The sequence below is a fragment of the Pempheris klunzingeri genome, chromosome 4, assembly GCF_042242105.1.
Source record: "Pempheris klunzingeri isolate RE-2024b chromosome 4, fPemKlu1.hap1, whole genome shotgun sequence".
In the NCBI taxonomy this organism is placed as follows: Eukaryota; Metazoa; Chordata; class Actinopteri; order Acropomatiformes; family Pempheridae; genus Pempheris; species Pempheris klunzingeri.
Window position 1 is genome coordinate 2,740,058 of NC_092015.1, and position 101,230 is coordinate 2,841,287.

Genomic DNA, 101,230 nt, shown 5'->3' on the forward strand with positions numbered 1-101,230 from the left:
TGTGTGTGTGTGTGTGTGTGTGTGTGTGTGTGTGTGTGTGTGTGTGTGTGCTCACAGTGAGGTGTGAATGTGTGGACAGCTGCAGGGCTGACTCTCACCTCCTGCCCTCCTTCTGTTTGTCCTCCCTCTCCCTCTCGCTCTCAAACCTTCATCTGTTCGGCCTCGTCTCAGACCCCAGTGACACCAACACGCTGTGTACACACAAACAGCTTCCTCCTCCTCCTCCTCCTCTCTTATAAGACGGCAGACCGCTTGTTTGTGTGATAACATGCGGACCCCATCCTCTAAAGAAGGATTATAAGAAAAGACAGAGAGAATCGTTGTCACCAGTGATCAGAATCAGCTTTTATTGGCCAAATATGTGAACATATAGAAGGGACTTGACTTTACATGAACTTACACATTATCAGATTAAAAGGGAGGCAAGAACAACAAAGCTGAACAAAGTAAACACACATTTAGCTTAACTTATTTAGGGTCTATGTACAACCTAAATATATAAATCTAAATATCAGTATAGATGTAAAAAAAAAAAAGAAGACAGTAGTGCAACGATGCTGGAATAAATGTGCAATTACTTTGCACAGGCTCCATTATATACATGAAGTAGGGAGGATACTGGTGTAGACAGTATAGTAATGTGTATATATCTTAACATTTTTGTGACACTGAGAATTGAAATCGTTATCTAAAACTTTACCAGCCGTCCACACTGAAACACCACCACCATCACGTGGAGTATGTAGTATATGGTGCTTATGCAGCCTGTCGAAGTCCTAAATCCTGGAAAAGAGGAGGCATAAATCCAAGAACTGTGTTCGCGTATTTACATATTTAAACATAAACTATTCTAACTTGCAGATTTATCAATTTATAGTGTTTTCCAGTTGTTTTTTCAGACTGTAGTGCAGCTTAGTGGTGGCGACGCTGAAGTCATGATGTAGTTTGTTTATAGCCCAATATTACCTTTTTACTTCTGGCAACAAAACATTTTAGTATCATGAACATTTAATTGTTGAGCTGTTTTTCTGCAATAATCCAAAATCCCATTGGCTCTGTGTGGAGGAAACCAGGGCGACGCTAACTTCTGGGATGACCTATAAAAATACATCATTCCTGCAGCACTTGATTTGTCTCCAGTTCATCCCAAGTGTGTTGGATGAGGTTGAGGTCGGGGCGGCTCTGTGCAGGCCACTTCTTCTCTTCCACACTTTCTTTAAGTCTCTGCGTCTGACTTCATGGACTTGGACTTTTTACACTGAGGCATCTTCAAACTCAAACTGGAAACTGTTACCACAAAGTTGGAAACACACTATTGTCTAAAATATAGCTTTGTTCCTGTGAAGTGAAATGAAAACTCAACAGCACAGAGGGTTTAGACCAGGGGGAGGGTGTCCACATAAAGGTGTTTTTATGTTTCACCTGTCTGTCTGTTTTCTGCAACAAATGGATTCCAGGATCAGCTGATGAGATTTTGATGGTGATCCAGACTTAACTTAATGATTTATTACATTATGCACCTTTTCACGAACATGCTCAACACGTGCATCGATCATCTCTCACCATGTTCACTTGTGCTGAAAATACCAAACGCCTCTCCTTGTGATCACCTCATTCATGCTTCCTAGTGACGTTTGAGTGCAGTCATTGTCACGTCCTTCTGTTTCATCACTGTTGACTGCATAAAAATGGGATTTTATTAAGGGCCATAAAATACTAACAACCCAGCAAGTGCTGTTAACCTTTGGTAGCATTTTGTCGCCTGTAAATGAAAACTGTTTAATAGTTCTGCAGAAAGAAACAGGCACTGAAAGAAATGTTGGCTCACATATTACTGCAATAAGCTTAATGTTCAGAGTAATGGTGAGTAGTGATCCACATCCTGATGACTGACAAAAGGATTTATTCCTGTGTCTGTTATTAGCAAGTGGACTGAGTGAAATTGTTTTAATTGCTGGACCTGATTTTAGAAAGTGACAATGTGTTGAACAGCTGTCACTCTCTGTTTGTGTGCAGGCTGCAGGTTGAAGCCGCGTCTTTGCCTTTCTGTGAGAGCAGCGACCCAGAGACGACAGTGACAGGTAAGCTCGGCTGGTGTAACTCTCTGCGGCGGTTGTGGCTCTGGAGTCTGTTCTGTGGTTTCTGTGGTGGTCGAAGATCCAAACTGTCCCAGTGACTGAGGCGGATGTAGCTTCTGCTGACTGCACAGATTGACGTTGTTTTCTGGAGTGACTGCGTTAAGACTTAATTGGATTCACGTGGATGCAGTGTTGTCTGTGATTTTGATTCTGGTTATTTTTCCTTAATTCCTACATTTATCAAGTTAAAATAACAATCTCAAAGATCTCTGTTTGTTCTCTTTGGCGGCACCTGTGGCGATAAGCAGTAATTACAGGTGGTTGCCTTCATCTGAACGTCAAATTAGTTTCTTTTTCTTTGGATTTGAACTTGTGTTTTTTTAAATGTTATCGTCTATAGATTGACAACAATTTTAGGTGTGTGTGGACCAATGTGCTGTGTAGCCAGTGGATATTCGGATAACTGATATCTGACAACTAGGCCACATTTTGGCTAATCTCTATTAACACATAATGAATGCATATAAATGAGATGATCTTGGATTAATCAGCTGATATCACCGACTAATATTTTGCTACTAATAAACAGGCTTTGTGAACAGCAGAGGTGTACAGTCGGTGTGCTGCTGTCCTCTCCTGGGGATGAGAGCCGGGCGCTTTGTGGGTGGATTTACGGAGCGGAGGATGAAGTTGTTAAAAAGTAAAACAACAGACTGTTTGGCTGGTTGCTTGGGGTTAGCAAGCTAGGCTATAACAGACTGCGCCTCCTCTTTTCTCCATGCAAAACAGTGATTTACATCTTCACATAACTGGTGGGGGCGGTACAGCCACACTGACTAGTTCTCTTCTTGCAAATATGAAAATCTTTTTTTCCATACTGCATCCAGCTTTTGTTTTGTCCCTGAAAACTGCATACATTTCAGTTTTGGGGTCATAAAATATTGAACTATTGAAATATAGACCTCTAATCAGGACCTCGAGCTGCTGGTCATCCTCTGATATCTCCAGGCCTCATCAGATTATATTCGTACTATTAGATGTTTTCTGTCTCCAACTTAAGTTCTCCATCCTCCGCTTTTTTAGTTCCTCTACTAAAGTAGTCTGACGTGGAGATGTCTGAAGGTTATATGTTTTCAAGAGGTCAAAACCTAAAGCTAGATCTATGTTGGTGCATCTTTAAATACACTGGGATGAAAAACTTGTTTAGGAAGAGTTACTGAGAGCCTTGTTTTTCTTCCCATTTGGCATTATTTTAATTCTAAACTGCTAAATTCTCCACGACTTTGCAGCCAAACAACCACATTTAATGAGACATTAAGCAGCAGCCAGTTAATTACTGACTGCTGATTGTGTTGTTTTATCCAAGATGCTGAGAGTGTTTGTTAAACACAAGCATTTCTTCATCTCTTGCAACAGTGATTTCAAGGATTAATTTTCTCAGTCATTGGCTTTGGTCGCCCTGCAGACACGCTGCTCATTAGATCGTTTGTCACGTCTCAGAGGAAACGTGCTGCAGCACCTGAGTGGAGTGAAACCAGAGTGTTTCGCATCATGTAAGTGGACTGTAATGGGAGTCCGCCTCTCTGGCCTGCATCTGTGGCTCCCAGCATGCACTGCAGCCTCCATTATTTATGGGGTTGCCATAGTAATGGGGCTGGGGAGGGGCGGAGTCTGACAGCTGGTGGATGAGGGATGGTAACGCCCTCGCCCTCCCCCCCCTCAGCACACCTGTATAAATGTGTGTGTATGTGTGTGTGTGATGGGGGGGTTTACTGTGCTCATGAGGCACTCGGAGGGTTTTGCTATGCATTTTTTATGTACTGCATCTTTGTCTGTACACATGTGTGAGCTCTGAATGCCTCCATGTGTGTGTGTGTGTGTGTGTGGGGGGGGATATTTACACAGTCAACAACACTTCAACAGGGGCTCGGCGCGTATGTAGGTGGCCATGCTGGGTCATTTTGTAGCTTTGCTGCTTGTAGTGTGAACGCAGTAGAGGTGGAAACTTTCTATCATGTCGTGGCAAATGTCGTGATGCTCGACCCACCGTGAGATGGTGTGAACATGTTGGTGTGTGACAGGTTCGAAGATACCCAGGGATGTTCTGAGCTGTGATATAATATGGTATGGTATCATTTAATAATAATTTGTTTTACACGTGCAGAGTTTGGACTGAATTTGTTACTTGAATAATTCACAGTAAAGGAAAATCCCACATCTGCTTTACCCAGCTGGGAAAGTTGTTATGGTGTGTGTGTGTGTGTGAGTAATGCCTTTGAGACAGGTGTATCACTCTTTTCAGGTATATGTAATATGAAGCTGATGGATTATGTGTGTGTGTCTTCAGGGCTGGGCTGAGAATCACATTACATATAAAAGCTACATAGCAGACACACATGTACTGTAACTATTGTGTATGAGAACAAAAAGCACGCACACCTGGACTGTACATCACATGCACATAGGGATCTTCTGTTTTAATATTTACTGGAGAGCTTCTTGTTTTCAAGGTATTGAACATAGATTTGTAGGTCGATATTCATTGTTAACTTGCCTTTATCTCAAAATAAGTAGTTTTTTTGTATTTAGCTAATAGCAATAATAATACCAACCGTTATGTGTTTGTAGTATCGTGACCTATTAACTGCTGAAAGCCTGCGTTGAATGTCTGGTTAGTTTTGTAGTCTTGTTTGCTTTTTCTTTAATCAGACAGTTCCTGATTTGCATTTTAATTTAGCTGATTTTAATTATGTCTTCTGTTTTGACAAGTTGTTGTCTGGCTGCCTGAGACCTTTTTCAGCTTATTTTGGCAAATGAAAATAGGTTTTTATAGCAAAGCTATTTAAAAGATATTGTTCTCATCTCCACATTGAAACTTTGGTATCATCACTAGTTATTAGTGGTTGTAAAATGTTAGTCGTGTCCAAACCTTATGAGCATAATGTTGATCTCAACCAGGTCTGAAGTAGCGTTGCATATAGCCATTATTTTTATTCTAGATTAATTTGCTGATTATTATGTTGGTAAATGTCTTTTTCAGTTTCCTGGAGTCCACAGTGACGCCTTCAAATGTTTCTGGTTTGGACCGACAGTCAAAGATCTTCAGTTCAACTGAGAAACTTATAACAAGGCAGTTTTTTTGCTTTGTTTTTTTGGTCGAGTAAAGATGAGGACCATTTTCAAAGATCCAGATCCTCAGTGTGTAGAGTAAAAAAGTTAGTGGAGGTCTATAGTGTGTGTGTGTGTGTGTGTGTGTTAGTTAGTGTGTAGTGGAGGTCTATAGTGTGTGTGTGCTAGTTAGTCAGTGTGTTAGTGTGTAGTGGAGGTCTATAGTGTGTGTGTGTGCTAGTTAGTCAGTGTGTTAGTGTGTAGTGGAGGTCTATAGTGTGTGTGTGCTAGTTAGTCAGTGTGTTAGTGTGTAGTGGAGGTCTATAGTGTGTGTGTGTGCTAGTTAGTCAGTGTGTTAGTGTGTAGTGGAGGTCTATAGTGTGTGTGTGTGCTAGTTAGTTAGTGTGTATAATAAGCAGAAACACCAATGGAGGCTCTGGGGAAATCTTTCTGTTCTATCAAATCTCCGTCGCTCTCTGCTCATAAAAATGAGCCTCGCTCAGAAAGTAAAATATGGAAATAGTTCAAATCTCTTCTGGAGGGTTCACAGATCTTTAGTTTCTGTTTCTACATTCACTGTTGTTATCAATATGTTTTGTGTCTTTATTTAGTCAGATTTAATGAAAAAAACACGTCTGATTTCTGTATTTTTTAACATATAGCACAACTTAAATACCTTTATCAATTATTGACGTTCACAACCTTTTAGCTGAGGCTGTGCAGATTTTAGAGATATAAAATATTTGAAGATCCTCCAAGAAATGACGCCACAATAAGCAAAAACACCAACGTAGGACATGTAGTTCAAAGGGTTAATGTAAAGAATAAAGCGAGAGAGGGAGTGAGCTCTCAGTTTATCCAGGGAAAAATGGTGTCGTCTAAATTCCAGCGGACTCGTGTTGCTGCTCAGCTTTCTTTCTATTCTTTGATCCGTCGCTCTTTATTCTCCTCTGGCCCCCACTTGCCCCCTTCCCGCTCTCTCTCGGTATCTCTCTCTCTCTTCCTACTTTGTGTTCTTTCAGCATGTCTCTCGCTCCCGCTGCTCCACTTAGTCACTGTTTCACTTTCCCTTTTTGTCCTCTTTTGTCTTGCTCTTCTTTTCGTGCTCGCTCATTGTTGGATCACTCAGACCGGAGAGATTCCTCTTTTTTTTTTTTTTTTTTATTCCTCTTTTCATTCAGTCTTTTTGTAATCTTTTTTTTATTATTTCTTCCTTCTTCCACACACATATTCACATGATAAGTAGCTGCTAGCAGAAAACTTTCCAGACCGATTAAACGGAGCGATGGCTGATGTGATGAGGGGAAGACAAAGAATGAAAGGAGAGAGAGACAAAGAGAGAGAGAGTCGAAGCGTTCAGCTGCTGTGAGAATATAAAGAGTTTAAATGTATATTTGACCCTTTACATTTCCTTACAGGAAACAGATTCATGCAGTTTTTAATTTAAAAGAATCATCCCAACATCTTCCACGTCTGTCCAGTCTTCTGAGAACAAAACCATAAAACCTTTTAAACTACTTGAGCACTTTTAAACCTTCTTACTTGTTTCCCATTTATGACGTACATGTGAATATTTCTGTGTAATCTCAGCTCATCCTTTTCTTTTTTTTTGTTCATTATTTTCAATTTGTTTCACCTGTCATGTAATTATCTGGACTCATGTGATCTCCTCTCATTGGCTGTTGCCCGGATTGGATGGGAAAAAAATTCCCTAAAGTATCATATGGTAGTAATTCCTAAATCACTTTTAATGCCTGAATTGATATTTTAGCCCATACAGAGGTCTGTGAGTGTGCACAACTGCAGCCTGTCTGACATCCAGGAGGAAATTACCTGCATCTTCACATTTTAAGTCCAAAGTATGTGGATGTAAACACACATAAACGTTGCCTTCACTTGCTCTGTCCGAGCTGGTTTACACCACAACACAGAAATCACAATAGATCCTGATATCGAATTACAAAAAATTGCAATATAAAAAAATTGCCATCCAAGCTGAAAGTAGTGGAAACATGTTTTGTTTTTTATGATTTAGATTAAAGGCTTTTTAGAGCTTCCTCCTCGTTGTTACAGTTTTATATTCCAAGTGCCTGGATTGTCTTCTGTTTTCCATGAGCACCCCACACATTTCTGATCTATGTTTGGTAATATAGAGCAACAAGTCCTGTATTTTCCTGCTGTGGGTCTGATTTAGTTTGTTACCACTCATTCTAATTAATTATTAGTCTTTGACTTAATTGTGGTATCGACCTGTTGAGGCTGGCAGATCTGAGCACCAGCTGGAAGAGAGAGAGATGAAAATGAGGCAGGAGTTTCTAAGTACGGGGGCTCGTAAGGGACACGGAGGGATGAGTGGGTGAGTTTCTTATGTGAAAACCGACCGAAGAGAAGCAACGTTTGACATCCAGTAGTATAGAGGGATACCCCCCCCCCCCCCCCCCCCAGTACTATATAACATCTACTGTATAGGAAACACACACGCACTTCTGCTGCTTTCTAATAAACAGACTGTAACGACCTCCTTCTGCAGGGATGCAATCTGTTGGACGCCAGGACTGATTTATCTCCACTGCAGTGTGTGTGTGTGTGAGTGTGTGTGAGTGTGTGAGTGTGTGAGTGTGTGAGTGTGTGATGTCCTGTATAATGCATCCAACATGTTTATGGCTCACATTATGCTTTTCCCACTGCAGTGTGTGTGTGTGTGTGTGTGTGTGTGTTCCAGTCATGGTACACTATAGAGTGGAGTGTGTGTTCGTGTTAACTGTTTCTGATGGTTGTGTGTGTGTGTATCTTTGCATTAAGCCTATTAACATCATTAGAGGACTTGCCACTTAAAGCTCTGCAATGCACTCTGGGATTGGATCGAACGCTTTTTCTCCTCCAGCCTCTCGTCTGTCACAGCCGTCCTCTTTGTCTTTATCCTGCTTTTCCCCTCTTGGCTGTTCTCTTTCGTGCTTCCTAACATCTTTGTCTGAATATGTCAGGTTGAGCTCTGGACATCTCTTGTGAAACATGAAAGGAAGACCCAGATAAGAGGAGAGGAAGAACCAGAGGACGATCCAGGCTCATTTTAATGGACGTTATAGCTAAAATAAAGCAGATCCTGAACCTTACTGTATTTTCAGCCTGCTAATGTTGCTCTCCTCTAAGACAGACTACAGTGTGAGCATTTTGCTGCATCGTCTGTATGACTTTTTGTAGTTCAACCATCTCTAACAGATCAGCTGATTGCGCCTCGTCAGACTTTCATTCATATCATTTCAAGTAGAAAATCTTCAAAATGAACATGAATCACAGTTCAAGTGTTCAAACCTTTTAAACACAGCAACAAATTGTCCGTCTGACTTTTGAGTCTTGTGTTGTGCTTGTTGTGCCGCTCATGTGTTCTTCATGTGTCTGACTCTGATCTGTGGATCCTGAATGTCCAATGGTCAAAATATTATAGCTTGACTCTCTGCAGCGTCATCAGGGACTTTTCCTCCTGTTTGTATCCCGTCTGGCTGAAGGACTTGGACTGGGATCAGAGCCAGAAAAACTTGATCAGGACATCCCTTATTTTCACTCTTCTCTTTGACTTCTGGCCCCTTTTATGCATTTTCTTACTTCTACCTTTTGTCTTTGTCTCACATACTCCTTTCCCCTGCTTCTAAACGTCCTTCCTTCCTTCCTTCTTCCCTTCATCTTGGTATTTTCTAACTCTTCCAGCTCCAGCTCTTCTTTTTGTTAAACCAGTCGGCTTTGGACGGCCGATCACTCACAGGCAGTGAGTCAACACTGACCAATGGCAGCCGCTGATTCAGACCTTTGCTATTATGTGAGTCAACGAGGCTTGGTTGAAAAATCATTAAGAGCTTCTGTAATGCTCTTTCCCTCTTGTTATTTCAGCCTCTTCCTTCACCTTAAACAGAGGTTACATCCATGTTCTTAATGCTCGTGCCTTTTGTCGTGTAGTTACAGTGTATTCTGCCTGTTATCAGTACACGTCTACATCAGCAGATAAAGTGGGGGGGGGGGGGTGTGGTACACAACCAAACAAAATGAGGAAACAGTCCTGCTATAAATACTTCATCAGGGCTGTCTGTCATGTTCAAATTCAGGGATCATAAAGATGGTACATGTCATATACTACTGGTCAAATATTCACACCTTTCTTCCTGGTATTCCCCCTGCAGCTCTCAGGTCTCAGTCAGACAGTCAATCAGTCACAGACACTGACTGCAGGAGCAGGGGGAATTATTTTGTGTTGTTTATATGTTCAGATAACCTATAAAGAGGAAAAGGAACTGTCATTCAGGTAGAAGTTGTTAGAATATAATATGTTTGTACACTTGGCACTGGTTGAAGTGTGAAGTGCAGTGAGCAATAACTAATACCAACAAATGTGTGTGTGTGTGTGTGTGTGTGAAGGTCAGTATAGGGCTGAAACATCAGGTCTCCCAGTCGGGGGTCTAAATGTGACCTTGTAGTCCATGTCTGTATCGATTATGTAGAGCTGTGTGTGTGTGTGCCAGCTCTTTATTGGATTTTGTAGTGTGTGTGTGTGTGTGTGTGTGTGTGTGTGTGTGTTGTGGCTCTTCTCACAGGGAGCCTCTCGTACTGGAGTCCATGTTGTTGGTGATTATTTTGTAGTTGAGTACTTGATCTTTAGAGGCACACACACACACACACACACACACCCATCATGACCCTTCAGACTAATAACCTGACCCGACAAACGCAGGGTGTCAGGAACAAACATGGGCGTCAGTGATGATCGTTTTATCCTGTGTGTGTGTGTGTTACATCCAAACTTTGCCCACAAACGAGGGAGCTGGCATGAGATCCTGGATGTTTGGACGTGAGATGACCAGGAAGGGTTTCATTTTGCAGGACTGTCACTTTAGATACTTTCTGGTGTCGTAGATAGAGCGGAAGAGGGAGAGGAAACAGACAGACGCTGGATTTTCCCCATGAGCTCTGATGGATTGAATTACACCAGCTGAATGGAGAGGGCAGCGTGCTATTGCACTTACAGCCTAAAATGTTTTTATTTGTCATGAATAAATAAATGAAGATGTCACTGTGGCGTGATTAGCCCACAGAATTGTCTCTGTATTTTCCAAATATGTGTAGACTTTCTCTGTTTTCCTGCTCTCATAAATGTCAGAGTTGCATCACAAAGTGCACGATGGACACAAACAGGGGTAAAATGACTGAGGCAGTGACGGTGCTTCAGTTTGACAGCGAGTACAGAAAGGATTATAATCAGTTATAACCCAGTTTGTCCAGCAGAGCAGTGAAGCCTGAGCTCATCCCATCACACGTTGTTTCCACGATTGTGAGTCAGCCTCCAAAGGTTCAGAGGGGGTGTAGTAGCTACTCACTCACTCTGAATTCAGATGTTTCTGCCTCGCTGACACTGACGCTCGCCTCCTCGCCTCCTCGCCTCCTCGCCTCCTCGCCTCCTCGAGTCTGATTTCTTCCTCAAGTTTAGTCCTGCTTTAGTCTTTCTTACTAAGCTTTCGTGCCGTCCCAACGACTAAGTGCCATGAACTTTGATTTAGACATTCAGAGACGTTCACAGACTCTTCCTCTAGCGCCGCCAGCAGATCCAAGTTTTCCCTTATCCTGTGAAATATCCCAACATCTGATAGATGAGTGGTTCTCAGCCTGCGGTCCGGGGATCCTCGGGGGAGTCGTATTTCAATTTCACGACTATTTCATTGACTAGAAGTTAACCCAATGAGAGAGGAGGAGCAGAAGTGACCCACAGAATAAGGAAATTGGACGAAGAGTTTGACGACATAACAATTTCCGTTCCACGTTTTTCAAAGTGTGTCTGAAACTCAGTTACTCAGTCCTTTTGTTTGACAACAATGTCCCTGAGTTTGTGCTCATCCTCTGCCATTGTACTCTGCACACACTCACACTTTCTACTGTGTGTGTATGAATGTAAGCTGTAAGTCTTTATTATGATTGTATATTTAGAAGTAAGTGAGGTGTATGTACAGAAAACAAAGTTAGCCGAATGACAGAATGTATAAGACTATAAGGTTTCACTGTCCATTTGACAATCTACAGTACAGACAGTTGTGGAATAACTAAATCTGATCAGATGGGGATCCCTGAAATCAGATCCCATTAAATATGGGTCTGCAGCCACATGTGTATCAATTTAACAGCACGAGATGGATTCTTATTTTGAAACTCTCATTAAAAAGTGAGTGTTAACTAAAGTTTTCTAATTTGTCGTGCGCCTTTGGTTGATATTTTATAAGTACTCATCGTTACATCATACACTGTCGTACAAGTGGTTTCCTCCGTTTCCATCTCAGTTAGTTTTGCAGTTTGGAAAGTTTTGTGTGAGTTTGTGAATGTTTACAGGCTGACGAGCTCCTTCCCTCCTTACTCTGTGTTCAATTACGCAGCTCAAAAAGAAGGGCAGTGACTCGACTCTCCTCTCGAGCGATTATTCAAATCATCTTCATTTAAGGGGCAGCCCTACGCTGAGTGAAGTGTAAATGATCTGAGGACGGTGCAGAGCAGGAACACACCGCCCAAATTGTCTCAGTAGGTAGTGAACCAAATTGATTATGTATGTTTTTTTAAGCAGCACGGATCCCCTGGATCTGACTCACACTCACTGTGGCCTCAGTTGGCCCCTGAAGACAATATGCTGAGGCGGGGCTGGACAGATGGTTGTACGGAGCAGGGTGTCCCTCTCTGTGTGTGTGTGTGTGTGTGTGTGTGTGTGTGTGTGTGTGTGTGTGTGTGTGTGTGTGTGTGTGTGTGTGTGTGTGTGTGTGTGTGTGTGTGTGTGTGTGTGTGTGTGTGTGTGTGTGTGTGTGTGTGTGTGTGTGTGTGTGTGTGTGTGTGTGTGTGTGTGTCTGGGCTTCTGGGATGAGATGCCTTGATTACAATAACCTGCATAATCAATGTGCTGCACACACAGACAGACGGATAGCTAGTTAATCACATCCTCTGTGTGTGTGTGTGTGTGTGTGTGATCAGTGACATCACTTTGGTCTTAGGGAAACATAGGCCAACATTTTTCATCAATTTCTGACATTTTATAGATTAAGAAACAAAATGATTGACAGATTAATTATCATCATTAGTTGCTACCCCAGTGTGACACTTGAACAAACTCATTAAAATAAAAACTTAAATGCAGGATTGCCTGGTTTGGTTGAATCTTTTTATGACCTGCCATTTAAGTTATTGATGATGAAAGCTTTGAGATAACATGTCGTGAGATATTGTAGTAACATTGGACTCAGGATGCTTTTATCCGGACTGAAATTCAACTAAAATGTTTTTTTTAAAGAGCTGTGATTCAGTCTAGATGCTCCAATTAGGCTTTAAAGTGAATGAATGTCACTCACAAAGCAACACGTAACCACCACAGTCAGTCTGTCAGTATTATATTATAATATTTAGAATATTTTCACGGCTTTATGTTGCCGTCATTGCTGATTATTTTCTGGATTGATCCTCTAATCATCTGGTCTATAACATTTCCTGCCACAGTCCAAATTAGAATATAATTTTACAATAATATGAAACAAAAACAAAATAAAGGCAGCAAATCCTCTGAGTTCAGGAGCTGAAAAATGACTCATCGCTTACACACACGCTGAGCTGGGAAAGATACGATTCAACTAGTAAACAGCAACTCAGGCGCCTGAAAGTTAACCAGCTTTCTGATAAGAGAACTGATCGTTAATCTGAGCCGACCACAAGAAACACAAAGGATTGTGGGTAAAATGAGTGGGATTTTGACATGATCTGAACAGATTATGCTCTACAGTTGATGTTCCTTCGGGCAAGGCACTGAACACTGCTGTGTGTGTGTGTGTGTGTGTGTGTGTGTGTGTGTGTGTGTGTGTGTGTGTGTGTGTGTGTGTGTGTGTGTACTTGCCCCCTACTAAGATGCAATCTGTTATTTGGTCACGCACTCTCTCATCCTCTTTCTCTTTCTCTTTCTTTTATTCTCTTATTTTCTTTACTCTCTCTCTCTCTCTCTCTCGCCCCATCCCAGCCAGGCTCGTCATGCACTTCGTTCATGCAGAAGAAAACCACCATCCCCCTCTCCCCTCCTCTCCTCTCCTCTCCTCTCCTCTCCTCTCCTCTCCTCTCCTCTCCTCTCCTCTCCTCTCCTCTCCTCTCCTCTTCTCTCGCTCTCTCCTCTCTTTCTCTGCATCTATCCTTTATTTTTGTTTGGCCACGTTCTCCTCTTCAAAATCACCATCTGTCCCTCTACCCGCACCCAAACACACACACACACCCAAACACACACACACACACACACACACACACACACACACACACACACACACACACACACACACACACACACACCCAAACACACACACACACAGATTGCCACCTGACAAAAGACTCTCAAGCTTTGTGCTGAACAGCCTTAAAACACACACTTTCTGCCTCTCAGATGTGATTGATTATTAATGAAAGTGGTAAGTGTGTGTGTGTGTGTGTGTGTGTATGTGTGTGTGTGATGTAGCAGAAACTTCCATTACTTTAAAATATCTTACTATAAACTCTTACTGGTAAAACATGTTTGTTTATTCCAAGTATGTCTGAAATGGGTTGAAAGGATGCGCTGGTGTTAATCTATAATTTTGTTATTGTCAAATAGTTATTGGTTTGCTGGTTCGTCTCTCAGCACTTTCTGACTTCCTGCTTGTGGCATTCTGCTCCAAGCTCATTGGTTCCTAATTAAAATGATTCATTCTTTTTAAAAAGTGGTGAATACTCAAACAGGAGGTAACAGAGCATTTGTTGGGGACTATTTCCAGTGGCGGATTAATTCACATTTGGCGCTCTAGTGAGTATTTGGGGCAGCAGTGCAGCGTGTGTGGGACTGAGTCCAAATAAACTAAAGTGTGTGTGTGTGTGTGCTCGTGGTGATGAAGAAGCATGTCTCGTTTGGACAATGGAGCTCTATGGCACAGTGGAATAATATAATAATATAATAATATACCAGGCTTTGGATACCAGCACAAAAATTGTTAGATAATATGTTTACAATAACAAAAATGCAAGTTAAAATATCCTTTAAGTAAAAGCAAAGCAGTATTAAGATAAAAAGTAAATAAAGTGAGTAAAGAAAGGCTGCAGCTTTTTATCAGTCAGGACGAATGAAGATTAAATGATCTTAAATACAGAAGAACAGTCAGGATGAGCAGCGCAAAGCAGGGACTCTCCTGCAGTTAGAGCTTCAAAGAGAAATTATAATGGGTGTGGTTGGTGTGTGTGTGTGTGTGTGTGTGTGTGTGTGGAGACTATGTGCATTTGAACTTGAAAATAGACTGTGTGAGGTTGTGTGTGTATGCTGGGATTTACATGTATATATATGTGTGTGTGTGTGCGTCTATGCATCCTTTCACGTGTGTCGGGTTAAATATGTTAAAATATACATTTGAAGTCGAGGCCTTGGGGTTCGTCTCATCATTACCGTGACGATGTTATGTCGGAGTCGACTGCAGACAGACACTTACACCCCTCTTTCTCTCTCTGGTCCGGCCCTGTCTTCTCCAGTTAGACCTGCTCAGTCTCTCTGCCGTTTATTTCCTTACTTCACACAGCTGCTACGAGGGTTTCGGTGTTCAGAAGAAATCAGATGCAGTTGGCTCCGGGTCTTTCTTCTTCTTTTGTTCGTCTGTAGTGTTTTTGGCCAGCAGGCTGTGGTAACATCTCCACCTCCTCCTTTCATCTGTCTCCTTTTCTCTTTGTCTCTTCCTGCTAACAACCCTATTTATCTCCTGCCTCATTCCATATTAACACACACACACACACACACACACAGGTTATTACCACCATGTGTGTACTGACAGTCCCACAGTGTTGTGTGTGTGTGTGTGTGTGTGTTGTAACAGCGTGAGCTCCAGGAGCAGGCAGGGGCTCTGTTGCCTTGCCGTGCCCAGAGACACTGAACTCTCCTGGGCTACAACTGGGGCGGATCCCCCCCTGCTGGGTCTGCAAGCTCAGCTAAATGTTTAACAAGATCGGAGGTAGAGAGAGAATCAGCCTGCGTTTGTGTTTGTGTGATGCAGCAAAAATCGGCAAAGTATAATAAGAAAGAAAAGTCAAGTATTTGCAGAATCAATAAGCCGTCGAGTTGAACTTGACGTGTGCGAACACACAATGAATAACACACAGTTTTGGTACCTATGAGCTAAAACTGAGGCAGTTTCATTTTCATTTGTCGTTTCATGTGTCTCATGTGTCTCCCCAGAGATAATATCCAATTATAACACTCCAGTCTATCGCTGCGACTAATTAATATTTTCATTTTTAATTATCTGCTAATTATTCTCTTGTGAAAAATGTCTATTACAATTTTCCCAGAACCCTGCAGTGATCTCTTTTTTTTCTCTCACCAACAGTCTAAAACACAAAGACATGTGGTTATGTGTATTGTAAGTAAAGTAAAGTATGTAAATTCTCACCTTTAAGAACCTGGAACCTGGCATTTTTGCTTCAAACATGACTTCAAGTGGCAATCTCGAAGATTTTCAGTTAGGTAAATGTCCGTCAAATGAGTTAACACAATGGTGACTGAGTCTATGGCCCACTGATGAAAGCCTGTGCATTTGCAGTATTATTTCTTATTTAAAAACTGGGTGTCCAGTTGACATTCATGGGTAAAATAATGAGTGGCGTCCGTTACCAGCAGTGGTTGTTCTGCCAGAGAGGGAAGGTGGAAGCGGCGTACTGTTTTCTCTGGTCTGTGCTGAGTTGTGAATAAACTACAGGTGGTGAAACTTTGCGAACAAGTGCAAATCCAAAGAAAAAGAAACTTAATTTGACGTTCAGCTAAAGACAAACAGTGAAAACCATCAGTGAGGGGACAAAAACACACCTGTAATTACCGCTCATCACCGCCAAAGAGAGCAAACCTGAGATCTTTGAAGCTGCCACTTTAAAAGCCAATAAGCCGACACTGCCAGGTGGGTAAGGTGGCACCTTTTTTTAGAAACAAAGTTTGTCCCTGCCTTAATGCAAGGCTATTTTCCATCATCACTGATCAATCTGCTCACGTCCACTGGGCTGACTGCCTCTTTCTTCTTTTCTTTTCTTTAATTCACTGTTATATTCTGCCGTTAGATCAAATGTTTTTTTATAATTCAGATGATCTGCTTACTGAGGTAGCCTCGGCATGTATAGGAATAAAACTAAAAAGTAGGGAAAGCCTGGATGAAAATAGATATGGTAATGAATATGAATGTCCGACATACATACACACACACAGCCCCCGGCAGACGTGGCCTAGCTTTACCATGTAATGGCTGGAATGTGCATGTGGATGCCAGAGAGGCTCCGTGAGGCTGTTTGTTATACTTGCACACATTTGTGTGTTTTCTTTTACCATAATCCCAGCTGACTTCACAGTAAATAGATCAGCTGTGTTAGCTTTCATATAAATCAGAGGGAGCTGGCATGTGACTGAGGACTCCACAGTCATTTTTATCGATTTAAACATTAAGATGGCAGAAAGGTTCCCCAGGAGCAGAGAGTCTACCATATATCACAATAACATTATTAGGAATTTGTTGCTACATCAACATAACTTCTCTTACTTCTGATATTTACTGTGCTGATCCCCTCTGGTAGCTTTCTACAAGATGCATGTTAGAGGACGCAGATGCTGTAGCTGAGTGGTGCATTATAATGCTGTGCTATTATAAAGGCTGTTGAAAAGGAAACCACTGCAATGGACTGCAGCTGATTAAAAATATAATGCAATCATTTCATGTCATGTTCAGGGGGCGCAGTCGGCCCACGGGCTGCGCTCCGAGCTCCACTGATAAATATCAAACAAACCCAACTGTGGCATGACTAGCTTCTCACTGACTCATCTTGGAAAATGAGCAGAGGGCAAATACCCTGTAAAGAAAGAGACAAAAATAGGAAACTCGTGGCCCTCGGGGTACGTCATGAAAACACAACTAATCAGGCAGTTGCAGGTGATGATGTATCGTGTAAAAACTGTATGTTACAGCGATCCGTAATGATGCAACGTTTCGATTATGCAACAGTCATTTCAGATTATCTCTCTTGTGCTTCAGCGACGTGGATAACGAGATACGGTACAGGAGGAGAGGGTGAAGACTGCGCTGTGTTTAAAATGCAGCGACATGCACGACTGTGCGACTATGTATGTGTCAGAGAGGGTTAATGTACACATGGATGGTTGTGTGTGTGTGTGTGTGTGTGTGTGTGTGTGTGCAGCCACATCTATGGGAAGAAGACTTCAGAGGCTGACATGGCATTTCCAGGAAGTGCTGACATATAATGGCAACTGTCTCCAGAGGTGTGTGTGTGTGTGTGTGTGTGTGTGTGCATAATGCAAGTCTCTGTAACATGTACAGCTCATGTGTATTGTTTTTGATGTCTGGTTTTGAAGGCTGCTGTCTGTGTATGTGTGTGTTTGTTAGATACATGTTTTGAAGTAGTATTACCTCTGTGTGATGTGGTTTTGTCGCCATTTATGAGTAAAATAGGCAGAGATGGAAATAATGAGCGAGTGAAGGAGATGGATAACAGGGAGAGAGAGAGAGAGAGAGAGAGAGAGAGAGAGAGAGAGGGGTGTGTGAGCACAGGTAAATGTTTTTTATTTAATCTGCGTATTGATAGAAATCTTGATGGAGGTTCTATTTCCCCAGATCAGTAATCAGATGAAATTTCTGTGTGTGTGTGTGTGTGTGTGTGTGTGTGTGTGCGCTGCTTTGAAGTGACTATTGATTTGACTGTTGCCTCTTGTGCCTTTTTAAAATGATCATGTGACTAATGGGCGCATTAAGGGAGCAAACATTCATGAATGGATATCTGGCTGCTCTCCACTGGAGCTCCGGGACATTTCAGAGATGTGATCCCAGCAGCAGAAATCTGTTTCTCCAGACTTCATATCGGGTTTTGAAGGCTGCCACTGAGCAATATGAAGTCACTAATCAATATTTTTATGGTAAATATGGATTAAATGACTCTGTGTAAAGCAAAAAGGGGTTGCTCAAGTCACCTGGCTCCTTTCTTACCTCCACTTTCATCAACCCCATGTCCGTCCACAACAGGCAGCTGCTTTCAGGAGAGATGTCTGAGGCAGGCTAAAATAAAACCTGATCAAATATTGATCTGTGTTTTTTCCACCTCAGCCTTCTAGTGGTGCAGCTTACATGTACGGGGGAACATTTAGCAGCCAGATATTTCCTCAGGAGGCAGTGGAGACCAAAAACAGAGGTAGAAACCGGATGAATATTAGACTTAAATTCATCAGGTGGCCTACGTCTTTTAGGAGTAAGAATCTTAATATGTCAGATTTCATGTTATGCTGTGTTGTTGGATTTAAATGACAAATATGCTCACAGTGTCGGCGTAATTTGGATCAGAGACACTGATCAGACATGATTCACTATGATGGGGAGCAAAGTAAAGAGGGATGAGGAAGAGGGAGCATTAAAAAGAGAAAGACCAGTCTGGTAGAATCTAAGTTTAGAAACATGGAAAGGGAGAGATGGATGAAGCTAAAGGTAAAATAAAAGCACTGATGGGAAAGAAGGAGAAGAAGAAGATTTGGAGGTGGACGGGAAAAGATGGAGAATCCTGGAGCGTGATGAAAAGAAGGAGGAAAGGAAGCAGAGAGGAGGAGATGAAAAGTGAGAAAGTTGTCAGCTAGAGAAACGGATGGGTCGGCCATGACAGCTCCGACAATTTGTGACTCACAGAGACACACTATAATCTGTGTGTGTGTGTGTGTGTGTGTGTGTGTGTGGATATCATATACGCTGTCTGACACTGTGATATTTTCTCATCAGTCAGACAGACAGTCTCTGACACACACACACTTCATGGTCACTCACTGTCATAAACATTACAGTGTGTGTGTGTGTGTGTGTGTGTGTGTGTGTGTGTGATCTCTCTTAGCTCATTGGTTGCTGTGCTGTTTGCAGCCTCTCCATGGTAAAAGTTTGCCTTCTCATGTTGCTCACTATATTCTTAAAAAACATAGTATTTTTCTACCACAGTCCCTTCGCTGATCTAACAGAACGGGTGGTGGATCCACTGCAGTGATCACTAAGCCACGCCCACCCCTTAGTCGTTCAATTAAATATTAAAGATTTGCTTCAAATCCCTCTTGTAACAGTTGCCACCTTCAGACGGAGCTCCTGAGCTCGTGGTTATGACACGGGAAGTCTTCTACACCATATTCTTGGTGTTCACCTGGTTACAGAATAACATTACTAGGCAACATGGACGCCAAAAGACTCCTCGCTCTCACCGTCTGGAAGATGATGATAATTTAGACAGTCAGCATTAATGGTGGACATTTGAAGCCCGTGGGAATATCAACATCATTCCTCGGACATAAAATAGATAAACTCTACATGACTAAAATTACAATATATGAACTCACCGTCCTCTGAATAATTTTCATGACTTGGAGCGCTCATAGAATTTCCACCTCCAACATCGTGAACACTACAAGCGTAGGATGTTCATGGTGAACACGACCACATTTGAAGGCGTCTACATCACTTCTGTTTCACTCAGACCTTTTTGGCAGGTTACTATTTCCTTTTTTCACCATTTTATTGGACTTGTCAAGTTTTACATACTGTAGGTGACATTATCAAACTCAAAGTGGTGACGTTAGCATGCCTGACGTTCTGATTGGCTCAGGTATTTAGTTTTATTTCTTTCTCTTTTTCTGTGGTTGGGAAAACCCTCTGACATGTCATGTAGCAGACAGTGTGTGGGTTTGTTTGATAACAGGGCTCTGCTAAAACTGACAGCAATGTCTGAAATATGAGATCTGTGTGTGTGTGTGTGTGTGTGTGTGTGTGTGTGTGTGTGTGTGTGTGTGTGTGTGTGTGTGTGTGTGTGTGTGTGTGTGTGTGTGTGTGTGTGTGTGTGTGTGTGTGTGTGTGTGTGTGTGTGTGTGTGTGTGTGTTAAAGATTGACAAAGATTTATGAAGTTACCCTCAGGCTATTTTTAAAGAGGTTATTTTAAGGCTAAAGGTGATTTTTACTCTGTGATTCAGTTCCAGTAAGTGTGTGTGTGTGTGTGTGTGTGTGTGTGTGTGTGTGTGTGTGTGTGTGTGTGTAAAGATAAATACGTGTGTGTGTGTGTGTGTGTGTGTGTGTGTGTGTGTGTGTGTCTCAAATCAACAGACAACAAAGGGGCCATCACTTCCCTGTAAACAGTGATTGTTTTTATGTGGCTGTAAACACACACCACCTCTTTGTGTGTGTGTGTGTGTGTGTGTGTGTGTGTGTGTGTGTGTGTGTGTGTGCACCGTATTTCCCACTTCCTCATGTGACTCACCTTGTGACATCACGCCGTGACATCACTGTCTACTGAGGCAGGGTTGGTCAAAAGGCCGATGGAGCCTCTGACTCTCAGTCACTCTCCTTTAGTTTTACTGCAGCTCTCAGTGGATCCAACGTTTTCTCTCCATTCAGAGTGATTCTTTCTTTCTTTCTTTCTTTTTTCTTTCTTTCTTTCTGTTTCTTTGTGGACTGAAGCTGGAAACATGTGTGTCTGTCTCTGCTAAGGTAAGCTCTGCTGAACCAGCTGCTTTGTGAAGTGGTTTTTGGTGCTTAAAGTGAAAACTGTGTGATAATGATTTTTGAGGCTGTGAGGTGAACCTTCACCTCGTCTTTCACCTCTAAATAAAAAGATGCTTCAGCTTGTTTCCCTGCTTTTTTTTCCTAGTTTATTTATACCAGTGTTGTCATTTTAACAGAAACCTCCAGGTTTTATTGTATAATGCAGTGAAGACAGTAACAAGTCTGTCAGTAAACTGTAGAAACAGATTAGATTTTTATCCTGTGAATTTCTATTAGTCCCTTAATTCAGTGTTCCTTCTTTAAAAATGACAAACTATCGTGATCAATTCCACAACAGACCTTATCTATGATGACCATTTTTACTGCCATTTCTTATCTTAAAAGGTGAAGCAGAAGAGATGCACGTTTAATACTTCATAAATGTGACCAGAGTTAACATGTCATCTCATTGTTTTTATTTCCTCTCACCAGGGACAATATGCAAATTTTAAAGACTTGATAAACTAGACTAAATTAGTGCCTTTGGGTGCAGCTAACAGGAACTCATCTGCTGAATGGCGGCTGTGAAGTGTGACGTTAGTAGACGTACAAATGAAAATGATTTGGTGACCCAAATAGTCTCCTGCGACCCACGTGTGGGTTCTGACCCAGTCTCAGAGAATGGCAGCCCTAATGGAGATAAAGTTTTTCAGACTTTCACTCCTCTGTGGGGAGAAAGATGCTATCACACCCCTGCAAACAGAGCAGCTGCTGATCAAAACTCAGCTCGGTGGGAGTTTGTACCCTTGTAGTTGTAAACTGTTCACACTTTTCTGAGGTTTTGTGAGGGAAAGCTCTCATCTGCAAAAGAGAGGCACCGCGAGAACTGTTTTGATTTGGCTGATTGGTGATTGTGGCTTTAAAAGACATTCAGGGAACATCAGCATATTTTAGGACAGATGACGCTCATGAATACCGGAGAAGAGCTGCCACTGCTGACGTGTGCAACATGGGAAATTCTTCAATTCTCTCTCAGTGTCGGTTTTTATTTTAGTCCGTCCTGATATGAACGAGGTGGAGACACAGAACCGATAACACTGAGTCTAAGAGGAACATTTCTGTTTCCTCCTCAGTATTTTATAATGAGACCAAAGCTGCTGAAAAAACACCTGCAGGGATTCGATACTGTCTGGACTGTGTGTGTGTTAAATTCCTTAATGAATCATCAGCACACAGTGTGTGTGTGTGTGTGTGTGTGTGTGTGTGTGTGTGTGTGTGTGTGTGTGTGTGTGTGTGTGTTTAGTTCCGACCCAAATAGAGTCTCCTCTTGGGACTCTGTGTCCACTGGAGCATTTAGCAGAGCAGGTTAACTTGCACTGTGTGATTGTGTGTGATTATGTGTATTTTTGCGTGAGGGTGATGCGGCGAAACCGCCCGTTAAAATGTCCCTCTTTGCCTCTCAGTGGTGTGTGTGTGTACTTCAGGTTGTACTTACTGCACAACTCTGTGTGTGTGTGTGTGTGTGTGTGTGCCCACGCATGCATGTGTGTGTGTGTCATCTTTTGACCAGTTGCTCTTTTCCTTCTCACAGCATTTATGTCTGAGTCAGCACACACACACACACACACACACACACACACCATGGTTTAGTCAGCATAGTGTTTGTAGATCAAACAGACCACTCAGTGAGCAAATGGAAACTCTTTGTTCTTTCTTTCTTTCTTTCTTTTAAACTTGAAATATTGAAACTGAACCTCTCAGCTCTCAGGACATTTTGCAGACAAATTTTTTTAGGTTTTCAGCACCTGCTGCATGTGACAACAGTCCGATCTTAAACTTCATAATGTTTAAATTTGTTTATTTGCAAATATTTTATAATATAATGATAATTTTGATGTCACTCAGATTCGTGTGTTTGTTTAAATGTTGATGTTTTTTTTTGTTAAAACTGTGTTGCTGCTCTTCTTTGCCAGTTCTCGCTTGTAAAAGAGATAATTGATCTCAATGGGACAATCCTGGTAAAATAAATGCTCAATTCATTAAAAAAAATATGAATATCTTCATAAGATAGTTTCTTTTTTTAACACATTTGCATGAAAATCCTCTTAAACTGTTCAAGCATGAAGGATTTCGCAGATGAGTCGAAACATTCACACAGAAGCAGCAAACAAAGCAGTTTAAAGTGTTTTACACTAGACAGTTAAAGCCATTAAGACACCATAGAGGAGAAACAAGACTGTATGAAAAGGAGTCAAATAAAACAGAAGATACGGAAAAAATAAGCCAAAGCGGAGGCAGACTGAACAAGAGAACAGTAAAAGTACAGTGTGTCTTCACTGCAGTGATACAAGATAAAACATGAGAAATAAAGCTTTCAAGATGAAATTTGATTGTGAATACAAACAAAGCAAAGGTCCTCTAGTAGTGCTGGAACTGATGGGTGACTCAATAATCAATAACATTTGATTATTAGTATTAAGTACAAGTAATTCTGCACTCTTCTTTTTGTATTACTGTAAATTGATCCTTGTGTTGAGTCATTTGAAGGAGTCCTCTGATTATTCAGCCTCTTCTGTCATTGGTGTGTGTTTGTGCAGGAGCGGCCGGCTGCAGCCAAGCTGAAGATGTCTGATAATGGGGAGGTCGAGGACAAGCCCCCAGCTCCGCCCATGAGGAACACCAGCACCATGATCGGCTCCTGCAACAAGGACCCCGCCCCCCTCAACCACGGCTCCAAGCCCCTCCCACCAAACCCGGAGGACAAGAAGAAGAAAGACCGCTCGATCCGATTCATCCTGACCGGAGGAGGCGATAAGAGTGAGTGCTGAGAGTGCACGTGTTTAGTTTGGCTCTGATACTGTTGGGCTTTAGTATTAAAGGGACACTTCACCCCAAAATCAAAAATACTTTTTTTACCTCCTACCTGTAGAACTATTTATCCTTCTAGATGAGTGTGAGTCACAGAGTTTTGGAGATATTAGCTGTAGAGATGTGTGCCTGCTCTCCAATACAATGGAACTGGATGGTGCTCAGCTTGTGGGGCTCAAAGTGCAAAAAAATAAATTTCTCTCTCTCGGAGCCACTGAGCTAGCTAGTGGTGGTTTGGTAGAAAATAGTTCCCACAAGGAAGTTCTGTTGTTTATGCGAGAGAAGGCAGACGTCTCTGCAGCCAGTATCTCCAAAACTCAGCGACTCACACCAAAAAGATTTAGATGGATGAATAGCAGTACAGCCAAGAGGAATATTTAGATTTTGGGCTGTACTGTCCCTTTAAGGCATCTAACTCACACAGTGTTTGGTTCTCCGTGTGGTGCAGGTCGTGTTACTATCATTAACTTGTACTTTTGTAACAAATCACACACTGAGTCATTCGGGCCGTCCACGTAAAGCCCACATGTTCTGCATGTTTACAGCGGGTTGGTTTGGTTCCTGAACACATTTCACAAGCTGTTATTACTCTGCCAACCCTCCTTTTAGGAAACCTGAGGTTTTAATACTCCTGATCCTGAATCAAACAAACCACTTTAGGCTGGTCATCCTGATGTATCATCATTTTCACCATCATCACATCTCAAAATCACGACTGTTACAGCCTTTCATTCTTCACACATGTCCTCAGGTTTTCATCAGTGATCTTGTTTTTATTGTTGAGTGCTTTTAATACTCAAAAACACATCTAAACCTCCTGAGTGTCTCCTCCCTCTGCATATATACAGTTTACATCAGTCTGGCCTTATTGTGTCAACGCTGCTATCAGACGCCTCACAGCAGGATTCAACCCTGTGCACCTTCTCTGAGGTCTTTGAAGTCTGTTAAGGAAACTACTCCCCCATTAGACGTGCAGTGAAGTGCCGAGATATTCATGCTGCTAAGAAACCCTGTTAATATGGATATGTTAACGCTGAGTGTGTGCTAACAGACGGGCCTTCATAAGCACAATACAGGCCGGCTGAGGCTGACGGAGGGCAGAGGAAAGCTGAGCCAAGTCAGAGAAAGTAGAGCTGAGTTTGAAAAGCGGAGTCCGAGATGTCCTAAACTGGCCACCGTACAGATTATGCTCTGTTCAGTGGCCAGCGGTGGCATAATAAGGACCAGGGCTGTTGAACAGTCAAAAAAATTACATCTAATGTCTTTTCCTTAACACTTCTCCTCATCCTCGATGGAAGGGGTCAAGGGAACGAGAGTTCACAACAGTTTAATGTCATTCAAAAGGTCCTGCAGCCTACAGAATAGATAACATTTTGCAGTATAGTAGCTAAAATAGACCCTAGAATAAAATAAAGTTCATAACGACTTTGGAATAAACGGCTGCAGCGCTGAGGGAGTCTGACTGCACTTACTCTAGACGATGTGGTTATCTGACGCAGGTCTGCGGGGTGGTGCATCGCTTTGAATGCAAGGAGCTGTGGGTCGGCATCATCTCCTCTCCTTTCATAAAGGATGGTCCGGTGTAATCTGTGCTACCGGGGATGAGAAAAGGAAGCACAGAAGCATTTAGAGCTCTTATCATGGTGGCCTCTTAGGTACTTCTGGGTAATTTCAGGCAGTAAGGTGATGAGGAAGAACGTGTCTGCTCAGCAAAACTTGTCTTGGTAGAAAATGAATATTGTAATGCAGGTGGCAGTGTGACAGCCACACCCAGTCTCAGCGTATCCACTGGGTTTTATCTCGGCCTTATTGCGTCACTGCTGGTGGCAGACGAGCTCTCCCCCATAATGTCTAATAATAATAATACAGGAAGTATCATAATGGAGTCTTCCTCCAGGAGCAAGTGGCTGTCAGCGGCTGCCATCTTATTTCACCGAAGCATCTTAACATGCGTGTTCTTTTTTTCACATCGGTTTGACAGCTTTCTGTTCTTCTGTTGTTCTGGTCCTTCCTCAAAAACAGTCCTAGAATAGATGAAGCTGACAAGACACTCTTTTATTAACACTGTAAATTAATCAGTTTCTGCTGGTGAATGTCTTTTAATCTGAAAATACATGTATTTATTTTGTTAACACATATATATATATATATAGTCTTGTTTACACATAATAATCTTAATAAGCATTTAATAGGCACATAAAAGGGTGTTATTACTTATTAACTCATACTTATTACAATAATCTATTAATTATTACCCAGTCCTTTGTACTTTATTGATCACTATTGGGTCTGATAACTCAGTAATCAGATTGGTTGTCAGCCAGATGTGATCGACATAAAGTTGTAATCCTCATGGTATCAGCTGTGGTTGAACTGGAGGTTACAGAGAGTTTAACACACCGCAGTACAGCCTCTGTTTAAAACTAAGACATGATCAGTCAATAATCTGCATTTTCCATCATGTTGTGAGAAACGACGGTCTGATTTCATGGTGTGGGTAGTTTTCCCACACAGCAGCAGGTCACAGTATAAGAGGGCGATGGTGTTGCTGATGAGTTGGAGGTGTGTAGCTGCTTGCCTGCAGCTCCTCTGCTCCTGACTCTTCCATTACGTCCTGCGATATTTCAAAATGTTCAAACTTATGTTCAAAATGTTTAGTTTTGTCCTTCTGATGGAAGATTCCTGCTAAATGCCTCGTGTTTCCCTCCGACTGCGTCACAGTAAAAGCCACTTTGTGTTTGGCCCGTTGAATGATTTTAATGTGAAGCAGCCGCAGGAGATTTAGCATTGTTAGCATTAGCAGGATCTAAATCCAGCTCCGATACGTCAAGGTGGTAATTCAACAATGTGTTGTTAGTCTGCAATGACCTTTGAACCGCTGCACACACAGATAAAGGAACCAGTGCTGTAAAAACAGCTCTGTTCTCACACACACACACACACACAGAGAAGACAGTCCATATTTATAGGCCAGTATATCAGTTTTATATATCAGTATCAATAATTACCTGATGATAACTTCTAATTATGAAAGTATGTTATTCGTTTTTCTTTGCATTTCTTTAGTTTTTGGTTTGTTTATGATAATGATAATGTCTTTTGGGAATATACACAGCTGAGCTCAACAGATGTAGCTGAGTGTACCACTGGGAGATAAAGCTACGGGCGTCCTGTCGCTTGGCAGGAAGCCTTTGGCCAACAAAAATACTTTTAAGTGGCCTTTTATTACAGAATCAATCAGGATTTTTAACAGAAAACTGACCCTCTAATATTGCTCCTGTTTTCTTTTAAAGAAATAGTTTGACATTTTGGGACAGAGGTTTATTTGCTTTCTTTCTGAAGGTTAAATTAGAAGACAGATACCATTTTTATTATATCTACCAGCAGCTGTTCAGCTTAGCTTAGCATAAAGACAGGAAACAAGGGAAGACAGTTAGCCTGGCTCCAGTGTTTGTGCTAAGCTAACTGCAGCCTGATAGATAGATAGATAGATAGATAGATTAGCCTTTATTTATCCCACAGTGGGGTAATTCACAGTCAGCAGCAGTTCACACATACACACATACTGGATAAAAGTATAAATATATAAAAAATAATATATACAGTATATACAAAAACAGTGTAATTTGCATGATGAATGAGAGAAAAGGCTACTGCACATGATTAGGTTATAACAATATAAAAAAATATATAGGAAATATTGCACATGATTGTTTTTTCTTCATGTTCTTATTGCTTGTCAGCAACTGTAAGTGTTCAGCTTGTATGACTGACCAGCACACTGTGTTTTATGCTTCAGTGTCTGAAATCAAATCCTCTAGATATACACGTACCCACTTTTTGTTGACAAACTACCTCACTGTACACTTCCACACACGTGCATGGGTTACCCATGATGCTTCGCAGGAAGCTGGTGGTCCTGCATCATTGTTAGTCATCCCAGGGGATCTGCTGTCTGTGATCCTCAGTGGAGTTATGATTTCCCAGAGGATCCCCTGGCATCGTTTCTAACATATGGTGTCTCTCTTTGTTTGTCCTCACTCTCGCTGTATTTTTATCTGCTATTATATTCTGTCTGCCTCCCTCTTTTCCTCTTCACGTTTTCTCCCTGGATTTAAAGTCTTTCCAGGAAATTAATGAGCCTGGATCTCCTCTTCAAGGGCTTTTTTCTTTGTTGCATTTAGGGTTGTCTCTTACTTATAAACTGGTTATTAAACACCACATCATATTTATTATTATGTTTTGGCTTCCTCAGACAATCTAAAATGATGTCAAATCATTTTTTCTGTCTTTTCTTTCAGCCTATAAGAAGAAGGAACGTCCAGAGATTTCTCTTCCGTCTGATTTCGAGCACACCATCCATGTCGGCTTTGATGCAGTTACTGGGGAGTTTACTGTAAGTGTGTGTGTGATGTTGTGTGTTTGTTCCCCTACGTGTAGGAACACAACTATTACATTTACCAAAAGCAACCGCGGTGTGCGTCTGGTGTGTTAATATACTTTTTAATTGCTTACCAAAGCACTCATGTTCATTGTTGTGTGTGTGTGTGTGTGTGTTAGATACACACACACAGACTTGGCAAATGAACCTTTTTAAATAATCACATTAGACAAAGACGCCTTGTTTAGCTGACTCACTCGATCCGCCTGACCAGGCTCTTTTAGCTGGGAGTTAAACTGTGTGTGTGTGTGTGTGTGTGTGAGAGAGAGAGAATCTGTGTGTGTGTGTGTGTGTGTGTGTGTGTGCGTGCGCGCATGCTCACTGACCTACTCCTTCTTTTTCTGTAATCTGGGACATAGTTCGTTCTTCTCACTTATACACACATCTATATGCACATAAACATTTGTCCTTTTTACTCAAACTAAACTAACTAACTAAAACCTAAATAACGTTCAGACAGCACACAGGGAGCAGCGTGTGTTAGCCTGTTAAAAAACTGTTTCTAAATTTAGCACTTTAACAGTTCAGCATATTTGCTGAAACTGATGCATTGATGCTTCTTGTGGGTTGTATCCACATGGCTGAATGTGCTTATTGTTGGCGGCTTTGGATAAAGGTGTCAGCCAGATGTAATGTAATATAATGTTATGCACAGAGACATTGGATAGATGGATGAAATGATGGTTTGACACTGAGGAAAGATGAGACCTGAATAAAGTGACGGAGCAGGAAGTGGAGGAGTGAGAGTGATGGACTGACCCAGACAGATGAGTAGAGAGAGAGAGCTGGAAAACAAGGAGATGTGACCCACTTATGTGTCTGAAGTACAAATATGACAAGACTGCCTTGTTAGGACTCTATAGGAAGCCTGTGTGTGTGTGTGTGTGTGTGTGTGTGTGTGTGTGTGTGTGTGTGTGTCCTCTTTACTACAATACTTTGTTGTATTGTCTGAAACATGTTGTCCATCAAAAAGCAATGGCCATTTATCTCAGATGCAACTCATAAATAAGTGCAAAATACACAATGCTCTTGGAATAAAGTATGAAATGAAACTGTGTGTGCGTGTATGTGTGTGTGTGTGTGTGTGTGTGTGTGTGTAGGGCATGCCGGAGCAGTGGGCCCGGCTCCTGCAGACGTCCAACATCACCAAGCTGGAGCAGAAGAAGAATCCTCAGGCCGTCCTCGACGTTTTAAAGTTCTACGACTCAAAAGAAACCGCCAACAGCCAGAAATACATGAGCTTCACAGGTACACACACACACACACACACACACACACACACTTGCACATGTTGCTCTTCCTCCTTATTGTCTTTTCTTTTAATTTGTTTCTCTGTTTTTCCCTGCAGATAAGAACGTTGATGCCTACAACTCCTCCACCACAACGGTAAGACGACAACTGTTTCCACATCAGATTTACGACATTATCAACCTCACATTAATTAAAGAAATTTAAGAATTATTATCCCAGTAAGTCGACTTATAACGACCTGCAGAGTTGTGTGCAGGTGGAAGCCCCATACAGTCCACCCATTGTATTCTGTAGGTGGAAATTTGCAATCAAAGTTCACACCTTCTGTTCAGAACCGGCCTGAAAACCAAGTGCACATGCAGGATGATAAAGTTATATCCAAATACAGCCTAGACGGAGTAAATGGGGCCTCAGAAGGTAACAAATAGTGATTATATTGCTTCCAAAACTTAAATCCCTGCACCAGTCCGATCCACAAAAAAAACATAACTCTGCTTTACTTTGTCCACAGTCGTTAAGAACCCAATGCATTAATTTATCAGTTCTATTTGTTATAAACTCACACTGAAAGTCTCGAGTCTCTTGACTTAGTAAATGTATCATTGCTGATGTTCACAAGGTGCTTTAAACAACAACGGAAAGCTGAAAGGGTCATAATTCTCCACAATTTCCCCAGTAGCTGTAAATGTTACCTGGCCTTTATAAACACCGTTCACACTCAGGCATTACTTAAATGTATAAAAGATGTCCTCATTCATAAAAAAAGTGTGAACATCAATTTGTATGAAATAGACAGAGGTTTATATGATGATTCCATAAACAGCAAACCTCAGTTTCTACCATCCAACATGTTCATCAAGACCGCTAGAATTTAACTCTGAATTTAAAAAGGAGAGTTTGAGGGGAAACAAAGTGGAGGAGGCAAATTTGAGAGGAGACTGTCTGGAAGAGAAATGGAGCCTGTCTGTAGTCAGTCAGGGTAACAAGGAGTGAAAGGATTAAGAGAGGAAGGAGGGAGAGCTGCAGTGTGTGACGCTGAGGAGATTAAAAGAAGGAGTGGAGGAGATGAGGTTTAATCTACCGTTTGACAAGACAGACCGGAGAGCACGAGAGGGAGAGAGAGTAGCTGATGGGGTGAGATGAGATGTGGTGATAGACACAGAGAAGTGAGAGGAGAACAGGCTTGAATGGAAGCAGAGTGTTAAAGAAGAGGAGGAGGTTGAGGCCTTTGTGTTGTTTCCTGTTTATTCTGGTGTGTCTGCAGCACAAGTTGGCTCATTAATTAATCGCTCTTCAAAGGGAAGAAACAACTAATAGCTACAAGATATGAACTGATGAAGGGTTCTGATGTGTATCAACCAAAGTTTAACTCACTAAAACTACTGTGAATGATGTCAGTGCAGAGAAAGGACAGTGTAGAGCAGTGTGGGACAGGATAGTGCAAATCATTTTATTAAAACAGCTCTGGACCGTACAGGAGACGATGTAACTGACAGACACTAAAAGCACTCCGGATTTATATCAAAGGAGTAGATCAACACTGACATGTCTGTACAATAAATCCTGTTTGAAGCTACAGTCAGCAGCCGCTTAGCTTAGCACAACTCCAGGAGATCACCTCACAAGAAACAGTCCCGTCCAGAAGCCTGTGGAACTTTTAGTACTTTTTGTATGGATTAACAAATGTGGTATTAGCTGCTTGTTTGTGGACTTTAGAGGTGCTGGTGGGTGGATTTTGTTACCTTTGGACTGAGCCTCATTAGCTGTTCCCGGCCTTCATGCCAAGCTAAGCTAACTGGTTTCTGGCCGTAGCTTCGTGTGCACCACACAGGCATGAGAGCAAACAATCTCCTCTTCTAACTCTTTACCAAATAAGCTAAAACATGTCAAACTATTCCTTTAATTGGATTTTTGTTGCACGGAAAAATAACAAGCTTCCGTGAAGTTAGCCACATACCTGAAGAACTCCTGAGCTACTAGTTGCAATTAAATGGGAGATTTAGATTTATATATTAATATTAAAGGGAAAAGTCCTTTATATGCACTTATACAGTATGTTCAGACTTAAAGAATACACAGGTGTTCCACCTGGTCTGTGCATGTGCACCCTCTTTGATTGGTCAATGCATTTCCAGTACAGACCAACTTTATTCCCTGGAGGACAAACACACAGCTCCAAAGTCTTATTATTGAAATTAATGACTAAGCTTTTGTTTGCTGCAGTGCAAATTAAAGTCTGAAAGGTGCCTTTAAACAAAACTATCAAGGTGAGAATAAAGACAAGAAGGGAGGAGGAAGTGATGATGATGCCACTCCTAGAGATGCCCTCCTCTTCCCCTCTCTCTCTCTCTCTCTCTCTCTGTCTCTCTCTCTCACTCACTCTCTCTCTCTCTGCATTGTGAATCAGCATCTTTTCCTCCTTTCACCATTTCTCTGTCTCTGCAGCTTGGCCACCAGCCGAGCATCAGAGAGAGATAGAAGGGAGAAGATGTGTGACTAGTGGCATCAGAAGCCAGACATGGCCAGAGCTCCGAGACATCAACAGTGATGACGAGAGGAGGGCGAGAGAAGGGAGACAAAAAAGGGTGGAAGACAGCGAAGGAAGCGAGAAAGAAAAAAGGTTAAATTCAGAGAAAAAACAAGTAGAGGAGAAGAGCGAGAGACGGACAGGAGGACGTCTCTGCATGATGAGACGATGAAGCAGTAGGGGAAGTGACAGTAACAGCAGGAAGCAATGATGGGTCTGGTGTCGCTGTTGGCTCATGTGACGATGATGTCACTGAGGCCCCGCCCTCTCTCCCCCTGTGACATCACACAGAGCTCCAAGGCCGTGTCCGAAACCCCCGCCATAGCAACTGTATCCGAGGACGAGGATGAAGACGAGGCCGAGCCGCCGCCGGTGATCGCACCCCGACCAGAACACACCAAATCGGTAAGGACACACACACACACACACACACAGGCTGAGACACCTGCTCATCAAGGTGAACAAACAACATTTTCTGGAAGGAAAATTTTGTGCTCACTCAGAAAATTCTATTAAAAAAAACTTAACACAACTTGTAGGTGCAGTGTATGATTTAGTGCCATCTAGAGGGGAGTGTCACCTGAGTGTCCCTCGCCTCACCCCTCCCATTTGAAGTGTGTAGGAGGACCTACGGTGGCTGACGAGGATTCACTCTCCCTTTGCTTTTTCTTGTACTAAATAATAAGTCTACAACACAAAGGCTGCACCTTTAAGTCTGCTTAAATGAGTTGAAGTTGAGGTTATAATGTTTAGAGTGGTGACTGAATACAAACAGCTGATAAAGTAGTTAAGCTAAAGTCTAAGCAGTGAAAGGAGTTTAAGTGAAAATATGTGAAGTGAAATGTGAGAGCAAATGTGCACAAAGAGAAACAGCATCTAAAGGGTTTTTGCAGCAAACAACAGAACAGTTTGCTCGTACCCCCCACACCTTATTACCAGAGCGAGCGTTAGCCACATAGTAATGGCAGACAGGGAGGTGGATTCATGTTTTCATTGGGTGGCTGAAGGGCTGAATGAAGTCACATGATCAGCAGCACACATTTACCGAAAGATGGAGCAGAAGAAAAAAAATGAAGATGGTCTTTTCTCATAGTTTTAGGGTCTCTAGACACACATTTATGTTGAAAATACAGTAAAAACTGTGTTTTGTATAATAAATGTAAACACTTAACAGGTTGAATCTATGAACACAACAGCTGAACCTGTAACTCTATTTAAAACATCCAGGATTTCCTTTAAATGGTTAGTTTAGCTGACCCTCCCTCTGGCACACACACACACACACACACACACACACACACACACACACTGTGTTGTTCCCTATACCGTCCCAGACGAGTCCAGTAATGGTGTCCAGGTAGCACTCGTCCATTAGATTTCTCACAGCCATTAATCTTTAAATGGAGTGAGTGTGTGTGTTCACACCCTTTTCTAGTCTTATTGGGATTGTTTCTGGTGTAAACAACGACGTTGGCGGGACCAGAAGTCCTCGTGGGGACCAAAGCCTGTTCCTAATGAGGCAAAACACCATTTCTGATGAGAGAGAGAGGGAGGGAGAGAGAGGGAGAGAGAGAGAGGGAGAGAGAGTCACAAGGGAAGCAAAGGTTTTTTTTACATTTATTTAGAAACAGTTTTTCAAAGAGGCTCTCTGTTCTCTGCGAGGTCAAGTCTGCAACACACACACACACACACACACACACACACACACACACACACTTATACATAACAGAATTTAAGAAAGATTAACTAATCTGAGAAGAGGCTCTCTCTCTCCCTCTCTCTCTCTCTCCCTCTCTCTCCGACAGCCCTGCCGTAAACGTGTGTATACAGATTAATATGCAGCTGTTTCTAATTCATCCACACCATTTAAATCAGTGTGTGTAGAATCAATATTTTCATCGTCGATTGATGCACAGTTTCTTTTTTTAATCATAATTTAACTAACAGATTAATTGATCTGTCTGCAAAATGTCAGAAAATAGTGGGAAAATGTTCAGTTCATCATATGAGACAAAGAAAAGCAGAAAATCAACATAGTTTAAAGGTCCGTCAAACAACATATTGATTAATGGACTAATGTATTTTAATCTTACTTTTTAAACTAATGAACTGTTTCTACTGTCACAGTATTCAGTATTACTCTTTATATCCTTCAGCCTCTCTGTGACCGTCAGGCTCAACTTAACCATCACAAACAAATGGTTTTATACTTGTTTCATCAACAGCAGTTTAAAGAAAGTTTTTTCCTTAGTGGGGCCCAACAAAATGTCCCCACCAGACACTGTGGCTCACTTTAGCAAACAACTTCACAAATTCCTTTTTTTATGTCCTTCTCACACACACACACACACACACACACACACACACACACACACACACACACACACACACACACACACACACACACACACACACACACAGACAGACATTGTTGCTCCTCTGTCAGACAGGTTGGCGGTTGAGAGGCTGCTTCTATGGCGCCACCGCCGTTTCCACAGCGACGAGTCTAGTGCACCTGACTGGAGCTCCCACCATCACACACACACACACACACACACACACACACACACTCACACTCCAGCCCCTCTGTTGTCTTTTATCTTTTCATTGCGTCAGTCTGAAAGCGGAGCAGGACTCAAACGTCTCACAGCTCCGTTACAACACTTTCAGTATTTTATTTTATTTAATATACAGCACAAGCTGTATATTAAATAGTAATATCTGAATTTTTAAGATTGTCACTGTTATTATCGTAAGATTTCCGTACTTGCTTTGATCACTGTCGCACTGTTTTCTGTCTTTCCAAAGTTTATTTATGTGAGTGTCATTGTGGAACAGTACAAATAAACATCTCGCACAAATGACATTTTCCCTGTTAACCCAACCCCCCGGCATCCAGCTGTCATACAGCACACACATGCAGACAGCATAAGCATGCACACACAACACACACACATAATACCCCAGAAATGACCAAAAAGGTTACTTTATATGAAAGAGGAAAAAGTACTGATATGAAAAAACCTGTAATACATAGAAAAAGTAATAGAATCACTAAAAAAAGTAGAAAAATACAAAATGAACAGTGATAGTAAAAAAACAAGGGCCCATATTTAAATAAAACACATTCACTGACCTTTAGTGGAGTAACAGAGTTTCAAACGTCACATAACATCTGTAATCCAGCAGGAACTAGAGCGAGACGCAGCATCTCTCCATTTCAATAGTGTAGCCAGTGAAGAGGTGCAGGCAGCGCACCATGTGGGCAAAATCAGCTCTAGTGTGGGAAAGAAAACGACACAAGGCAGCTACAGTCCGTCAGAGCTGCAGACCGTCAGCCCCCCTGCCTGCTCTTAGCCTGGTGTTATCTCCGTCTGTTATCACGTTTATCTGGTCACACACATGTACACACATCAGCACAACGTCCTGTCAGTGCACGGCGAGTTTGTGGCCGAGCGGTGGAAAGGTGGAGCTGAGAGGGAGCGCAGTAAAAGGAGACAAAGCTCCGGAGGAAGGTGCTGCTAAAGGCTGAGAAATTACAAATATCAGCACGTCATATCGAGCTACCTTTCCTCAGGTGTTTCTAAAACACTCAGAGCTTCATGATGATCAACAGAAGTCCAGTCAGACCTCTGAGGAAACACCAGCTGTGAACACACACACGCCTAAAGAGCACAAAAGTCTTATGTCTGAATAACAAGTGCAATTGGCAAAAAAGTAAAATATTTGTTGAAATGCCGTCAGTGTCTGTGGTCTTAGTGAATGTGGAGGATTGCCTGGAGTCACGTTAGTTTCCTGACCTGAATTATCCATCCAGTCCGCTCCTGTGTGCATGCATGTAGAAGACGAGTGCGTCGTTTGAAGGTCCAAAGTCCAAAATGTCATCTACAAAATCTAAATGTAGCTCCAGCTAAGAGAGAAATGTGTCTGTGGGGAAATGAGGAGGGAACTGTTCACCTGGGGAACTTTATTTGGGGAGAATTGCATCCTGGGAGAACAAATGTATCTGTGAGTTGGCTGTAAAACAGTGTTTACATTTCACATTTCATTTGAACTTGTGCTCTTCTTTCAGATATACACTCGCTCAGTGATCGAGCCCCTCCCTCCCCCTCCGACCAAAGATGCTGCGACCTCCCCCATCTCCCCGCCAATGGCCGCCGCCACCGCCGCCGCTGCCGCCGTCACCCCTGCCCCCCCTGCAGACGGAGCTCCCAGCAGCCCTCCCAGCGCAAGCCCCGCCCCTGGGCCCTCTGTGCCCCGCCCCCAGGACAAAACCAGGAAGAAGAAGATGTCGGACGAGGAGATCCTGGAGAAACTACGTAAGACTCCCTCTCTCAAAATCGCACAAACACATCTTAAATGGATCCGAAACTTAGGCCTCACACCTTCATACACCCTACATACACACACTAAAGGAACAACCACACTATATGGCCAAAAGTATGTGGACACATGTGTCTGAACATGACGGCTCCATGAGGAAATGTTCTCCCTACACTCTGCCGAAGAACCTGACTTCACCTCATCCCCGTCCAACACCTTTGGGGTCAAGTGGAACAGCGACTGTGAGCCAGACCTGATCACCCAACACCAGTGTGGGACCTCACTAGTGCTCCTGTGGCTGAATGGGAGCGAATCCCTGCAGCAAAACCTGAAACCCGTTATGTTTGGGTGTCCACATGCATTTGGTCATATAGTGTATGTACGTTACCTTTACCAGACAACGTAATAATAACTTAAATCCACACTATTATAGTCCACTATTGTTCCAAATATGATGATACTCAAATTTGGTACAGTTCATGTAAACAGCATATTCCATTAGGATATTCTGAATATTATTTCTCATGTCTTCAGCGTGTCCAGTGTCTTAGTTGGTGTTTTTACTGCAGTTTACGACACATGACCTCTTTCCTGTTGGAAAGAAACCAGCCAGCCAATAGTTTGCAGGGCTGGGTTGGAGATGCACGTCCAAAAGATGCTGACAACTAGAGCTCACCACGGGCCGACATGACTACCTGTGGGGGAGTGGAGCTATTTAAAGGGTGTAGCCATAGGATTTACGCCATGGGAGCGTTTTACGTGAAGCAGAGCCGTATTTAAACCTCAACCATGTAGACAACTCAGTAGGAATATTGTCTTTTTTTAGAATAAACTGATTTGGTGGCATTTAAAAGATGCATCATGAACATGCATCATCCGTAACATTTGACAAAAGTCTTACACCAGATGTTAGCTAGCAGCAGTTAGCTTCGAGCTCCAGAGAGCAGCTGTCAAAGTCTTTTCTGAAAATATATACATGTACTTAAAATCAGGGCGACTGAGGCACTGCTCAGATGTTATTTATAGAAATAATATTTGTGGACTCTCCCTGGATAAAGTCTCTGACAGATCAGCTGAAGAAAAGCAGCAGCTCCGCTCAGTTAAAGATGAAACCGTCCTCTGTAAGTCCTACATTTAAAAACCTTTATTAGGACAAAACCAATGAGCAGTGACCAGTTAGGAGTCCTTCAGCATCACGATCAAAGTGGCTTATGGGTATTTTCTATTAATAACACAGTGCTTTATTTTCCTTATTCTCTATATTTATTGTGTGCTCTGCAATTTGTAATTATTTTGCCTATGAATAATCATCGTTATCCTGCGTGTGTATTGTGTAAAGTCATAGTTGTGATGCTGTTTCACGGTTCAGTGAGTCTCCGAGCGCTAATTTTAGTCTCATCTACACTCTGATTTTTGACAGGCTGTTTCATCGCGCTCTCTTCCTGCTGTATGCACACACGCTAAGTTTCTCTCAAAGAGCGACGTTTGATTTTATTTCCGGCTCAAGTCAGGCTGGTGGTGGTGATTTCAGCAACTATCTTCTTGTTTTTAAACAGTGTTTTACCATGTTTTAACACGCTGAACTCAGAAAACACAGTTCTTCATGAGTGAGACAACACTAAAAGTTCTACCAGCCACTACATGTGATGTATTTCCTCTTACAGGATCTACCTACGTAATATATGTGCCCATTTTAAAGGTTTTATCGTGCTTTATTTCTGTAGGTTTTCATCTCAAGATGAAAATAATAGTTTACAGGATTGTAATGTGGACACTGAGAAAGACGTTACATAACTTTATCACTTCTTACCAACAACAGAAGCTGCCTGCAGTGTCTCACAGTGTTCAAACTCTTTATCGTCTACTGAAGTGTTAATGTTCAGCCTCCGTTTTCTTGTCCCGTTTCCAACATGGCGGTCTGACTGCTTGGTGACGGAGCTCTGTTGAGTTCCTCATGCTGACAGGACGGTGGTTTTGTTTTCTCAGAAATGAACCGCAGATATAAATGTATTTGAATTATTCTCTGTGGTTTGTTGCTCAGACCTCTGGAAGCCCACTGCTTTCCTTTTAACTTTTAAGTGACATGAGCCAGATATGGATATTTACAGGACAAACTGACGCTTCACACGCAGGTTTTTGTGTCTGAAAGTCTGACTTTCTACTTGATTTAACACTTCAGAGTAACAATTTGAACAACTTCTTTTAAATCAGATTGAAGTCGACACATTTATCTAGATGGACCATAACTAACCACTAAAGAACTAAATTAAGTTAAACTCAAATAATCATTTGATTAAGTTCCAACTTCTTAAATGTGAAGATTTGCTGCTTTTCTCTGTTTCACATCCATAAACTGAATATCTTTGGACCGATAAGTGACTCAAACTGGTTAATCAATTACCAAAATAGTTATTTTATAGTTTACAACTAATCGATTATTCTATTATTGGCTGCAGCTTTTACCTACACTTTTGAACTGATGTCTAAAATCTGCGAAATTATCAAATAATTTGGTCTTTATAGTTTCAAACCATCCATGAATATATATTTATTAATATATTTGAAAATGTCCTGCAGTGATGATCCAAGTTTGTATTTTTTTTAAATCTGTAAACTATAAATGATAAAATATAAAAGTCAGTGATGACACGTTACATCTGTGTTATTAAAACCATACAAAACAAATGAAAATATAAAACAACATCACCCTTAAAATTAAAGGGTGATATTATATTTTCTATTAGAAGTGTGTATAGTTTTAAAGTCCTTCAGAATAAAGGCTCGTATCTTGAAAGTCTTCCTCCCCATGCTGAAATGTGTTGCTGTGTCTCTGACCCCTGAATAAAAGCCTGTATATTTTTTAAATCTTGCCCCACGCCTGTCCAGATGTGCTCAGATCTCCCTCTGCTGGTAAGACCAGGATACTGCCTGTCTGTCCGTCTGTCTCTCTGATTGACAGGCCTGATATCCACTGTCCCCGCCCCCCACTGTCCAATCCTCACGTCTGATTGGTCGTCCTCTCCTTCCATCATCTCCCGCGGTTACAGAGTGACTCCGAGTTTTGTCCTTTAATCACTTTCCTGCTGTGGACAGAGCTGCCCCACATCCTTTCTTTCTTTCTTTCTTTCTCCTCCTTTCCTTCTCTCCTTCTCTCCTCTCTTCGTTTCTCTCTGGATTTTTCTTTCCTTCAGTCCTGTCTTTATCTTCATTTCTCTTTCTTTTTTCTTGAGTTTTATATACATCATTTCTTTCTTTCAATCATGTCTTTCTTTCTTTTCACTTTCTTGATTCCCTCCCCCAGTTAGTTAGTTAGTTTCTTTCTTTCTTTCCCTTTTCCTTCTGTCCTTTCTTCATTTCGGTCTTTCCTTTTTCATGTATTCATTTCTTTATTACTTTCCCTCAGTCCTCTCTTTTTTTATCTTCATTTCTCTCTCTTTTCTTTCCATCATGTCTTTCTTTCCTTCCATTCATGGAAAGAAAGCTTTCACCAGCTTTTCTCTCTTCTTCCTTCCTGAATTGACAGTTTTTAAACTTTTTCATTTCTTTTCTGTCCCGTTCAGTTTTTGTCTCATCCCTCGTTCATTCTCTTCTCTGTTTTTTCTCTCCGTTGTTCCTCTTTTCTCTCTGCTCTTCCTCCCAGTCGGCATGCTGCATTGACCTGTGTGACCTGAGTGTGATGAACATAGAGCAGAATTCGAATGGATAGAAAGACGCCGACTCTTCTATCCATTTGGATTCAGTGTTTCTGTAAAATCAGCGTCAAAACACCATTCAGCCGTGGATTTTAGGGGCCGGTTCTCTTTTTCCTGCTCTCTGTCAGATCCACATACGTTACTGTTTGTTTCAGTCCACCAATAAATGAAGTTTTGCTTCTTTTTCTCTCTTTTCTAACCGTAGGAACGATTGTAAGTGTGGGAGACCCCAAGAAGAAATATACACGCTTTGAGAAGATCGGACAGGGGTGAGTCATGAGTCTGCTGTGGCATCCACGGTGTTACCTCCAGTGGCCTTTCAGAAACAAAAGAAAGTTTTCATGCTACACAGAAGTGATGACATGCTGCAAAAAGTTTAACTGGAGCTCTGTGCTGTCTGTTGCCAGGGCGTCTGGGACTGTGTACACAGCCATAGACATCGCCACAGGGCAGGAGGTAGGTTTCTTTTATCATCCTCCATCATCTTTTTTCTCCTTCTGCTCTCTGTCCTCCTGCAGCTCGCAGCGAGCCACACATCTTTGTTACAAAGGGAATAGTGACGATGCCAAAAAGGCATGTGGGTAAAACTGGAGGATAGTTTCCTGCCATGCTGCCAGCTCTGTGAGGCTGCACGTACAGACATCCATGCCCTGTTTTTCTATGGTAGTCCATCTGATAACTAAGATATTAACATGTGACAAACAGAGTTTTTTAACATCTTTAACATCCATGATGAGTCAAAGCCTCAGGACTTGTACCAGGGGCAGTGACTGGGGCTGCGTATCATTCAAGAAGTTTGGGCACCAGTACCAATAACTTGACTTCAATACTGATCGATGCTTTTCAACACCAATTTTCATAAAATCCATTTCAACAAAAAATAAATTAGATTACACATTTCAGCACAAGTATGTAGTTTTGATTTGTACACAGTCAAAGCAGCTTTATGTTAACAAATATTAACCTACAAAGTGTTTAAACATACGTTTTCTGTTTATGTTTCAGCACCTTTTCTCTTTTTTCTACTAAACACAGTTTTACACCATAAAAAATAAACCTTTTCACCACTTGAAGTTGTCTGTTGACACAGTATCAATAAATCTAAATGTATAAAATCCAGAATTGAAATGAAATCCTTCAGACTTCAGATCAGAGCCGCTGCTACACCTCACAGACGTGCTAACAGTGCTAACAGGGGTTAGCTGCCTACTCACTGGGGCACCCTGTGGAGGAGCCCGAGGGTGGGCGCCACGCTCCAGCAGCGTTCTTACCAAAGAGTGGCACCGCTCGCCAACGCACGTCCGTCACAGTGTGCTCAGCTAACCTGTGTTTCTCCTGAATGCCTCTGCAGCAGACAGCAATCACCAGCATTATTAGATCTTAGAACAAGCCTGCTGCATGTTTACTGGCTCAGGGACGCTGATCTACTGCGAGGAAGTATTGAGCATTCCCACTCCGTGCCCTGAACACCTGTTCTTGCAGTGTGTAAGTTTGGTTCAGCAGGTCTATGGATGAATAATTAGAGCTGGATAACCCAAAGCTCAAGTGAGTTACTTATTTCCCCAGACTGATGGGTTTTGATTGCAAATTTAGGGAGAAATGAAGTCCAAAGTAGGAAGACGGTCGATGTTTAAAGCTGAACAGGATGTTTAAATGTGGGTTCATCCAGGGTGTCGGCACGTCAGTCAGGTAAAATGAAGCGAAACCAAGAAGGAAAAGAGACCAGAGGGGCGGGAACAGTGAGTTCAGCTGGAGTTTGCACAATGAGAACATTGTGGCGGTAACTGGATTCAAGTCTGGCTTCAACAGCTGTGACTTCCAGGTTAATTTTAAAGGAGCTCATCTCGTCTGTCACGCTAATCCTCCTCAGTTTCACTCTCTGAGGATTAGTCTGTGTGCTGGTTTTTAAAGTCTGTCAGGCTGCGCTGCCTAACAACCTTTTACTGCCTTTGGATTTAGATATTTCCCCCTCCTCACCAACCGTGCTGGCTGCCAGTCTGTCGTCTGCCTTCAGTTTCTTATCATCCTCTTGTCTTCTTTTATTCCCCGTCTTATTATCTTTTATGTTTTTGAATAAACCTGTCTATCTGTCTGTCTTTGTGCAGTAAGCACTTCTCCCCATTTTCTCCAGCCTCTCTGCTCTCAGTTTTTCTTTCACTTCTGTGTGATTGATATGCACCAACGATGAAAGTGAGTGAGTGAGTCCTGACCGCCGTGGAGAGTCACAGGTTTCTTTCCTCTCTGTCAGGTTGCCATCAAACAGATGAACCTGCAGCAGCAGCCGAAGAAGGAGCTGATCATCAATGAGATTCTGGTGATGAGGGAAAATAAGAACCCAAACATAGTCAACTACCTGGACAGGTGAGACACACACACACACACACACACACACACACACACATAGGGTCTCCTTTGTATTTGATTTGAGAGAAAATGTGATTAGTTGGTGAGAAGAAAGAAGGAGACCTTAGAATTTATATAAATAGCTGGATGAAAATGAATAGACAGACAGACAGACAGACAGACAGACAGACAGACAGACAGATCCTGTTCCAGGACTGCCGCCCTGCCAGCGGACAAACCTTTGTGGAGGCTGCAGCTTCACAGTTGGAGGATTTTATTTAGTTTTGGCAGAGTCACACTCGGCAGAGATCCTTCTGTTAATGTTGCTGCACTGATGGAAGAGAATGAAATATTGATCGCAGTAAATATGTGAAACAAACACAATCTGCTGTAAAAAACAAAAAAAATGAGCCCAGCAGTGAAGTTCCCAGAGTTTCCTCCCCCGGAAACTTCTCCAGATGTTTGAGGAGCGGTGGAAACGCTGCCGACGTTACTGAGGAAACGCCAGCGAGGACCGAACCACGAGGAGAGGCTATTCAGTGCAGTGCTGCTGTCGCCATGCCAACCCACTAAACATGTAGGGGGGGGCACATGCAAGACTGTACAGCTGTCATCTCCATGGACGCAGCGTTTTCACTGCCACTGATTTGCAGCCTGTGTGTGTGTGTGTGTGTGTGTGTTTTTTGTCTCATTAATTTTGTTTAATTGCTGTTGAATGTTACATTTTCCTCCACTGAATTTCCAACAGAGCAGCTGTTGAAAAATTGTGTCTAGTGTTTGAATATTTAGCTAAACTTAAATATATCAAGAGGAATTTTTAGCTGGTTTACAGAACAGCCTGCGTTTAATACTGTATGACCAACAGAAGCAAACAAGACTTCAGCAGGAAGACTGCAGGTTATATTTGTTATCTTTCTAAATGCCTGCCACTGGGTCTGACCTCAGCAAAGCCATTTACCCCGGCCTCCTTCCTGCCCCCAGGCCAGACATTAGCCAGGAGCAGCCTTAGGTCCACGGGACATGCTGTGGGCAGTGATCACCTGAAGGTCCACTGCTTCATAATGTGCTTCTCTATTCTTTCTATGGTTTCTGCAGCGCTCACCTGCATCAGTCGGGGAAACATTACAGCTTTTTGTCCACAGACACCATCAAAACTATTGAAATAAAGCGAGTGTCTCTGGATCCGGAGCACATTTCCTGTCCTGAAGTCTGATGTCACAACAAGAAAGTCACAACATTTACATGAATGCCTGCATGTGTTGCCGTAGTTACCTAGTGGGTGATGAGCTGTGGGTGGTGATGGAGTACCTGGCTGGAGGCTCGTTGACTGACGTTGTCACGGAAACCTGCATGGATGAAGCCCAGATAGCTGCTGTGTGCAGAGAGGTAAGAGGCCACTTTCACACCATCGCTCCATCTCCTGGGACCTTTTTCAGAGTTTGGGGCTCCTGAAAGAAGAGAGTTGTTTTTTCTAGAAATACACAGTGTGTCACAGTTCACCAAAAACAAGTTTATGGTGATTAGGTCTGTATCTGGTGAGGGTTTGTCTCTTCATAGGATCATTTATTGGGGTTAACTTTTCTGTCCAGTAAATTATAGTGTATAATAATAATAGTTTTATTGGAAATACCTGAGTTCATCTTTTAGTTGTGAGTTGGAAATTATTGTCATAGTGTTATGTTTACATCTCTGTCTCTGTCTCTGTCTCTGTCTCTCTCTCTCTCTCTGTCTGTCTCTCTTTGTCTCTCTCCCCCTGTCTATCTCTCTCCGTCTGTCTCTCTCTCTCTTTGTCTGTCTCTCCCTGTCCATCTCTCTTTCCGTCTCTCTCTCTCTCCGTCTCTCTCTCTCCCCCTGTCCGTGTCTGTCTCTCTCTCCGTCTGTCTCTCTCTCTCTCTCCATCTGTCTGTCTCTCTCTCTCCGTCTGTCCTTGTCTGTCTCTCTCTCCATCTGTCTCTCTCACTCTCTCTCCGTCTGTCTGTCTCTCTCTCTCCGTCTGTCCTTGTCTGTCTCTCTCTCCATCTGTCTGTCTCTCTCTCTCTCCATCTGTCTCTCTCTCTCTCCATCTGTCTGTCTCTCTCTCCCTGTCCGTGTCTGTCTCTCTCTCTCTCTCTCTCTCTCTCCGTCCGTCTGTCTCTCTCTCTCTCTCTGTCTGTCTGTCTCTCTCTCTCTCTCTCTCTCCGTCTGTCTCTCTCTCTCTCTCTCCGTCTGTCTGTCTCTCTCTCTCTCTCTCCGTCTGTCTCTCTCTCTCTCTCCGTCTGTCTCTCTCTCTCTCTCTCCGGCTGTCTGTCTCTCTCTCTCTCTCTCTCTCTCTCCATCTGCCTGTCTCTCTCTCCAGTGTCTCCAGGCGTTGGAGTTCCTCCACTCGAACCAGGTCATCCATCGAGACATCAAGAGTGACAACATCCTGCTGGGCATGGACGGCTCCGTCAAACTCAGTCAGTCCACTGCTGCTGACATCGTGTCCTGTTTGACTTATTCTTTATTTATTGTGGCACACGGCCTTTAGCTTTGTGGTTCCATCAGCAGCACAACACTGAAGGTCGTTCTTATAGTTGCTTATAGTGACCAGCAGGTGGAGCTCTGAGTCTGTTCTGACCAACACTGAGGTCCAGTTATTCCCAGTGACCATCCGTCCATGTACCAGTGTTTTCTTCAGCACTGTTAATACCCATTAAGCTTCAAATCACCCATTTACAGCATATGAATGTTTGGTTGGTGCTGCATTAAAGGATGGAGATGTAAGAGATATGAGGGGTGCAGCAGCAGCCAGGTTAAAGAGAGCCACCTTCATCACATTTTAGGCTCCACATACTGATCTCACTTCGAAGTCAACCCCTCTGTTTCATTTACGGCCGATTAAAAGTTAGACTGACACCTATTTGTGTTTAAGACGCGTCATTCACATTTATATTGTTATTTACTGTTTGATGCAAACAATTAAAGGAAAACTTCAGCTTTTGTCAGGGGCCAGATGTTTCTGTTGGACGGCCAGTTTTGGCCCACGAGCCACTATTTGTCCACTTTTCAACAGGTCACAGAATTTTACAGACTGATGGTAAATCAAGGGAATCTGAAGAGGGAATCCCTGGATTAATTTTGTCCTCCTCCTCTTCCTCCTCTTCCTCCTCTTCCTCCTCCTCCCAGCTGACTTTGGGTTCTGCGCCCAGATCACACCGGAGCAGAGTAAACGCAGCACCATGGTCGGGACTCCGTACTGGATGGCTCCAGAGGTCGTGACCCGTAAAGCCTACGGCCCCAAAGTGGACATCTGGTCCCTGGGCATCATGGCCATAGAGATGGTGGAGGGCGAGCCGCCGTACCTGAACGAAAACCCTCTCAGGGTGAGTTTGTGTTTACTGAGGGCTTGAAAACTTCTGAATATTATAAAAACAGTTTGACAGTAAATCACCAACACACACAATGTCACTGCTCATCTACTCAGGTACTTTACTGATGCAAACATTTAACTGAAAGCTTTAGTTACTTTACAAATTAAGATTTTTACATACAAAACATATGAGGAGCTTATAAAATCTGATCTTTTGTAAAGAATTAATCTTACTTAGACATGTACAGCTGAAAAAAATCACTGCATTAGCTGATATGTGAAAATAAATTCAGATTTTGATAATATTTTGAAAACATTTCATGGTTCCAGCTTTTAAAATGTGAAGAATTGCTGCTTCTCCTTTTAAATATTTCTATGGTTTTTTTTTTAAAAACAAAACCATTGTGAAGGAGTAACTTTGTGCTTCGGCTCATTGTGACGGTTCTTCTCACCATTTTCAGACAAACTAAACAATGAATGGGTTTATAGAGAAGATAACAAGCAGAATAATCCAGAATGAAAATAATTATCATCTGCAGTCTGACATGAAAAAGTTCAAAATGAGCTCCAGCTCAACCAACTGACACAGTAAAATCCTCCTTTATATTTATGAGTAACAAAAATCTAATGGTGTATATAATATAATTTAATTTAATTTAATTTAATTTAATTTAATTTAATAAAATATAATTCAATATAATATGATATAATATAATTTAATATAATATAATATAATTTGATATAATTTAATATAATTTAATATAATATAATACAATACATAATATTATATAATATAATATAATTTAGTTTAATTTAGTTTAATTTAATAAAATAACATTCAATATAATATGATATAATATAATATAATTTAATATAATTTAATATAATATAGTTCAGCAGTCGCACAGGAGATTTTACTGCACAGAGTACTTTTACTTTTAACACTTTTACTACATTTTCTTTGTTATACTTATATACTTTTACTGCAGTAACATTGCAGACTATTTTAACAGTGTGGTGTTAGTACTCTTACTTATGTAAAGGATTCCTCCATTATACTGATATAGATATAAATGTTATATATGCTAGCTATATGTTATATTGGCTCGAATTTAAGATTCAAATGACATTTGAAAAAACCTGGGGACATGTTGTGTTTGAGGACTAGACAGTTATGTATTCACAGTGCTGCTGTAACCCCCGCTCCTATACACAGTGGTGCATTATGGGTTGTTTGTGGCCTTGATGTTGCTGGTCTAGCGAGTTTCTCCAAGTGAGTCTTTGACGTTTTGGTGCCACAGAAGAATTAAATTGTGCAGAAACAGACGGGGGATCGAATGAGCTGTCAAGCAGCTAAGAGTTACCGCTGTTCTGCAGTGTCAGCATGTTTCAGACGGCTTTTTGTCTGTTTGAGCTCCTCGTTATATCTGCCAGAGAAAATCATTCAGAGGGCTGCAGGAGCCTGACAGGGCAGAGTGTGAGTCCAATACTTAGTCCAGTACTAATGTGGGATTCATACAGCCTTAATGGAAGTATTCCACATCTCGCTCATGATAACTGAGACCAGAACACATTAGACAACACCACTGCACTACAGTGTTATGAAAGAATCAATTCAAATAATCAAATAACAGGACCAGCCTTGTTTTTAAAAGCTGATGTTGGAGATGATGTGTCTCATGATCGGGCTGGTGTGGTGCACGATGGCTCGGTGGAACGACCACCGGATGGCACCAGAGTAAAACATTATCAAATTTCCCAGCCAGGGGTTTTAAGCATGTGTTTGCATACTTCATGGGACGTAGACTAACATGTTGCATGTGTGCGTTGCCTAGGCGCTGTATCTCATAGCAACCAACGGGACGCCGGAGCTGCAGAACCCGGAGAAGCTTTCGACGATATTCAGAGACTTCCTGAACCGATGTCTGGAGATGGATGTGGAGAAGAGAGGGTCGGCTAAAGAGCTTCTGCAGGTAGGTTAACAAGATGAGAAGAGAGACTGGAGAATCCCACAGTTTGGTTGTGTTATTGTGTTTTACACAAATATTGTGTTGGATCTGAATAAACCCTTTAACACAACAAAGTCACACAACAATAATAATAAATAATCCTTTCCATAATGCTGTCAGACACTTAGAATGACAGTCTGAGCCTGTCAGCGGCTAAAACGAGCACTTTTAGTGGACCTACTTCAACAGACAGGCAGACAGACAGTCGGTGTAGGTGTAGAGGTGTGGAGGTGTGGAGGTGGAGGTGTAACTGAGCTACTAAGTGAGTTGTGTAACCGCGCGATGACTCAGAGCTCTGAGGTGAAACTGGAACTTTATACAGTGTGAGAAGGAGGTCTGTCAACTTAATGGCTCCTCTGTGTGAGTGAGTGAATGTGGTTAGTTAAATCTAAATCAGAATATAAAGGCAGTGATAATAGTAATATATGTATTTATGCTCTGGCAGACGTGAGCTCGTGGTCTCGACACTGGAAACCGTGTACATGTTATACTTGGCGGGCAACAGGTCATGGCGTGACAACACCGTTACTAGGCTAAAGGACTCCTCACTGTGGGTGTCTGGAAGCCACTGAGGCTAATAACTCAGCTAGCGAACAAGCGGGAAACGGAACATCAATGCAGGAAACGTGAGGACGTTTGAATATCAACATTTTCCTCAGACATGAAGTTATTCTGAAAATCTGTACACACACAAAACTCCTCTGAATCATTCACTTCCTCCGCCCTCTCTGAAAATGTCATAATAAGCATGAGCAACACGTCATACACGTCACACGTCAGGGCGTTCATATGGAGCCCTGTCGGCGAACAGGACCCTTTTCCACACTTGTAAAGAGGTTACTGTTCACATGGGGGCAGACTCAGTGATGGAACAACTGGTGAAGCCCATTTTAAAATCTTCCTAGAGTTACTGTTTTCTCTGTTTTTGGACAGTAAACTGAAATATTTCTCTTTCTCTTTTCTCCACACCAATCCCTTCTCTTCCCTTCTCTTCCCTTCCCTCCTTCCGTTGTTCCCTCTCCCACTCTTCCTTTCCTTCCATCTCTCCTCCTCTCCCTGTTCCTCCTCGTCCTCCTCTTCCCTTCCTTTTCCATCTTCCCTCCCCCTCCCCCTCTCCCTCTCCTCTCTCCTCTCTCAGCATCAGTTTCTGAAGGTGGCGAAGCCTCTCTCCAGTCTGACTCCTCTCATTGTGGCTGCCAAGGAAGCTGCCAAGAACAACCGCTAGCTTTGCACTCATTATTTTCTCTTTCTCTCTCTCTCTCTCTCTCTCTCTCTCTCTCTTTCTCTCTCTCTCTCTCTCTCTCTCTCTCTGTCTACCATCCCTCCATCCTCTATTGTCTTCCCTCTTTCTGTTTCGGGAGATGGGAGGGCGGCGATGGCTGCTGGCTGGGTTACACAATCCTCTGAATACCTTCAGTCTGTCTCTCCCTCATTGTCTTCCTGCACCTCCTGCTCCATCACCCTGTGACCTTTGACCCCCCCCCCCCCCCCCCCCCAGGCCTAACCCCCCTTTACCCCCTCCACCCGCTCCAGCCACAGGGAGAGGGACGGGGTATTTACTTCCTGTAACTTCTTCGTCGACCCTCCACTGGAATCCCACAGGAAGAAGGGGGCTGAACGAATGACATCATCGGTCGATCTGTGATCAAGTGATGTCATCGCTGACATCACCGCCCCCTCAGCTGGTACGAACAGCCCAACACACACGAGAGAGAGTTTCAACAGAGCCCAAAGACTCATGGGAGTTTTTTTTAATCAATGTCTGTTTGTTATCAACCTTGTCTGTAAAAGCCCCCGGACCACAACAGCCAATCAGCACTCTGCTGCAGACTGTGTGTGTGTGTGTGTGTGTGTGTGCGTATGTGTGTGTGTGTGTGTGTGTGTGTGTGTGTGTGTGTGTGTGTGTGTGTGTCTTAGCCAAGGTCCTAACTTCCTGTCACTCATCTATGGGTTTTAGTCAGACTCATTTCATCATCTTCTATCTAAAAGTGCGTTTGTTGATCTTCATTTGATTACTTTTTTTAAATCTGTGTGTGTATGTGTGCGTGTGTGTGTGTATTTTTGGTCACGGGGTGTTGTTGGGATATTGATGATTAAGTTGATTGTAGCATTACCTTCTGTAGTTTCCGACACGGAGCTGATGAGGTTTGGTACCTTGTCTTGTCTGCAGTGTGAGCTGTGACTTAGAGAATATTAATATTAATCATGAAGGCCGGCGTGTCCGGAGCCGCCGATGGACTGAGTTTGGACGTGTGATCTCTTTCCAGGAGGACCAGCCAACTAGGTTTTGAAAGCTACATCTCAAATGGTATACTTTTATTATGAAGTAAATAATTCACAGTTGGTGATATTGGATCGGCATTTATTTCCCCAGTGGACGGGTGCCTGCAGGGCTCAGATATCAGACTATCTTTCATACTGCCGTCAGAGAGGCTGAGTCCTGTCAGAGGAGAGATCTGAGAAAAGTATACACAAGGAAGAGAGGCAGCTGTTTTGTGTGTGTTTAACACAAATGATGAAGCAACGTACTTTCAAAAGATACTTTACAAAGATCAAAATCGATGCTGCAGAACCCACAATGCAACTCAACCACAGACTATTTGCACGTTTTCTTATATACTAATCAAGAGTGATCAGGAGCAAAGTCCAAGTTAACCACAATGAACAATAAGCCATTTATTCTTATTCTCAGTTAAATGTCTCCTTTTCAGAGCTGCAGTGTGTTTCGCTCCACTTTTTGTCCGTCAGCTGACAAATAGAAGATTTATTGTTAAATCCTTGTTTTGAAATGACCAATGTAGACTACAGTAAGTGAACTCCAGCTCCAAACAACACTCATATTCTCCTCTAAAGCTACCATGGCATCAAAAAGCTTCAGCAAGTTGGATTTTAACACTAAAATCTCAGATTTTCTACTTTCAAAAATACCAAATCAGGTCAGCAGAGTCCTCCGAAATCTAAATTGGAGCATGCAGATGTGCCCATAATGAACTGTACTGTCATGTGACCAGGAGAAATGGGTTGTTTACCTATAATCCACCTTGCCAAACTCGCTCCATCTGCGGCTCTGGGACTTGAGCGTCTGCGGGCTCGATGCTGAGACTGTGAGGGAGAGAATGTGCATGTCAGCAACCTTTTTTTATACGGTACGATTAAGATGGAGACAAAAAGATAATAATAAGTGAGTTGTGATAATGCTGAAACGTTAAGTGACGGTACATGAAGGATGCTTGTGTACGATAGGGAAGATCGTATCTTAATCCTATTTTCAGAAGAATGAGACAAATAAATGCTACGATGGTACAATGTTGGTTTTTTTTTTTGTTGTCCTGGTGGACTAATGCATCCAGGAAGCCTCTGAACATAAGGTGTATATTTTATGTGCAAAAAAGGAAAAAAAACTGCAAAAAAAAGATGGCAACAATCTGTTTCAGCCTTTGTTTACAGACTCACTGTTTTTTATAATTGATCAATATCAGAAAATGATGTTTTTCATTTGGATATCAAGATTTGAGTATTTGTTTTGGATTTTTTTCTGCTGAATTAAAGTAACTACGAAGGTGTATTAGGGCCATTGTAGGTAAAAAAAAATAAAGAATTAAGGCGCTGGGAGGGGTAATATTCTCTGAGATTAAAGTAGTACATTTTTGAGAAAAGATTACAGATTTACAAGAAAAAATCTAGAATATTCTGAGATTATAAAGTCACAAATTTACATGAGAAAAACTTCACTTTGCCAGATGACATCAAATTATGCTTTCCAATCGGATTAAGCAATAAAGAAATATGGTGATTTTAGCCCAGAATCACTATTTTTTGCTCTTTTCCTTGTAAATATGTGACTTTATAATCAGAGTTTTTCTTGTATGCAAAAAGTTTTAAAAAATCGTCCTGCAGCAGCCAAAGTTTCCATCAGGCTGTTCGCTCTGCATCTGAGCGTCAGAGTAAAACTAAAACCCCTGCAGAGTAAAAACGCTCCACACATTTCCAAAACATTTATTCAAAACTGTCACTTTGATTCCTGCTCTTCAGTTGCTTTTATAGTTTTTTTTATGTAGAGTTAATGTACCTCTGGCCTTAAACTGTTTAAAGGTGCAAGACTACTTCAGTACCAGTCTGATGGCAGCGACACACCGGCAACAGTTTGAGGCAACAGTGAATATTGTTGTCGGCGCTTGTTGTCAACGATTACTTTGATCGATTAATCTGCTGATTCCTTTCTTTGGTCTGTCCAAACCCAAAGACACTCACCTTACAGTGATGTCTACTAATAATCTGAATAACAGCCCCAGCGGCCTGATCAGAAGTCATCTTCATCCAGGTTTAAACCTTCAATAATCTCTTCAAGAGGAAAACACTAGTGCGTAATAACACTTAATCCAGAGATAGTTTCTGTCTGGTTGGAATGAATTTAGTCTTTCTGTGCAGGTTTTCCCCATGTGGGGGGGTCTATTACTTTTCTATTAGACGTTTCACAGCAGGTGGAACCACATGGTGTATTTATACCGTATTTCCTCAAATAAAAGCTGGTAGTCGAACAAAAAGCAGGTCTCTAATAGTGCTGGGGGAGAAATAACCCCCCCGTGCCTGTTGTAATATCTAGTACAATGTGTGTGGCAGTTAAGCATAATCAGTGATATAAACGCTCAACACTTATAAAACTTCATTGTTCTTGATCATGTGAAATGTTATTACCTGCATTTCAGTCACTGCTGGTGTCTGTGTTAATGGTTTGTAACGACATAATGCAGCAACACAACTTCAAAATGTGATCAGATCAGGAAACATGGAGGCTTTATGATAAAATACGACCAAATATACTGATAGACATTAGAAATAAAGGCCTGTCTCTAATAGAAGGCTGCTTCTGATTAAATGTTTTGGGGCATGTAAATGCACATCTTATCAAATTACTTTACATTTCTAATCAGAATGATTTTAATTGGATTGAAGAAGTATTGTCCATGTAGCCACAGATACCAATTGACATGTTTGCTTAAAAAAAAGTTAACGATTATGGATTATCAGAATATTTGCAGATTAATTTTCCACTAATCGTTGCAGCACTGCGACAGCTAACTATCATCTTCATCACTGACACTGAAGCACACAACTGTTTACGTTTAAACTGCCTGAATCTGTTGCCGATGCGTGTTTGTGTGTCCTGGTCTGAACCCCCGGCACAGAGCTGGACTTAAAGGACCATTCTGTGGTTTTCCATTTGAGGTTTTTTGTCAGTCTGAGGTCACTCAGATCACAGGTGAACTCTTTATGTAGTTAAACACTGTACTGACAATAAACACTCGTCATAGGAGAGAGTAACACTAAACACTCAGAGATGCAAAACCACAGGAATGCTACTTTAAAATATGCTTTAAAACCTTGGTAAAATGTTGCTTTTGCCATTTAACGGTACTTTAATAATGGGGTCATATTAATCTGACCACGAAATTGTTGTCTACTTACCAAGATGTCTGCTGATGTGGTGGATCAGACAATTATGATCAATGCTCCAGTTTGTTTGACCTGCTGCAGAGAACCAGATGAGATTAGTTTCACAATGTTAAATAAAGAACTACTTCATAGCAGTTGTGTAGGAAACATAGAACAATCATATGGGACAAGACAGATTCATTTCATTAACATTCATAGATAACAAGACAAATTAAACTTCTCATTTTATCCATGTGGTTTAATTGTGTAAATCCAGGAGTGGATCTTTTTTTTAATACCCCAGAGGCAGATCCATCTCAGCAGTCACATGATGTCCATAGACCGTCTAAAGGAAGTGGACGTAGACCACCGTGACGGCACTGTGGCCATCACCATCTTAGTTTCAGAACAAGACGTGATGTTTATTCCCTGAAGGTCCCTGCGTCTGATTGGTTAAGTTTAGGCATGACCCACGTCTCATTTGTTATTCACAGGATAGTCCCGCCCTAAATCATACACTGCTTTATGGTCCATTTTCCATCACGCTGGGGTGAAGAAGACCTGAAACTGAGACCGTACTGAGCTAATAAATCAAGTGAGAAGTCGGCTCATTTTCTCATAGACTTCCATTCATTCTGACGTCTTTTTGCAACCAGTAGAGTTTAAGGCCGTTTACCATTGAAGAGCTACGTCCACTTCTTTTATACAGTCTGTGGTATTGACGAGTCTTCACATACTCGAGACACTCAGCAGTCCTCAGCTCAGTTGGACCGTGGTGACATGTCGGTAAACAGATAATGAGTTTACATCAAGTTCAGCCTCAGCTGCTTCAGCATCACAGCTGTGTAGGAGGTTGCTGTCATGTACTGTAGGAGGGGTGAGGCCTTCTCCATGATCGTGATTTGTATCATGGTCTGTTTATCATCATCCTTTGTGACTGTTTTCTTTTTACCTACCAAGAGAAACTTCTGCTCCCAAAATAGTCACAACAAAAATCTCGATCATCACATTCAGCCTTGATGATGAGCTACAAACACTGCTGGACCTTAGATCAAGTTGAATGCTATGAATTACTTCAGTAAAAATAATCATTTCACTTAGCAGCTTCGAGGGGGATTCAGACTTGGTACAGTCCAAGATCTAAAAGGGGACTTGGTTTGGTCCAGGTTGAGACAGTCAGTGTTTCAGAGCCATAATTTATCTGTTTATAAGTCATTTTGATTATTTGAAACAACTCTGAAAAAAATGAAATGAATAAAACTGTACAAAAACTGAGAATCTGGTTTACTTTTATTTGTTTATGTATATTTATTTTAAAGCTACTGCATCCTGGAGGGATCTGCTCTGTTTACACTAAACATCCACTCAGACTGGCTTCACTCCGGTGAGTCAACTGATCCGAGGTGCTGCGAAGAGACGCCGACAGTTCACCTGTTGTTTGGTAGAAAATCCAAAGTCACTCCAAACACACTTATTGCTGATTCAATGACATGTTGCCAACATCCACCAGCAAACTAAACCTCCTCCTAGATTCAGAGATGGGTGAATGCCACAACACCGTATTCATGAAATACACCAAAATTCAATCTGTGGATTTGTGCTCATGGACTTGACACGACTTTAAAGCTAACGATTTCAGTTGGAAGTATCTCTCTTGGCTGCACCACGGTAACAATGCCAGCGCGGTTAGGTTTAGTGAGGTTAAGTTTAGGAAAAGATGATGAGCTGAGTGAGTGATGTAGGTTATGTACATTCTTTTAGTTGGAGTACATCAATAACTTTTGGTTTCACAGGGGACATGAGCAGCGGTCTCTTTGGTTGAAGTCCTGTCCACTACGTCTTCAGGTAACTTCATATCCAACACAACAACCTTTTCTTTGACACTGTTTTTCATGCAGCATGTACAGCTGGTTTAGTTAAGGTCAATCGTTTCAACCTGACCGGAGCGTCGGTGGCCAAGCAGACTGAATGACCTCTGTTAAATAACAGCACTGAGAATTTTTATTTATGGCATGATTTCCTCACACCGCTGCAAACTCTAAAGCCTTTCTCTAAGTCAATTATGTAACCTGCTGTTCTTTCCCTCAGTCTGGGGCAGAAATGAGCTTAAATCCGTCTGACTGTGACGGCCGCCCGCAGCCTCCCTCCTGCCGTCTGTCTGGCTGTGAAATTAGATCCCACCTACTTTTTTTCTTTCTCCTTCTAATTAAAAGTGGTAATTACTGATTGCCTGCTTCCTAAGCTCCCCTTTCATCTGCAGGCTTATAGGGAAGGAGTTTTTGGTGGAAGTGAGGCTGTACTGCAGCGCGTGAATCAGGCCCTGCAGTGGCTTCAGCCACATTCAGTTTAATTCAAACTATGTCCGTCCTCTCCTACCACCTCCTCGTGTCTCTGTCTGGTCAGTAAAGTGGAGGGTCTGTCTGTGGCAGTAATCCTCCTTAAATCCTTCACACACACACACACACTGCTGTCACCACTGCAGTACCTGGTGTGTCAGACCAGAATGATGTGATGAACTTCTGGACCCGTGAGGCTCCACAGGGACTCTGTCTCCTGCTCTTCTTCTTTTCAAATTTTCTAACATTCATCTACATTTTGACCATATGTACTGTTTATTGAACTCTGCAACTACCTCTGTCTCCAATATCAGCATCTTCAGTGGTCAATAATCACTGATTACTACTGTAGGCAGTAAGCTAGAGTACCTCACCAGGCCTGCTTCAAACTAGGTTAGCAGAAATAACATTTCTCCGCTCTCTTTTAAAACACAAACTCAATGTTAACACATAATTCTGTGTGAAAATGTAAAATACTGGACAGAAGCATTTATATTTATATGAATACAACTGGCAGCCATCTTTGTTTAGATGAGGAGATGCAGCTCAGTCTCCTGTTGCCATGGAGACAGAGGTCTCTGTATTCGTCCTGCAGGGACAGAAACAGTGACGCAGGATTTCTGCTCTGTTTCTTTTTCATGGTAGAACTTCTCCCTCTTTGTCTCTGATTCTCTGCCCTCCGTATTCACTCATCTCGTCTTCGGTCTTTTGTGCATGAAATATTTGGTGTCTCCCACGTCGTGTATCTTCCTCTGCCGGCGCAGTGTGGAGAGTAATGAGGCCGGTTTCTGCTGAGGTGGCAGAGAGAGGAGGAGTGACGGAGTGTGACGCATCAATAACAAGGACAAACAACCACAGAGGGTGAAACTGAAAAGGAAAACAAGACAGCGTGGAGAGAGAGGAAAGAGATGTGAAATTAGAGGGAGAGGAGGGATGGAGCAAAAGAGGAAGGTTTAGAGGGGTTCTGTAGAAGTGACAGGAGGGAGGAAAGGAGTATTAAAGGAGGGAGAGGCGGCAGTGAGGTTAGGATTGGCAACAGGACATGAAAAAAGACAAGAGATTATTGGTGACAGATGAGAGGATGGGAGAAGAGATAAAGACCAGAGGGATGACAGTGGTGGGAAAAGACTTTTTCCCACCACTGTCAGGCGAAGGGGGGAGATTATTTCTTTGAGTTTGGTAGATCTGCTCAGTGTGGGAATATGAAAATGTAAGACTAATTGGGCAAAAAGATCTAAATAGGGGGCGTCACAGCATGAAAAGGAAGTAACAGGAACAGGAACGTCACGGGTGACGACTGAGGAGCTCCTACTAACAAGGAGAAAACGCTGCTGTTTTATTGAGACTTAGCGAAAGGTTCTGAGAGTCATTCTCACAGCAGCTGTGTTCACCTGCTTGCTGCTCAGAGCTGATCATAATCATAACGACAAATGCTGGAGCAGTCAGTTTGCATAGAAATCAAACCAGCTGATTGGTTTAAAAATGTACATTTCAAATAAGCAAACATTTAAGTGTTCATTTGTTTGTGTTGCGCAACAAATGCATAAACCTGTAAACTGCTCTTTTATTGTGTTGCACACTAGCGTTCCCTAAAAAAACACTAACCTGACCTTAACCATCACCAAACTAATATTTTGACACTTTTAGTTTTGTCATAACAACAATATAGTTCAGAAAAACTTTGCAACATCTGAAGAACTGAGGCAGTAAAAACTGAATCGGCTCCAACTGATATTTCGGTTCATCCTCAGAGGAGAGAGAGAGAGAGAGAGAGAGAGCCAGGGTTACTCTACAGTAGGTGGTGATTGATGATGAACATGTTCTCCAGTGTGTGTGTGTGTGTGTGTGTGTGTGACGTAAAGAGGGAGAGCCATCCAGAGTGTGTGTGAATATGCATAAATGAGCGAGTGTGTGTGTGTGTGTGTGTGTGTGTGTAGTCAGCCTTTTTGCATTTGGGTCTCTTTGTCTCCTTTGTATGAGTGTGTGAGCATGTCTTAACTCATTATCAGTATCTTAGTCATACGATGCTGTGTGTGTGTGTGTGTGTGTGTGTGTGTGTGTTTGACTGATGTCCTTTGCTGTTGCAGTGGAGTCCCCCACCCCTCCTCCTTTTTTTATTGCTCGCTATTACGTAACAGCCTCCACTGCAGAGGAAGAGCACTGCAGAGGACTCCTGATACACACACACACACACTCTTCCTTGTACTTCTTATTACTTACTATCTTTGTGAGGACCCTCGTTGGTATCATGTCTTCCTCTGGCACTAACCCCAACCCTGACCTCAGCCCTAATTCTGAGCTTGTACTGGAGCTAATAGGAACAAGCTCAGTCTGGGTGCTGGATCTGTGTTTGTCACTGGGTTCCCCCAGAATCACAACACCACTTAAGACCAAACACTCCAGAGGATGACAGGAAGCTGGTTTTAATGTGTAAGAGAAAGAATAACAAATAATATAAACCAAACTAATTTAACCCATAATCAGGAGTAATGTGACTACATGTCTCTTAAACTTTAATAATTGTAAACAAAGTAATCAAATACAATCTACAATTACATTTCTCTACTTTTAATCTATCACAGCATTGAAAACACTTTACTTTTTCACATTTTATTCTCTAGCATATTAAAACTGTGTTAAGTTGCTGCTAATGCTAACATAGCACTTCTGGTGATTTGAACCACCAGGAAGCTTTTATTGTGAAAAACCTACAGGTATGTGATGTTGTGTTCGTGAGTTAGCAAAGCATCAATACGCATCAAAACACTCAACGTGACATATTTCGATCTGATGTGCTGAGTCAGAAGAGCCGAGGACCAAAAGCTCATGCACACAGTTCACAGCCTAAATAGACACCAGACCACCAACAGTACCTTCAGTATCGTTATGCAACAACTACACAGCAGCCGTATGTGTTATAGTCACAAACACAGATGACGTCCACGTTCCTCCAGATGTCAGTGAAAGTCTGACTGAGTCCTGCCGCTAAAGCTGCAGTGGAACAACCTTCTACCCTGCAAAGCAACCCAAAAAACGACAGGCTGACAATAAACACAATGAAATATCATTCAATATCATGGCAAAGCGTTTAAGAGATGAGGAGAACGTCACTGCGAAGCTGCTAACTTCATTATCCTGTAATATGTAAATGTGTTGCAGTGGTTATTTAGGTTGTGGACGTATTGTAGATTTACCATGAAACCAGTCGATGACGGTTTAGCTTCCTGCTAAAGTAGCCAAAGACTAATTTCTAGGTTAGCTGTGTTGTGTGTATGAAGCGCTGCAGATGTCTGTGCTTGTCTTTTGGGAGATGGATAAGAAGCTACAGACAGAGAGGCGAGAGCTGTTTTCCTAAAAGTCTGGCTTTTTTTGTGCCTTTTCCAGATTTCTGCCTCCCCCAGCTTTAAGCACAGGAAAACATCTTAATGTGAAAACACACTTCTAGTCTGTGTACATACATCATTCTGCAGTGAAAAGAAGTAACAATAAGCAAAACACATTTCTGAGTGGAGGAGGAGGCTGATTTCTAAAATCACACACTAACCTTTATAAACGGTATCTGCATATGAATACAGAATCTGTTGGCAAAGAAGATTTTGTTATCAGAAGCACTCTGGTTTCTGTTCTTGTAGTTTATTTGTAGTCCAAGTAGTAGTGAGCAACAGCAGTTGTTTAACAGAACAACTTAGCTTTTTATTATCCATCTGCATTCATGTGCAGAGATCTGTTTATAGAGATGAGAGAGGACGTCTTGGCCCGGATACTTGATATCTGCTGACTGCTCCAGAATCCCTGAAACGTTGGCCCTTTCCTCCAGACGATAGCCACAGGGGTTCAGAGATTGATCACATATTGTAAAATGCCAAATGCACACATCTAATTCCCTGTGTAATGAACTGTCGGCTGTGTTGGCACGACAACCTCATCCTTGCCTTTATGTTCTTCTGCATTTCCTGTTCTCGTGTCAGGTAATGCAAATTCACCATGATTGATCCCAGTAGATCTAACTTCTTTAATTCCTATAACTCAAGGCAAAATAAGGCAGACTGAGGCTAAAGACAATTCATCTCTGTTTAATGCTCCTCGTGTGGCCAGCAGGGATCCTAATGGGCTGTTCGATCACTCTGCATGACTGCGAGAGAGAGAGAGGGAGGGAGGGAGGTGAGGCAAGAGGAGGACAGGGGAGAAGATGGGGAGTGTGCAGAGAATGATAAACAAGAGGACACAAGGAAGAGATTTCATTTTCCATTTGAACCCGAGGATGAAAGAGACACAGATGGGAGGTGAGGCTCTGAGAGAAGAGGAGCTTTCAGGCTGTCCCCTGGTTTTTCTTCTGTGTACAGAATGAAGTCTCACTTCACCTGAAAGGTGCGTCGAGAGCGAGAGAGGAACGTCATGTAATAGAGCACAACACTACATGTAGTGTAATCCACTGCGGACAGGAGCATCAGCTGAACATCCTTCTTTAAGGAGACATATTATGCTCATGTTCAGGTTCACTCTTGTATGTGGAGCTCCTACTGGACTATGTTTACATGCTATAATGTCTAAAACCACATTATGGTTCTCATCCTGTCATACTGCATGCAGCTCAGTTATAGCTGTATTATTTCACATGTGTACTGAAAGATGGAGCAGGAGAAGAAGAGAGAGGATTAAAAGGTGCATTTTACATAATATGTCCCCTTTAATATGTTAAAGGGGTGTATGTATAGAGTTGTCTTTCAAAAACACACCACAGTCTTGAGTTCTTCAGAAAGATGGTCTTTGATATAAGAAACTGACTGCAGCTCTTTTTTCTTTACAGGTTCTGTGTTTGTTATTTTGTTTGGCAGGTTAACGTTAGAGTCTTGCTTCTGATGGATTATGTAGGAAAGTGATGTTTGGCAGCAGCAGCAGCAGCAGTGTGTGTGTGTGTGTGTGTGTGTGTGTGTGTGTGTGTGTGTGTGTGTGTGTGTGTGTGTGTGTGTGTGTGTGTGTGTGTGTGTGTGTGTGTGTGTTACCTTGACCTGGGATGTTGTGATGTAGAAGGTGATGGAAGTTTTGTGTGAGTCCATGATCTCGTCTGCTCTGGGAACAGATGTCTTTTATTGGCTATCATCACTCATGCACTGTAATAAAGCTGTTACCTGTGTGTGTGTGTGTGTGTGTGTGTGTGTGTGTCTGTGTGGGTGTGTGTGTGTGGGGGAGGCACAGGTCCTTGGTACAGGTAGCTGCTGTAATTGTTCTGTTACCGTGGCGACCCATGCCTTGTTGACCAGATTCAACCGCATTATGATTAAAGCGGGACTGAATCACCATGGCAACGCTCTGGTAAGAGTTGAGTAAGTAGAGAGAGGGGAGCCCTGTGTGTGTGTGTGTGTGTGTGTGTGTGTGTGTGTGTGTGTGTGTGTGTGTGTGTGTGTGTGTGTTGTTCTTGACCTGAAACTAAAGGAGGTTTTATTATTCTAACTTTGCTGCCTGTCACTCTTTAAACCTTTTATTTATCTATCCAGGGATATTTAACAGCGTGAGTGTGCATTTCCCACAGTGCACTGCTTCACATCCACACCTGGGAGCTGCTCGGTTCACCCACGGTCTGCTGCCGTCGGGCTTCGAGCTGCTCACACAGAGCAGGTTTGGGTCGAGGAAGGTAAACAGTAAGCAGCTTGAGCCTTAAGTTCAGTCCTGACCTCCTAACAGCAGTTGACAGCAGTCTCACCTTCAGGTTCATTTAGGAGCCATTCTGGAGCTTTCTATTGCATTATGTCCTCTTCAGCAGATGCAGTTTGCCCTGTTGTTCAGATTTCCATTTTTCTGAGCACTTAAAGGACTTTTTGTCTATGCTGGCTTCAACATTGAGTTTTTAAGCTGCAGTTTGTAGGATTGAGGGGGATCTATTAGCAGAGAGAGTATAATATTCATAACTGTGTTTTCAATCACCTGAAACTAAGAACTGTTATGTTTTCATTAACTAAGAATGAGCCCTTTATATCCACATAGAGAATGATTCCTCTTCCGCAGAGTTCGCCATGTTGCATTGCCATATTTCTACAGTAGCCCAGAATGGACAAACAAGGGCCTTTCAGGTTTTTACATAGAAGTGGCAGCTTGAATTTGGCAGCTTGATTGAACAGGTTGGAAGACGAAGTGAATCCTCATCAGACACTGTAGTTTCTCCTACACACTTCAAAAGGGAGGGGAAGTGAACGGAGGGGTATTTAGCAGGTAGCAATGTGTAACCTCACAGCTAGATGCCCCCAAATCCTACATACTGCACCTTTAGGCTCATTGCTGACCTTGGATGGTAAAACCACGTTGTGTCCAGACCAAGTTTTGATCCACATGTTTAAATCAGCCCAATAGTTTCTTCCATAACTGACTTGATTTTGTATTGAAAAAAAAAAACCCTCCCATAATTCATGTTGCCAAGAAGCAAGCAGACAGATATTACATATATCTGCACCATGTTCAGTGCCGGCATCTGTCAGCTGCTTATTACTGTGTTCACAAACTACAGTATGGCTTTGATTGGATTAACGTTTGGCAGCAAAACAGTTGTGGTTCTGGAGCGATCACACAATCATCTTATATTGCCCACAGTACTACAGTATGACTACACCAGTGGAAAAAGATAAGTGTCATAAACATGTTTGTGTAAACTTGTGCCCTGTCAAGCCACAGGCTTCACTAATGTCCCTGTGTGTAGAGATGCTGTTTCATGTGCAGCCCTCTGGATTTAAATTATTCGAATAGCTCAGTTTTACTTTCTAAGTTTTATTTTCCCTCCACTTACAAGTTGAGAATATTTCCTCCAGAAATAACAACGGTCTCTCCACAGCAGAGTTGATGCCTGTGCTCTGCACATTGTTCATGTTTGTTTGGATGTTTGTGCCCCCGCTAACAAAACTTAGTGTCACAGATAAGCTGAGTTTGTGAGAGTGATTGAAATTCAGATCAGGCCGGGTTGTGGTTATGCAATAACAACTGTAGCCTGACATTTCCCTGTATTTGGAAATGTCTTCTGCTCTGTTGTCGGCAGGGATGTGCCACTGTTCTGTCTGCTGTAATTGATTTACTACCACAGCAACTCCCCTGACGGGAAACACAGACACACAAATTCACCAGCACCCCCCCGACAGGCCCAGTTAATGATGTATGTTCATTCATTGTACCAAACTTTGTTCTTCTGTCTGTGCTTAGATCCTACTTTGATGCTGCGTCATGCATAGAAAGAAGCTGCCATTATATAACAGGACAGGAAAGTCAGACACAGTCAAACTGTAATTTAGTTCTTTGCAAGCATGCTTCTTCCCTGTATTGATGTCCGTCCGTCCGTCCGTCCGTCCGTCCACCATTGTCTATACCGCTTATCTTTAAGTGTTGGAGCCAATCCCAGCTGCTATTGGGTAAGAGGCAGGATACACCAGTCAGTCACCAACCAATCACAGGGCCAACACACAGAGACAGACAACCACAGACAGACACACAGAGACAGACACACAGACAGACACACAGAGACAGACAAACAGACCATGCATGCTGCTCATGCTAATGTTTCAGCCTTCACCTGAGCAGGAAAATGGAAGTCATGTCATTTCTACACAGCAGTTGGCGCATCAGAAGCTGTGAGTCAGCACATTTTTAAAATATCTTTTGTACAGGCACATATACTGTACATGTATAAGAGCAAAGAAGAAAAAGCCATTAAATGAAATTAAACATTACGGAAATAAACAAAAAGTATGGGCGTCATTCAAGAAGCTCTTCACATTTAATAGAAATAGATGAACACAATCTTTCTAGAGAGGAAAGAGTCAAGTCATTTTTGTTATTTAGGTTTTAAGGCTTTACAGGTGAACATGTCACCATGAAACTCCCTCGGCTGGTTAATTACAGTTAGACAATTATTTACACATTTCCTCACATTTTAAGTTTAAATATACAAGTGAGGTATTGGGCCTAACTTCCTACCAGGACTGTCAACAGCATAGAAAAACTATCTGCCATGTTTTTAGCAATGATGTTATATTAACCAGTCTGTGAATGACACATGGACAAACCATCAGACCTTCAGAATATAGAGAAGAAAAGTGGAAAATCTGATGGATGGAAGTGCTGCTGAAGATTTGTGAGAAGAAAAAAATAACTCATTTTGCAATTCTATTCTGATAAAAGTCACAAGAATTAGGTTATTTAAAATATCTCCCTTTCATTATACAAAAAATACATCTTACAATAAAAAACAGTTAAAGTGCATCCAGAGAAATAAACGCATCATCGTTCAGTGACGAAATGGAACGTTCACGTTTAAATGTATTCATTTTTTCTTTTTAATGGAATGTTGAGGGAGAGTCTGTGGTGACGTAAGCAACAGGTTGGTCGGAGCCCCTCGCGGACGGACGGACAGACGGACGCCGCGTGCCTGCAGTTCTCCTCAGCCGGGCGGAGGGAGCGCGTGCCGCTGCCGAACACCCTCGTGTCCTCTCCGCGCGGAGCACAGACTCACGGAGCACGAGACCGACACTGCAGCACGGGGCTCGCGCCACAGAACGTCTGTTAGAAATTACCGGTCCGGAAAGAGCCGAAGATAAAACGACGGACGGAGTGAAAACACCGACAGCAAACGGACGTCCTGCAGGTAAGAAAATGTTAATTTCTTAATTAAACGGTGACTCTTCGCTGTGTTTTGTCAGCACGTGAACGACCTTTACAAGGCAGACTGTAATTATGCGTTAAAATTAGCGTATAAAATAGTCTGTTTTAGTGGGAAATGGAATCACTAAAAGACGCCAGCAAAGTGTCAGTGTAGCTCCTCCAGGTCGTAACCAGCTGAACCTTATTGCGCTAATTAAGGACAAAACATGACTTCTTCTTCTTCCCTCTGGTAAACCCTTATTATTTGGTTTCTTTTTAAGACGTTTCATGGAAATATTGTCAACATCGAGTGTTTTTAATGTCTGTAGAGTTACGACTTGGGATTTATTTTTTTAGTTGCTGGCAGCTAAATTAACGTTTAAAGTGCTTTAACTTCACCATAAAGTAAGTTGGTTATTACAAAAAACAATTTGAGCAGGACTAACGTGAGGCTGTACGTTTCCATCTGCCTCCCTTGTCTGTTTATTTGACTTGTCCAGTCAGACTATATCAGTATTATTGTACCTTATATTAAATATATGATAAATATATAATTAAAAACATGCATTTCTTTATTTGGTTTCCGAGATATTCTGCTTTGTCGTGACTGTGAGAGCATCTTTAGTGTTTCTCTCCGTCCGACAGAGGCTGCAGGAACAGCTGATGCTGTCACATATTGTTAATTGTTCTGTCACAGTTGAGCTCAAACTGCGTTTCTTCTGCAGATGCTTGATTTAGTGACAGTGTTGGGATTGATTGCGGTCCCTGCGGCTGTTTTGGTGACTGCACGGTGAATCACGTTTCTATCGGGCTGCCTTTGTGTTGTTAACCCACTGTCAATACTAATCGATACACCACACGCAGACAGAATCTGTGCCCAGGTTCAGCATTACTACTTATACCTCCAACAGGATCGTTAGCAGTGTGAGTCACATGGCAGGACACCAGTCACATTGATGCATTCATCACACAGCCAAGGTCAGTTCATAGACATGCAGCTGTGTATGGAATAATGGAGTGTTTCTATCAACACCATGACAAGCAGAGATCAAGTGGAACTTTCTGAAAGTCTGACATCAAGACAGATGTTCACTGTAATGCTGTATGTGTATGTTGTTGTCAACCTATTAATCTCAGTGACAAACTGATAGTACATCACCAGATAGTATCAATTTTTGTAGCTTGTCCTCAAACTTCCAGGTGGTAGCTGTGTTAGGAAGGTGCATCGGGGGCAGAAATGTATAGAGGCTTGGATAATATGTGGGGTTTATAAAAAATAAAAATAAAAGCAGAATTGAGGAAAATAAGGAGAGTGACCATCCCACACAGTCCTCCCATTCTCATGTACTGAATGTACTGAAGCATCAACTCCCTCGACTGACAGCAAGATAAAGATTTTTTGCTGTTGCATGGTGCTTTAAAACATGTGCTCCACTATCATGTCCACATCGGCATTGTACCGACTCTCGCTGACTGTGGTACGATAACACATCTGCTGCTCCAGAGACATGCACCGAATAATTGATTAATCCATTTAAATTGTGCCATATGGGGAAAAAAACCCTAAATATGACATGTTTTTCTTAAAATTTGACTAAGGACAAAAATATCGATCCAAACATCTGAACGTACAAACATAAACTAACCCTCCAGAAGTCATTTGAACTGTTTCCATATTTTACTTTCTTTTTCTTTAATTTTTATGTGCAGAGAGCGACGGAGACTTGATAGAACAGAAAGATTTCCCCAGTGCCTACATTAGTATTTCAGCTTATTGTCATCATTGTGGCCTCCATAGGCCTCCACTACACTACACACACTATAGACCTGCACTAACTAAAAGTTAGTATCTGGAGCTCAGAGGTCACCGGACCCCTTTGAAAATGGCTCTGCTAGTGTTTCCTTCGCCTGACTTTGGACACTGCACCGTGCATTATCACAACGTTTTGTACCATTTATAATGTAATTTAATGATGACATGAACGTTAAGACTGATGTCAATACTACCCAGATTACAGTTCCTACAGATTCTGTGTTCATACGCAGATATCTGTTTATGGAGATTAGTGCAACACAGCTGCATGCCATCCGCCACTTTTCGATCCCAACTCTGCTGTCTGTGTAAGCAACTCAATCACAAAATGAAATGCCAGATAAAAAAACAGAAAACTGGTAAACAGATGAGGTAAACCTGACCAAACTAGCCTGATGTGCAGTAATAATTGTGATAAGTAGGCGTGGAGATGGTGCTTGAGCCACTACCTGGTAAAAACACAGGATTCAGGTGCCTGAAATATTTCTGAAATGATTAATGTTGGTTTTGCAACCTAATCTGGCTCATGATCCTCTTCGGTCTGAGGATCCTGATCCTTTTTGGTGCCTGGTTTTATGTTACCATCCCTTTTTCTATCTATAAACCTCACAATTCATGTTTCACTCGTGAGATAACAGTCATAGATGATCAGCACAGTGGCTTTGTGTGTTGCCTTTTAAAAATCTGTTGGATTATATAGAGACGGATATGTTTCAAACACACACAGAGCAGAAGACGTCATGTCAACTCTCGCTCAGTCAGTCATGATATAACTGCGTCTCCAAAAGCTCTGCAGCAAGGTAACCTGACCGACTCTAAGTCTCTCCACAAGTCGTCAGACAAACTCGTGTCCTGTCTCTGCTGAGCATCCCTGTGTTTCTGTTTCTGTCTGACGTCAGCGCTGCTCCATCATTTAAGGGCACAGTGCAGCAGACAGTGTCCTCCTTCAAAGACCCAATCAGTAATCCAAATGTAGGCAAAGGGGTCACCTTCACAAGCCAAAACATTTATCATCTCTAAGTTAAACTATCAATCATTTAACATATATGAAAATACAGTAACTTCAATATGTATGCTCATAAACGACAGACTGAGCCTTTAACTATGAGTCATCTGACATTGTTCTAAAAGTATGTCGTCTTTTTAAAAGGGGGAAAAAAAAAAACTCCTGAGATTATTTTTATGTGCTCGCGTCATTTGTACCTGGCAAAAAAAAATGTCCAAGTCAAGTCTGAGGCGTCAGGTGGGCTGATGGGTCTGTTTACAGTGATGCTGTGGAAAAAAAGGCAGGTGACATGACGACATGGGCTTTGAATCACTGTCCTCAGTATACAGTGGAAACCATCAGGATATGTCTTCTGTAAAATGACTCAGGTATCGTTGGTTTTTGTGCTGCATCATCAGGCCAAAAATTGGTTTTGAAACCAGATGCAGCTTTTTTGTTTTAAAACTATTTCTCGAAAAATAATCAGCACCGTTTCTCTGTTGTTGTTGTTGTTGTTGTTGTTGTCTGGCTGAACAGTTACACAGCTTTATTTTTATTGCTGCTGTTGTTGTTGATTGTTCATATGGTTTTAGCAGACATGGAATATTAGAGTTTGAAGGCAACAAGTGCAGCAGTTAGACTGTTATTGTTGATGCTGTTTTGATGCCTTATATCCTCCTGAAACCTGAAAATCTTCAGAAGAAATGTGTTCTTAAAGGATAACGGTGGTATTTTTAAACCAGGGCCCTATTTTTATTAATTTTTTTAACATGTTTTAGTGTCTAAATTACTGGTAGGTAGCTTTGGAGTTGGTCCAGCAGCCAGCAGCTGCAAACGTGCTGCAATAGCTGCAGAGTAATCCTTTGGGGCAACTGCACCAGATCAAAGTAGGTCCACTAAAACTTTTTGTTTTTGCCACTGACAGACTCAGATTGTTATTCCTAGTGTCTGTAGGGATCCTTTCCATAATGTTGTCAGAGATAGACCTGTAAGATCCTTTGATCCTTCGACTTCACTCACAAAAAACGTCATTTTACGTTCCAGAACAAAGAGGTTGCTGATTCACCACAGCATGAATTGGTTACTCTGTATGATTGTGTGTCCCCTGTGTTCTTCGAGCTAAAATGATTATATATGACAATGTAGTCTGGAGTGTGTGCAGAGAGTGATAAAACAGCTGTTTCTGGTCAAACCAAAAAGATCTTCCAGGTCTCTCTCTGTAGGGATCCTTTCCATTATGTTGTCAGACACTTGGAATAACACTCTGAGCCTGTCAGTGGATCAAACAAGCTCTTTTAGTGGACCCACTTTGATCAGGAGCAGTTGCCATAAAGGATTACTTTACAGCCATTGCAGCTGACTGCCGGCTGAAGTGATCTACTGAACCAATTCCAAAGCTTTTTGTACCTGCCATCATTTCGAACCCAAAATGGGCCCAGGTTTAAAATGGCTGGAGTTCTCCTTTTTAAAGGATGGTTTGAGTGTTTCTCTCTTTCGGATATATTGCAGTAACCATAATGTCTCATTTGAGCTGCTGTCTCCCAGCATGTTCTTCCAGGACACTCTCACCTCTCAGCTACTGACATGTCTATGGAGGATTTAGTAGTGTGTGTTTTTTTTATTTTATTTTGAAAACCGAAACAAAAGTAACCAAATCTTAAATACCTCACTTTGAGACATACAGCTGCAATTAGAAGCTCTCAGGATCAGAATTCCCCTGCGTCTTTTTATTTATTTATTTGGTGCTTTCTAAGTTGTATTTTACATCCTATACAAAGTTAATTAAATTGGTTTTATTACTGTGAATGAATATTCCCAGAGGCAGACAGTGATCCCACTGCAGCAGTAAAAAGCAATTAAGACATCCTCTGATATGGGTTATTTCCTTTGCACCGAGGCTGTCATGACGACAAGCCTTAACGAGGAGTTTAATGAACAAATCAATATGTTGGTTGACTTATCATTAATCTGCCAGTGATTCATTTATATCAGTGCTGATAGATGCTTCTTCATGCTGTGTGTGTGTGTGTGTGTGGTCAGACAAGGAAAAACTGATGCCAGGAGAGGACAAGCTGTTAATTTGTGACAGTCAGGAGCTGTGTGGGGAAAAGTGTGTTTGTGTTGATTCAGTTTTTACGTTTAGTTCAAAGGGAGCGCTGCTTTTGTTTGGGTTTTTTTTAGAGCTTAAACCAGTGCTACATCAAATCGGCACATAATCAGCACAATCATTAAAGCTGTCTGCTACTGCTTTGTCTCTGGACATGACCTTTTTTTCTAATAAGAAATGTAGAGGGTTGTGTAGACATGGTTTTAAGATTCATGCTCAAGTTTTTCTTAACTTTTTAAGAGTAATTATCACCATTTTGACACAAAGAATGACTACTATATACTATACTGACTATATTATGCTATTCTACTATAATATACGACTATACTATATTACAACCATACTATACTTTCACATCAGCACATTCATTCTTGCTGCTGCTGCTGCTGTTGTTGTTGTTGTTAGCTATGGTGTGATGTGTTTAGACAGTGAAGAGCTGATTGATCTGGATACAGAGGACTGCATTGTTTATGCGTACTGTCTCCCCTTCTCTCTATCCATCTCTCTCTCTCTCTCTTTCTCTTTCTGTTTCTCTCTCTATCAGTTCAGTTCAATTGGATTTATTCGCATGAAAGTTTTGGAAGTAAATGGAAAAAAAAATAATTTGAACAGAAATATAATATCTGTCAGTCCCTCCATCTCTTCCCACTATCCAGTGCTGTGTATTTAGCTGCATCATTTCTTACTCTGAAAACTAATTAACTGAACTGGCTGAACTTATTTGATCGATAGAAAATGAATTGGCAAATATTTTGATAATCATTTAATTGTTTGTCATTTTCAAGCAGAAGTGCTAAAATTGTGATATTTCCAAATGTGAGGATTGTCTGCTGTCCTTGGTCTTTTAATATATTTGGACAAAAGAAGATATTTTAAGTCATTTTAGGCTCCAGGATATTTGTAACAGGCTTTTCTCACAGTGGACCAACAGAAAACATGTTGCTTCCCCTTTTTAACCTCGTGAGCTGAGTCCTAACAGTTACCATGAAGATGAGTTGGGCACTTCTTTACATTTTGGTGAACAGTTTTGCTGAATTACTTGCTAACTGCTTCTGTTTGCACTGTAAACATGGATGTACAACTGCAGTCTTTGGATTCCATTTTAATACTAAAGAAAATGTCCAAACATGATGATTACGAGGATAGATCTGAAGTTATAAGGAGCGTTTTATTTCTATGATTTTTAACTGGTTTCAGTAGAAGTGTTACAATACTCGGGCTCTGCATTAGCCTCTCTGCTCCCTGGATGTTGCGAGCGGTTCATGTGAATAGGTGCCATATTTCCAGTTGGACGGAGGCCTGAGGGTTATAATTTAATTCTTTGGCGGGGACACAAGGCAGTCGGTGATCCTGTCAGATGTAATGGAGCCGAGCAGGCCAGTGAAACATGACTGATGACTAACCTGCTCCCAAAGATGAAGACATGAAGATGTAAGACAGCTGAGCTACAGCTCGTGACATTGTGATGGCGCGTCTGTGGCTAACGCCGTGTTCAGACCCACGAGAGCAGAGTTGTGTTGGTGTTGCGAAGTTGTCACAGGTTCCATTTCGAAGATAGAATATAAACCCGGAGGCTGTGGTGGCAGCTGTAAGTATTTAGTTAGTTTTTTTGATTAAAATCTTGAAAAACTGACTTGTGGTTAATGGAGCCTGCTGTTGGTGCATTGCAGTTTTTGAACTGCTGAGTGAGCTGTCTGAAGCCGGAAAGCTGCTTCTGATGTAAAAATATAAGCAGGCACTTAAAGGATCAACTTTCTACATCTAAAAAGAAAAAATTTACAAGCAGAGCAGCACATTTGTGCGCTTCAGCGGCCATATCCCCGCAGAGAAACTCTTTATTCTCCATAGCAAATGTGTGGATTTCTTTGTGCACTGTCCCTTCAGTATATATTTATAATCGCTGCTCTTTATATACAAAATGTTATGGCAAGAATAGTTGTATAGACTGTGATAGGATAAAGTCTTTGATATATGAACCTAACATGATAGATGGGTAAATTGACCGGTTGACGTAATCAGTGCAGGAGCCCTCGATGATTAATTCCTTTTTTGACCTAAATATCATCACGTCCGTGGTCTCAGCAGAGGAAAAATGTAGACTTTGTTCACTGAACATTTTGCAACCAGCGGTCCTTTTGGAAAAGTAGAGCAGAGCTTTTGGAAACTGGAGCAGTCACGAAAAACCCTACAAACACTTTTCTAGTTTTCCAGGGTAAGTAGCAGAAAACTTAGAACTACGCTGCACCCTGAAACTAAATTATGCAAACATTATCAGCAGTGATTATTTTGCATTCTGTCTGATTCTGCAGTGGTATCTTGCTTTTAGTCGCTTGAAAGGAGACTCCTGTTTTAAAACCCACACTTTAAAGTTGGTATTTCAGTAATGAGCTATACTGACATGATTGAAAATATTGTTATTAATGAATTGGTTTGCATTAGTTTGGCTCAAGTTTGTTTCTGTTTGTTCTGAAAGTGAATTTTTTTTGGACTAATTCTTTTCAGGCAGGGATCTCAATTTAAAAAAAAATTCTGACAGATAGCCGATGTTAACTGATCATTAAGATTAAAATGGACGACTGTCTGTGACCCGTTAACAACCATCATTAGGACCTACCACACATTTTGTGTCTTTCCTCATACGAAAGATGTTTTTAAATATGTGCAGTATTTAAAGGAGGAGCTCCTCGCTGATGATGTTACAGCTGCCTCCGTTTTCTGCTGGTTCTGTGGTGTTGACATTTCATATAATGCTACTCAAATAGAAATGGATAAAAAAAATACTGGAGGCATTTGTAAGATACAAAAATGTTGCCAAATTGAGGACCTTTTTCAGAAAATACTGCCTGTTCTGTGTTGTTGGCATTTCAGATCTGATGCCTGCAGTGAGCTGTAGAAGCGTCAAATGAGCCATATCAGTTATCGCCGTCAGTGCCTTTACAGAATAGATAAAGCCTGACAGCCACTGGAGATATTGCCTAGGACAAGATGATGACATCCTTACCACCAAAACAACCATGTTTTGACGTGTGTGCATACCTGTGCAGAGGATCTCCAGGTGCACGTGCCTGAGCTTGTGTGTATGTACCTTTAGGTTATTAACGTCATGTACTTTGATGTGTGTGCACTTGTGTTTAGAGGAGCACACCCAGTCCCTCAGAAAGAGGCACATATGGTCGGGTCCCCACCTCTCCTTCTGTCGGTGTGATGTTTCAGAGGACACACTGAGACCGGAGCAGCGCTACCTGTCTGACTCTGTGACAAACATCGACTCTTTCCTGCGTCATGTTGCTCCTGTGGTGCTGCAGCGGTTCACTGCTTACAGCTGTTGGCTCACAGCTTCAAGGGTCTGGAAGCTCTGCATTATGTTTCCTGTGCTCTGTGTGTTTGCTTTGGTTTCAGCGTATAACAGCAGAGACAGGTTATCTCGTCTTTTTATTTCACAGGTGAATACTGATTCTGATTGGTCAATCATGGCGTTCTGCGGTCTGTTATTTCTGTATAGCAGACTGTTGCTATGGATGTCGTCCTGGTAGCAGAAGCAAGATAATAATTTTTGAATCAATAATTTTCAACCCAGTATTTTGTGTCAAACTGTTGATTTCTTTAGTACAGTGATGATGCAGGACTTGAATCACCCTGAAGGATTCAGATTGATCCCTTACATAAAATACAGAGTGCCCACAGGTATACTTAAGAAAAGTATATTCCAGACTGGAAAAGTCACTTTGATTATTGAATAGATCAGTTAGGTGCTGCACTTTCAGAATAGCTCATCAGTTTACCTTCTGGTGTAAATTAATTGCTTTTTTCGATGACCACAGAACATTTTCATGAAGTGTCATTGTTGACAAATGTTCAGTGTCTCCTATAAATACACACATATATAAATAAAGGGTGTGGACAGCTAACCTTGGCTCTCTTTGGAAAGAGCTGGCTGAATAAAGTGCTGCTCAGTCATGTAGTTTGATGTCAAGCTGCTGAAGTACTGGCCGGTGACCAAAGGCTCTTCAGAGGGAAAGTGGTACTCTGTCTCTCTGAACTAATGGTCCTAACCTCAGTTTCTTTCTTCCATCCTCTCTCCCCCATCTGCCAAAGTGAAATAATGAAGTAGGGGAAAATAGACAGATGGACGGAGAGAGTGAAGGGGTAGAAGCAAATGCTGACAGAAGAACTGAGGGAAGAAAATGAAAATGGAGCAACTTCTGTCGTGTCATAACATGTTTTATACTCCGGCTTCTTGTCCAGCTCGGTTTTTGGCGTCCTTCTCCTTTATTCCCGCCTTCCTCACTGTGCTATCTTTGTCTGTGTCCTCACTTCACGGACAGCAGGGGATATGAAACTTTCTTAGCCTAAATCTAAAAAGTGTACTCTCCTCCTACCTCTCAGGAGCTTAGAGAGTCCTTAAAGTGTGTCACTGCTCTCTTGGTGTCACCACCTGTCGTACATCTGACCCACTTCGGCTCCAGACCCCCTTTTTTTTTTTTTTTTTATCAAGCAGTGAAAGTAATAAAGGCACACTGGTACTGACAGGAATAAGCAAACGCTCTCATCAGCTGTCAGGAGTGATTTGGCAGGTGATGGGTTGAGGAATACACTTGAGTTTGGTGCTAATACACAACTGGTCTGTTACATAAGCCTTCAGAAAGAAACTGATAAAGAGCGACGTTTAGAATAGTTACAGCCATTATCACCATACTGGAGGGCAACAAAGGACAATCAATTAAAAATATTGACCATCAGTGAGGAGGTAAGCATAAAACATGTGAGGGAATGGTAACAAGTGTCTGTGCTGTGATTTGAGTAACAGGCTGAGCTGACCTCTTTGAAATAACCTTGTCTTTACACTTTGTGACACCTGTTCACAGGCAAAACTGCTGTCAAGACTCAAAATCAGGTGAACAACTTTCTTTCCTGTCAGCGGCTACAACAAACACTTTTAATGGACGTACTTCGATCAGGCGCGGTTTCCCCAAGAATCACGCTGCAGCCATTGTTTCAGTCTGTTTCACTGCTGCTGGCTGCGTCGATCTACTGGACCAATTTCATTCTTTTCAATATTTCATTTAGACACAAGATATGTAAAAGAAAAAAATGGGGTCCTTGTTTAAAAAGTTCTCCTTTAAATGGTCAGAAGGAGCCAGAAGAAGATCATCCAAGTAAACAAAGCTCTGCTTTAAAGTAAGAAAGTTAATGAAATGAAGATAGTCAATTTTGCGAAATAATTAGAGATGAAACTGTTTAGCGATTTGACTAATTTGACGATTTGAATAATCCCCAGGGGGAAATTGCTTTTTGTTACACACAGCTCCAAAAGAATAAGAAGAAACTTCAAACACAAAGTAAAATATAAATATATAAAAGTATGAATACAAAAAGATGTATTAAAGATTATTATTACAAATTATTAGGTAAATTACTGCACTAGGTGAGTCCAGAGTCTTTCGACCATTGGTTTGATAAATCTCCAAATCACCAACGTCGCTCACTGCTTTCTTTTTCTTCTCGTCATTCCTCCCATTTTCAGAAGTAGCTTTCACATTCAAAGAGAAGATCTGACTGCAGGCTGATTTACATCACAGCAGACTTCAGCTGTTTCTTTTTTTACTTTGACTCTGACCTCATACAGTAGATTAAAGAGAGAAGAGCACTCTGTGTCTTACCCTGCAGAATATGTGTGGGCTTTTTTTTTTTTTTTTTTTTTTTTTCTAGTGCATAACAGCTTTGTTGACTCCTGATGGTAATTTCTCTCTCACATTTTCACCCTGTCGTTTCTTCAGTCTGCCTCTTTTATTACTCCATCTGGTTCTTTCTTGTTTACCCCGCCTCCCTCCATCCTTTTCACAGCAGTAATAATAACAGATCTGATGTCACAGTTGCCATGGCAGCCGTGTGATGACTTGGCTGGTCGAATTGGCTTCGTCTAGCGGCCGACTTCAGACTTCAGTCATAGAGACACAATCAAATAACTAAATCCAACAAAAATGTATTGTGCAGTTAAAGGGGGTTTGTACATGTGTATAAATGACTGGTACTGGGTACAAAATGTTTATGGAATGAGGATCCTGTTTGTGAAACCAGAGAGAGACGTTATATCGCTCTTATACCTGGATCCATTAGCAAAAACACTAACTAACTGGCTTCTTCGAAGAGAGCAGTACGGCTGTTTCTGGTTAAAGAAAAAGGATCTTACAAGCTCTACGTCTTGTTGAAAACTTTCCCATAAGGTTGTGAGACGCAAAACAAGCACATTTTCTTAGCAGAAGCACTTTGATCGGGCACAGCTGGGATAGGATTACATTACAGCTGTTGGAGACTGTTGTGCTGCTGCTGGCTCAGGCGATTTATTGGACCACTTGCAAAACCTTATGTACCTACCAGCAGGTTTAAAAGTACTGGATGTACCTTATAATATAAACTATATATAGACTAGAATTGAAATGAAACCAGAATACAACCAAATGTAATTGAGCATGAATTTAGGTCAAACTACAGGCTGTGCAAACTCATGCAGTCATGAGAAGTTAAGTAACCTCAGTGTTGCCAAACACTTCCACCATTACTACTAATCTGCTTCTCTATCTGTCGTATGACCAAACCAGTTCGCTCTCTGACCAGTAGAGGATTTATAATGGAGGCTGTGTGTTAAGCTGTTAAGCTGGCCTCTTTGTTCTTAGCTCAGGCGCACAGTTAAAAGCTGCTGTTGGACCTACATGGTGTATATTTAGGCCATCTATCTGGGTCTGTAACACATCAGGGTCACCATCAGGAGAACTACAGAAACGAGGAAGCTCAGGGCTTTATTGGGTCTGTCCTGTGAGCTGTCCTGTCTCAGTTTGTTCCAGTTGGTCAGCTCCAACCTCCAACCTCCATGTCGTCTCTGATGGGGAAACACGTTAGCCGAGCAACAGACTAACCTGCCCAGTAAACAGGAAAACAACATAAAACACTGCAAAAGTTATAGTTTATAGCTGGTATCGATCCATCCGTGAACTTGTGCCATTAATGGGCCTCGTTAAGAAAACAAAATGAGGTTACACTGATCATCTCACGTCCCATTCGTCGTTCAGCTGACTGTTTACCTAGATAGTCTTGTCAGTAAATGTACTGTCGGATTATATTTACTGTTTGTGAACCGTGCAGTGTGTTATTAACTTTTAAAGAAATAATATAAAGTCCTACCTAAGGTCCGTCCTAGTTACTGCTAGTGAATTTACAGTGTTTCCATTGCATAAGAACCTTATTGGATGGTGTTACCAGGGTTATGGCTTGTGAAAAACTTTACTTAACATGAAAATATAAAAACCCATTCCCCATAGATGGCATCAGTGGTCCTTGATGTGATTGATTATCCTGCCTCAGCGGATGGCTGATCGTTAGCTGCTGTGTGGTATTTGGTTCAGTGGAGCTGTTGCATAACTATTCTTATTAAACCACACGGATGCTGCCGCTGTTATTGAGGTATTAAAGGCACAGAAATGTTAAAACCTCTTGTAAGTCATTTCAGTTCACGACTGAAAATGTGAGATTTTATTATCCAGAAAAATAGTTATTGGCTTCACATACTTTCAAGGCCCATAGGGAAGGAAAATGATATGAAAATGTTAAAAATCCAGCGGCACACACAAAGTCAGTGTACAATTAAATATGCTTCAGTACTAAAACAGTGATTTAAATGATTAAAGATTTTCATGATTGTTGCTGATTGTCTCTGCTGCTTTGGGATCCGTTTAGTTGTCTTATTTACTTACTGACTTTTATTGTGTGATTATAGTCTGACGGCACTGAATACAGAATGAAAGAAGGTGTGTGTGTGTGTGTGTGTGTTCCTGTGTATGAGGACCCAAATCTGTTTAAACAGTCACATTGTGAGGACTCGCCTTCCTTTTTAGGACAAAATGCAAATTCCCATCATGTAAATCAATAAATTTTAGGTTGACGGTTTAGGGTAAGGTCACGGTTAGGTCAAGGTTAGGGGTGTGTGTGTGTGTGTGTGTGTGTGTGTGTGTGCATGTACCAGCAATAAATCACCTGAGCAGACATGTTTTGTGTAGCATCACTTGACTTGTGTACACACAGTTCTGTCAGATATAGGTCGGCATGTATCTCTGTGAGAGGATCTTTATCTTCTGGGTTAGTTTAAGCAGGCCGCAGGAATAAAACCAGGACTCCACTGCTGTACGGGTGCACACACACACACACACACATGCAGAGTCCTGCTGAGTCTAGTTTTCCTATAAATACATTTTAAATTGATCCAAACTTTCTTCTCTCTCCCTATAGGTGGAGTTTGTGTGGTGGCCAACAGTCCTGCCTTTATTTCCCCCTGTCCTCTTCCTCTCCTGTCCCCTCTTCATCCTCCTCTCTCTCTCTCTCTCTCTCTCTCCTCTCTCTCTCTCTCTGTGATGCCGGGCTGTGGGTGAGTGTATACCCGTGACCAGACTGAAGCTGGGGAAGCTAAAGGTGGTGCGGCGGCAGCTGCTGCAAAGGTACAGAACAACACGTCTTTCCTTCCTTTTGATGGATTCCTTTTTTTTTTTTTAAAGTCTTTCTGATGTCTACTACAACGAATGCATTTGCTTGCATTAGTGGTTGCTGTGGAAACAGTTGGTGGTTAGGTAGCCGTTTATAAATACATTCACAGTCGACTTCAGTTTGTACAAATGTGCATAATAACCTGCAGTGAAAAGTACCTTTAGCAGAGTACTGTACTCTGCTACTTGAGTATTTCCATTTTCTGCTACTTTATGCTTCTACTCCATTAAATTTGACAGCTGAAGTGACAAATAAATTATGATATTATAACATCAATAAGACTTTATTGATCCGCTGAGAGAAATGTACAAGCTACCCAGTAGAATGTAAAGTAATTACTCCTTTACCATCTTCATCATTAAAGTGATGAACAATCAATAACTATAATCCAATAATATAACACAGCACATCATTCTGAATAATGAGTACTTTAACTTTTTGCTACTTGATGTATGTTTTGTTACTTTAAGTGAAATTTTGAATGCAGGGCTTTTGCTAGTAAGAGTATTTCTACACTGTGGTTTTACTACTTTCTCTCAAATAGAAGATCTGAGTAGTTCAAGATAAATAAAACAAAACCATATTTTGTCTTCCTTTACTAGTGGCGTCTAGCCTTGCAGATTACATTTAAGATGGTGAGCTTTCTGCCACCACCTTAATGCAATTTAGCCAAATAAAATTTGTTTCAAAGCGTCAGAAAATGCCTTTGCAAAAATCAAACAGTGAATCTGAACCATCTCAAACACAGTAAACACACTAAAAACAGCTAAAACATAAAGATTAATTTGATTGCTGTGCATTTTGTTGACTGAGAACACAGAATCCAGTTTTTAGTGGCAGCCTTAGTAATGTTTGGATTGTTGTGGTCACAGGTTTCCTAGTATGTAGATGACTGTCTAAATACTCTACACAGATAACTGATGTTTATGTCATGGGTTCATTCCTAATGCACCGCACCAGGTATGAACACCAGCCGTTTGTCTCCTGCCTGGCCGGCCTCTATGGTTGCCAATGGAGACGATACCAAAGAGCCCGGGCGCAGCCGGGAGAGTGCTGCTGCAGCAAGGTAAACACACACACACACACACACACACACTCAGAGCACCGTCTATAAGCAGTGAGTTGAGTTTGGTTAGTTGCTGATCATGCACAGTATCAGTATTGATTCCCTGGGCAGTTTTCTTCTGTCCAGCCTGCTGACTTTCTGCTCTTCTCTGAAACAGTATCAGCACATAGTGAACATACTCTGTCAGCTTCTATCAAAAAATACTGCTTCCATATGCACCCGCTAATATGATTAACTTCCTCTGTGGCTGCCAGATAGTGTAGCGTTCACTGTAAACTGTAAATGTTTCGCTTTAAAAGCTTTTTAAATGTCAGCTACATAAATACAGGCTCATTAGGCTTCATCCTTTTATCTAACAAATTGAATCAGAGTGTATTTCAAAGATTGGTAGATGTTCAAAAGTGATTTTAATTCAAGTTTATTATTTAATTTGAGAAGAAGTGGGTAGTTTAGTAGGATAAAATGTGGTGTGTGTGTGTTACAGGTGGAATGTGGCAGTTTTGGCCTCCTGATCCTCACCTTCTTCCTGAGTTTTTTATTCCTTTATTTCTGGAGTGAAGCTCAGAATGACTACAATGACTTTGACTGGTGGGTCACACACAGCACAAACTGCACATACAGTACACACACACGTAAAGAGTGAATTGTTCATCTTAGATAAATTAAAGGGACCATTCAAACTTTTCTTCACAACATCAAGCACAGCGTATGTGATAACTGTAGATTGTTTTTCTTGTGCCTCTTCAGGTTTAACTTCGGGACTCTGGGATTCTGGTTTCCATGGTCTCTGGTCCTGCTGGTCGTTGCTGCTGCTCTCTTTACATACATCGCCCTGCTATTGGTACAAACACTGATGTGATTTCAGCCTGTCTAGTTTGAAGGACAACTCTTTTCGCTTTATTTTTAGGTTCAAAATGACTGGAAGGTATACAGGTATATAAGTTTTGGAATTAGTCCAGCAGATCGCCTCTGCCAGCAGCAATGAAACAGGCTGCAACGTATTTCTTTGGAGCAAGTGCAAAAGAAAGTCCACTAAAAGTGCTTCTATCTGCCACTGAGAGACAACATTACAGAAAGGATCCGTGGAGAAATAGACCTGTCAGATCCTTTTTGTTTAACCACAAACAGCCCTTATATCGCTCTCTTCACAGCCACCAAACTCCATTGACAAATACGGTCATTTTACTTTGAGGAGGAGCTCGATCAGCAGCCCCTGCGTTCTGCAATCAGTTAATTAGTTTGTGTTATTGAGTGTTACTCAAACATAGTGTTGGATCCGACCTAACCCTTAAACACAGTGTCACGCAATAACACAAACCAAAAAAAGTACTGATTGACCAGCAACTCCTGTGGTGTGTGTGATTAAAATGACTGATTTTGTCAATGGAGTTCGTTGACTTTGAAAAGAGTGATAACGGCTGTTTTGGGTTAGATAAAAAGGATCTTACAGGCCTATCTCTGTAGAGATCCTTTCTGTGATGTTATCAGACTCTTAGAATAACAATCTGAGCCTGTCGATGGCTAGCAGACGTATTTGATTGGGTGCAGTTTACTCAGGGGATAACCTTGCAGCCGTTGCAGCCCGTTTCATGGCTGGCTGAGGCAATCTAACTAGACCAATTGTAAAACCTACCAGTTATTTAGACACCAGAATATATACAAATGATACCAGACTTGTACATATAGAGTCAGCAAAACAAAAAGAAGCAAATAAAAACATTTGATTATATACTCTTTACAGCTTGGCAACAGCAGGCAGTGTTGTTTTTGGATCAATGGTGTCCAGTTCAGATCTCTGAATGAACTGAGAAAACCTTCGTGTGGATGGAAAACACTTTAATCCCTTTCTAGCTAATGTAGTGATTGTGAACACTTGACCTCCCTGTTGCTGTTCTAACCACAGATTATTATCAGTAAAACTTTGTCAGCCATCATCTAATCGGACCCAACGAAGAGTCACTTTATTTTATTTTTTACTTACTAAACTAGAGTGCTTAAAGCGATGTGTTTCATTAGGTCGAGTGCACATTAGCCCCTCAGCCCTCCCATCACTTTAGAAGCTTGCCTGAGGTGAAGTGTACTATGTAAGACTACAGGACGCCTTTGACAGCGTTGTTAGCATTTGTTAAATCAGTTTTGGCATGCAAAGACAAGGATTTGACTGTTTCATTAAAAATTAAATTGTGATTTAACAATGTTCAGAAATGTAGTAGAAAGCGTGTTGTTTCTGGTCCGCTGGAAACAGATTTGCACCAGTAGTTAACTTTTTGTTAATAGATAAATTGTAGTAGAGTGTTACTTGAAGCAGCCTCATGAAAAAAAGCCTGATGAATGTCTGAACATTGTTTAGGTGCTGGCGGTGTGTCTGCTGTCTGAGGGTCAGAGGCTGTACCTTCACTGGAGCCACAAGGTATTACACACACAGGATAAATCAACACTAACACTGGCAGACAGGTCTTTGTGTTCCTCCTTGTTTTATGTCGTAGTAGATTGTGTTTTCTCACCCTCCTGTGTTTTTTTTTTTTTTTCTTCCTCAGACTGGCATCGTGGTGACTTTGGCGTTCTCTGTCACCGCTACAGCCATCCTGTCTGACGTCTGGAGCAAAGAATGGAAGACGCTGCTTCTCTCCCTGCAGGTCAGCCAATCCTGAAACCTGGATTCTTGTAATGTGCGATACATCGTGACCTGTTCACCCAACGTCTGTGCTAACGGTTCTGACCGACCCGTTGCCTTTCTGTCGTTCTCTTCCTGCTTTCATCTTTAGGTGACGGCACCTTTCCTCCACGTGGCTGCAGTCTCACTAATGGCGATTCTCTCCTGGCCAATAGCGTTGCACTTCTTCCGCATGAACAAAAAAGGTAAGCAAGTGTCACTGAGGTGCATTATGATGTGTTCAAGCTCTGTTCAGTAAAAAGGAGTATTGGGCAAAGCTGAATTAGGTAAGTTATAACATTATCATAATGTGTTCAGTTGTTTTTGGTAAGACACTTGATTAAATATAGCTGTTTGAAGAAGACATTTTTTGATGTTTTCACAGCAACATAAATAGATATTAGTGAGGGATTATGACTGCTAAGCTCTAAGCAGCTTTTAATACTTAACATTTTGAATTTTTAGTGATTTACACTGACTTCAGGATGGCTGAAATAATTTTTCAGGTTGGTTACATGAGTGGTGAAAAAAGTTTGTCGGGAGTCTTATGGTCTGACAATGATAACTTCTTTAAATCACAATTAACCGCCTGGTTTCTTCAGCTTTCAGTCAGGAGCAGAAATCAACCTTTAAATTGGAAAGAAACAGTGATTTGACATTTTCCAGAACATTTGGTATATGAATATAGAGTGAACAAAAAATAATACTTGTACTAATTTGTATCTATGTTTTAACTTAATTATTGCAACATAAACAATAAGAACCATGATTTAAAACCTTAAAATCAATTTGATCCACTCTTTGCCTCAATCCAGACCCCCAGACAGTTTAGCCAAGTCCTTCAGGACCCTTTTTACATCAAAACCTTCCTGTTCAGGAATGTTAGAGAGAAAGGGAGGCAGAAGAAAAAGAAATCTAGAGACGAGCACAACCAACCTCTCATTGATGTAACAGTGGAGGGAAGGACGGACTGAGGGACCTTGTTGAAATGACATATTGGCTGATTGTTGGCAGACAGTGAAGAGTTTGGCTCTAAAAGCTTCAGTTGTAGTAGTACCGGGCTGCCCCCCTCCCTTTGGGAATAAAGCTATTCTGACCTGAAACACACTCCTCAGCAACGTGACGCACTTGTCTGGCATGGATTACACAGCTGTAGACCTCCCTGCCTTCCTTCGTTCTCCCTCTCTCTCCACAGAAAATCAATGTCTCATTTTCCTACACTCTTCTCTTTGTCTCACTGATGCCGTCTTTCCTCTTACGTCCACTCTTTCTTTTGGTCTCTCGATCGTTCCTTCCTTTCTCACCTTCCCTGCTCCTTTTGCTGCTGTCCTTTCTTTTTCTTTTCACGTGTCTTTTGGCCTCTCCGCCTGTCTTGCTTTGTGTCTGACTGCCTTTCCCTCTCCACCGAATCGCTTTGACCTCTGTGTCTCTCTCTGCGTCTTTCTTCTCTCTTTGGTCTCCATGGGTACTGTCCCTGGTTGCCATGGTGATTCAGCGAGTAGAGTGATGCTGAGTCACGTCGGGAGTCTCTTCTGGTGGGAGATGAGGCAGATGAGAGAAGCTTGCCAAAGCTGTAATATATACAGGGATGCTGTGTAAAGGTGAAAGCAGACCTTTTTAGATTATTAAAACCTGCAAAGACTAATGAACATCATGAGTCATTGTAATGTAGTAATAATGAATTATTTTCACCAAAATACAGATTTTTTTAATTACATATTGGAGTAAATACAGAGGAAAACACACTGAACGACGGCGAGACAACTGGAGTCAAGTCACAAAGCGATGCCCCAAATCTGGCGACAGGTGCCTGCACCCAGCTGTAACAGTATGGAGCCTGACCGAGTGCACCTGTTGACATTTACAACTGAACAGAGCTTCCCTCTCTCTTTATAATCTGGTGACCACCAGTAGAGCAGGGAGGCAAGTGAATCGATAAAGCTGAAGGCCTTCAGTATGTTGATTGAAACGCCTAATTTACATGCAGACTATTATGACACGGGTCGTGTAAACCACATATTCCATTTGTAGTTCATCAGCAGTAAAGTTTAATAAACCAGAAAGAGTTTCTTCTTAAATATGTTTTCTAAATGAAAGTGCATAACAATATCTCTTGTGCTGTGTGTTCATCAGTGCGTCAGGTGGCAGTCCTGGGTCTCTACCTGTCCATGCTGTTCACGCTCTACCTGGTCCCTCTGGGAATGTACTCGCCCTGCATTAAAGAGGCGGGAACGCTGGGACCCGCCCCAACGCTCATCGGACACCGAGGAGCTCCAATGGTGAGGCTGAACTGAATGGGGCCTGTCTTAAGATAAGATAAGATCTAATTTTATTCATCTGAAGGTGTTGTTGCAGTACAAAGGAAGGAAAGACTGCAAATATAAAATATAAATAAAGTTGCAAGTAAAAAAGAAATGAATGATGCAAAATCCAAAAATATATTTTTTTTATTGGTTCTGTTCGAAGTTTCTTCCCATTAAAGGGGAGTTTTTCCTGCCATTGTTGCCTAATATAATATCTGATGCTTGTCATTTAAATAATTTCCTTCAGGATGAATAAAGTTGATCTTATCTTATCTCTTACGTGGAGACTCTTGAATCCTTAATTTTGAATTCCTGAATCGTTGGGTCTCTCTCTTAATCAAAGAATTTGGTCTAGACCTGCTCTTTATGGAAAGCATATATAAATAAAGATTGATTGACTTATATTTATCATTTAAACACTGTGTGTGTGTGTGTGTGTGTGTGTGTGTGTGTGTGTGTGTGTGTGTGTGTGTGTGTAGCTGGCTCCAGAGAATACTGTCATGTCGTTTGAGAAGGCAGTGGAAGCTGGAGGAGAAGGACTGGAGACTGACGTCACAATCAGGTAACTGCTCTCACCTTGTATCTGTCGCATCACTGTCATCACTGCAGTGGTTGTTGCAGCTTCTTCATTCATCTTTCAGCTGCAAGGTGAACACATTTTAACTGCTTTCTCAGGTTTCTACATCATTTATTATATCTCATGGAAGATGAAAAGACCCTGTGGAACCAGCAGTAGGGCTACAGAGCAATGTTTTTATGAAAAACACTGAATGTTAACGTAAGGAGAAAACTAAAATGATGCTTACACACAGAAATCTGCATGCTCATCGTTCAGGCATTCTGTTTTTGTGTGCAAAGAACTGTCCAATACTAAGAAGTGTTTGTCATCTATTTAGGTAAAAAGTACCTCATATCACAAAATGGATCATCCTGCTCATGCTTGCAACAAAATGTAATATGTCACTCACACATTCATTCATTTACTTTTATATCAATTTACTAAAGATCCTGAAATATCTATATCTATTAAACAGCAGCAGGTTTTCTTCACGGCCGTTTTTAAAAGACCTTTAAAGGCATTCAAAGAGGGGAATGCTTCATTGAATTCAATTCAATGTGGTTATGCAACTTATTAAGCGACAGAAAACCAAACGGTTAATATCAGGAAAACATTTCACAAGTACAGCCAACACAGATTACTGGATTTTGAACTCTTACTACTGAAAGCGGTGCAGCCTGTGACATGAATGTGGTTGCCGACTGTCTGATTAATTGAACAAATTGTTAAAATGCACAGAACATTCACATTTGTTCAAAGGTGACCCAGTTATCTCTGAGTGAAACGATCAAATAACATGAGATCACAGCATGTTTTCTCGCTGCTAGAATCACCAGCGGAGCAGTCAGTCGACAGTGAACTGATGCTAATTGTACAGATCAGATTCTAGCACGCTACCCTCACCGCTAAGATGATTACCGCCATGCTAATCCAGTTAGCCATTAGCTCCCCCATTAGCCTGTGGCCGGTGGGTTAGCACACTATTTTACAGCCTGAGAACAGGGGGATTAGCAACACAGCATGATTTAGCATCAGCGGGTTAGCTTAATCCCATCCTGCTGGTGACCCCTGTGAGCCTGGTAGTTCCTGTATGTGTGTGTTTAAGAATGAGGTGTGTGTGTGTGTGTGTGTGTGCAGTCTGCATGAATGATTGTGGCTACTTGGCAGTTCCTGTGTAATTAAACTGTCAAGGGTTTTGTGAGGCAATCTATCGCTGTCTGTGTGTGTGTGTTTATGGGCATGTAGGTAACTGATATCACTCGTGTGATTAATTGAGATGACAGGCTCGCAGAGATTGCCTGTGTGACTTAATTTGATTGCTGGTGTTTTGTGCAGTGAACAGAGGTTTGGAGAATTAAATGCCCTTTGCTGACTTTCATCATCCTTCCCTCTTTTCCTTCCCTCTCTATCCTTCCTACCTGCCCTCCTCTCCTTTCCTCGTCATAACTTTCCTCTTATATATATATTTCCATGACTCTCTGCAGTTTTGATGGCGTTCCCTTCCTGATGCACGACTCCACTCTGAGGAGAACCACTAACGTCGCTGAGGTTTTCCCGAATCGGTCGCACCTCGACGCCTCCATGTTCACCTGGGCCGAGCTGCAGCAGCTGAATGCTGGTGACTGGTTCTTATTGGTGAGACTAACACACACGCACACACACGCAATTAACTCTAGGAGGAAAATGACGACTTGAAAATGAAAACTGATGTTGTGTTCAAAGACAAAGATGTCTAGCGTAGCCATATTTTTCAATGGGAACCCAAACATATTATGTTTCTTGCTGCGACAATGCATAAGGAGAACATGCAGATTCCTAAACACAACTATGTTTAGCTGTTCTTTTTGTTCTTTTCTGCGAATTCTTATAAACTTTCAACATCACACACACACACACACTCTTTTACAGAAGGATCCCTTTGCTACTGTGTCGCTCCTGTCTGAGGCCGACTGCTCCCAGGCCCAGAACCAGTCTGTTCCCTCACTGGCCCAGTTCCTGGAGGTAGCGGCCCGCAGTGGCAAACTAGTGCTGTTTGACCTGCGCAGGCCACCGTACGGACATCCCTACAGGCAGTCATACATCAACACCACTCTGCAGGTGGTGCAGGCCCACATCAACTCCTCCCAGGTAACTGGTCAGGATGGATGTAGGTAAAAACACAAGCTGTAAGCCTGTAGTATACGATGTGCTTCTGGGTTTGTTGTTTGATGATTAAGTGACAAACTGAACAGTTGCTCTACAAACATATTCATAGCTTGTATTGTAGTTATCACTTGTACACCAGGATTGAAGGTCACTCGTATTGTTGTGACACATTTTTTATTTTGGCCAATATGATTTCTCCAGTACGATCGTGAAGTCTCTTATTTTAATATCTTCAACAGCAGTTTTTTCCATTTTCTTTAATGTTTTTTGCAAGTGGTGATGACGTATTATGTGAATTTATGGATGTGTGTTTATGTGCATGTGTCCATTGTGTATTTCTTACATTGTATGTGTGTGTGTGTGTGTGTGTAGGTGTTGTGGCTGCCATCTGAAGACAGGGACATGGTCCAGGCCATGGACCCACAGCTGCAGCAGACCTCTGGAGAAAAGGCTTCTGTTCAGGAACTGACAGACAGCCACATCACCAGACTGAATCTGCACTACAGCACCATGTCACAGCAACAGATCAGGTACACGCACACACATTTTTAATGGAGTAATAAACATTGTGACATTATAACAATATTTTTACAAAAACTTCTGAAATTGGTCTAGTAGATTGCCTCTGCCATCACTGTAATACCTGTAATGATTATTTTTGTAGAGATCCTTACATTATGTTGTCAGACACTTTGAATAACAGAGACCTGTAAGATCTCTTTAAAGCCACCAGACTCCATTGGAAAATACACAAATTTTACCATGCAGAACACAGGAGTGGCTGGCCTACTGCTACTTTGATTGGTTAATTTGTTTGTGTTATCGTGTGTAACACAAACATTATGTTGGATCTAAACTAACCTTTTAAAACACCAGAGTCACACAAAAACACAAACAAACTTGACTGATCTAAACAGCCGTAGACCTGCAACTCAATTGTAAAATTACTGCTTTTGTCAGTGGAGTCTGGTGGCTTTGAGTCAAGTGATTTAACAGCTGTTTCTGGTCATAAAAAAGGATCTTACAGGTCTGAATCCGTTCTGTTATGTTGTCAAGAATTAGAATGACAATCAGAAGTTGTCAGTGGCAAAAGCAAGGATCTGTTTTGGACGCACTTTGATTGGGTACTGTTGCCACAAAGGATTACATAACAGCAACTATAGCTCGTCTGCCGCCTGTTTTTGGCTGCTGAACCGATCTGCAGGATCGATTCAAAAAGATCATTTAGAACTCAAAATATGTTTGAATCTTGAAACATAATATTTGTGATTGCTGCATTCTTGTAACAATGATTCATGAACTATTTGCAGCAAAAACATTTAACTTAAATGATCTTTGTTATGACAGATTTTAACCTAAAAATATCCAGAATGGTTTGAAATGATTTTCACCCAAATTTTGTAACCTCACACAAACGTTATTATGTTTTCCTGCTGCAAGAAGACACTGATCACAACAAAATAGATGTGCGCCTAATGGTGCATCAGGAAAAAAAGCAATAATTAAAGTAGAACTATAGTTGTAGCATGTTTGTACTTCATATTTCTAAAATTGTATATCAGATTAGAAAATAAAAAACAAAAATAAAGCTCACTATATATACACACACGCACAGTTAAGTGCTCAATTATGCAAAAAATATAGCTTTTTATACCTGCTGAGAGAAACATGACATGACACCGTGAGCTTTCAAACTGTCTGTTACAGAAGGTACAGATGGCCGTCACCTCCTCAGCAGCTCCATCTGGTTGCTTCCCCGTCGCCTCAGGAAGAGAGAGGAAGAAGGGGTGAGGGAGCGGAGAGAGGGAGGTAAAGGGCAGGTCAGGTTTGAAGTCCAGGACAGGAGTGAGGAGGCGGAGGAAAGCACGTTGGAGTTCTGAGTTTAAATCAGGAGGAGGTGGATTAGAGGAGAAGGGGACGTACAGTACAAGAGAAAAGAGTAGGAGGTGTTTGACATAAACAGAAGCTGCGGGAGAACAATCTGGAAAGAACAAGGATTTGAAGACGGTGTGGAGTGACTCACACATCGACCGTTTTAAACACAACTCACACAAGCCACTGAAATAGTTTTCCCTTGCTGCTACTGATTCATCCCCGCTGTGATCTCACTGCAATGTGGAAATATCAGCTTTGATGGCACCGTATTAGTCACCAACGAGGGATGCCTGGTGATGGCGTCACATTGTGTGGTAACCGTTGTCTTAAAGTTGTGCTCATCGTCTGTATCATGTCTGTAATGGACAAACTGTGGTAGATCACTACCAGGGTTGTGAGTCATTCAAGGCATTTTCTAGACACTTTAGCTCGATACCAGTTCATAAACAATACTTCCTGCTTTGTACTACTGAACGCCTTAAAGTAATTCCAATATTTTTAAACATTTCAAACATTAAAAATTACTGATAGGTGCAGAAGGTTTCGGTATTGGTCCGGTAGAGCGCCTCAGCGGGCAGCTGTGAATCAGGCGGCAACGTTATGAAGTGCTTGTAAAATCCTTTTTGTTTAACCATCGGTTCAAAGCCACCAGACTCCATTGACAAAAACAGTCATTTTAGCCCTCAAAACACAGGAGTTTGTTTTTGTTTTTATGACATACACAAATATTGTGTTGGATCTGAACTATTAAAACACCAAAGTCACACAAAATAACGCAAATCTATTGTTTTACATCTGTTGATACATACGTATGTTATCTGTTTATGTTCATTAACTTTTCATAGCACTCGCAGTCTGTGAAGGTGAACTGGAAAAGATGAGAGATTAAGTTCTACTTCAGTTTTTTCAACAACAATCGTTAAAAACAAAGTATTAGAAGTAAAACAGCAGAGTACAGTAACTGAAGTAAAATCTGTGCATCTATTTCTGCGCAAAACGGAGCTCCTTTGTTTCTGTTGCTCACTGCTTTGCCCTTTTAAAATGGTGTGTTGTATAAAATAAGTCTGTGAGAGAGATTTTTTGAAGATGATGGTGCTCACAGTTTTTAATAAGACTTCTTAATAAGATGAATTAACAAACTGTTCTGAACTGACACTTGGTGTGATGTCATAATTAAATAATAAGATTATACAACTCCTGGTTGTGCAACCTTGCAAAGAATAATTTCCTTTCAGCTCTGATCTTCCTCCTCATAGAAAATCGATCCCTCTCTTTCTCTCTTTGTGCTCTCTCTCTCTCTCTCTCTCTCTCTCTAATCTTCTGTCTCTCACTCTTTACCTCAGCAGACCATCATTAGACTTTCAAAGGACGCTGTCATCCCAACAGTCAGAGATACCTTTTTGTTTGTGTGTTAGTGAGAGACGGGTGCATGTAATTCTCCCATTGTGATAAATTGCTCCTCTTCTTCCTCCCCTCCCCTCATCCCTTCATTCCTTCCTAATCCAAAGCCTCTCCTCCCTCTCTCTCTGCTCAGTCTTCCCCTCCTCTCATTAATGGTCTTTCTCTCTCCTTATTTCCTTTTTGCCTTCTACTTCTTTCCCTTTTGTGTTCATCCTTCGATCTCTGCTTTCTCTCAAGTCCAGTCAAATTAGCTTTACTGGCATGAATCTTGAAAACGGTCGATTAGTAATCACGTGACAACAAGTATCTCAAACAGGGCAGTCCTTTAGAATTTACTATAAACCAACAGAAAACAGCAAACACATCCAACGTGTTGGGAGGTTTTCCTTTGTCTGGACATATGATGCCAGCTTTCTGGAGGAAGGCTTCTTTTAGGTCGATATTATATTTTGTGCAGCTTCGTCTCAGTGGCTGCAAACAGACTCGTCATTTGGCAGCCATGACTGTCTTTTAGATCTTGATCCAGATTAGATGTTGTTAATTAATTAGTTAAGATAATTCATGTGCAAATTATGAAAAAAAAAATATGCAGAAATGTCTGATAGTATAAAAAGATGAGTTGATGATTTTTATTTTATCCCAAAAAAGTTCTTCTTGCGGAGACATACAACCACAAGGCAATCATTCTGGTTTTCAGCTCTATAGGTGCGAGATGTGGGACTGTTGTAAAAATCTGATCTGATTTATTAATGGGTTTGATATTTTGTGCCAATGTGATTTTTGTAATTGAACAGGATGTTGAGTCACAGAGTCTCAGCACCAAGTGATTAAGGAGACTGTTTTTTAATGAGTTCCTCCTGGATTTTTTAAAGTAGTGAAGTAATTTTCTCCTCTCTCTCTCCCAACAGTAAGTACCAGTCACTGAACATCAGCACTAACCTGTATGTGATCAGCCAGCCGTGGCTCTACACCCTGGCCTGGTGTGCCGGAGCTCAGTCCGTAACCACCAACTCCATCCACGTCCTGTCCAACATCAACAAGCCGCTCTTCCTCATGGTGAGCACATGCAGCTCTGTTGTCAGATATTACGATCCCTGCGGTCCTTAATAAGGTCGTCATCATATTGAGTGTGAGTAGCTCTATCAGTGATCTTGGCACTCAGTACAACACTAAATCATTACTGCTGTCTTACAGCAGCTGTCAGTGTGGAATAACAGAACTAACATTGTAATCTAATAACGGCACAAACTTCAGTCCCTCCTGGATAACTGAGGAAATAAAAACAGTTAATTTAAAGATTATGTTGGTACCTTTTATGTGACTGAATCAGTCAGTCTAGGTTAAAGATCTTCATGGGACCAAAACCCTAATGGGCCCAGGATAATTCATTCCGAGATCCGATTAGACCCAATTATTTAAAAAAATGTCTGTCATGCCAGATATAGCATATGGCAGCCTAATAGGAGATCAAAATAACAGAAAGACTTGCCAGGCTGTGCCATTCTTCATTCGTTTGTCTGGTAGATGACGGGGAGCCTCCATAGCACATAATGACAAACACACCTGGCACCCGCAGTAATGGAATCAGTCCCCATAGTTGGCCATAATAAAATATGGACCATAACACCTACAGATCCCAGGTTGGGCTGACTCGATATTATTCATAACCCTGACATCATCAGGGCTAGTTTTACTTTGGAAAAACCAAAGATTAGGTCTTAACGTTAGGACTGACATGCCCCTTGCAGCTCCATTTATATTTCAGACATCTAGAAGTTGCTTTTATCTGCTCTGGCTTTCAGTGAGTTGGCAGGTAGGAGGTTCTGTATCAGTTTAAAAAGCTCCTCAGCAGGTATCGTGGGTGTTTGAAGATTGAGCCTGTGGCCTTTTTGGTTGCATAAACACTCTCTCTCTCTCCACCTACGCGTCTGTGTAGATTCAAATGAGTCTGATTAGGTTATTATTACCGGTGTACAAGTCTAAGCCCAATATTTTCTGGTTGCTAAATGAACCAGTGATATTCGTGTTCACACTCTTCTGTCTTTGTCTCTCTCCAGACTCCCGAGGAATATAGTTTGATGTGGACTCTGACGGATGCTGTGTCTGCCTTCCTCATCATCGCAGTTTTCATATTCCATTGGTGCGTACACACACACACACACACACACACACACACACTGCTGTCACGATTGTTCCTCCCTGCTAACCGTAGCGTCTGGTGTTATGGATGTTTGGGTGGTGAGACTGTGAAGGGCTGAGTCATCCTGGTGGCTGATGAGGTTTTTATTACTAATATCACTGTGTATCACTGTGGCCATATGATGTGAAGAGACTGAAGACAAAAGTGTTTTTGATCCGTGTAAGGAGGATAACACAAAGAGATAAAACTCCACAAATGTATTTATGTACTATATGCCATCATTTCATCACAACACAAGAGTTCAGACTAGCAAAAGCAGTCCAGGTTCAGCCCAAAGGAGTGAAGAAGACCCATCCTGCCCATTATTTCATTCAGATTGTTTCCAGTCAGAAATAAAGGTGTGTGTTGTTCTGTTTAAAAACTTATGTAAAAAAAGCAGGTTAGTAGGTAAATCCGGCTTGTGTAATGCCCAGATCCAGAAACCAGGGCCCTAATTAGACATATTTTAGAGTGTAAATGTGGAATGGGTACAAAAAGATTTGGACTTGGTCCTGTAGGTCACCTCAGCCAGCAGCTTCAAAACAGGCGGCAATGTAATCGTAAAGATTGACACGACAACATTGCCATTATTTGGTCACACAAAGCCCCACAATAACACAAAGACAGAAACAGATTGAGGTTTTCTGTGAGGTAAAATTACTGTTTTTGTGAATGCAGACTGGTGGCTTTGAAGAAAGCGATATAATGGCTGTTTCTGGTTCGACAAAACGTTTTTGCAGAAATGAGAAAAGGCTATTTTTTTCCTCCGTTCTCTACACTGTCACTTCTTGCGTGCACTGAATGCTTTCCAGGAGAGAAAATCTGAAAATATGCGCCATCATGTCTCCTCCCTCTATATGGTGGCTAAGTTTCATTTAGTTTTTAACAACTATGGTCACAGACAACACATTGTACAAACTGTTTCTGGTTCCTGTCAGCCAGATGAGGTTTTTCATGGCTCCTCTGTGCTTTCATTTTTACTTTAGTTGTTGTTGTTTTCGCATCATCTCTTTCATCGCCAGTCTCTCTCTTCTCCTTTTCATACCTGGGCTTCAGTTAACACTCACCTGGAACCTCACCTTACACACACACACACACACACACACACACACACACACACACTCTCTCATATCCTCATGCATGTTCTGTGTACACATCAAAGAGGTTACAAGGGTACATGTGGCAGAATCAAAGCACTTTGGCAAACATAGAAACACGTCTGGTTATTCACTGCTGCTCTGATCTCCTTTGTGTGTGTGTGTTTGTGTGTGTGTGTGTGTGTGTGTCACAGGTGGAGAGAGAGAGGCCTGCCCTTCTGGTCCGGCAGCCGGCAGACTCACGAGACTGGACCGTACAGCAAGTTCAGGACGGGTATGAGAACATTTTTCTTCTCCTCCATGTTTGTTGTGTGTGTGTGTGTCATTGTGGAGAGTTTTATATTTCCATGCTGTCTGACGCCTTGTCTCCATCCTGGCTGTTTATTTTGTTGTTTTATTTATTAGCTGTGTTTACTGTGATTTTGGGTCTTTACTGACGAGGCAGTTAGCCAGATGTTAGGATACCTTGTCTCATCGCTTGAGTGAAAGAATGATGAGCAGCATATTAACTATTAGAGAAAAAGCTAATTAGACAAATTACCAAAATGTTGTGGTCCTTTTAATTATCTGTCATAAACAAAAGACATCTTTTAAAAACTTAATATTATTCTCAACATATTTACAGACATTTGGGGAAATCTTCTGGTTTGCTGTCTTCCTGTGATATCAAAATTAATATGAATTTCGTCCCTGTCAGCGTTAAGATTAGACTTTACAAATGCAGCTCCAACTTTATTAAAAGAGGAAAAAACACTTTTCACCAAGTTTGAACGCATTTAAGAATCAATAGAAACTTCACAGTGAAGACAGCGCTTTTAAAATTGTTGTAGTTGATGTTTGTTTATTTAAATGTAGTTTCACTCCAGCTGTGGCTCGACCAGCAGAGAGGCATCATTTTATAGTTACCGTCTTTGCATGTAGTGATGTGTGTCTGTGTGCTATGTGTGTCAGACTCTTCAGAGGTCATCTGTATTCGCTGGAGCCCCCTCCACTCTGACCACCCTGCCGGAGCCCTCGTCTCCCTCCCCTTGGTCTTCAACCCATGACACCCTGCATGTCAGCCCTGCATGTCAGCCCTTCAGGAAGCTTGTATGAACCCTGAGCCCTGTTTGAACTATGAAGCACACAGAAAGCATAAAGGGAGATTTGCCTGATTCACATGATTATGGGGATTAAGCTTCACTAGGCAAGCAGCAGTAGAACAACACTCAAAACTTCAGAAATGACCCGAAAATGCTGTTGTGGATTCCCCTTTATCACAACAATGCAGCTATAATTAGAGAAAATAAGGCTATTAAAGGTGCAGCGGGCATAACACCTTATCTGATTGTGCGTTCACATTGCAAGCCTTAGTGCTCAATTATATGCTCAAATATATATATATATATATATATATATATATATATATATATATATATATATATATATATATATATATATATATATATATATATATATATATATATATATATAAAAAAATGTGTCCGTTTCCAGTGTGAACGGGTCACAGTCCTGAACTGAACACACTTAACTCACAGAACAATATGCAGCACGAGGACACACAGAAGTAAACAGACGTGATCCAAAGATTCAGGATGTCAGGAGTGACTTTTAACTACTTTATCTGAATCATGGTCGCTTTATCTCTCAGCCCTTCTGTGCAAGACTCTCGTGGCAAGATGAATGTTAATCTAAAATGATGTAAAAGTCACATAGATTCCAATTTTAAAAGATAAATAAAAAACAGACCTGTATCTGATTTAGGACCACATATTCATTTGTGCTGTTGACACTGTTCTGAAAAAACAAAAATTGAGCCACATATGAGCAAAGAAATCTGATTGGGGTCACTTTTGGCTGCAGTCTAAACGCAGCAGTACAGAAAGATCCGCCAGAGGTGCCATAAAAACTCCATATGCTGTGATACTAAATCCTCTGATTCAACAAGAGAATTACAGTATGTGAAGCCTGGAAATAAGCCCTCGCTACAGTATGTGTGTCTTTGCATCCACTCTCTGCAATTTGCATGTTGCTTTTTTTCTTTAAATCTCATCTTTGCCTTTATAGATACATGTCTGTCTGACACCTGTTAATATTAATGGCTTACTGGCTTGTACCTGTCCTTACCCATATGTGTTTCGCATGCACTCTTGCCTCGAGCCCTCTCTCCTCTCTCACTATGGCCCCTGTATTACCCACAATGCTCCTCGACATGTGAAGGTATAAACTCTAAACTTTTTGACCTGTAATTCCTCCCTTACAGAGCTGAGTGATGTGTGGTCCATCTCCAGCATCAACGTCCGGCCTGACCTACGGAGCACGCCCAGTTCACCCAGTGCCCCTCACCTGCCCACCATCACCGAGGAGTGACGAGAGAGAGAGAGGGAGAGAGAGAGAGAGAGAGGGAAGGAAAAGTACTTGTTTATCAGAGGCTGTTAAAGCTCCTGAAAACTTAACTCTTAAATATTTGTCGATGACCTTTAAATTTTCATGAAGAAATGAGCAACAATCAAATTGGATCGAGAAGCATTCTTAGTTGTTGTGTATTAAAGCAGACACACACCTTGATTTATGGTCTATTCTACCTTAAATGGGACCATAATTTATAAAATGAACATCCTGCTGTTGGAGAAGACTTGAAACCAGTGACTGAGACTATAAACTCATTAGGAAAATGTTTACTGTGGTAATAAATCAAGTTAGAAATAGACTCATCTTCTCATAGACTTCAATACAGTTGAACTGTGGTGTCGCCCCCAGCTGGCCGTTAGAAAGAATGCAGGTTTAAGGCACTTCAGCATCGTCACCTGGAAGCTACGTCCACTTCTTTTTCTCTAGTCTTTGGTTAAACCTCATCACACATAGTGAGAGAGGAAAAAGGAGCAAGATTTGACGAAGACGAGAGGAAAATGTTGAGGAAAAGTGAAAAAGTGCCACCTCTCTTGTCCTCCTCTCTCAGTCTGTGGGCCGCCGGCCTGCAGCAGGAACTGAACTGCTGAACCGGACCTCATTCACTGGGACGGAGCAGAGAGACTCTGGACAGGAGCCCAGGAGCGCCGGTGTTCATTTCCATACTGTAATCTCATAGATGCCATTAAATGCCTGGGCAGTGAGGACGGTTGAACGCTCGCCCACTGAGAGCATCCTCATCTCTGGTCATTCAGCACCACCAGCTGAGCTCAGCAGCTTCAGCAAGACTTTTAAAAGAAATCACACCTCACAAAAGAAAGAAGAAAGCAATGAGTATGTACTGCTGGAGTTGCATTCTGTTTCTAGTTGTTAAAAGCCGAATGTTTTGTCAAAGTCAGAGAGGAGGTGACGCTCTGAGAGAAGCTGACGGTGATGAAAACTGTAACTTCGGAGCAGGAGACATCTGGACAATGATAAAACGGACTGAGAATCTTCTGTGGGAGCTACACGTGTTCATTTTCAACTGTACAGATATCAGGTGCATCAGACCAAACCTTAAACCATGTCTTAAATTTTAATCTCGACGCGTCTGTGAGTTGTTGGATTGCGGTGTATGAGCTGTACACCGTTGGACTGACAGAATGAATGTAATCCCGAGGCTTGAGGAAGGTATTGTGAGTTACTATTTATGTTTTGTACTAAAGTGAATGTATTATCAAGCAGGGCGTGTTTCTCAAAAGCATAGCAGGAACGTCTCTTTGGTTGGAAGTCATTTCAGTTTGGCTACTGATTTGTGCCAAATGTAGAATCAGCTGCTCTAAATAAAGATGGAGATGCTTTTGAGAAACCTTGTGCTCTTTTTATGAGGCAGTGACGACAGCATCTACTTTTTCCTCTAATATACGCACACTGTACCTTCTGGAAATATGACTCATCCATCTGTTGTTCAAACGTAACCTGAGTTTTAGATCTGAAATCCAGAGTGTCTTGTCTCAACTTTTCAGGTGTGACGTCCGTGAGGTTAGGGGCCTTGATTTTCTGAGGGGGTTTTGCCAGTTTGCTGCACAGTGTTGGAGATGAAGCAGGACGTGCTGCAGTAAGTGCCATTTTTAAAAAGAAAAACAAAAAGACAAAGGCTTTATTGTCTTTGTTTAGAGAAGAGCAGAATCACTTCATTCATCCAGCAGAGTAAATGTACTAGAACTTATTCAGAAAATACATAATAGTTTCTGACAAATCTTCTTGGATGCACATCTATTGGAAGCAATCAGTGGCTGCACAGCTCTTAGTGGAGTCTGAATCTGCGTGCACATGATTTCACCCAACTATTCGCTAATTTACCATTTTCTCCTTTAACATACATACATGGATGCTGCTTTGGCTCATTGCTGTGAATGACTGGCTTGTAAAACCGACACGTTCCCTATAACACACCCATGATGACCAGGTACAAGTTAACAGGGGAGCCGTGCTCGTAATTCTCCACCAATTTAAATGAGTTGTTTTTATAATCCAGGGTTTCTGATCTACGTGGATTAGAACTTTTTTTTCCTACTCCACGTAGATCAGAAACCTTTGAATATAGAAGCTACTGATTTAAAGCTGAGAAATGTAAATGTTATATTGCTTTTTATACAGGAAGACCATAGCTTCCTGTTTGCTTGTATATGTTTACCATGTGTGTATTATAAAGAACAGGCCAGTCTTGAATGCTCCAATATGGCGCCAATGTTGATGTGGTGTCTATGTATATATATATATATATATTTATATTTATATGATTTAAACTCTCATTCTGAATCATGGATTTGGGTAACTATTAGATTTTTAAGTTTTTAAGGATTTTGGCTGTTGGTGTCAAGCAGACTTGATGTTGCTGTGTCGTTGCACCACCCTTCAGTCTCATGTTGGACTCACACAGGTGAGGTTGTGGTCTGTGTCTGACTGCGGTGGTGCTGAAACCAGACAGACAGACAGACATTTGGTTGCAATCAGGAGATTCTGAGATTCTCTATTTATTTTGTCTTAAAACACTTTAAGTCAACACAAGACCTCTGAATCAGATTGTGGTCAATGATTTCCTCAATCCTGAAGTCAGAAAAAAAACAAGCCAGTGCTAACATGATGTAGAAGAAGTCATGACGGCGCGTAATCACGTGACTGAGACCACGAATGCAACCGAGCAACTTAATGTACTGTATTGTATTGTAATAGGAATAAATGGTTAGCACTTAGTTAAACTGTATTTGTGTTCCTGTTCAATATAGTAGCTGATCCGTCAGGTAGGCTAAGCATTTTAGCTTCAGTTAGCAGTCACTGCACAGCCGTATTTATTCTATTGAATATGATGTTTCTCACCCAAAGACCGCCGTTCATTTTAAAAGAGCGGGTCTGGGGACAATGCAGCACTGCGCTGGATTTCCTTTGGAAATGCATTGCATTTCGCGCCTTGCATGTGTTGGATTTATCCAGCGTTTGTTTTGTAGATGCTTTTCTAAAGTGATGCCACACCCAAACGCCATCTTGTCAGAGTCAAACCTTCAGCTTGTGTAGACTCGGTGTCCATCGATGAGCCCAAAAACAGTCCGATTCCTCAAACCTCTGCAGTATAAGTGTGCGACATACTTTAACCACAGTCGGACTAAGTTGTAAACAGTGCTCATCGTGACATGAGAGGTGTTTTTACTGTTGGGAACATACTGAGGGTGCAGCTGAACAGCAGAAACAATGTGTTTCATTATCTGTCTGAAGTCGGCTCACACACAACACACACACATTCCCTTGGAACTAAACCAAGCAAGAAAATTCCTTTAGCAACATACAGTAGAGCGCAGGGTTTAACCCCACGCTCTGTTTTTGTATTTAAATCTGTATATTAAAGTTAAACAATGATGTGTTACATGTGTGTTCACATGGAACATTGCATGCTGATCTGCATGTTATTTCAGAAAACGTGATTCCAGCAAACTTAAAGCAGCTACAAGGAACTTTTACTTTGGCCCCTGTGGAGAAAAGCGGTCGTGAAGTGTCGTAAAGATCTTGTGTTGCTCAACAAATGTCAGCTACAATCAACTATCATTAGCCAAAGTGTTAGCTAGCTTTGTTTTCGCCACTGATGTGAAATCATATATTGATGTAAACCCACGTCTGGCGATGTACTTCATAGATAAAACATATTACACACCTGACTAGGAGGAAGAGCACCACTTCAGGGTCAGTTTCTCTTTGCTGTTCTTGCCCCAGTATCAGCCACAGCCACAAAATCTCCCCTTGCTTCCTTTTATCTGGCTCATGTATGTACGGCGAACATATATATGTAAACACAGGCTCTTCCGGTCTAAATCATTTAGTCTGATTTCACAAGGTTCTGGACACAAGAATCAATCTTTGTGTTATTTTCTTTTGCTGGTCAGATAAAGGCCTCAGTATCAAATTGAGATTGATTCACAACCAGTTAAAAACTCCTTGTAGCTGCTTTAAGTTAGAGCGCTCAGACGTCAAAAAGGATCTGAGAAAAAACATGAAGACAGTTAGAAAGTGGAGGAAATGGACGTCAATGACACCAAACACCACAGAGAACTAAAGTACTTGATGCCTGAAGATGGTTTTATTTCTTCTTGGGGAAACTAAAGAGCAGACGGCTTTGTTTGAGGATCTTTCTCGTCGGTGCAACATACCTGCTGTGCTCACTTGTGTGGGTTTGTTGCCCATTTAATGGATTCCTAAATGGAGTGGGTTTCATATAGACCGTGAGTTCTCCACATCAACGCTGTGCTTTTAGATTTGGCTCCATCAGTGACCAATCATCAATCAAGTTGCACAAAAATATCTGTTCTCACAGTGTGGACACAAAACGTTGTGCACTTAACATAATTTCAGAGTTTTGAAGGAAAAGAGGAAAGATCCAATAAGTGTATAAACGCTCTACATTGTCCTTGAATAATGCACTGCAGTACTTGGAAAGATAAGATGGTGTATTGAAATAATATTAGAATATGGGGACAATGGTCATAATGTCACTCTTTCAAATGGCTAAATCTCTGTTGCGTTTTACATCTTGTGTTGTACTTAATGGCTGCTTTTATTTTATAGAAGCTTTCCCCAGGTTTTGCTTTCTTTTTTACTGTAACTTTTCTGATTGTAAATGCTTCTGTCATCTGGTATTAAAACATTAGAAAAAAGGTTTGGCTATTGGTAGCGCTGTCTGTGGTTGGGCTTTTTATGCCTGAAGTGTTCAAATATTCTGAAATCTTATAGTCGGAGTCGTCTCCCTGTGTAAAAAAACAAAACAAAAACAACTTGCATTTCAGTGATATAATATTCTACAGGAACATTGTTTAGCTTTTAATATCGCATGTAAAGTTTTTATGTTTTGCAATGTTCAGCTTTCAGTTTAAACCCGCTGTGAACCGCTGCCCTCTTTTCTTTGACCATATTCACTATGAGGGATGTTGGTTCAGAGCTGAGGGAACATGTTATACTGTACATACAATTATGATGGAAACCTGTTGAGCCGTACATTAGTAATGTCACCAAACACACGGTGGATCAGGTTTTTAAGATGACAGGACAGATTTGGACAATTTTACTTTGATTTGTTCAAAAACTGAAGTGATTTCCACGTCTCCGTCATTATGGGACAGTTAGACTGAAATGCACTCAACTATAATGTTTAAATCTATTAAATTGGAGCTCTGACTGTGCAGCTGCCTTGTTAGTGTATATATATATTTACCTCTCAGTCCTCCTTATTTCTGACTTATTCTGCAACAACACTTTTATATTCTTCATTGCAAGTAAAGTGCAAACAAGTCAGCGTATAAATATACCAGTGAAGAAACCAGCATCAGATCAGTGCCCCTGTAACTGTGCTAAACACACCGTGAACAGCACCAGTTATTTATTCATATCAGTCCAGTCAAAACAAATGTATTCCATCTTTTATACAAAAGTGAGAGCACACATTACACAGACGATCGAGTTACACAGTCAGACAAAAGAAAAACTACTGAACCACCTGAAAAGCAACACAACAGGGGAAAAAACAAGTCTGTTTAGTTCACAAAACAATTCAGCACAAAAGGAAATATCAAATGGAACTGTTGGCACTGTTAAAATACCAGTGTATTTGTTCATCATACATATAAGACAAAACAAGCACAGGTTAATGGATGAAGGGTCGGACACACCAACAAATAGATGTACAATAGAGTGACAAAAGAACACTTTCACACACACAAGGCAGATGTCGGACCGACAGGAATTTCACCAAAACAATGAAGGAAATAAACAAAATAACAAAACTGCGTCTGTTTTCAGCCTTTAGTGGAGGTGAGGCCACTGGTGGAGCCACTGGGTGAGTTTACTTTCTATTCTTTGTCTATTTTCCATCACTTTTTCTATTTTAAAGGTTAGTTATTAGTTATTTTGGGTGAAATCTTTAGAAACCTTAAACAAAATTAAGACAAGGGCACGTTTGTGTAAAAGCTGTCAGAAATCTTCCGAAGACGAGAAGCTAAAAGTACTTTTTAGTGGATTTTTAAAAATACAAGTGCAGCTGATAGAGTGCTGCAGGAATGAGTCCTAAAACCATTGAAATTAGTTAAAATTTTAGCACTTCCCCTCGACTGGAAGTCATTATTTTGTTTTTTGAACTGGCTTTTGATTTGATGCCTGAAAGCAGGTCTGAGGTTTTCACACGTT

The 101,230-nt window shown here is 41.5% G+C and overlaps 2 protein-coding genes across 3 annotated transcripts; both read left to right on the forward strand.

Annotated features, from left to right (window-relative positions):
• Window positions 1-1,906: 1,906 nt before the first annotated feature.
• On the forward strand, window positions 1,907-48,851 carry pak1 (p21 protein (Cdc42/Rac)-activated kinase 1). 2 transcript variants are annotated; one of them, XM_070828769.1, is made up of 15 exons: window positions 1,907-2,081; window positions 23,333-23,552; window positions 27,905-27,999; window positions 29,145-29,292; window positions 29,393-29,430; window positions 32,114-32,227; window positions 35,895-36,141; window positions 40,043-40,106; window positions 40,245-40,293; window positions 42,086-42,198; window positions 43,449-43,566; window positions 44,516-44,615; window positions 45,325-45,521; window positions 47,344-47,481; window positions 48,656-48,851. In XM_070828769.1, the coding sequence occupies exons 2-15, from the start codon at window positions 23,360-23,362 to the stop codon at window positions 48,740-48,742; spliced, it is 1,701 nt and encodes a 566-aa protein (XP_070684870.1). In that variant the 5' UTR covers window positions 1,907-2,081; window positions 23,333-23,359; the 3' UTR covers window positions 48,743-48,851. The 2 variants fall into 2 exon arrangements, with proteins under 2 accessions (XP_070684870.1, XP_070684869.1); XM_070828768.1 differs by lacking the exon at window positions 1,907-2,081 and adding an exon at window positions 20,679-20,741.
• A 28,053-nt stretch (window positions 48,852-76,904) lies between these two features.
• On the forward strand, window positions 76,905-94,987 carry gdpd4a (glycerophosphodiester phosphodiesterase domain containing 4a). The gene is made up of 17 exons (XM_070829320.1): window positions 76,905-76,937; window positions 77,229-77,293; window positions 78,300-78,405; window positions 78,890-78,993; window positions 79,153-79,246; window positions 80,756-80,815; window positions 80,943-81,041; window positions 81,171-81,264; window positions 83,192-83,337; window positions 83,841-83,923; window positions 85,405-85,555; window positions 85,829-86,047; window positions 86,438-86,595; window positions 90,250-90,397; window positions 91,399-91,481; window positions 92,812-92,891; window positions 94,881-94,987. Exons 1-17 carry the CDS (start codon window positions 76,905-76,907, stop codon window positions 94,985-94,987), a joined length of 1,830 nt encoding a protein of 609 aa, XP_070685421.1.
• The last annotated feature ends 6,243 nt before the right edge of the window (window positions 94,988-101,230 follow it).

Bases quoted from the DNA above. Each gene is read 5' to 3' on its own strand.
- pak1 (XM_070828769.1), top strand. From the start codon at position 23,360: ATGTCTGATAATGGGGAGGTCGAGGACAAGCCCCCAGCTCCGCCCATG. The intron at 29,431-32,113 runs GTAAGACGACAA...GACATCACACAG, and splicing joins ACAACTCCTCCACCACAACG to AGCTCCAAGGCCGTGTCCGA. The intron at 42,199-43,448 runs GTGAGACACACA...GTGTTGCCGTAG, and splicing joins ATAGTCAACTACCTGGACAG to TTACCTAGTGGGTGATGAGC.
- gdpd4a (XM_070829320.1), top strand. From the start codon at position 76,905: ATGTATCTCTGTGAGAGGATCTTTATCTTCTGG. The intron at 83,924-85,404 runs GTAACTGCTCTC...GACTCTCTGCAG, and splicing joins GAGACTGACGTCACAATCAG to TTTTGATGGCGTTCCCTTCC. The intron at 90,398-91,398 runs GTGAGCACATGC...GTCTCTCTCCAG, and splicing joins ACAAGCCGCTCTTCCTCATG to ACTCCCGAGGAATATAGTTT.